Below are 124,770 nucleotides of genomic sequence, written 5' to 3'. Positions count from 1 at the left end.
CGCTGGTGCTGCTCGCCCAGAGCTCCCGTCCTGCCGCGGGAGGAGGAATGAGCGGAGTCATGGGGGTGCAGAAACCTGACCCGCGCCGTGATGGCTGGAGGCAGCTGGAGCCCAGCCGCAGGGACCGGGCGCAGGGCACTGCAGGGCGCCCGGGGCGGCAGCACCCGAGCGGGGACCGCGCCGGGGACGGGTGCTGCTGAAGGGGCTGAACCTGCGGAGCGCGTCCCCGGGAGCCTGAGGCTGCCCAGGCCAGCGAGCTCCTGTGAGCCCCCGCGGGGCTGCAGGGCCGGAGGTGAAGCAGCGCCCGCAGTAAAAGAGCCCTGAAAGAGGCCCCTGCTGCGCACAGCCCCAGCCCATCGCAGCGCCCCAGCCCATCGCAGCGCCCCAGCCCATCGCAGAGCCCCCAGCCCATCGCACAGCCCCAGCCCATCGCAGCACCCCCAGCCCATCGCACAGCCCCAGCCCATCGCACAGCCCCCAGCCCATCGCACAGCCCCCAGCCCATCGCACAGCCCCCAGCCCATCGCACAGCCCCCAGCCCATCGCACAGCCCCAGCCCATCGCACAGCCCCCAGCCCATCGCACAGCCCCCAGCCCATCGCACAGCCCCCAGCCCATCGCACAGCCCCCAGCCCATCGCACAGCCCCAGTCCTTGCTGCCCGGGACTCAACAACACAGCACCCGGAGCCTGACTGCCCACAGCACGGCCCTCCCCACCCTGCCCCTATTCATCCCATGAGGACACCCGGGGTGGGGTGGGATGGTGCAATAGGGAGCAGCTGGGACCCCAGGGTCTGTGGATGAGTCACAGCCCAGTGATGGGTTCTCAGTCACGTGCATCCCAAGTGCTGCTGCATCCATCCCTGTGTTCCCAATCCCTGTGGCAGCCTTCTCCTCACCCTAGGGCCCTGCCAGGGGTCTCGCTGTCCCAACCCTGCTGCATGCCCCATGAACCCTCCCATAGCAGGTCCCTTCTCCACCCCTGCATGTGTTGCATGGGTACAAAATCCCAAACCACACTGGCCAGGAGACCCACTGCCAGCAAAACATACGGATATTCGAACCTCGCCCAAGGGTGAGGACACTCATTGTGGTCAGGACAGCATTTGTACACCCATAGAGGCCAGGGAGCTTTATGGGGTGCTTAAATACCAAAGTCCTTATGGCCTCTACCTTCCCCACCTCTGTACACCTGAAAAAACCCTTCCAGCAGGTTCCCAGGGATGTCAGAGCTTGAAAGGTCCTACAGGGGTTTCATAGAACCACGGAGTGGTTTGAGTTGAAGGGACCTTAAAGCTCCTCCAGCTCCAACCCCTGCCACGGGCAGGGACCCCTTCCACTGGAGCAGCTTGCTCCAAGCCCCTGTGTCCAACCTGGCCTTGAGCACTGCCAGGGCTGGGGCAGCCACAGCTTCTCTGGGCACCCTGTGCCAGCGCCTCAGCTCCCTCACAGGGAAGAGCTTCTGCCTAAGAGCTCAGCTCAGTCTCCCCTCGGGCAGGTTCAAGCCATTCCCCTTGGCCTGTCCCTGCAGGCCCTTGTCCCAAGCCCCTCTCCAGGTTTCCTGCAGCCCCTTTACGTTGTAGTTTATTTCCTATTGTATTTTCCCTGAGCTTTGAAAAGAAAGTGAGAAAATTGAAATAAAAATCGAATGTGAAACCTGTTTTGTATTTTTTCTGCCCACAAATAGCACAGGGTTGGAGAAATTCACTTCCAGACCTGCCCTGGGGTGATCTGACTGCGTGCTGAGCGGGGCCTCGAGCTGCATTAGTGCATTTGAGATTCTGAGTTTCCAGCGGTAACCGGGATTAACACTCTTCAGTTGTGCCAGACAAAATTAGCCATTTTATAAACGAGTTGATGTCCCTTTCTGTAACATGATAATGTGCTATTTGGGAGTCTGATGCTGACTATCCTCAGGTATCTTGTCATCCCCTTAATGCTTTGCTCTAACTACATTGCAAAGTCTATCTGGGAACATAAATGTGAAGTCTCCAAAATGTTCTGCTGTATAAAACGCCTCCTGTAACGCTGCCCTCTGAGCCCGCCATGGGCTCGGTGGGTTTTTAGGCTGCCCTGGTTTAAAGGTGCTGAGTTTTCACGGAAAGAAAATAACAGTGAAAATAACACCAATAAATCCGGAGGGATTCACCCCAAGCCTTTTCCTGCTCTGTTTTCACTGAGGGTTGGGCTTGGAAGACTTAGAGAGTGAGAAAAAGAAGTAATTCTTCATTTCCAGCATTATCCTTTGAATAATAATGTCCTGAGCCTTCTCCATGCTGGGCTGGAAGTCCCATGGCCTACATGGCTCCAGCTGCAGCCTCTTGCCCGCCAAGACGGGCTCCTGTTAGGGACATGTCCCCCTGTGCCACCTCCTGTCACCACCGAGCTTCACCCTCCTCTGGGTGTGTTTTGCTCCTGTGCCTCAAGCGTGGCCCAAGCCAACTGCACCGGCAGGAATGTGGGATGCTTCCAAGCAGCATCCGTCATCCCGGAGAGCCTGCGGCTCGCACGGTACCGAGGAGAAGGGGTGGTCTGTTGAAAGCCCCTGGAAAACAACGCCAGAGCGAGCTGGGGGATGACTTTCCCTGCTCAGACCTGGGGGGCTGAGATGCTGCAGCAAGTTCATGCTCTTCAGGTGCCAGCAGGGTCCCCCAGGCTGGTGCAGGCCAGCCAAGGTCACCCGCTGCCTGCTAATCCCTCTGCAGTGATGCTCAGTGGTTGCCCTGGCTTTAAGCACACGTTGGAGGAGTTCAGTCCTATGGGAATGCTGCTGCCCTGCTGCCTTCTGCCTGCTCGATGCTGCCTTTCGCGGGCAGACCAAGAGGAGGACTCCAAACGTTCTCCAGCCCCTGTCCATCCTCAGCCACACAAGATGCTGCTCCCTGGCCCCAGCTCCTTGCAAAGACACAGCAGAGCCCATGTCACCACTGCCTTCCTTTGGAGAGCCAAATCCTTGGAGCTGAACGTGCCGAGGGGGCACAACCTCCCCATGGGACATACACGAACCCTGCAGAGGTGCCTCCACTGCTGCCACCGGCATCAGGAGCCACGTGGAAACTACACTGATACAATTCATCAATTGTTATAGGCCCGGATTTACTCTGGCACTTCGCTCCCTGTTTGCCTGCTGCCCTACCAAGGGTACCTCGATGCGCTGGCAGGAGGAGGTGGAAGGAGGAGGTGGCAGACGCAGGCTGGAAGCTGTGAAGTCCTCAGATGCTCTCCAAGGCCACAGATGGAAATAGGAGGTTGCAGCATCCTGCAGCAATGCACTAACCCCCTCCTGCCTGGAGCCAGGGGATGCGGAAGTGGGGGGACAACCCCATTCCCACCTCCTTCCCATCCTGCTCTCCCTGTTGATCCTGGGGACGGGATTGCTGGAAAGGGGATGCCGGAGTGGGCGGATGCTTGGGTTAATTTCAGGGGGGTTTGGCCAATGTGGAGGCTGGAGCAGGAGGGGAAGAGTTAAAGCAGGGACCCTGCTCTTGCCCCCTGCCTGCTGCCAGCACTCGGGTGTCACCCAAAGCCCCTGCTCCTCCCTGCCAGCAGCTCTCATGGCTTGGAAACGACCTGAGCGAGGGGACAGCGTGGGGGGGGGAGGGCAGTGTGGGGCCATAAGGACCTCCTGCCCCCCATGGGGTGCCCCAGGCTTGGGGGGCAGAGACCCAGCCACCTCCAAGGGATGCCAGGAGAGACACGGCCCCACGGCTCCCACCAACGAGCAGCGCTGGGAGCAGCCCCAGGCCTGATGCTTCCATGGGATTCGCACTCTGAGGTCAGCATCCCGGGGCTGGGGGATGCCCATTTCCCATCACAGCCACTGTAGGCCAATACCCTGCAGAAGCACCCTGCAAACCAGCACCAACACAGGGCGCCCACAGCCATCACAGCCCTCCCCGTGCCCAGCGGCAAGTGCTGAGCCCTGCAGACCCCCCTCTTGCCCTCCAGCTCCTGAGGGATCTCGTTCAAATCCACTTGGATCTGGAGAAGGGAGACTCGAAAGGGAGATGTTCTCAAGGGCTGTATAAATAGCCAAGGAGGGAGGCAGCTGGACAGACAGACAGGCACAGAGGCTGAGCACCCACCCTGGCATCTCTGGAGCTATAGCTCAGATCTTTGCCATCAAAACTCCCCATACCCTCCGGTACATCTCCCCTCTTCCTCCCCTCCATAGAAATGACCTGGTTAATCCAACCTGCTGAGCACAAGAATGATGCTGGCGTCTCCTCAGTACCTGCTGCTCGCCCTCCTAGCCCAAATCCAGCAAGTTTCCCAGCAAGATGGATCTGCCCGAGTAGCTCCACAGGGCACCTTTTGCCCTGAGTGATGCTCACTGGACCCTTATGCAGGCAGTGGAAAATAGAAGATGCTATTTCAATGTTAGCACACCCGAGTCAAGGCAGGACTCTGTGTTCTCCAGTTCCAGTAAATATGCCCTTTCCACCCCTGAACCATTAGAACATCAGGCTATTTTCTAGCAAGGACTAGAGGAGGCATCATCAAACCATCAGCTACATGTGCAGGACCTCCCCCTCCAGGACCTGTTGGGGTGTGCTGCTGTCCCCTGGGATTTATGGAGTTGTTGCCCCCCATCGACATCCACTGTTAAATCGCTGCATGCCCAGTCTGACCCCTCATTTCCATAGTAACAGCAGTGTGGGCAGGGGAGGAAATGCTTGTGCTTCTCTGCAAACTTCACTCTGCAACTGCAACAAGCAAGAGAGCATGGATGCAGAATGGGGCCAAGAGATCTGGGGGGATGAGGGCTGCTGCTTCCCTCTGGATAAACCCCAAAACCTGGTCCCTGCACACGCAGCAAGGGATGGGAGCTTTGCGCAGTGCCGTGCACCCGCTGCGGGCACGTGGAGGGATCCAACAGCCCCAAAACGAGCTGAATCCCCCCCCTGGCACTGCCTGTTCCCCCCCGCCCATGGGGGAACTGAGCCCTGAGCCCCACATGGGGCTCACCCTGCGTCCCCAGCACCCCACAGCCATCGGCTCCGCGTGCAACCCCTGTGTGTGAATGGGGAAACGATGGTGTCACCCTGACCCCGCTGCCCGGGCAGGGCAGAGGGGTCCCGCGTCCTCCTCTGCTCCGCAGTGGGGTCCCTGCAGGGGCTCTGCGGGCACGGGCGCCTTCCCGAAAGGAGACACTGAGCAGCACCCGCAGACCTTTCCTGCAACCTTGGCTTGGCCAAGCCGAGGTTTATATTTAGATCCCAGGAGGAGAAGGCAGGAGAAAGGCGACTCCTGAGCCCTGCCTGGAGCTGCCTTCCTCCGGCGGGAAGGTGCCGCACAAACCGGTTGCCGTCACATCCCCAGGGTCCCGTCTCCGTGACCACCGAGGGTCCGGTGGCTCTGGCACCCTCGTCCCTGTGCCCTGACGGTGCCTTTGTGGGGGCTTTCTCCCCCCATCCCGGGCTGTTTCCATGCAGGGGGTCCGGCGGGTGCCGACAGCTCTGAACCCACCCCAGTGAGCACGGGGGCTCCCGTCCGCCTCCAGCGCTCCGGCGGTGGAGCCGCCGGTGCTGCTTGGACCGCTCCGGGCGCAGGGACAGTGACAAACACGGGGACATCCGAGACCCGTAGAGCCTGCCTGCTGGCCTGGCAGCCTGGCAGCATCCCAGGGCTGAACCCGGTACTTACTGTCGGGTGGAGAGAGCAAAATCCCAAGGAGAGACCTTTTAGGGCCAGAATTTCCCTCTCCTTCGACTCCTGGAGGCTTTGGCTCCGCGAGTGCCTGTTGGCAGCGCAGCTGCTGCTGCTGTCAGATGGTCATGACTGAAACCTGAGGACATGCGGGGTCCTTCAGGTAGCCTCAGCCGCGTCTCAGCAGTGACATTCGTCCCCCGCGGTGCCAATCACGGGGCTGGCAGCGCCGGCAGCCCCCGTGCCCGCATCGCACAGGGATGTGTCCGCGCTCGCAGGGACCATGCTCGGAGCCGGGGATCAGGTGCCCGAGCAGGGTGTCCCCGCTGGCGAGGCGGCTTCGGGGTGGCGTTGGCACCGAATGGGACCGGGGGAGGTGGAGGGGCGGTGGGAAGGGGCCTGGCCAGCACCTCCCCATCCCTCTCTCCCAGAAGGGACATGCAATTGGAAAGAGCAGCGGGACAACTGCGACGGGGGGAGCCGGTGCCAACCTCTGCCGGCGGTGCCCCTGAGCCGGTGGCTCTTTGGGAGTGCAATTCCCTGCGCAGCGCCCAGCACCGGCCGCGGCTCCTCCTCTTGCAGTGAGGGGCTCCGGCCCTTCCTGCTTCATCCCCACACACCCACCCTCGGCTTCTGCCTGACTTTGCCCCAGCACCACGCTTCCTTGCACCCCAGGAGCATCCGATGGGCAGCACAGGCAGCACCCTGCAGGGTCACAGCTCACCCGTGCCCCTTCCTGCTTCCCCTGCCCATGGGGATCCTTGTGGGACTGAGCCAGGACCAGGGTAGCACAGGATGGTGCAAAACTGGACCTTGCCATGCGGTTGTACCCCAGTTTCCCCTCCCTGATGATGCCTTTGGGTGCTCTCTGCATGTCCAAGCGGCTCTGGAGGCTCAGAGTGGGCACCCAGCTTACAAGGGTCACTACTTTTGGGGTCTATGGGGCTGCCTTGGGGTGAACCAAGCACCCCAACACCCAGCCTGGTCGGAGGGGACTCCTCATCCCTCCAGCGCTGCCACCTCTGTGCAACCCTTCTGCTGCTCCTCCGCTCCCAAAATACCCTGCAGCGACTTTGCCACGCTGGTGCAGGATGTCCTGGAGCTGCAGGACCTGCCCCCCCCATCCTGACATCCCTCGCTGGAGCATTCCCAGGACACTTCGCCTTTCCCTGCCCCCAGGACCTCACCCAGGGCTCTTGTGCCCATGGCATCCCATGCAGTGAATGGAAACAAGGCCAGGCTGTGGACCCAGGCACGCAGGGAGCTGGGGAGCGACTTGCCTTGGCTCGGGTCTGCTTTTCACCCCATAATTTCCCTTTTCTGTCCAAGACTGTGTAAGGAAAGCAGCTCAGGAGAGCGGGCTCAGCTCCTGAGGGGGGGTTCTGCAGCACGGGACAGAGCACTGGTGCCATGCAGGAGGTGCTTTGGGAAGCAGAACTTCCCTCACTTAAAAGCAGACCCCAGGGCTCTTTTTGCTGACTTGAAGCCCAGGGTAGGCTTAGAGAGGCTGAAGCCAAGGGAAGGAGGGAGCGGGGAGTCCTGTGCTAGCTCACTAACAGTAAATCACTGCAGCCAGGCCAGGCAGTACCGGGAGCCTGTTGGGAGCTCAGCACCAAAGCACGGATCCATTCCCGTGGGCAAAAAGCATCCTGGGAGGGTCCGGTGGTTTTGGCTGGTGAGGAGGCAGGGACAGGAACAGGGACCCGCTGCGTCTGTGGGGACTTCCCACTTGCTGCTTTGGTCAGAGCAGGCAGTGCAGGGGATGCCCAGGCAGGAGCTGGGCGCAGGCAGAGCGGCCGGCACGGAGCGGGGGGGAAGCGAGCGGCGGTGCTTGAGGGAAGGGCCGCTTGCAGGGGGCAGAGCAGGGCGAGAGCATGGGAGCAAGCACAGGGTGAGCCCCCGGAGGAGCAGGGGCTGCGGGCAGGGGCAGGAGCAACGGCTCACAGGAGCAGAGCGCCCCACGCCCGGAGCCCCGTCCAGCCCCGCCGCTGATGAGGGGGATCCCGGAGGAGCCCCGGGCCGGGTGCGCGCTGCCCGCAGCGGGGCGGTCCCCCCCTTACCTCGCAGCCCGGGCGCTCGCAGGGCCCCGGGGGGAGCCTCCGGGTGCCGGCGCCCGGGGCCGCGCAGGGCCCCGCCGGGTCCGGGCGCTGCGGGCACCCCGCGGCCGGGGTCAGCGTGGGGACACAGCGCCCCCAGCAGGGCCCCGGTGAAACGGCCCCGGCCCGCGGCGCAGGGGCCCGGGGAGCGGGGGCGCCGGGCCCGGGCGGGGGGAGCCCGGCTGCGTTCTGCGGGTCCAGCGTCCCGCGGCCACGGAATCCCAGCCTGGGGCGGGGTGGACGGGACCGTAAAGCTCCTCCAGCTCCAGCCCCTGCCACGAGCAGGGACCCCTTCCACTGGAGCAGCTTGCTCCAAGCCCCTGTGTCCAACCTGGCCTTGAGCACTGCCAGGGATGGGGCAGCCACAGCTTCTCTGGGCACCCTGTGCCAGCGCCTCAGCGCCCTCACAGGGAAGAGCTTCTGCCTAAGAGCTCAGCTCAGTCTCCCCTCTGCAGGTTAAAGCCATTCCCCTTGGCCTATACCTGATGCCTGAACAGCATCTTCCTTGCTAATGATGAAGAGAGATGTTTGTTCACCTGCAGTCTCTTCCTGTCTGCAGGCACTGATGTGACAGCTCCCGTATTCCTCTGGAGCTTTGCTGGCTGGCGGCGCTGGCTGGTGCTGACTCGGGGAGCTGTTTGATGGGACATCTTCCATCTCACCTCAGATCAAGGCCGGGGCTCTCTCTGCCTCTCAGCGCCTCTTTGTGAAACAAGACGGGATCTCTGAGATCCTGCAGCTGGGCAGGAGGCAACAGGGGGGGTTATTTAAGGAAGGACACGTGGCTGCAGGCAGAAATGGCAGCCCAGGAAGTGTGGGAAGCTCTGTGGGATCGGGTGGCTCTGGTCTTGGGAACCGGGAGAGGCTCTTGGGGAAAGGGCATCCGAGGCCTCCCCTGCTCCTGGAGGCAGTGCTGCCGCGGCAGCAGGGAGGGTGAAGGATGCTCGTGGGGTTGAACAGGGCCAGGATGAGGCCTGGGGGTGGCAGCTCTGACCCAAAGGGGACACAGCCCCACAGCACCTCGTGATGCCCCCATCTTGTGCTCTTCCTCCTCCATCTCCTCTCCATGGCCATGCCCAGGGGCTGCTGCTTCAACGGGCAGAGCAGTAGCAGGTACTTCCCTCCCCGGGAGGTGTTTGCGGACATTCCAGTTACTGGCAGAGCTTCCACCCTCTGGAATTCCTGGGACCCAGTTACCTGGGCTTGGTGAGCACAGCAAATCCTCTGGGAAGTGATGCTGGGTTCAGAACAAGGTTTTATTGGCAAAAGCCTCCCTAGTCCCAGGCAAACGAGTCCCCAGTGAAGACGGGGCAGTCCTGCTGCTGGCAAACTCTCCTGTCCCTGCAATGCAAAGCCCTCGGGAGAGCTGAAAATGATGTTGTAAACCAAGAAAGGAGGGGAAAATAACGAGCAGTAAATCCCTGCAGGGTTGGGGCTGCTCCAGTTTTCATTCCAGAGCTAAATGAAAACTGCCACTGATGTGAGTGTGAAACGATGCTCGTCCTTCCTACCCATTCCCAGGGCAGAAAAGGTGGGGAAGGTCTATTCCCTTTGCCTGAAATACCGACCACGCCGCAAAGAGAGCGTCGGGCAGGGAGGACACTCACAGGGAGCCACAAGAGCCACCAGCACCTGAGCAGGCAGAGCTCAACATCCCAACATCCCAACAGCCGCTCCCGCCGCCCTCCAAGGATGCCAGACCCAGACCCTACAGGATCCTTCCTATTGTGTTTATGGGGCAGCAGGCACGGAGCTGCCCCCCCCCATCCTCGAGGGGGTGTTTCCACCGGCGCCATCCTCATCATGCTGTGAAATCTTGGGTCACCAGGTTGAAGACGTTGCTCTCCATTGATGACTGCCACTTGCCCCAGTTCCTCTTGATCTCAGCCTGGACCTGAACCAACACCAGGGGCCGGTGCTGGCAACCAGGGCCACCAGGCAGCACCCAACGGAGGGGCAGGAGCTGCACCCAGGCCTCCACAAGGGATTCAGAGTGCAGGAAGGTGGGGACCCCCGTGCATGTCTGCGTGCACACGTGCATGGTTGTGCGCATGCTGTGCCATGCTCGTTGGGGGGCACCCCTGGGGGGGTCTGGGTGCTCACGTGTGGCTGTGGCAGCCAGGGAGCTCAGGCTGGGGACACACTCACCTCCCCATTGAGGAAGCAGTAGAGCAGAGCCACCAGGAACCCCTGGCAAGGACAGAGAGAGCACGTTTTACCCAGCTGGACCCCTTCATGCTCATCGGCTGCCTGCATTTAGCATCCCCCACACCTCTCACCCCACCCCATGGGCAGTAGAGGGTTAATGCACGTTGTTCAGTGGGCCACAACCCTTGTGCTTGGTTCCTGGTGTTCCAGGGGTGCCCAGGACACAGGCCCCTCCCAAAAGAGTGAAAAGCCCCAGCAGCACATCCCTGTGGCTCCCGGTTTGGGCTGGGGTGGGTACCTGGGGTCTCTGCCCACCCATTTGCTAGGCTGCTTGGAGCAAGCTGCTCCAGTGGAAGGTGTCCCTGCCCGTGGCAGGGTTGGGAGCTGGGTGAGCTTTAAGGTCCCTTCAACCCGAAGCACTCTGTGAGTCTCTGCTGCTGTGATCGCCCCCACTTTGTACCTGGTAGGAGCCGAGGACCAGCTCGAAGTAGAGCCGAGCGTCCACACCGATGTGCTCGGGGAAGAGCGCGAACACCACGTAGTGCACCCCGAAGAGGGGGATGAGGAGCAGCGTGGACTTCGTCAGCCTCCTGCGGAGAGCGGTGGCATGAGAGGGGCCCCGGGCCAGGCCGGGGTCCTGCTGAGCCATCACTGAGACTTGCCCAAGAGCTCGGTGTTAACCTGAAGTAGGTTTGCAATGAGATGCAGGTCTTGGGGCTCCAAGGACTGCTCTCCTCTAGGGAAGGGTCCCTGCTGCTCTGGGTCACCCCCGGAACCAGGAGAGGAAAGGTCCCCTTGCCCAAGCCAGCCCTTACATGTACTGCTGCTTGTAGTTCCTGCTGATGTCCGGGGAGCGGATCTTCTGCGCTAACATCCTGGTGACATTGAGGAAGATGAGGAAGTTCACCTGCCCCGGGAAGCCACATCTCAGGCTCCGCACAGACCCTGGCTGGATGCCCCTGTCCATGTGGGACCCCGTGGCCTGGGGTGTTCGGGGGACACACTCACAAATATGGCCAGGAGGATGGGAGCCTTGATCACCCACCAGTAAGGGCTGGTGTAGTCATCCCAGCACCTGCAGGAGAGGAGAAACGGCTCCACCACCCCTGCCCTGTCTGCACAGCTCCTCTTGCCCCACCAGAAAACAGAGATAGCCTCAAAGGGCAGCCCCATGCTCCCCTCCAGAGCCTCCCATGCAAGAGCTTCATCCCCTGGGGCTTGCACGGGGACACGTGGGCTGCAGAAGGAAGGGGGTGGCTGCTCTTACCCGTGGTTGTCGTACTGCAGCCTGGTGACCGCCCATACGCAGACTGTGAGCATGGGGACGCCTGCAAGGACAGGAGCCAGGCAGGGATATGGAGACCCACAGGGGCTCTGGGGAACCCCTGTACCTCCCTTTCAGCCCCCAGACCACGTGTCTGGGCCCGGGGGTGTCAGGGAGGTGACGTTCCCCCTTCTCCAGGTTTTAAAAGGAGCCCGCTGGTGGTGAGGCATCTGTGCCGCGTCCTGGTCACCCTCCTCCACTTCCATGCGCTCTTAACATGGGTGTCTGGGACAGGTGACTCCAGCCCCAGATGGATGCAGGAAGAAGGAAGGAGCTGTCTCTGCCCCATCCTGACCACGCTCGGGGTGGGTTGGCATTGGGCGCCGTTGCAAAGGCTTTGCTCAGCGTTGGCAAGCATTTCTCTTTTGAGTGATCCTGCACACGTGCCGCAAGGGCAGGGATCAGGCCGGGCTGCCCAACCAGCCCCAGGGGCTGGCAGGAGGCACAGGGCTGTGCAGAGACGCTGGGGTGGGGGCCAAGAGCAGCCAAGTGAACCTTGGTGCCTGTGGAGCTCAGACCAGATGGGTCTCAGAGCAGGCAATCCCCAAAAGTGCCTGGTGTGGGTCAGAGGGACGATGCTGGGGAGCTCCGCACTCACCCCAGCCGATGAGGATGTACCACCAGATGTACCTCTTGTCCGAGGTGAAGGCGAGCAGCAGCAGCGTCTGCAGGTACATGCCCTCCACCAGCAGCCAGTAGAAGTTGGCCAGGACCGAGTACTGGAAGAAGGCGATGGCTGCTTTGCAGCTCACCTGGGAGGAGGAGGAGGAGGAGGAAGGCTCAGGGGTGCTGGCTGGCATTAGACTCTGCCTGGGGGCACAGGACATGGTCAGCTCCTGTCCATCTGCTCAGGGAGACCTGTGATGGCCTTTCAGAGCATCCCAGGGACGCTGCACTGGTCCTGCACGTCCCCTGCCGCCCCTCCTGCACCATGCCTGGGCTGGGACTTGCTGCCTTACCGTTGACATGGTGCAGTGATCAATGGACTCGTCTGAGAAGAGGACGGCATCTTTGAGGAACACAGCGGCTCCACGCAGGATGAAGGAGGTGAAGAAGTGGATGTGGATCGAATTCCTGGTGCAATGCAGCTTCCTATGGGAGAGACGTGCTGTGGCCGGGGAGGAGCAGGGAGAGCAGATGGGCTCCTTCAGGAGCCACTTCTGGAGCCCTACCTGAAGCAGGAGAAGATGCCGATGGCCAGGAGCAGGGCTGCCAGGGACGTGGAGTAACCGCAGGTGTAAAGAACCTTCATGGTGACAAAATAGCTCCTCTGGAAGGGAAAGCACCAGCGGGGCTGGGAGTCACTGCCCTGCGATGGGCAGGGAGGCTGCAGGGCGATGCCCCAGCCCTTGCCCAGCCCAGCTCAGACCCCTCCAGGCAGCGCAGCACCCAGGATGAAGCCAACTCCATATCCCCGAGGGCACATTCATGTTCCATTGCCCAACGGCACGGGTCAGGGGGTGTCCCACGGCCCCTGGGGACCCGCTTACCTTCTCCTCGGTGTTGTTGCTGCCGATGGGCTCCAGCTCGCAGGCGCTGTAGTAGGGAGGGCTGGGGAGGCTCCATCCCGACTCGGTGCAGTTCCTCCGGATCAGCGCTGCAGCAGCAAGAAGGGACCTCACGGAAGGCACGGGCATCACCTCTGCATCAGCACCCCCAGATGTCCAGCCCGGGGATGGCACCTGCTCTCCGGGATGGAGCCTAAACCCCAGCGCCAGCATCCCCGTATCCAGATCCCCAATATCCAAACGGTTCCGGAGATCAGGAACGACGCCTCAGGCACTGGAACTGGCTGCCCAGGGCAGTGCTGGGGTCACCGTCCCTGGAAGTGTTCACGGGCAGGGACCCCTTCCACCGGAGCAGCTTGCTCCAAGCCCCTGCGTCCAACCTGGCCTTGAGCACTGCCAGGGATGGGGCAGCCACAGCTTCTCTGGGCACCCTGTGCCAGCGCCTCAGCACCCTCACAGGGAAGAGCTTCTGCCTAAGAGCTCAGCTCAGTCTCCCCTCGGGCAGCTGATGGGACTTGGGATGCTTGGTACCGGCTGATGGAAGGGTTGGGGATTCTTTTTGGCAGCACCCTTTGCATTGCAGTACGTGCCAAGCTCTCGGGTGGGGCAGAGGGAGCAGAGGGGAAGGGCGGGGGGGTGGGGGGGGAGGCACAGGGCCCCAGGGCAGGCAGGGGATGAACGCCCCCCCCCCCGGCTGCATTCGCTGCACCGCACCTTTGGTCCTCTTGAAGACGTGGAGGATGCCGGGGCAGGCGAGGGCCCGGGACTGGCCGCGGGGCGCTGCGGGCCAGCAGCTGACTCCGTCCCACTCCGTCGGGCAGCCTGGGAGGGACGGGCCGGTCACCGCCGGCGGGACGGGACGTGTTGGGCACGCACAGAGCCCCTCGGGCACACGGATGTAACGGGAGAGCCGCGGTCACCCGATCCACGGGGCCGCGCCGTCCCCCTCTGGAACGAGGAGCATCCCGGCTCCTCTTCTGGGAGCCACCTCCCCCGGCGCTGAGGTCCCCTTTTAGCCCCGCGGCGAGATGGGAGCTGCTGTTTCCTGGGGGTGCCTCAGACCCTGAGCTCCTGGGGGAAACCCCAGGGATGGGGGGGGGGGGGGGGGGTAGGGGAAGGGCTGGGGCTTTCCTGGGGGCATCTATAATAGCGCGGAGTTATCCCGGATTTCTGCAGCCGGGTCAGCTCAGGGTGTCTCCAACCCGAGGGAGAAGAGGAGAAAGCAGGACTCGCGGGAGAGCACTCAGCTCAAACGTGTTTGTTCGCCTTCTCTCTCCAGCACCAAGTTCATCTTTCAATGAGTCTCCAATCACCCTGGAAATGAGCATGGCCAAGCAGACGTGGGGCCATGAGGGATGAGTGCTGCAGCAGAGCAGGATGAGCCATGGACACCACGCTTCCAGCGCTCCTCCTTGCACATCTACATTATTAACCTCATAGATGCACATTATTAACCTGAAGCCACATCTAATCCCAGCCAGGGAATGGGGACTCAGACAAGTGTGATTGCTTTTTCTCTCATTCCAGCAAAAGGCCAGGCTTGGAGGGATTTACGGGGCTGGAATCCAGGAGAAGAAATGATGGAGGCAAGTTCTGGGGACAGGGCAAAATAAAACATGAACCCAGGAACTGGAAACATGTTCTCAGGCGGGAGGGATGCTCCTTAGCCTTTTCTCTCCCATTTCCCTAAATATACCCTCTTGCCTGCATCCATGTGCTCTCTGCAACCCACCCCTAGCAATGATCATCCTATAGAGTCCCCCTTAGCAAATCCTCGCCCTCATCCCGTGGGAGATGAGCCCTGTGCAGCTCACACTCACCCTGTTCCCCGGTGGGGGCTGGTGTTTGCCTTTCGCTCCTGATAACCTCCAGACATTCAGCTTCTTGCTCTTGGAAATAGAGGACCACGGAGCAGTCGGGATGTGTCGCTCGCACCTTGGGAAGGGGGAAAGGGCAGGCAGAGGATGCCTGAGCAGGAGGGTACCAGCCAAGAGTCACTGCTTTGCAGCCAGCGCCAGGAGAGCTTTCAGACCCTGCCATTTCCTTGGCTTTCTACCGTTTGCCTTGTAAACACCACCAGGAACCACCTCAATTATTCCTAATCCCCTCCACAAGTGCGTGATGCTCCACCAAGGCACAAGCTCCACGCAGAGGAGCTGGAGGACGGAGGGGCCCCATCAGCAGAGCAGAGATGAGCTCATCCAAAGCTTGAGCAAGGAGCCCCCGTCTTTAGGTTTTAAACCCAGCTCTTTGGGCACGACCGCTCCTTCTGCTGCTGGGGTTTGTTACCTATGGGCACGCAGCCCGGCTGCTGCAGCATCAGAGCAGGCACCCGCACAGCTTGCTGCAGGGCAGGCAGCTCCTTGGGGCCTCAGTTTCCCCTTATCAGAAGGGGACTGATGCCATCGCTCTCCTTATCCTCAAAGTGCTCCCATTGCCCTGCTTGCTTTCCTTTTCCTTTTTTCCCTTTCCCTTACCTTTCCCCCACCTTTCCCCTCTCCTTTCTGCCTTCCCTCTCCCCCCTTTTCCTTCTCTTTCCTTCCCTTTTTCCATTTAATTTTTATTTTTTCTCGCTCTTTTTTTCTTTCCTATTTTTCCCTCCCCTTCCCTTTCTTTCAATTTTCTTCTCTTCCCCACGATCCAAACCCTCCATGTTGGCTAAAGAACTTATGGAACAAAGGAGACATCCCGAAGGCTTGGCAGAGGAGCGCCGACCTGAGCCCCTCTCCCACCGGAGCCCTCGCCCTGCATTTGCTGCTGAAGCAATTTGACATCTTCTGGTGGGTTTTCCAGCCCCCCCGCGGCAGCTCAACCGCTCCACGTCCCCCATTCCAGCGGGCGCTCTGTGTCACCTTCCCTATGGCTCTGCCTGGAGATGGGGAGCGCCCCACACACGGTCCTTGACCCCAGCACCCTACACCCATCCCGACCTTCAAGCCAGTGGGTGCTTCCCAAGCCCTTGAGGTTTGGGGTCAGAGTGCGCACAGCCCCAGCACCCATGTGAGGATGGAGGGGGCGGTCCCCAGGGCAGGGCAGAGTGGAGCCACCCTGGGATGTCCCGGAGCCGGCCAGGAGCTGAACCCACAAGAGCTTTGTGGCTGCCTCCGGGCATGGTCCTAGCCCTGGGGAGCACAGAGAGGTCCCAGCATCACGCCCCCCCCCCGCAGGACACCAAACTGATCGCCCAAAGCTGCTGTGAAGGCGCCGGGGGGGGGGGGTGCAGCGGTGCCGGCAGCTCCCAGAGATGGAATCAGCCCCGGGGGGCGCAGCACAAGGGATGGGGACAGGGCTGGGGATGTGAGCCCCGGCCCGGACCGCAGACCTGCGCTCCCCAGGCTGTCACAGGCAGGGACCTGCGCGTGCTGCCCGCCCGCGGCCACCCCGCGCTCCCCGCGGATGCTTACCCACGGCGTCGGGAAGGCGAGCAGCAGGACCAGCAGAGCGCGGGTGCCGGGGGGCTGCTGTGGGCCCCGCATAGCTGGAACCACCCCTGTGCTTCCCGGTCCGCGGGTGCCCCGCCTCAGCCCCCGAGGGGCTGCGGACAGCCCAGCTCCTCCTGCATGGCCCTGCGGGGGGGGGGGGGGGGGGGGGCACTTCTGGACCCCAAATCCCAGGGAAACCCTCCCCTAACCCCGCTTCCCTGCTCCCGGCTCCCTCCAGGACCTCTCCCCGCAGCAGGACCCTGACGCGCGCCCCCGCCCCTGCCCGGCGCCGATGGGCTCGGTCTCCGCACGGCAGAGCGCGACGGCTCCGGGATGTGGCTCCACCCCCTGCGCCCTCTGCAAGCGGGGCGCCGGAGGCAGGAGCGGGTCTGGGGACCCCCCAGCCCGGCCACCGCGGGCAGCAGCGCAGGGGGGACGTGGAGTTCCTGGAGCGAGGGCAGAGGAGGGCGCGGAGCTGCTGCGAGGGCTGGAGCAGCTCTGCTCTGGAGCCAGGCTGGGAGAGCTGGGCTGGGGCAGCCTGGAGAAGAGAAGGCTCCTGAAGGGGAGACCTGAGAGCAGCTCCAGTGCCTAAAGGGGCTGCAGGAAACCTGGAGAGGGGCTTGGGACAAGGGCCTGTAGGGACAGGCCAGGGGGAATGGCTTGAACCTGCCCGAGGGGAGACTGAGCTGAGCTCTTAGGCAGAAGCTCTTCCCTGTGAGGGTGCTGAGGCGCTGGCACAGGGTGCCCAGAGAAGCTGTGGCTGCCCCATCCCTGGCAGTGCTCAAGGCCAGGTTGGACACAGGGGCTTGGAGCAAGCTGCTCCAGTGGAAGGGGTCCCTGCCCACGGCGGGGGTTGGAGCTGGTTGGAACTCAGCCCCCCGCGGCAGCCTGAGCTCCTTTGTGTTGTTATCAGCTGCCCAGATGCAGCATCCCCAAACACCTCCCAGTTCCGGAATGCAGCCCCAGAGACCGGGAAACAGGCACCAGGAGCGCGGGGCACAGGTCAGGAGCAGACCCGTATCCCACCAGCAGCGATGGACGGGACCTGTGGAGACCACAGCGTGGTGGGACTTGGGATTTTAGGGCAGGTCCCAAAGCCGGAAGCTGTGAGGTGCTGCCGGTGGGGCTGAGCAGCCCCAGCTCTGGGACCAGCCTGGGAGCAGTAGCAAGGCGCAGGTGAACCCTCACTCCCTGCTCCCGGCCCTTCCCTCTGGGGAAACCCCATGGGGGGCACAACCCACCCCTGCCCCGCAGCCCCGTGCAGGGCGGGGGGGTATCCCGGGGCCACGCTGCAGGGAAACCCAGCCCAGGGACACTCCTCCCCCGGGCAGGGTTTGTTTGGCTGCTCCTAGGGCAGCTCTAGCAACGAGCCCTGCTCCGGCTCCCTCATCCCATTGCCCTGCCGGGCCCAGCCATGGAGCTGGGAGCAGCGGGGGACCCCCGTGGGGTCTGCAGGGACACCCCAGCAGGGACCTGCATCATCCCGCGCAGGGTAAGCCCGGGAGAGCCGTCCTGCCTCTGGGTTTATGGGATGCTCATGAGGAAAGGGTTGGGAAAACGGGAGGGGGTCGGGGTTTGGGGGGGGCACTGGGGTCCGCTCTCTGCAGGATGCCTCCCCGGGGCCCTGGGGATGCCGCCCGTGCACAGGAACGTGTCCCCAGGGGCGCCGTTCACCCCAGCTTGCAGGGATGGGGAGGCAGGGACCAGCGCAAGGTCCGCTCCTCCCTGCCCCGCTCCCTGCTCCCGCCGGGGCCGCCGGCTCCTGCCTTGACCCGGGCGCGGAGATCCCGGGGTTTCCTCCCTGCCTTCCAGCCCCGGCCGCCGGTGAGGATCCTGCAGCAGCTCCCGGGGCCCGCGCCGGCGCTGGAGCCCGGCCCCGGAGCCCCGCGCGTCCGCGGAGGTGCGTGATGGATGCGGCGCTCACCCGGGTTAACCTCGACCTCCTCCCGCTCCCGGCCGCTCAGCACGGGGGGGGGGGCACTGGGGCTGAGCCCGCCCTCCGCAGCCTCAGAGCCGCTGCACCGCGGCGGATCCCATGGGATGCGATTTCGGGGGCTTTAAACCAGCCTGGAAGTCGGGGCTGGCTTTGGCCGAGCCAGGGTGCTCCCAGGGCGCGGTCTGGGGGCTGCTTGTTGAAATCCATCTCTCGCTGCTCTCCAAAACCCCGTTTCACGTGGGGATGGAGGCGGGAGCATCACCAGGGTCAGCCGGGGCGATACCGGCTCCTTGGCCATGGGAGGTGGGATGGGAGTGGGACACACGCCAGCCCCAGGCCCATGGGATGTGCAGGCAAAGACCCACTGTCCAGGGGGGCTTCAGCCAACCTCATGCAAGCCAGGATCCATCCAGCTGGATGGGGGGAGCAGAGAGGGGGTGGTTGTGGGGCCTGGGACTTGCTATGGGGTGAGGGAAGGGGGGAAGGTTGAGCTGCCTTTAAGGATACACAGAGCAACAGGCACGCTGAAAACTGGAGTGAGCAGAGAACAGAGATCCCAGCCCAGCACCTCACAGCCCTGCGGTGCTTATCCATTGGGATGGGAGGGATCCATCAGGAGCTGCCAGCCCTTTGTGTACCTTCTCGTCCCTGCTCAGTGCCTGGCTGCTGGCCCGTTCCCTCCTCATGGATCCAGCTCCAGGCACCTCCCACTTGTGCTGCAATCAGGGCTCCTCGCTGGAGGGGCAGGATGGGTGCCCTGGGAGCACATCCCTGCGGCTGTGAAAGCATTTTGGGATCTGACACATGGGGTACGGGGATGCCCAAACCCTTCTTTACCCTGGCTGATGCTAACAGGAGCTCACAGGGCTTGTGCACAACAGGACCTCAGGGGCAGCCCCTCCAGGAGGTGTTTTGTATGGGAAGCTCATGCCTGCGGCACATGGGGATGTTTTAATGGGGATGCAGAGCAGGATTGCCCCCAGCAGCTGCCCCACAGCTTCTGGCTGCTCTGGGGCTGCTCTGGGCCCCAGCTCCTCGTGTGGAGCCAAAGCAGGAGCTGGGGAGGCACCGAGCATCCCCATCCTGCTCCTCGGCTGGACCCAGCTCCACAGGCGCTTGGTCCGGGGAACAGAGATGGGAGCAGCCCCCGTGGCCCAGCCCCAGCTCCTGCCTCCTTTGAGGGGTTCTGAGCTCCCTGTGCACGACAAAGCAGAGCTGAGGCAGTGCCCCCCGTGCAGTGCCAGCCCCAGGACACCAGCTCTGCTGCCCGCTGCCAAGGCAGAGCCTTTGCCAAGGCACTGAGCGCTGCCAGGACCAGAGCCATCCTCCTCCAAACGGGTGGGAAGGCTGATGCCTCCAGCACCACTGATCACCTCTTGTGAGCAGCCTCCAGCAAGCCACAGCAGATGTTTAATCACATTTGCAGGGAAGAAAAGGGCTGGAACGGGGCTATTCTTGAGCTTTATCCAAGCACAAATAATCTTGAAGTGCCGCATGGGCCTTCCATGCGTGGGGGGAGCCTGGCTTCGCTCCCACTGCTGGGGCACAGGGATAAGCCTCAACCCGCCCCAGCCGAGGCTGCGCTGCTGGTGCCCTCCCTCTGGTCCCTCTGACGCAGGGCCCTGCCTCTCCAGCAGATTTCATGGAGCTGATGATGATCCAGAGCTCCCAGATGCACCAGGTGCTGATGAACAGCCTGGCGCTGTCGGCGCTGACAGCCTTTGGGTTTGGGCCATCCCCAGCCGCTGCCCAGGTAAGGGTCAGGGGTGCTGGATGGGCCAAGGGCCCATGAAGAGGAGCAAAAGGGTGGGCAAAGGGACCCTCGCAGAGGTGCTCAGGAGAGCAGGATGTGCGGGTCCTGCTCCGGCACAGCACGAGCCCCCTCCTGCCTGGTTCCAGCCCTTCTCAGTTCAGGCTCTGCAGCCCTTAGGGGCTCTTTGTGCTGGCTTGGCCCCGGCTCTGCCAGCGCAGAACACAGCCAGGCCGCTCGCAGGTGACGCATCCCAGCTGGGAAGGGGCAGGAGCCTCCCTGTGCCGCGGCGTGGGGCTGACACCGACGTGGGGCTCCGGTCCAAAGCCATCTCCAACCAAAGGCTGTGCCTGTTGCGCCGCAGCGCTCAGATCCAGCCAGCTCTTCCCAGCTGCGTCCTGAGGTCCCTTCCATGGGGCTGCCACCTCCGTGTGTCCCCAGCAGGCTCCTCGGGGGGCTGACCGTGGGGTGGGATGGAGCCGTGCTGCGGCTCCGTGGGAGTTCCCTTGACGGTGCCTTTGGGAGCTGTGCCCCAGGGAAACGGCTGCTGAAAGGGGCCTCTTGTTCATCCCTGCAGGCCGTGGAGGGGCCTTTGCAGACAGCGGAGGGAGAGGAGGCCGTGGTGTTCCACCACCACTACATCCCCTACCCCTGCCCTCCTCCCGCCCTGGCGTGGCCGGGCCCGGTACAGGAGCGGGGCCCGGCGGCCGTGCGGTACCTGGGCTCAGGAGCTGACGAGGAGCTGTGAGTAACGGGGGTGCTGCTTTGTGCCTCCCATGCGGTGCAAGAGGGCTCCGGCCCGAGCTGGCACACGAGGGCTCACCCTTGCTCCCATCCCCACTCCCCTCCCGCAGCGCGGTACCACCCCCCCCACCCCCCAGCGCCACCGGGACCGTGGAAGCCAGCGTCCCCCCAGCACCGGGTAAGGACGCACCTTCCCTATGGCCCTCAGGGGCAATGCTCTCACCGCCGGGCATGCATCGACCCGGCAGAGACTGAGCCCCCCTGCTCCCTCTGTCCGTGCGGGCTGGGGGTGCCTTTGGGCAGCCCCCAGCTCCTCCTTTCTCCCCACAGAGTACTACAACGCGGTCGAGGAGAGGCTGTGAGCTCCGTGCTCCTCAGGATGGTTTCTCCTGCACGTCCCAGCCCTCGACCCCATTGGATCACAGAATCATCGAGGCTGGAAGGACGTGACCTGCTCCAAGCCCCTGCCGAGGCAGGGCTGCCCGGATACACAGGGATGCTGAGCGCCATACCCATTGTTTGAGGGTGGCACTTCGTGCACATTGGCTTCCTCCCCACAAGCCACCCCATCACAAAGCCTGTCACAAACCCCAGCTGACAGAGTGACCCCAAACAGGAACAGGCTTTATCTCGGTGCTCTGCAGAGGGCTCCTCCCCAGCAGGTTGGTGCTGACATCCCGGCGCTGGCTGGACAGCGTGTGTCTGCCAAGCCACGAGGATGCTGCAGCACAGCCTGTGCTCGGGGGGGTGGTACCAGCCCAGGTGGTCCTGGTCTTCGTTAGTCCCTTTGGATCTCAGTGGAGCACATTGCCTGTAATTAATGTGCTTTGTTAAGGAAGCTCCCTGCTGTCACTAATTGAGCATCTGTAATTACGAGGCTGCTGGATCTGAGCCTGAGTGCGGGGCTGCCTCCAGGCTGGGGGGGGTGAGGCTCTTGTGGGGCACATAGGTGCCTGATGTGGGTACTTTGGGGAGGGGCTGATGGGTGGTGCTGGGAAGCAGAATGGGGTGCTCCTGGCGATCACCCCCTGCGCTGGGCACTGGTGGGGCCGCACCTCGAATCCTGTGCTCAGCTCTGGGCCCTACACTCAAGGAGAGACGTTGAGGGGCTGGAGCGGGGCCAGAGAAGGGAACGGAGCTGGTGCAGGGCCTGGAGCACAGCGGGGATGGGGAACGGCTGAGGGACCTGGGGGGTTCAGATGGAGAAGAGAAGGCTCCGGGGGGACCTGATGGCTCCCTACAAGTGCCTGACAGGAGGATGGAGCCAGGAGGGGCTGGGCTCTGCTCCCAAGGAACAAGGGATGGGACAAGAGGAACCGGCCTCAAGCTGCACCAGGGCAGGTTTAGATGGAGCTGAGGAACAATTCCTGCCCCAGAGGGTGCTCAGGCATTGGCACAGGCTGCCCAGGGCAGGACTGCAGGCACCGGCCCTGCAAGTGCTCGCACACCGTGGAGGAGGCCGCTGTGCCTCGTGGTGGTGGCCCTGGCAGCGCTGCGGTAAGGGCTCGCCCCGACACCCTCCGGCCCGCGGCGCCTGTCCCGGCTCTCGCACCCTGGTGCGGGCCCCGGGCCGAGCCCCCCCCCCCTCGCCAAACCGGTCTGGAAGGGGCCGGGGCACCGGGTTCCGACCCCCGAGCTTTGTGCCCCGGGAGCCAGGGAGCGGCGACCCCGGCGCTCCGGGACCAGCGCTCACCTCGCACTGCTCCTCCGCCGCCCCTTGTACGGAGACCTCCCTGCCCCTCGCCGTTCTTTATATGGGCATGGCCCCGCCCTACTTGTCCCGCCCCCTCCTTTTATAGACATGGCTCCGCCCTCTCCGTCCTTTTGTAGACACATCTCCCCGCCCCCCACGCTCGCCCCGCCCCCTAATTTCTCAGGCCAATCCCGCCCGGCGCGGCCGCCCCGGGTCCTGCCGCCCGCCCGCTCCGCTCCCGGCCCGTGGGGTCCCCGCAGCCGCCGTCCCCGTCGCAAAACAGCACCTGACCGAAAAACAGCGGAATAAAGCAAAGAGAAGGCCCAAAGCTGAGCAGAGAACATGCTTTATTGGAAGGAGATACAAGAACAGCACATTCTACCACATCATGGGAACAAGGTTCAGCTTCTGCACAAGAACGGCCTTCTTCCCTACTCCGCAAGAGATCTACTTTGTTGGATAGTTTCATGAGCATCGGGTAGTTACAATACAGGAGCAAAGGGCACGAGACAGCAAAATCCAGTAATGCCCACAAGGTCTACACCATGTAGATGATCGTTTTTTAAGGAGGCAGAGAAAGGCAGACACCATCAGGAGAGCGAGAAAGAACTTTTCCACACCAGGATGGGCAGCAGTTAACAGGAAATGCTCCTACCTACCAGTACACTGCAAGTGCTTCATTTCAGCCACCATTCCATGAGGAAGCATTGGAAGGTGTAAATGAAATCAGCACTATATGACGCTGCCATCATCTACCCCAAGATTGCCCCCTCCTTTTAATCATGCTGGAGCCATATAGGAAACTTGTGGCACAAGAACAGTGGTTATACTTGAAAGCCATTGTATGAGTTTCTTCCAGTGGTGCTGATGGGAGAGAGGAAGTAAAAGCTCTGTTGTTTTACGAAGACAAACAAGGATGCACTGTCAGAGAAGCCAACCATCCACACAGCTAACAGGAGCTGCCACCGATGCACAGAACGGCCACTGTAGGCAATCCACCAACTGATGAGCTTGGCATTGGAGAGTTTCTGTGGCTGTTTGGACAAGGCCAGCAAAGAGCCTGGCTAAAGATCTTATTTCTTCAGGCTAGAGGAGAAAAGCCTGTCCAATCCAAAGAGACCTGCAAGTCAGGGAAGACTGCTCTGGGAGAAGTAGCTCCACTGAAATACACTGAACAGGCTGTTTCTGTGTAAAGGATCCAAGAGAGAAATCACGAAAAACCAGTAACTTCTAATCCAAGAGGTCTCTCCACCACATGTGGTACTGCAGTAGTTCCAGGAGTGCACACCAAGAGCAACTCTATGAAACATCTCAGACCTCGATGTTCTCACACACTTCGCCTCAACTCCTCCAGGGTAACACTAAGAATCACACCACTCAGTTACAAGATAAGCAAGCTTCTGACTGTACAATATTAACTATGTGAAGCCCTGCTATATTCTATGGAAAACACTGGTGAAAGAGGTGGTATATTATCTTCCTAAAGCTATTTGATATATGGAACAGAGCAGTCCATCAGACTAGTTAAAAATGCTGAAGTCAGTGTAACTGCAGCTTGTTGGAAACCCAGACCTTCCCCAGACAAGCAGTTCTAGACCTTGTTCAAAAGCCACAGAAGTTACCTCCATTACTTAGAACGCAAAGAACCTGAAGGAAGAAACAACCAGATTATAGGACACAACACAACCTCATCAGAATAAGAACATGAGGGTAAGACCAGTGACTGGACAGGTACAGTACCAGATATCAGAACTCCTTGGGCCAGTGCTGCTCGGAGCTTTGTTTGGGTTCTATACAGATCCAATCCTTGCAACCTCATTGAGGCCGAAACATAAAGTTCCTCAGAACCAGCGTCTGTGGTGTGCACATAAGATCTGGGCCAGAACAGTACCAAGGGGAACTGATCTTTCAGGAGGGTACTGTACCAGCCAATCACAACAGCAACAGATACAACAGAGATCCCTAGGGTAATTCCTACTGCTGGGGTTCACTGGCTTCAGGAGTTAAGACACAGTTAAGTTCCCTTCGGAGGGGTCCATTTCAAACAGCTGGGATCCATTATCTTATTGCTGTTGGATCTTTTTGCCTCTTTGGCTATCCATTCATCAATCAGATCCTAAGGAAGAGAGCATGAAAGCACAGGTTAAAACAAATCCACGCTGGAGAATTACCCACGGTACACCACCACACATCTATGTTCCCAAAGCAGAAGATGACTAACTGCCTACTAACTGCTTCACCTGAAAAAGTAACATTTCCTCCACAATGCTTCCTAGAAGCCCTTCCAATCACACTGACAAGGCTGCTGTTAGCTACAAAGTGAAGTCTCAACAAGGGGAAAACAAAAAGAAGGAAGGTGTCATGTTTGGGCATTTATAAACCGTTTGTTTCATGCCAAACATGAAATTTTGTTTCATACAAACAGGACTCATTCAGGATTCCATTCGTTCAGTTTACTTTATGTCATCCATCTGCCCAATAAGGGCCAGGCATTATGAGGACCATGATGGGAATGTTGATCCCTTGCTCCCCTGAAAAGCTGCTTACATAATGTGCAATGTTATTCCACATATTGGAAAGGAAGGTCAATACAACATATTTCTACACTACTGAAGGATCAGGTTGGATGCCCACGTACGTTATCAGTTACTGCACCTGACAATTACAGTGCTTCCCCACTCGAATGAAAAGGCTGGAAAGCTCAGCACAGTGCAAAGGAAATACTGGCTTCAGCAGGTTTGTCTGAACCTAACAGACAGCAGCAAAACCCCTGAGCTACAGTCACAAACCTTACCTGTCTTTTGAGGACCAGGTGTTTGCCTTTCCAGTACTTGAGCATCTGAAGCGCCTGCAACGTGCTCACAATGTCGACAGGGTTTACTGCAGTCTCCTGGCTGATTTCTGCAAAGCAGGATCAGTTTATGTCAGAGCAGAAACACACATTCCGCCACGATAACCTTTAACTGGTGGTTTGCAATTCCAAGTTTTATGCAACTCCTTTTGAAGTGATCCACCCAAAATGCCCTGCACATAGCAAGGAGGTACATGCAGTATTACTGTTGCTCCTGTACTTGATACCCTTCTGACCACCCCGGGTTTCTGTATCGCTGGCATCCAACTTGCCTTTGCTTGATTCACTCTTAAGGATCAATGATTGCTAACTAATTTTAGCATCCAAGTTAGTAAGGTGTAATCCTCCACCTGCCTCAGAATTGAGGAAACTGAATGAGCTGCATAGCTGTGCTCCTGAACCAACTCACAACAAGCTATTTAGCTGGAAACCATACCTTTTATAGAGATCTCTTTTCCTTGGAAGTTATGCAGGTAACGAAGGAGAACTTCCTTCCAGTAACTACGGTAGCTGATGAGCCCCAAATCAGACAGAGGGCGTTCTGGAGAGCCAACTTTTTCTTCTACTTTTGAAAGCAAATAGCCTGCAAAGGAAAGAAAACCTATTTATCCTTCCTAAACCGCCCTCTCCTGACTATCAGCCTCTTTGGCACACGCAGAAATCATCTCTGGATGAAAACTGCTCAACCACCACCACAGATCTGTTCGATTTCTTGGTGACAGGATGTTTGCAAAACTTCTCTACTTACTGAAGTCAATGAGCATTTTGCCGTAGCCTTGCCTCATGTATTGAGGCATCGTTAGGATACAGGAAACATTGTAGTTGAGAAAAGAATTCTTCTCCTAAACACAAGATGAGAGAAGAAGAACAGGTCTAGGTCTGTACAAGCAATGGGTACCTCATAATCCAACAGACTGAACAAGCCTGTGCAACTGATACAAATACAAGGTGGAAGGAGCAACAGCAGAAAAACCTGCCTAACAACAAGTAACATGATCATCCTTCAGCTCCGAACCTGGCTCAGTGTCTCTCACTTCAAGAGCCATTAGATAGGGGGTTTGGGGCACAATTTTAAGCTAGAAAGGCTGGACAAAGAGTTGTACTGAGGAGCCAGTGACACTTTCACCACCACCTCTGTCATCTACCAGCTTTACATGTAACAAGAAAACAACAGCAGCATTAAAAGCACATGGTGTAAACTGAAATGTTCAGACAAAAAAAGATGGTGACTAATACCTATTTCAATGTATTTTTCTCTACATTCTCTACATTTTCTTTACCCTTACTTATGCGTACAGCAAAGTACCTCAATCCCTGCAGCAAACAGTAAGAGCGATTCATGCACATCAGGTTTCAAACTTTGTCTGTTCCTAAAAGCAACAAATCCTAAGACTGCAGGATCGGAGGAGAGATTCAGTACTGATAGCTGTTGTCCTAAATCTCATTCCACTGAGTAGTAATGCTTATGTATGTATTTTCAACTAACCTTGGAGAAATATCCTATCAGGTGACAGCCAGTGTTGTCAGCTTCTGTCATGACATAGAAGAGGAAGGGCTCAACATCGTAATACAGAGTTTTATGGTCCAAGAAAAGCTTTGCCAGCAGACACAGGTTTTGACAGTAGATCTAGAAGCGAAAGGAGAATGGGATATGCTCATTTATTACAGTGGAACATCCCAAGCGTGGACAAAGACATGGGAAATGACAGGAAAATTCTGAACCATCTGAGCAATGATGTACAGTCATTCAAACAGAGCAGCTGGGCCAGGAAACAATTCCATTTCAGATGAACCTTGGTAAGCCTGGCTTCCTAAGGGGGTGAACTGATGTTTCCAGTATCAACCTCTGCATGCCCAAAACAGCATAAGCATTACTTAGCAGCAACTAATAACATCGGTGTGTTACCAGCGCTGTTCTTAGACTAAAGCAGAACAACCCAGCACGGCACCAGCTACTAAGAAGGAAAAAAAGAGCTACTACAGCTGAACCCAGGACAGCTCCACACTCAAGAGTGGCCCAACCATGGCAGTTTGTTACCTTGTTCTTTTTGCCATCCACTTCAAACACTGAAATGGAGCCTTTGCGGTAGATTTCATCACCCGGTGGATGTTTCCAAACACATTTTGCCTATGACAGGAAAACAAAGTTAGGGTGACAGCCATGTTCCAAGGGCATAAAAGGTTACAACAGCTACTGGATATATCAGGAAAAATGCGGACTTTCCACCTCTTAAAGTGAGCAACTGAGCTAACAACAGTCATGGCTTAGAATGTTTACAGGGAAAGTTCAGGTTGGAGATAAAGAGTAAGTTCTTCTCTGTGAGGGTGCTGAGGCGCTGGCACAGGGTGCCCAGAGAAGCTGTGGCTGCCCCATCCCTGGCAGTGCTCAAGGCCAGGCTCAACAGAGCCCTGGGTGACATGGTTTAGCGTGAGGTGTCCCTGTCCATGGCAGAGGGTTGGAACTGGGTGATCTTAAGGTCTTTTCCAACCCAAACCATTCTATGATTTTATGAGATGTAAAGGTCAGGAATCAGCTCTGCCCTTACCATGTGCCTGCGCAGTATTGTCTGGCTCTTCATGTACTTGAGGCAGAACTCACACATGTAGAGACGCCCCAGCCGAGCATATTCCTCTGGATAGGGGGAATGATACCATGTATCCAGCTCGTAACGGCCAAAAGCGATGGTTTTAATCATATTGCTGCCCTCTGTGATCTGGCCCTGAAGCCGCAGCTTCTCCTGGGAAGGAAAGAATGGATCAGGATTTAAAATACCTAAAAGCCCCAGAAAGTAGAGAGGAAGGGTCCTATTTATTTCTTTGAAGAAATCATTTACTTCAAGTCTTCTAAATTCATCTTTTGGTGTGGCCACATCTAATGACCCCTCCCACATTGTTCTTCTCAGTCAAACACAGGTACTGACCATTCCTTTCATCAGGAAATGTCCTGTAAATCAGCACTTAAGAGCATGCTAACACTAGGATCACACTCCTCCTGCCATGAAAGCAATGTAACCTTCTTGCCACATTTCATGCTTCTTTCCTAATCTGTATGAAGAGGATATAGCCTAATGCTCTGCCTCAGATACCCCAGAGGCACTGCAGCATTCAGGACTGCCAATGCTGAGCTCCAGCTGCACTTCCAGCCAACCCTCTGAACGACTGACACTTCATCATTACCCCTAATGGAACTTCACTGACTTGGCTGGGCTGTAGCTTACTCTTACAAACTCTGGTTCTATCTGCACAACAAAACCAGTCAGCATTCACATTTCTAAGGCAGACGTCTGCTATGAGACACGTGAGGAGTTCGAAGTCTCACCAGGTCCTCCGATGCCCGTGCTTGCGCTCTTCGGAAAAGCTCGAGGTCATACTCACTCGTCAGGTTTTCAAGCAGAGGCTCCCTGGTGTTGCCATAGGTTTGCCTGTGCTCCTAGGACAAGAAAAGAAGAGGTTTTCCTGCCATGCTGCTACGAAGCTGTTGGGTCCTGCAGCATTTTAGCTGGGAATGTTGCAGGATGACTGGGAAAACCAAACTCCTGCTTTGCGGGCTCACTGCAGACAGGAGGGAATGAAAGAATAAAGTGACCGCTTTTACCATGTACTTTTCTTTTTGCTCCTTGCTTAGGCCCGAGTTCCTCTTCTTCCTGAGCTCAGCTACTTTCTCCTTGTATCGCAGCTGTCTCTCTGTTGGTGCCTGTAAGAAACCAGAGGAGGAACCTTCACCAGGCTCCATCCACTTCAAACATTCTTCACCTTCCCACCCTAGAGGGGCCTCTGCCCCAGCTCTCACTTACTGAGGTTTGGTGCCTCTGAACCAAACCTTGTGCTAGTAAGAGGGCACTGCAGGTACAATGGGAAGGTTTTCTTGCCTTTGCTAATGTACCTCCACCCCACAAGACAGGGTGCACTCCTTATGCACTGCTTAATCACAGGGAAAGGCTTGGACCCGACTCATGAAGTCATCATGGCTCAAGTCCAAGGCTCATGAACTGAAGTTTTATTCTTTTCTATTGAGTCACAGTAAAATTGTAGGTTACAGTTCTGCAGCAATTCTTTTATCCTACACATCAAAGCACACAGCAAAGATCATCCTGAGAACAGCTCCAGCCTCCTTTGTACTATTACTGACCAGTGCCACCTCTCTACCCCCACCAGCTGTCCCAGTCTCTCATTTAAGGAATACAATGAACTGTCCTTGCTGAAACAAACTGGGGACAATAAATGGGGAGTGTCAGAGCACAACAGCTTATCTGGGAAGTGAAGAAGGGAAATCAAGTGAAAATCATTGTCACTGGAAACCCCAAGCTGATGCTTTTGCACTCTGAACCAAGCAGCCACTATGTAAGTCTCTCACCTGGTGTCTGGTGGCGTGCCTGTTGTTGTCATCCTGCCGATGGGCCAGCATCCTCTCCTCAATCTGCTTGTCCCGGCTCTGTGCTCGCACCTGGAAGCCAAAACTCATCCGTCAGTGCTGCAGCAAACTGCTGTCAAAGCCTTCACCCTTTCCTTTTCCTGCTTAGGTGAATTTCCTGAGTTGCAATGCACAGTTTGACACAAATGCTGCTGTCTTGCAGCTAAAGACATCAGCTAAAATGTGTGAACTCTCTTTCTGTTCACAAACAACAGGTCTTGGCATTTTGTTCCAAAAAACAACTGCCATAGAATCACAAACTGGTTTGGGTTGGAAAGGACCTTAAGATCATCCAGTTCCAACCCCCTGCCATGGGCAGGGACCTCACCCTAGACAATGTCACCCAAGGCTCTGTCCAACCTGGCCTTGAACACTGCCAGGGATGGAGCATTCACCACTTCTTTGAACAACCTGTTGCAGTGCTTCACCACCCTTGCAGTGAAGAATTAAGGAAGATAAACAGAAGCCTCCTTCACCTTGCACTCATCTGCTGAGAGATTATGGTACAGTGGGCACCCCGATATGGAGAAGTGTCGCTCATGTTTTCCAGTCAGGTGTCCTGCAACAGATCAGGAAGAAAAAAACCTTTAACATATGCTCCTAAAGAGGTTTCTGTTTAAAAGGTAACCCGGGTGGGCAGACCCCTCACAGGAGCTTTTCAAGGAGCATGCTCAGTCTATTACCAGTGTGGCAGAAGAAGCCCACTTCCTGGTTCATGGCACAAGCTTTCAGAGCAAAGAAGGAAACTCTTTTTCAGGCCCACTCAAGAGCTGCACTGGTGCAAGCAGCCACGTCTGTCGGAGGTCTGCAATAGTTGTGTCTGAAGATGGGCCTCTGGCAGACACCAGCACTCTACCTGCAAGAGCCTGCATCTTCCTCCTGTGCTCATCTCCTAACTTGTTCTTTACCCTATCACCCCCCAAACACTCTTTGCCAGAAAACACTCCAGGAAGAATACACCTGCAGCTATGCTTCACATCCCTTCTCTACACCCACTTCTCAGTACTACTTCTGATCCTAATTCAGTTATAGGATGTCTAACTGAACTGGGTGGGGGGGAATAGGACACCTTGAATATCACAACAGGAAGGTAAACCCCAACAGATTAATCCTGGAGCTGAAATTACCTAAAGAGTTACACCCAGGAGTGGGACATTTCATGTTGAAATTGTAGCTTTCATGGAAGCGGCGGCGCTTAGGGCGGTGAGACAGGTCACTTCCAGAATCCTTCATGGACATGTCCTTGGCAATGCTCTCATCATGGGATACATTTGGACTGGAGATATCAATATCAGATTCTGAGGAAGGGGCATTCCCGGTGGGGGTACGAGGCGGAGACTCATCATGATCCGCTGCATTTTTAGTGTCTGAATAAGGATCAAGATGTTACAAATCTGCCTGAAAGAAAGCTTGCAAAAAATACAGAAAGCAACTCTGGAGCCCTCTGAACCCCTCTGTCCTCAGGATACTGCACCGTGCCCTCAGAGCGGAGCCACAACCCCCCCCCCAGCACGCTGTGGTTTAACACCTCAGTGCACCCTGCCTACCTCTGTCAGAGAAGTCGACCACTTGCTCAGTCTCTGAGCCCGAGGAGCGCGTCTGCCGGAGCGGGTACTTCTTTGGGGTCACAGGAGCAGGCTGCTGCTGGCTGCGGGTCACCCTCCTTGTGGAATAGACAGGCTCCTCGGCACCAAACGACGGTGGATTATGAACTGGGCTGGAATCTAATGCCATAGAAACACCACCATTAGCACCCACAGTAACCACTGCCAGTTAGTACTTCCCCTGACTACTGGGTATCACCACGGGTTCTGTCCCACCACGGTCACCACAAAGGGATGCTCTGATCTTCCCAGCTTAAATCTTTGGACACTTTTACCAACACTGAGGAATCTGGGATCACATCAGCTTTCTCTGCACTTAATTACTTCTTAATTATAACTAGCAATTACAATGCAGCTCCCATTTGGAAAGCCAGAGAACCATTAATTTAGATAAGAACTATCAGTGCTTAGACAACCTTTGGGAACAGCAAGACTGCTTCTGGTGTGGAGCTACATTCAGAACCCTGTGCGTGGCTTTGTGATCCTATGCTGCTCATAAAACTATTACGTCTCCCCTAACAATATAACAACTACTTTGCACCAAAACAATGCCTTCATTACCTAGGAATATCTCCCCATCCACATCCAAACCACCCTTCCTCTTTTAAGACCTAATTCCCAGGTGATCCCGCACGTTTTATTTAGGTATACACCCCCCGCACTGAAGTTCTGAAGGTCAGGAATCCGGAGCCCATGGAGCAACTTGTGGCATCAGAGGCTGCTTGAAGCATTCACCTTGGGAGCTCTGGCTGAGCCTGGCCGAGGAGCGGGTCACGCGGGCGGACCGTCGGGATGTGCCGTCGCTCTCCGAGCTGTCGGTGTGCTCGGGGTCAGTGGAGAAATCAGAGTCCTCTGTTCCGTCCGAGCTACTGCCCGCGTTCCTCTGCAACGGCACAGAGCCAGGCATCAGCACGGGAGCACGGAAACGTGTGTTTATTGATACTGTAACGTATTTGGTGCTAAGGACATACATTTAAGCTGACACAACGACACACACAATAATACCTATCAAGTGTATTCCTCTGGAGAAAATAGCTTAGTTTAGTAACTGTGTAATGTCAGTGCAAACGGATCCACCAAGGCCACAGAACACCCGGTTGTGCTGAAAGCGGACGGTAAACGAAGGTTCAAGGCTGGAACGCGGGCAGGACGCGCCCCGAGCCGAGCGCTCCCGCTCCGTCTGCCCGCGCACAACAGCAGCACCCAGGGCACCACAGGACGCAGCCGGGCTCCAGCAACGGCCGGGACCGACCCCTCACCACGCAGTTCCGGGCAGCGGCAGGGCGGAGGCACGGCAGAGAACGCAGGCACTCTGTGGAGAGGCTGCGAGCGCAGCGGCATCCACCTCGCCCCGGGGAGCCACCGCGCTCCCCGGCACCTCGCAGCGGCCTGCGCGGCTCTCGGAGGGAAGCAGCCGACCTCGGGACCTGGCGGGCAGCCCCCGGCGCCCTCAGACCGCTCCCTGCCGGGACAACGGGTGCGCGGCCCCGGAAGCCCCTGCCGCAGGCCGGAGGCGCCCTCCGAAGCCGCGGCCAGGCCTGAGGAGAAGGGCGGGGGAAGGCCACGGAGGGCCCCGCGCCGCTTTGTTTTGCACCCAGCGGACACTCGCCCGTCCCGGCCAATGACAACGCGCGTGGGAGGAGCCGAGAGGGAGAACCAGCCAATAGGTGCCCATGAAGGGAAGAGGCGTGGCCGGCGGGCGTGACTGACGGCAGCCACCAGCCTATCAGCGCCAGGCTCGCGCGCCCACAGAGGCATCGACCCGGGGCGGGCGGAGAGGGTTGGGGGAAGGGAAGGAGAGAGAAACAAGGCACGCGCGGGGAGGTGACCGGGGGGAGCTAGATGGGCAGCCGCAAAAGCCAATCAGCTACCAGTCCGGCAAGGCAGTCCGACCAATAAGAGAGCAGCTCTCCTACTGCCTGCCCAATCGGAAAGCCCAAGAGGCGGGCAGAGCTGCAGGCGCGGGGGAGGGGAAACGGTAACCGTTGAGGGAGATGAGTGACGAGCAAGATATCCAATCAGCGCCCAGCGTGCCTGCGCGGTAGCCAATCAGAGCGCGAGCAGGGCGGGCGCTGGGGGCTGAAGGCCGCTATTTTCCCCCCAGTTTTGTGCCCGTGAGAGGTAGCGGAGGGGGTGGGGAGGAGGGGGAAGCTGCGCCCCGAGCTCCCGGTTCCCCCGCCGGGCCCCGCCTTGGCCCTCGGGCCGCGCTTACCTTCCTGCGCGGCATCCTGGGCGGGGGCAGCGCGGCTGCCTGGTCCCCGGCGCCCCCGGCCCGCGAAGCGGCGCTCGCCGCCGTGTTAGCGCTGGCGGGCTCCGTGGTGACAGCCGTGTCTCCCGCCCTGCGGCACGTCTGCTCCGGCGGCGCCAGCCCGCTCCCGCCGCTGCCAGCCCCCGTGCCCTGCTCGGTCCCTCACGCTTCCGCCGGGACACGGTCCACACCCCCCACACCCGCGTCACGTGACCCCCGAGCGAGCCTCACGCCAGCGGGTGTCGCCATCTTGGATTCGGGCAGGCATCCCGGTGGCGCCGCTGACGTTGAAGCTGTGAGCGGCCATCTTGGGTGCTGGCCGAGGGCACTTGGCGGGAGCGGCGCGGCCGCCATCTTGAGTGCGGGTGTGAAGCCAGCGGGCTGCCGGGGCCCGGAGCGGGGCTTTCCCTCAGGGAGCCATGTCGGGTCCGGGCAGCCCGCCGCGGCCGCGGAGGGATTGGGTGGCGGAAGGCGGTGAGTGCCCATCGCTCTTGAGGCGGGGAGCGTCGCGCCTGCGGCTCCCGGCCCCCCTGCTGCTGGCGGGGTGCCGCGGCCTGCTGCAGAGGGAGGCTCGCCCCGGCTCCGCGCTGGGCCGGGCCTGGCAGCGCTGAGGTGCTGCTGGGGCTCCCGTGCGGAAGGGCTGTCGGTGGTTAACCTTTCACTCTCAGGGCACCCTCGGGGCCGGGTGCTGCAGCTTTGCTGTGTGGTTCTCTCCCGGGGGAGTTGGAGCTCGCTGCGTTCCTGCCCGCAGCTGCTGAGGCACCGTGGGGTTGTGGAGCAGGCGGACAGAGAGGTGCCTTCACCCTCTGCGCAGGCCAAGCTCTGTGCGAGTTCTTGCCTTGTGGTTCGGTTGATAGCGGGTTAAATATAATATAGCAGTAACATTAATGGGAAAGGAATAGGAAATAAACTGCAACCTAAAGGGGCTGCAGGAAAGCTGGAGAGGGGCTTGGGACAAGGGCCTGTAGGGACAGGCCAAGGGGAATGGCTTGAACCTGCCCGAGGGGAGACTGAGCTGAGCTCTTAGGCAGAAGCTCTTCCCTATGAGGGTGCTGAGGCGCTGGCACAGGGTGCCCAGAGAAGCTGTGGCTGCCCCATCCCTGGCAGTGCTCAAGGCCAGGTTGGACACAGGGGCTTGGAGCAAGCTGCTCCAGGGGAAGGGGTCCCTGCCCGTGGCAGGGGCTGGAACTGGATGAGCTTTATGGTCCCTCCCAACCCAAACTATTCTATTATTTATGTAAAGACCTGGGTTAAAAATAAGGTTATTTAGACAAACACAGGATTTCTTTCCAGCTCTGGTTATCTTTAGGGATTTATAGCATTCTCAGGGCCTAATCGTATAATCCTGATGAGGGTACGTTACCCTTAGTCATGCAAATAGCATAGTTTTTGTCATTCTACCTTGTTACTGCTCCTAGATGTATCCAGGCTCCTGTGAAATATGAAGGGCGAACCTGACGAAGTCAAGATGAAATACCTCTGCTCTTGCCGAAGCAGAGAGGAATGGGAAGCAATATGTGTGGTACGTGAAGCGGGAGTTGCGTATCCGTGTGCAACGCTTGTACACACATGTAGGAGTTGTGCTTATTTCATAAGGAAAAGACTGCCTAGAATTTAATAGAATTTCCAGTTGCAGCTGAGCCCAATCTAGGGCTGGGCTATTGAGTGTGATGCTCTCGGGTTATCAGACTGACATAAAATGTTTAAGGTAAATTTGGGATTCCCCGTCCAAAACCTACCTTGTGTGAAAGTGACAGTGCTTAATTGAGTCAGATAAAGAGAGAAAATAGAATCAGAGCTTTTGGTGGTCCTGAAGTCTGCAGTAAGGTGTTCATGTTGGTGCATATTGGCAGGACTTCACCACCACCTAAAGGATGTTACTGGAAAAACAAAGCAAACAGGTGTGAGTGGTTAATGATCTGTGTAGAGGTGAACACAAGCCAGGAGCCCAGTTCCCTGTGCTGCCATATCACCTCCTAGTCATTCAAATGGATATGCAAAGCGTAAGCCCTCTGTGCAGTTGGAACACGGACTTAGTGTAACTTCAGAGTACCTGCTCTGTGGAGCAGGGGGCAGTGAGAAGGGAGGAAGTGGCTTGATGTTTGCTGAGGTATCTCCTACTCTCAAGAGAGCAATAATTAGATCCTGTTATGACCGCAGCAGAGCTTGCAAGAGCTCTTCTCTATGTGTGGATCTCTCAGCAGAACACACTGCAAGGATTTCACTTCCTGCTGCAATGCTTCAGTTCCAAATCCAGCCCAAACTTAGGGGTTGATAGCAGAAATAAAAGCATCTTTTGCAATAAGTTGTATGCAAAGATGTGCAGAGCCCTTGGCCATGGGCCGGTGGCTGGGGCTGAAGAAACTCCAGCCCTGCCATTTGCTGGAGCTGGAACTGCTTTGTCCTACGCAAAACCACCGAGGACAGCGAACTTGAGGCAGGTGCCTTCCGTGTTGGCATCACCACTAGATGTCAGTGCCTGAAACTGCTTCTTCACCCTCAGCAAGCCACTGACACTGGGGAAGAGAGGAAGCAAAACTGGTGTGGCTTCTGCTCAGGAGGATCTCTGCTGGGGTTAAGCTCCCTTTAATAAGCTGCTTACAACAGACCTGCAGTCTCTTCGCTCTGACAGAAGTTTATAGCAATTAGTGACTTGAAATTGCAGGTTAAATCACACCAAAGGGATTTGGTGTTGGTTTTTATTAAGCCCTTGGTTATTGAATACATGTAGGTGCCACATTGCCACTGATGCGTGTTATTTGCTGTGCTGCATTTCTGCGGGGCTGACTTACCTGCTTAAGTGTATTTTAAAGCAAATGAGAGAAACTCAATAATGAAAATACACCAGATGAGTATGTGCAGTGCTGTACTTGAATACATCTTCCTTGCTTTTAGGTACCATCTCAATGCAGCTCTGGGGGCTGAAGTTACAGAAAGACTTAGTACTGAGGAAGTGCTGCAGATATCCAGAGCACTGGTATCCCGAGATGCAGATCCAGGATGGTGGCAGCTGCTTTTACTTTCATGTCTTCAGAGGGTGAGTAGAGGTGGCTTCCCTCTGGTTTGGGCTCTAGCTTAATGCTTGGGCTTTAGGTAGGTATAGGTGATAGAGCAGCATCAGAGAACCTCTTGAGCCAAGCATGGAAAGCCTGAAGAATTCCTCATCCAGTTTAATGTGTTACAAAGACTCGGAGTGAGTCAGTCTCTCACAAGGGCACTTTTACTGTAGGATAACTGAGGGCTGCTCTTTGCTGAGTGTAGTTTTGGACAGGGCCTGAGCAACCTGATCTCCACTGGCCTGTCTCTGAGTAGGGTTTGGAGCCTGTCACTCGCTGAGAAGTTTGAACTTGGTTCTTGGCGAAGGATGCTCCATGCTGTGCAGGCAGGTTCAATGCAGATCTCTGTGTACAAACAGTAGGAGGTGCAAGACACAGAATTTAACCTGCTAGAAAATCTGTGTGGTTTTAAGTCTTTACTTCTGTTTGCAGCTGAAGAGGCCAGTTCTGCAGTGGGCCTTGGTACCCTTGAGAAGCAAACCCACCAGCACCAGGGCTGCTAAATAATAAAAAAAATTTAATTTATTCCCTTGTGGTGCTGAAGCCATCCAGCCTCTGGCATTTATTTGCAGATTGGCAAAGCAGTTTTTACTTTTGCATTAGGAAAAGCTTCCATCAGCTGGTGCCCATCAGGAGGACTCCAGTTTGGAGGGGTTTGGGTTGCAGACAGCTCAGCAAACAGCTGGATGTGTGTGTATTGGTTTTCATAAAGCTGGTTTTCAGTTGAATTGATGGTGACTTGTATAAATAAGCACCAAGGCCCCCTGCATGGAGATTCCTGGCCATGTACCACAATGAAGGTCTTGGGGAACACAACTGGCTGCAGATGGATTGGGGTGTTTTGGTAAGCTTGAAGGGAATCCATGCACTCACTCTTTCCCTGGGGCTCTGGCATGCAGACATCCCAGCAGAGCTGTGTTTGCTGGCAGCAGGAGCAAGGTCAGTCCTGTTTGGCCTAAATCTTTCTCTTCTTTTTAATTGTAATGGAAAAAAGACCTAACTTGAATTCTGCTGAAAGCAGAAGTTTCTCACTTAGTTACAGCTGAATATAGCTGCACTTCCTGGTTCCCTGTCTCCCCTGGGTCTCATAGGATAATCTAATTACTAAATAGTTGCAATAAAGCCCCATTTTTGCCCTGGCAGGACTAATGGATATTAACATGCCAGATATTTTTATGCCATCCTCATCCTGTTCCTGCCAAAATGGGTTATTTTTTTGGCTTCTCTTGTCTGCTTTTGGATTTTGGATCTGCTTCTTTAATACATTCCTTCCAGTCTAGGCAGTGCTCTCCAACTGCCTGGCACTGATGTTAATGCCTTGCTTCCTAATCAATCAAGTCTGCTGCATGCTTCCTTAAAGGAAAACTCTGTTCATGTGGTTCAGCCCAATGACACGGACTTTCACAGGTGTAAGAAGCATTTGTCACCAAAGATGACACTGATGTGGGAAGCGAAGGTGAAAATTCATCCTGTTTGGCATCTCTGAGCGCATGCTGTGGGCAGTTCTGTTTCATAAAGCTGACTGTGAGCCACAGACTTTGTAGCTCATTTTACAGCTGATGTGAATGTCTTGATTGTAGAAAGAACTATGGGGCTATGAAGAAGTTACATGTGTGTAGTAGGGACAGGACTTGCCTTTGCTTACTCTACTAACGAAAGTGGTTTCAGGAAGTAGGAAGGCAGCACCGAGCTGCCAGGCTGATGGCTGAACTGGAGCTCTAATTGCTGACACTCCTCTATGCAAACTGCCTGTCCTAAAACTGTAGAGCTGATTTAACAGCCATTCTCCTGAGCAAGCTGTCATCCCTTCCTGGAGAACATCTCACATCTCATGCAGCCTGTGTTGTCTGAGGAAGTTGTAGTAAGTCTCTGATGTTGGTTAACTCCTGAAGCTGTGCGCTTGGGCATGGGAGGAATAACAAGATCAGCTGTTAGCATAAGTGGGTTCTACAGCATAATCACAAGTTCTTGTGTCCCTTTAGATGTGTTGTGTCCTGCTGCATACAACCTTTGTGTGTCACTTTGAGCAGTCAAATGTCAGCTCCAGCCTGGCACAAATCAGCACTAATGGTGATTAACCCAAACTTCTGCAAGTGTAGGATGAAATGATCCCAAAGAAGATCATAAACTTCATCCCTGATGTGTCTTGTTTTCCAGCAGGAGAAGCTGCAGGGCCACAGCAGTGGGGTGATCAGATGGCTCTCCAAGTGGGTAGAAGGAACCCAAGCAGCAGTGGAGGATGTTGCAGCAGCAGGTATGAGACATGTCTGTTACAGCTGTAGTTTTGAGTCCCTTGCCTGGTCTGAATTGGTTGATTGACTTGCCCTCCTTGTATTCCATTCCATGTTCTGTTGGCAGTGCTGGGCTTCAGTGATTACTTTTAAGTGCACTCTTTCCTGCTGGTGTATTGATGATTCATACTATTAGGAGAAGCTTCTGCCTTGCCTTGCCTTAGTGAAAATGATGTATTTCATAACGTCTCCTTACTCCTAGCAGGGCTTATGCTCTGTTCCCAAAACTCCCACTGTTTTCACTGCAGGCATGACCAGACTGTGAAATAGCTTGGCTGGTCTGGTGAATAATCTGTTAGTCTCTTTTAATAAACTGCAGTTTTATTTGTCTTGCTGCTCTTTAGAGCTTTTCTATCTCAAAACATTCAAGTGCAGAAACTGCCCAGCAGTGAAACGCAGCCATCTCTTTTGGGGATAGAGTGGGAGGCAGACAGGCATTTTACTCCACAGTTCAGAGTGAGAGGAATTTTGTTCAAGGACAATGAGGGAAAGCTTAGCTTGTGTGCTGAATGACCCTTTGATCTTCCACGTTCATGCTCAGCTGATCAGGACTTTAAATCTAAGCTCTGTCTCCCTCCTACCCATAGCAAACAGCCAGAAATATAATCTCATTTAGGACTTGAGCACTGGACCAGAATGACAGGACTGCAGTGGCAACTGGTCAGCCTCACATGTGTCCTATTTGCCTGTCACTTCCTCAAGTGACACTGACATAAAGCCGAAGAATAAGGGGTAGCAGTTCTGCAGTGCATAGCAGGGTCTACTCAGAGGTGTCCAATGGGAAGGGAAGGCTAGCTACAGAAACATAGTCTCCTGTAAACACCGAGGGACAGGGCAGTGTTGGAGCATTAGAAGGTGACTTTCAGGAATGTGCCAAATAGGTCAGTCCAGAGCCATGAGATGGATTTGATCATTGGGAAGCTTTGTGGTGGTTGCTCATTATTTGCTGTGCTTTCTGAGGCTCTGAGAACAGTTCGCTGGTGTGAGCTCAGCTCTCCTGGGCCGGGAGAAACTGTTGTGGCAGAAGCAAAGGAAATGAGCAGGCAGAGGATGAGGAGCAGTTGGATCCTTCATGTGCAGCCCTTGAGCAGTTGTAAAAAATTGTGTTACTCCTGCTACTATGCAGCGCGTCACTGGGAGCCTGAACTACAGGGAGATGACTGCAGTGTGTAGGCCAGAGTGGAGCCTGGAGGACTTCGGTTTTCTCTCACTCCGTGGTGTGTGTCTGTGAGGAAGGTTACAGAAAGGTTGTTCTTGTTGCAGATAAACTTGGCTGGCTGATAACGTGCAACTCGGCTGACCTGGAATGGCTTTAGCCCATTTGATAGGTGACAGTTGGTGCTTTCCTGCCTCGTCCTACATACTACAGCAAAATGTGTGGGTTTAAACCATTTGGTGAAAGCAAAACTTGGGCTTGAGGCAGAGTGGCACTTAGCTTAGGTTGTGATAAACCACTTTGTTACAGTATTCCTTTACTGTGTTTGTAGCATGAGGTGTGATGAGAACAGGAACAGCTCTGTGACCTCCTTTATGCTAACCCAGAGCAGCACAGAGGAGGAGTTTTACATTGTTCCAGCTGTGGGTATTGGGTTCCAGTTGCATAGCCTTAAAAAGGCAGAGAAACTGAAAGGTGAATTTGAATTTCTAGGTTGGAAGGACTCTGAAGGGTTCCTGAAATAACTGCTGTGGACCTTGGGAAGGAAATGCTTTCAGGAGGAGTGGTGTTGCTGTGAAGAAATGTCTGTATCCGGGTGGCAGGAAGGTTTCGGAGATCATCAGGGTATGGTTTTACTTTGTTGCTGGAGTGGGAGCTGGGATGGAAAGAACTTTGAGGAGAGGAGACACTCTAGGACCCTTTGAATGAGGAATTTTAGGTTGTAAGGTTAAATGACAAGAGCAATACTTGACCTGTCCTCAGGGGAATGCTGGTAACTCTGAGAAAGGGATATACCCTAACACTATTGCTGTTCTGGAATGTTCCCCTAGCTTAGTGCAGTCCTGAGCAGGGATAATTGTGCCTCCTTGTGTGACTGGGTTTCCATCTTATCAGAGATCTCACAACTCTCCTTGCTGGAAGAGATAAGGATGATTAGTTCCATGGGTGGCATCTTACTTGTTTACTGAGCTCTCATAACCAAAGCTGTGGATTCTCTGGTCTCTTTGCTCTGTCAGGAGGTACAGGAGGTACCTCCTGTCTTTTCCTTCAGTAACTGCAGTGTTGCACTGTGTACCACCTCTTCCCCGAGGGGTGTTTCTAGAAGCAAGGAGGTAGCACTGTCCTCTTCCCCTCTGTTCCCTGATGACATGCAAATAGAAGGAGCCTCATGAGCAGAGGTACTGGAAGATGATGGGGAACGCTGCTCTGCAGTGATAGCCCAGCTGCCTGCTGCTGCCACCACCTCTCCTCTCCAGACAGCTTGGCATGAAGCCCGGGCTGCTTTGCTACCTCATGCCTTTCCCCCTCTTGTTATCGAGCCATGCCACAGCTTCCCAGGCTCCTGGGTTAGAGAGATCAGCCTCACCCTTTGCACTTGGGCAGATGCTTCCTTCAGCCTGCATAACTGTGTCCATCTGGATGCAGAATATAGGCCTGGACCCACAGCAGATAGAGTCTGCTTGTAAGTGAAGTGTGGATATGGGAGTGGAAAGGGTGAAACCCAATGACCTTTGAGTATTTCAGCCTGGAGAAGGCTCCTGAAGGGGAGACCTTAGAGCAGCTCCAGTGCCCAAAGGGGCTCCAGGAAAGCTGGAGAGGGGCTTGGGACAAGGGCCCATAGGGACAGGCCAAGGGGAATGGCTTGAACCTGCCCGAGGGGAGACTGAGCTGAGCTCTTAGGCAGACGCTCTTCCCTGTGAGGGTGCTGAGGCGCTGGCACAGGGTGCCCAGAGAAGCTGTGGCTGCCCCATCCCTGGCAGTGCTCAAGGCCAGGTTGGACGCAGGGGCTTGGAGCAAGCTGCTCCAGTGGAAGGGGTCCCTGCCCGTGGCAGGGGTTGGAGCTGGATGATCTTCAAGGTCCCTTCCAACACAAACCAGTCTGGGATTCTATGACCCTGTGAGTGGGCTGGGAGGAGTCGTGTCCTTGATCTGAGATACAGGAGGGAGCAGCAGGATCAATCCTGCCCTGTCCAGCTCCACCAGCCCCCTGTGCCTGCATCTGCCCCAGCTCCTGCTGTGCACCAGCCCCGAAAACGCACCTGCAGCATCCTGATTTCTGCTCTTTTCCCAGTTACTTGTTTACACTCAGCTGGGAGGGGTTGCAGCAGGATAACGCTGCATGTGGGATGCCTGCCGGGGACACACCGCTGGAAGCTCACTCCGCACTAAAACCTCCATTAGCGCTTTCCGCGCGGGTTGGTGTGGTTTAAAGGCAGTGAGCAGCCGCTGGGCTCGGAGCCGAGCTCGGCGTGGGGAAAGCCCCGGGAAAGCCCTCGGCCCCTTCCGGGCGGCGGGGCCGGAAGCGGGGAGCAGCGCTGCTGTCGCGCCCGGGTTCCAGCCTCCTTCCGCCCGTCGCCTTCCTCCCGGTGTCCGGCCCAGTCTCGCTGCCCCTCGGGCTGCAAGGGGCGGGGACGGCGCCGGGGCACCGGGACGCGCCTCCCTCGTCCCGGACGCGGAACACCAACACCAGCGGGGTTTAGAGGAGCCTTGCGATTGGTTGATCCGCAGCGGGGTGGGCGTTAACCCGGCAATCCGCTCTTGCGATTGGTTTTGCCGCAGCTGCGGGGTGGGAACGGCTTGAGCCTCTCTTCCCTCCTTGATTGGTTCTGACGCGAGGGGCGGTGCCTCTTTAGGCTGGCCGCATTTTTGATTGGCTACCGTGACAGCGCGTGCGGGGGCGGAGCTGGCAAAGCGCTCTCATTGGCTTCCGCTAAGAAGGGCGGGGCGTGCGGATTCGGGCAGCCAGTGACCGTCGGGCCCGCCCCGTTGGCCCCGCCCATCCCCGGAGCGCTGATAAGCGGCGGCGGCGGCGGCACGGGGGGCTCCGAGCGGTGGCGGGCGGGGATGGCCGGGGCGGGAGCGAGCGGCTGCCGCGGCGGGGCCGGGGGGCTCCAGCCGCTCCGCGCCACGGTCCCCTTCCAGCTGCAGCAGCGCCGCGGCGACGGGGGCCGGGCAGGTAACGGCGGGGCCCGGGTTCGGGCTCCGGAGCGGCACCGGAGCCGTTTCGCCGCGCGGCTGCTCCTGGTGCGACTCGCGGGCGGGGTGTGAGGGTAGGAGGCCGGGGATGAACCGGCTGGGTCCCAGCACCCGGGGCCCTGTGCGATTGGTACCGTGTGCGCTGGGTTGGTGCTGCACGGGTGGAAGTGAAAGACAACCGGAAGAGCGGGGAGCGGGGCACACACCGGAGCGGGGGGTTCGACGCCGGGGCCGGTGAGCGAAGGGAGTCCCCGCGGGCAGGACATGTCGGTGCTTGCAGGCGACCGCGAGTTGCCTGTTTGGAGGTTGTTCCCCCCCCTAAGAAAAGCACCCAAGTCCTGCGTGTGATGCGGCTGATCCGGCTTGATGAAGAACAACAATTGGTTCTGCGCTGATGGCAGTGGGTCCCTAATTGCAGTACTGAGAGTTTTCTGACCGCTGCAGGAATGCCTACTGAAATGCAACTTTTGGGTGACCTAATCATAGTCTTTGCCTTTTCTTCCTGTGTGTGACTTGTGGCTGTTGGTGGGATGGATGCTGGGTTCGTGCTTGGCTGTTAGCTCTCTCCAGAAGTATTAAAATAACAATGAAGCACTTTCTGGGGGGTTAAATATAAGATTAAGCAGACTCATGGGGCCAGAGGGGACTATCAGTCCAGCTTTGGGCAGCTGATCTTTGTGGCATTCAGAGTGCTCGTCTCTTGCTTAAAGCAGCAGGTCTTTAATCTGCTTTGCAGAGGCTAGAGCTCATCCTGCAACGAGAATTGATGGCCCTGAAGTGTCCCGTGTTTCCCTACTTGGGACTTGGAGTCATTCCTGCCCCTGGCAGGGTTCGTATTGATCAGAGGAGCTATTAAAAAGCATTTGGCTCTGTTTCCATTTGAAACAAGTTAATGAAATACATTTTTTGGAGTGCTGGTGAATCCTTCCCTCAGCACTGTGCTGAGCTGGAGGTGAAGCTGCACTTAATGGGGTAATTACTCAGTAGCTTCTGATGTTATAAAGAAAAGAGAGGAAATCTCAAAGCCTGCGGGCTCCTGCTTGCGTTGGAGCCCTGCAGTTTACCTGCAGCTTTCTGAGGGCAGAGCAGCTGGAGCTCTGCTGCCACGAGCCAGAATTGCTGCTCTTCATTTCTTCCTGGCTCTGTGCCTCCTGTTCAGTCTCGAGGAGCTGGGATTTTTCCTCTCAATCACAATCATTTCATCCAGAGTTTTGGAAGTGTTCACATTTCCATTGCCTCCTCGCTCTTTGTAAGCTCCACTTTGCTGCCTGCCTGTGTGGGAGCTGGAGCAGTAAACTGGCAGTGTTTAACCAAAACCTGGTATCCTGGTGAGTCATCCTCTGACACTTTTCCTCCTACCTTTTGGGAGCCCAGCATGGAAATCTATTGCTTTAGCACCTCTTTCCTCACTTGACTCTGCTGATTTTCCGGATTGCTCTGGAGCTTTGTGCTGCTGGAGTGGGCTTTTGGAATAAGAGGTGCAGGGTGAGCTGGGTCTGATCCTGCAGCTGCTCTGATCATAGAGGATCCCATTGAGATGAGGAGCAGCTGCTGAGGCTCTCAAAGGGCTTCTGTTCCAAGGAAGAGCTGGGGGATGCCAGGAAGGAGGCCTAAGAATACTTTAAGAGAACTTAACTTGCTGTTTAGTGATCCAGGCTGGCAGGACTTGTGGTGATGGGTGTCACTGAGGTCAGCGTCTGGGGTTCTTTTCATTCCTTCTCTCTTTAGTGATGCAGCTTTAGGTGGTGAAGCAGGTAATGTGTTTGTGTTTGAGCCTCTTCAGGTGCAGGCCAGGCCCAACCCTGTTGCATCCATCATTTTGCCAGCTTATGTGGCTGCAGGCAGCTCCTGGGGTAGCTGGAGCCCTGCAGCTGCCCTAACACTGTTGAGGTTCCATGTTCTCTTGGCTGGGATGAGCTTTGTGGGGTCTGTGAGGTTTCAGTGGGGTAATAGCAGTGCTTGTGCTGTTTGCAGCTAGTTTGAGCTGTCCCTGGCATGGCAGAATGCTCCAGAGGAACCAGGAAACTCGCAGGTCATTTACTCTGGGTGGATTTTTATTTCATAGAATCCTGGACTGGTTTGGGTTGGAAGGGAACTTAAAGCTCATCCACCAGAGCAGCTTGTTCCAAGCCCTGTCCAACCTGGCCTTGAACGCTTTGAGACCCTTTCAGCTGGGGTTGCCCAATGCAGCTGCATGGACCAGAGCAAAGGTTTCCCCATGACAGGGAGTGGAGAACTGGAAGAACCCACTTGTGCAGAGAAGTGGTTCTGTTCCAGGTGTGGTGAGCCCTGCACTGCCTGACTGCTCACTGGGAAACCAGCCCGCAGTGCTTGGCCTAGCCCTGGCAGAGGAATGATGTTGAGCACCACAGTGCAATGAGCCCTCTGTGTGCAGAGCTGGGATGGTGAAATCCTGGGTAAGTGGCAGTGCTGGCTGCACTGAGCTGATCTTGGCACTTCCCTCGTGGCTCCTGCAGCTGAAGGTGAGAGCCCTGGGTTAGTGGGGTTCCCAGTTGGACAAGAAAGGTCTCCAAGAAAGACCAATAAATTCCCTCTTGGAATTTGTACTAAACAGGCTTTTTTTGCATTAAAAATGAAACTTGTGGTGCTGCCATTGAAACCACCTGATGATGTGGGCTTGGCTCTCCAGGAAATGAGGGCAATCTCAAGGGAGATTGTGTGGTTGGTAAATAACGGGAGAGAATGCTTTCTGTGCTTTCCTGAAACCTGCTGCATGACTCTGGGCAAGCTGCTGCTCCTCCCTGTGCCTCAGTTTCTCCTCCTTGCAGGCTGGAAGCATTCAGGAACAGCAATAATGGAGTTTGTATGGTTCCTGCCATGCTTGAGCCTGAGGCTGCTCTGTGCAACTCTTGCATGCGTAATACTGTTGTGCTTACACTCTTTAGGCTAGCTGTAACACTGAGCTTCTGTTAGCTTTGGTGTCCTGCTCACCAGTTAGAAGAGACAGCAAGAAGGTGAGCAGAAGGTCTATCACATGTGATACTCTTGCTGAGTTGTTTCAGGAGCTTCTCATGGGCACTGGCTCCAGACAGATGGCTTTACTGCAACCAGCCAGGAAGAGAACTGGGAGGAGGGCTTGTCATCCAGTGTTAATGTGATTTATGTGGTTCTGTCTGTGTGAGGGACAGGAAACCTTCATTTTCCTTGTTTCCCACCTTTGTAACTGTAGAAATACCAAAGAAATACCAAATTCAGTTTTCATTTGACTTTGTTTTATCTCTACTGGAAGATTTCCAAGGCCTTGACAATCAAAGGTTCCTAATCCTCAGAGTGGGAGCTCAGAGCAGTCATCCCGATGCCCAGATGCTGATTTAAGCAGGGTTAACAAAAAAGGGGGGAAAACCCAACCCACAGCTCCAGATTCATTGCTTGGGTTTCACTTCTGATAGAGGTGACATGGATGAGCCTGGCAGAGCCTTAGTCATCTGTGTGTTTCAGGAGCAGAGTGAGCAAGTCCTAAAGATCTAATGTTTGAGCAAGTGTTTGCTTGTTTCTAGACCAGTCTCTTGCTCATGAGAGGCTGCTGCCCATCTGCTTGCTTTCTGCTAGCTCTTACTTCAATGTCATTGTGCATACCAGTCCAGAAGCATGCCCAGCCCCTGTCAGTGGGTAAGAGATGGGCTTGAAGATCCCACCAAAGCAGTGTCTTGCGTCAGGCTCGCCTGAGGAGCTGTGCACTTCAACCTGAGGCCTTGAGGATGTTGAAATTCCTCAGATGATTTTCTCATTTGAAAAACAAACTTCGAAAGCCTGAAGTTAAAGGTGAAGAGTTCAGCTCTTTTCCTCCATCACCAGGGTGTTCAGCTTCAGCCTTGGAGCTGTGTTGGAGGGAAATGCTCTTCAACAGCGTCTGCATCCAAAAACCTCAAAAGACAGTTTGAACTGCTGGTGTCCCCTCTTAATTCCTTTCAGTGCTATCTGCAGATGCTGTGGCCTTTGGGCAGCTCTCTCCAGCTGGATTCAACACAGCTTGGAACCAGGGGAGTGATCACAAAGCCCGGAATTGCTTCCTTTGTGCTTCAGGGCCACTTGTGAAGCCCCTGGGGCTGGTTCAGCAAAGGCCATGGGGCAGGTTCCTGCTGGGTTGTATCAGAAGGGGCTCCAGCTCCTCAACCTGCTGTAGGACCCTCTTTGCCCCTGGAGTGTCCCCCTCGGTGGGGGGCTCTTTTCTGTGCCAGTCAAGAGCTGAAGCAGAGAAAGGTTCTCATGGGGTTTCTTAGAGGGCTGTGCTTGGGAAGAGCAGGTACTTTCTGGGGCGGTTTGGGCTCTGGGTGTGTGTGGTTTGGGTAAGAGGCAGGAGGGGCAGACCCTGTGGTTCAACCACAGCTTCTGCCTCTCCACCGGAAGGTGCAGTGGATTTCAGTGTGCTGAGGGCTTTGTTTCTATGGTACAGTTGACTCAAAGCAGCAAAGAGCTGTGAAATCCCATCCTGGCATGGGTGGGAGTTTCCTTTCAGTTGTAAATCTGCTTTAAGAGCAAAGGGTTTGTGAGTTTAAAATACAGAGGGGGAGAGAGGTGTCGGATGTGTCCCTTGCAGAGAGCTGGAGCTTGGAGCAGCCTGGTCTGGTGCAAGGTGTCCCTGCCTTGGGTGGGGTTTTGTGCAGACCCCTCTGCTGGTGTGGTCTTAGCGCCTTGTTTGTCCTTTGGTGCCCCAAGTAAGCACGTTCTGCAGGGTCCTGATCTCCTCATTGCTGGTTAAAGCTTGAGTTCTCCCTCTTGCCTCATCTCCTTACAAAGACCTGCCTGTAGCTGGCTCTGTGGAGAGAATCTTCTTTCCCTCTCCAGCTTCTGTGACCTTCCCTCCCAGCACCTTTCCAGCCCTTGATCTTGCCTTTGTTTCTCTCTTGGGAGTTAGCTCTGACCATGCCATGAATTCCTGTGAAATGCTTCTCTGTTTTCCAGCACATCTGCAGATTCCTGCAGTGTTCAAACTAGGATTTAAAGTTTCATTAAGAACAAGGAAAGCAGCCCCTTCATCTCTTTTGGGGGCTTTCTGGGATTCCCAGAGGAAAAGCTTTTATTTCTTGCCTAATCCTGCCTTGCTTTCAGGTGGTGTGATAGGTAAGGTCCTCTTGGGGAATGAACCAGCAGCAATGCTTTGCTGTGCCACCAGGAAGTGCCTGGGCTGACTGCAGTGGATGGGTTCCCCCATCTTCACATTCCTTTTTAGTGTGGAGAGAGGCACAATGCTGGGAAAGGCAGTTCTTCCCCTGTGAAGATTGACAGTCTTGCTCTGGTAAAGATCGGGACTGCTCAACTGCAGGGAAACTGCAGCGAGATTTAAATGAGTTCTAATGGTGAAGCTTCAGTTCTGGTCTTGGTTTCACTCCCACTTCTGCTGCTTGGGAACACCTGGGTGAAGTGGGTTGGGGCCTCAGAAGAGAGGTTTGCTGATCAGGTACCCTCCTGCAGGGTGAGGTGAGGTGGGATTCCCTGTTCTTAACATCCTCTGCAGGTCCTGCCTGTGTCTGCTCCAGTTACATCTGAAGACAAGGAGAGGAGAAGGGAGGCTGTTGGATTTCTTGCTGTGGCTCAGCCTCACCTCCTGCTCTGATGCTGTGGCCAAGACCTGCTCTGCACCCGAGCTGTGGGTTTGAGCCGTAACTCAGGAAGCAGAACAGTTCTGAAGGTGTACATAGGGTGCTTTTAGTGCTCTGCCATGGTAGGAAAGCTCATTTCCTTTCCACTGGTGGAGCTGCTGCTCTGGTGACCATCCTAGCAATGCCAACGTTTCTTGTGCCACCTGAACTGTGTCTGAGTGGCTGCTGTGCAACAAGTAAGTGCTTTGTATAGAGATTTCCAGGCAGATAGTGTGGGAGGATGTGGCAGATGCAGGGAGCGGTGCTGGGGTGCAGTGGGGGATGCTGACACCCATCCAGCTGCCTGGTTTGATGGGGATACTTTATCTAAAAGTAAAGTTTCTGACACAAGGTCCTGCTGTGATCATAAGAAATTAGACTTAGGCCTTTGTTATCTCACTGCACCCAAAACTCGGGGCATGGTCTGAGTAAGATGGTTCCATCCTGGCATGGCTCTCCCTGCCACATCCAATAACCCAAACCCTACATCCAAACCCATTTGGTACACCTGGATATTGCAGAATGCAGGGCAAGCTTCCCTCTGTGGGAAGCCTCTGCCCGTTGCTCTATGGTTAACTGGGAAGCTGCAGCTATTTAAACATAGACTTTTGTTTTTGTGCTTCCTCACTTGAAGTTAGACCTTTGCAGGGATGTACTCCAGAACTATCAGGCTCGGAACAACATGTCCCTGAGTTTCTGATATTGAAGGTTCTGTTTCCCCAGGGTGAAATCTACAAAGGGAAGGAAGGAAGGAAGAACATTTTACAACTCTAAGTAGTAAGGGGAACTTTAGTTTTGCTTGCCATCATTGTCTGGTCCAGCTGTCAGTATTCCTTAGTGAAAAGTGACCCTAGGAGTTGCATTAAGTTTACTGCAGACTCCTGTTTTCTCTTTCTAGATGCAGAGATTGGCTCTAGAGAGACTGAGGCATCTCTGAGCTCACTGCTGCTGTGGCTGGGACAGACCAGGGACACTGCACATCTGAAGACTTCCTACTTTGCACCAGTCTAACTTGTGCCTGCACAAAAGCCCTGTGCAGCGTTTGGAGGCAGCCAAATGGCTCCTGGAGATAGGGCTCTGTTATCTGCAGCAGCTTCATTGTCACACGGGAAGGAACAGCTCCACAACCTGACACTTGTCAGCTGTGGAGCTGGCGTGGACCAACTCCAGAGCTTGTGGCCAGGTGGCAGCTCTGCAGGCTTGGTGCAGAAGGATGATAATAGCACAGGGACTGTAAACAGGACACTCCACCCTGCCTCAGTGCCCCAAATGCTGTGCAGGCAGCCTCTGCACCCAGCAGCACCCTGCCCTTCCCTTCCCTGGACTGTTCAGTGGTAGAGCTCTGTGGAAAGGAGCAGCAGTTGTTGCTGTTCATGCATCAATAGCTTTAGATGGTGGTCAGCCATCCCACAGTTGTCACTGTAGGAGGCCAGGTCTCCTTTGCTCTCAGCCATAGAATCAACTATGCTGGAAAAGACCTTCAAGATCAAGTCCACCACTAAACCATATCAGTTGTGTCTGTTCTTGAGCCCCTTCAGGCTGTTTTTGCCCACATTGTCCATATTGGAGGTTTGGAGTACAGAGATGACCCCAGTCGTTCAGGATGTTCTGGTTATATCAGAGAGCTTTTGGGGGCCGTGGACTGTCAGAGCAGCGTGGGATGGGGCTGCACTGCTGCAGGAGGGTTCAATTCCTCTGAGCAGCAGGAGAGGAAGAGACAGATGCAGTCACATGTAATGGAGGTACAAGTGACTTTGCTTGTGTGGGCAATGAGGCATTGAAGAGGAAGCCACAGATACTCATGGGTTTCTAAACTGGAGCTTGTGGTACTTGCTGTTAACTGTTGGGAGCAGGGAGCGTGCCTGGAACTGCACACTGAGGCTTTAATCCAGTGTGGCCCTTTCGAGGTGTGGCTGTGCAGGGCCTAATGCTTCTCTTGCCCTTCCATGTGGCTTTTTGTTCCTGCCCTTTTCTCACCTAGAGCTCGAATTCCACTGCTCAAAAATGTGATTTTAGCTGATGAAAAAGATTCACCAGGCCATGTCCCTGGAACAGCCTCAGCTGGGGGCTGCAGCACCTTTGTATACAGAGGTATTCAGCAAACACAACAGAGTGTTTTAACAGTTTCAAGGCTGAGTTTAGGGTGGTTTAACTCCCTCCCTGCCTGTTCTGCCTGAAGGGACAGGCCAAGGGGAATGGCTTTAACCTGCCAGAGGGGAGACTGAGATGAGCTCTTAGGCAGAAGCTCCTCCCTGTGAGGGTGCTGAGGCTCTGGCACAGGGTGCCCAGAGAAGCTGTGGCTGCTCCATCCCTGGCAGTGCTCAAGGCCAGGTTGGACACAGGGGCTTGGAGCAAGCTGCTCCAGTGGAAGGGGTCCCTGCCCGTGGCAGGGGTTGGGGCTGGATGAGCTTTAAGATCCCTGCTAACCCAAAGCAGGGTGGGATTTTCCAGGCTGTATGTGCCAGTTCCCTTGTGATCATTGCAAGGGATGTGGGCCTGTTAATTGTGACACTGCTGGTGCTGAGCCTTGGCTTTGGAAGTCTCATGTTCTTTTCTTTCCCCCTGTGCAGCCAGCGTCCCCTGTGCTGCTGCTGTGGAGAAGAGCTGCCGTCCCCGGCAGCCCCGTGTGCGGCGCACCTCCTCGCTGGACACCATCGTGGGCTCCTACCTGCTGGGACAGTGGCCTCGGGATGCTGAAGGAGCTTCCACCTCATGCATGAATGACAAAGCTACCCAGGTAAAAACACCGGCAGACTGCCCTTGAGGTCTGTGGCCCAGGAGGGGGTTGCAGGACTGCAGTGAGCTGTAAACAGGGGTGAATAGGGAAGACAGTACACTTCCACCCGTCCAGCTGCAGCTTTCTAGGAAGGCTTTTCCCCCCTTTTGCTTCCCAGCTTCACTTGATTCCGCTTTGGTACAGAGTTAGAATTTCCTTGGCCTTGTTTGGAGGCAGATGGCCTCTGGCTCCCTTCTCCAGCACTGGCTCGATGCTACTTTAGTGTTTCCTGGTTTGCGGTCCTGGGCCAAGTCCTTATATAAAGCCTTGGGCTATGTGCCACACACTGCTCGGAGTCAGGGGTGCTCCCACCACGGGCTCGCTGGCACAGGCAGCTCTGCTGGAGGATGGAAGAGCTCCAGTCCTCGAGGAACTCTTAGCAACCTGTAAATATTACTGTACGGCAGCAAATAGTGCCATATCTGCAGAGGTGGAGGAATTCGGGAGGATAAGGGCATCCGTTTGCTCAACGAGTGGTTTATTCAGCACATTGAGCCTCTGTGAACTCCCTGTTTGAGCTTTGCTATTCAACAATTTATTGCTGGGCTGTTTGCAGGAAATTCTCCATTGGATTCCAACTTCCATTGTCCCTTTCCAAAGTATTCTTGCCTGCTTTTGTTCCAGTTCTAGTGCCCAGGAGCTCTGCTGAGGGCAGAGGCCATGCTGGAAAGGAAGGGAAAGAATTTGCCTAACTTGATTCCTAGGCAGAGAAGCACACTCTGCCTTTCTGGCCTTATCACATGGTGGGAACACTTAACCCCAGTGCTTTGGGGCTAATGAGTTTGTCTTGCGCATGGCCTGTTTGGGGAGTAGGTTGGAGAAGAGGGACACCTTCTTCCTGGAATGGAAGCCATGACTATGTTAATTCCTGTGTGAGCATGGAGCTGAGCACTCCTGGCAGTGAATAGGTGCTGCAGCCTTTCAGCATTATCTGCAGGAGTCTTGCAAATGGCGATTTCACCTTGCACCATGCCTGTGAAATGAGCATTGATCTCCAGTGCTTCACACACAAACCCCAGTGTGTGGCAAAGGACTTGGCTGGTGATAGCTGGGAATGAAGTCCTCGGATCCAGCCTGCCCTGTGGATCAGAAGCTCCTCCTCATAACCCTGGCACTTTGCTGCTCCTGCCCTGTTCTCAGGCTCAGCTGTTCCCAAACCTGGGACTCTCTCTGTCATCAGCACGTGTTCATCTCCTCACTGAGCTCCTGATGAGCTCTTCTGCAGAGCTCTGTCCGGTTGCTGTCATGGGGTGGGTAAGTGAGGGTGCAGGTGCTCAGTATGGGGTTGAGGGTACCAGCACTGCACAGGGTCAGAGCTTGTGACTTTCTTGTGCTGTGCAGAGCACTTTGTTCTCTCTCCTGTCTCTGAGGAAGCGGTTTTGTCACAGTTAGTACAAAAGGTTCTGTAATTTCCTTCTGCCCTGACAGGGCCTGCAGAGGTGGGACGTGTCTGCGCCCTCTGCTCTCAGGCCTTCTATTGCGAGCAGCAGCTTTTCTTCCTTTTTAGGCCTGAGTTTTCTTGTGAGCCCCAGTGCTTGGGTGTCCCAGCAATAGGGTGCAGTAAGTGACTCCTCAAGCAGGGCTCAGGAGGCTTCTGTTGACTTGAGGGCAGTTTCTGTCCCATCCTGCAAGGCAGGGCTGTGCCTGGCAGCTGGAGTTCAGCTTCCCACACACTTGCTTCTTGCAGTAACATGGGACAGGGCTGTTGTCTCGTCCCTTAGACCTGTGCCTCTTGTCCTTATGTGCATGATCTCCTGGGACACACAATGACACAATGCTTTGGGATAACGGCCAAATAATGGTGTTTGAGTTGTTTAGGGGAGAGTGTTTGAGGTAGGAAATGAGCTCAGATGTGCCATGTGCAAGGCTGGTCCTTGCCATAGGATTTCCTATCGTGTTAGGCTGCTCCTTAACTCAGTCTGGCACAGGTCAGGGTGGCTGTGAGTGCTCAGAGCAGAGCAGGACCCCAGGGCAGTGGTTCAGGATCTTCTTTCTTCTCTCCAGTCAAACTGGAGTAGAACTGTGCTGTGCTGCCTGCTGCTCACAGGCATTGCAAAATGGAGATGTAGGCAACAGGGAACACAGTGCTGCTTACAATGCTATGTGTAAGAAGGGGCTTCATTCAGAGCCTGTTTTTCTGCCTGGAAATCACCTGTATCCCTCTCCAGAAGGGAAAGCTGGTGCCTCTCTGGGTAACTTGCCCTGTTCCTTTGGTTTAAACAGACTTTCAAGCCTGTTTTGAGAGCAGCAGCTTCTGTCATCCGCTGGATTCAAGAGGCTTGTTTAAAGCAGCTGCTGTTCTTGCAGTAGCCTCTGGGGAAATCAGCTCAGCTGCTCCGAGAGGAGCTGTTCTCAGGCCCTTGCACCTCCTGAGCCTGGAGGAGGGAAATGTTATCCAAAGCCTCCCACAGAAATGGCAGTGACACGGGGGGAGCATTCGGAGAGGCACTGAAATGGGATGTTAGGGAGGAAAAAGTGATGGTTGGTCTCAGACGCTGTGCCTGTGGGACTGCTGGGATCATGCTGAGTTCAGGGGGAGGAAGTTCACACCCTTTGCTGATCACATTAACAGCACTTTCTGATTTCCATTGATACTCAAACCATGCCTGGTGCTTGGCCAGCAGCTTGGGAATGTGGTGCTGAGGCTGCTCTGCATGAGGAGGCACTTGAGACCTGCAGCCCTGCGGATGGAGGCCCATGAGCTGCAGAGGCACCCGAGCTCCTCCAGCCCCTCTGCAGCCAACCTCTGGTTCTGGTTGTGCCTTTGAACCCTGGGCTGGGAGGCTGAGGTCTCAGGAGCACTTTGTGTGTTCTCACCCTCGGGTGAGGCTTTTCCTCTTGGTGATGCTGCTTCATACAATGAGTGCCTCGAACATGAAACACTGCAGCACAGCAGCACGGGGCTGCTGCAGTTTTTTCTCCAGGGTGATGCTCTTTATCTCATAGAATCATAGTCAGGGTTGGAAAGGAGCTTAAGATCATCTAAGGCACTTGGGGCGATTGTCCACCAGCGATAGGACAAGGGGTGATGGGTTCAAACTGAAACAGGAAGTTCAGGTTGTGAGGGTGCTGAGGCGCTGGCACAGGGTGCCCAGAGAAGCTGTGGCTGCCCCATCCCTGGCAGTGCTCAAGGCCAGGTTGGACACAGGGGCTTGGAGCAAGCTGCTCCAGTGGAAGGGGTCCCTGCCCGTGGCAGGGGTTGGAGCTGGAGGAGCTTTCAGGTCCCTTCCAGTACAAACCATGCTGGGACTGTTTCTGTGATTATTACGTTAATGGGGGAGGCGAGAACAGGCCAGTGAATGGGCAGAAGTGATCACTTGTTCTTAGGACTCCAGCACAGTCTCTAAAGCAGTCAATGTGGTTATTCTCAGCCATGTTTCTCATCACTCCAGACTCCAGTGTCCTGGCATGATGTGGAAGTGGGGAAAGCCAACTCCAGTGCTCACAAGCGTTCTGCTTCTTGGGGTAGCACAGACCACCGCAGAGAGGTAAACTACACCACTCCCAACGCTTGAGCAAGGTCTGTGCTAGTTCCTAATGTACAGGAGGCTGCTGCTGGCATGGGAGGGGAGTGGGAGGCCAGGAGACTACTGAAGATGAGACCTTAGCCCTTATTCTCATCCCTAACGCTCTGTGATCCAACTAAAGACTGATCTTGGTGGCTGCTTCTAGCAGGCAGCTATTGTAAAGCAGCTCCACTGCAGCTCAGTGCATTGCTGGTCAGTGTCGTGGTGTCTGGGGGTTCCAGGGGGTTCCCAGCGTGCTGTAGGCGGAGGAAAATCCAGATCCTCTGGAGGAACGGTGCTGGGCGCACTGCAGCAGAGCACTCTGTGATGAGGCCTTTTAAGGGGTTCTGCTCCATGCTTCTTGAGGAGGCCAAAGCTGCTCCTTGTGATTGAAGCCATCTCAATTTGGACACTTCCTTGTGGGTGGGAGGAGAGGGACCGGACCCGATCCTGTTGGGTGGAGGGCTGTTGGCTTGCCTGGTCCTAGCTCAAGCTCTGTTTGCCAGATTGCCAAACTGAAGCAGCAGCTCCAGAGAACAAAGCTCCACGGCAGAAGTGGCAGAGAAAAGGAGAGGAGCTTCCCACTGCAGGGGGACCACGCTGTCCTCCCATCCCTCCGGGTACGTTCCTGCCTCCCCTGCCCTGCCATCACCACATGTCCCAGGGCAGGGGTCCAAGCTGTTCCTATGCCTCAGGAGACCCTCTGTCTTTGCTCCTCTTCTCCCACCTCACCGTGTGCCTGTGCTTTGATCTGCAGTTACTGACGTGTCTTGGCTCTGCCGTCAGGCTTCTGTCAGCCTGAGCCTTGGGAATTGCTGTGGGAGCAGGATGAGTTTGTGCAGATACAGCTGTGAGCTCCTTTGTCTCTGGGCTGTGTTACAGGACTCTCCTTCAGGCTTCCCTTCTCCATCTCCCATTTTGAGGCTCAGCCCCTGCTTGCACAGGAGCCTGGAAGGCCTAAACCAGGAACTGGAGGAAGCGTTTGTGAAGGAGCAGGGGGAGGAGGAGCTGCTGCGGGTAAGTGAAGCTCCCAGGGCTGCCCTGGACCCTCTGGGTGCACTTGGAAATCCCTTCCTCTAAAGGCACCTCCTGTATCTGCGGCTTGGCCACGGGGACAGTCTGTGTGCCTGGTTTTGGTCTGTCCTAGGCATGTAACGGTCTAAATTGGGTCAAGTGGCTCCTGCTTCCCTCCTTAAACCTCGCTGGTGCTGTGAGAGATCAGCCAGTAGCAATCCCAGGGTGGCTGACTCCTCACCGACAGCCTTAAGACACTCAGACTGGTGTCCAGAGGCTCCTTTGCACTGGGCAGATGTGGGAGAAGTGACTCCAGATGGCTTGGAACTGAAGTGTGTTACAGGATCCAGAAGGACTCATGTCCTTGGAGCAGAGGCTCTGCCTGTAGTGCATCCAGCACCCCAAGCAGCTGCTCTCTGTAGCTAAAGCTGCTCTTAAACCCCTTCCCTGGTGCCAAGGGGCTTTCTTCCTCCTCTAAGACTTTGCTTCCTCCCTAGATCCTGGATGTCCCAGATGGGCACAGGGCACCAGCGCCTGCCCAGAGAGGCTCTGGAGCTGCGTCCCTGGTGCTGGAGCCTGGCGGTGGCAGCTGGAGCAGCCTCTCCCCTTCCCCTTCGGTGCCGCTGCACCTCTCCCCACCCCCCCCGGGGAGGCTGACAACGGAAGAACCCTCCTGTGCAGTGGATGAGGTGCAGCCAGAGCCCAAAGAGAAAGGTAAGAACCCGGAGCAGAGGAGTTGGGAGATCGGGGGGCAGAGGGGGGCAGTGGCTCATCCCTGTCTGTGTGCTGGGTTGGAGGCTGCAGCAGGGGTGGGAGAGAGGGTCTCGGTCATGGCTAAGTTGTGGTGCGTGGCTCCCAGCAGTAGATGGAGGACATGAGCTGGGAATGACACAGGAAAGGTTGGGGCTTTGCGTACTGCAGCCTCCAGCCCGGGGTCTGAAGGAACGCGGGGAGGTTGGAGCACTGTTGGTTCCTTTTAAACATTGCTCCAAATGTGCCTTTTCTTCCCCATCAGAGGAGGGCAGCCCCTCCCCAGTGCTGGCCTTCGCGTCCTCCCCTCGCCCCAACCACAGCTACATGTTCAAACGGGAGCCTCCGGAGGGATGCGAGAGGATCCGGGCCTTTGAAGAAGCTTCGTAAGTACCCGGAGCTGGTGTTGGCAGCGCTTGCTTGAGGACGGTCCTACAAGAGGCTGCTGGGAGGGGGGCAGCTGAGGGTCTGCTGCTACAATCACCCCCCCCCAAAGCAGGGAGCAGCCACTGGGGAAGCATTCCTGAGCAAACTGGGGCTGCTCCGGGCCTGGTGCTGAGCAGGAAGCTGGAATGCTGACCCTCGGAAGGGTCTGGTGGTCCCATCCCCTCCAGGCAGTGGGTGTTGGTCAGCAGAGCCCTTGAGGAGCAGAAGCAGTTGCAGAAGTCAGCTCTCAACAGACCGGGCTCCTCGTGCTGCTCTGTACCTGAGGGGGCTCAGCTCCCAGTCAGGCCCTCTGAAGGGTGCTGCAGCTCCGGGTGCTCTCCCTGTGGCTGCTCCATGCCCCTGGAGCATCCATCCTCAGCGCCATCCCCTCTTGTCTCTCCCCAGCTCCCCCAGCCCTGAGCAGCCTTTCCAGCCTTCCTGCCCAGACAAGAACAAGGTGCATTTCAACCCCACCGGCTCTGCCTTCTGCCCCGTCAGCCTGGTGAAGCCGCTCTTCCCAAACGTGGGCTTCCTCTTCAGGAGCTTCCCAGCTTCCTCCAGCCCCGGGCCGGGCACGCTGACGTCCTGCCAGCCCCCGGCCCCGTTCCTCGGGGCGCGGAAGGACGCTGCGGGCGGCAGCTTCAGCGACGTGGCCACGGCTCCTGCCCTGAGCTATGAACCCTGGAAGCGTGGTCAGGCCGAGGAGAGCGTCGTCTTCCACAGCTCCCTGGTGGTGTGAATCCTCCGGGAGCGCAGCTTCTCTAGCCTCTGGAGATCGGTGCCTTGAGGGTGGGATGCGACAGCCAAGAGGCAGCCCTGGGCCTGCGCCCCGCAGCAGGCTGATAGAACTGTGAAGCACGGAGTGCCATGGGATTCCTGGCTGCTGGAGAGGCTCCTTTCCCCGAGCCTCCCCTCTTCAAAGCACTTTCCTGTGATGAATTGTCCTTGTTTCCTGTGTGATTGTTTTGCTGGTGCAGAGGAGCAGAGGCAAAGTTGGGCTCTGGGAGGATTCGGGGTGGGGATTGCTGAGCCCTGGAGAGAGGGAAGGGGGAAGAAGAGGCCTGTGGGCCCCCTGCCCTCGGCTGTATCAGCACGGTCAGCGCAGCTCATCTCCCCCAGCACAGGTGGGGCTGGGGGGCAGCGGCTCCCGGGGCACCTTCACCCTCCCGGACAAGCAGGAAGCGTCGGGAATGTTGTGTGTGCGCTGCGGGCGCTGGTGTGAGCCAGCGGGAAGGAGCCAGCTGGGGCTGTTGGGTTTTCCGGGTGCCTTGGCAGGAAGAGGTAAAGGTCCCTGCTCCAGGGGGTGCTGCTGCGGGGGGGTCCCAGCACGGGGCTCTGGGGGGTGGCCCCTGGCAGCAGGGATGCGCTGGGGCTGAGCGCGGCCGCCTCTGCCGGTATCTGCTGTAAAACGTTTCCAAAGACACTATTTTTGCAGCTCCTTGAAGTCTGTTTTGGGTTTGTATTTGCAGAGCTTAACGGGGGGAGGGTCTTGTGCTGGAGGGGGTTCCTTGCCCTTGGGAGAGAGCGGAATAAACACTTGCGGCATTAACCCCGTTTCTGTGCCGCTTCGCTCGGTTGCAGTCAAGGGATTGAGCGTAGCCTGGGGGCGGCCGGGGCAGGGCGGGCGCTAGGACCGCGCAGGATGAGGCAGCTTCTCTCCTTGCGCATGCGCGCATGCTGTCAGAGTCGCCCCGGTGATGGCGGCAGCACCGCCCGCAACGGCCCCGTTAGCTCCGCCCACTGCCCACGGCCAATCCCCGCGCTCCACATCGTGTTACGTCAGGAGAGGACCGCGCTCAGAGAAGGCCCCCAGCCCGGGGCTGCCCCAGGCGCTGCCTGCCCCGAGCCGTGCCCCGCGGCGGGGGTCGCGGCCGAGCCGCGGTCCCGGGGTGTCCCCGGGGGCCCCGTCCCGTCCCTTCCGCGCGGCCCCGCGCGGTCCCGGCGCTGCCCGCTCCCCGTCCCGCCCCCCCGCGGCGGGCCCGGCACTGCTGCGGGCAGGCGCGGGCGGGTCCTGCCGCGCGGGCGGGCGCGGGCCGGGCGTATGAGGCCTGCGGGTCCGGCGGGCGCGCTGCGCGATGCGGTGCTGGACGTGGCGCCCGCGCTGAGCGGCCCCGGCGCGGAGATGGGCGCGGGCGGCGCGGCCCTGCCCGAGCGGCTCCGCCTCCCGCTCTGCTGCCTCGGCGTCTTCGCCTGCTACTGCTGCTACGGCGTCCTGCAGGAGAGCATGTGAGCGGGGGGGCCGCGGGGAGCGCGCCCGGCGCGGCGCCGCCTCACGCCCGTTCCGCTCTTGCAGCACGCGCGGCCGGTACGGGGAGGGCGCGGAGCAGGAGGGGTTCCGGTTCGCGCTGACGCTCGTGTTCATCCAGTGCGTGCTCAACGCGGCCTTCGCCAAGCTCCGTGAGTGGGGCCCGGGGGCGGCTTGAACCTGGCACGGGGCGGGCGGAGCGGGGCTCTGGGGCAGGAGCTCTGCCCCGGGAGGGGGCTGAGGCGCTGGCACAGGGTGCCCGGAGGAGCTGCGGCTGCCCCGTCCCTGGCAGCGCTCAAGGCCAGGTTGGACACGGGGGCTCGGAGCGAGCTGCTCCAGGGGAAGGGTCCCCGTGGCAGGGGTTGGGGCTGGAGGGTGTCACGGTCCCTCCCAGCCGGGCGAGGCTGGGGCGCCCTGAGCTGCTTCCTGGTGTTTCTCTGACCCCTCCTCCCCGCAGTGATCCATGTGTTCGACGCTGTCCGAGTGGATCGCACCCGGAGCTGGCTCTACGCCGCCTGCTCCCTCTCCTACCTGGGCGCGATGGTGTCCAGCAACTCGGCCCTGCAGTTCGTCAGTTACCCCACGCAGGTGCGGAGCCAGCGGGGGGCTCTGGGCTGGGCTCTCGCTGCCTTTCAGTCAGCAGAGACCTGGAGAGCCCAGAAGGGGAACAGCAACCCCTGGAAATGGGGGGAATTTGCTGCTGGGGGGCTCGAGGTGGTTCCTGGCACCGCTCGTTCAGCGGTGGCCCCGTGGGGGGGGTGATGCCTCTTTTGGAGCTCCCGGTGTGTTCCGTAGGAGGGGTGCATCCTGATCCCCGGAGGATGCTCCATGGGTGTTTAACCCTGTCGTTCTTTTACAGGTCCTTGGCAAATCTTGTAAGCCCATTCCAGGTAAGGAAGCTTCACGTTTCTCTTTGTACACTCGGGGGGTCTCTCGTACCCTTAACCAGGACCTCACCCATCGAACAGCTCCTCCCCTCTTCAAAGCTCCAGCACGGGCAGAGCAGATCCTGCTTTAGCTGTGGGTTGGGCTCCCCTGCGAGGCTTGGGGAGCGCTTTGTGACCTCGCCTCTTTCCAGTCATGCTTTTAGGAGTGACTTTGCTGCGGAAGAGGTACCCCCCGGCCAAGTACTTCTGCGTCCTCCTGATCGTGGCCGGCGTCGCCCTCTTCCTGTACAAGCCGAAGAGGGCGGCTGGGAGCGACGAGCACGTCTTTGGCTACGGAGAGCTCCTCCTGGTGAGTCCACAGCAGGCCCGAGGAGGAGCGGCCGCAGCACAGATAAGGCCGTGTCCTTTGGACCTCGAGCGCGTCCGTGAGGTGATGTGGAAACGCGTCCGCAGGAGGACACTGGGGTTGAGGGGAGCGCTCCGGAGCCATGGGACGAGATCCGGGCGAGAGCATCCTGGCCCCAGTTTTGAGGCCACGCGTTGCTGTTCAGTGGGCGATGGGGATGTAAAAGCTGGGGAATGGTCAAGGTTTCCCTCCTGGAGAAGGGATAAAGAGGGAAGGTTCCTTCGCTGCCTCTTGTCTTCCCTCAGCTGCTGTCGCTGACCCTGGACGGGCTCACTGGGGTGTCTCAGGACCACATGAGAGCTCACTACCAGACGGGTTCCAACCACATGATGCTGAACGTGAACCTCTGGTCCACCTTGTTCCTGGGGGCTGGTAAGGAACGCGCTGCAGAATCCACCTCGCCCGGAGGCTGCCCAGTGGCAGCGGCCGAGCTCCAGCAGCGGGGCTGGAAGCCCCTTTCCAAAGCCCTTCCTGGAGCCCTTGGGGCTGCCTGGGCTGGATGTGGCACTTGGGCTGCTCCGTGCAGCTCTGCTCGGGGCCACCAGAGGGCAGCGCCTCCTGCAGAGCGCAGCGGCCCGGCGCTGCCTCCACCTCGGTTCCTGCCCCCTTGCCCCGCCGAGCAGCGAGCATCAGGGCAGCTTCCGGCTCCCCACGGAGCGCGGCTCCGGGGGGGCACTGCTGGGGCTGCTGTGTGGGAGCTGAATGTGCGCTGCAGGGGCGGCTGCGTTCAGTAAGCAGGGAGGTGGCGGCCTCTCCTCCTCTTGCTTCGCTCTGTTGGAGTTCAGCCCTCACCGTCGGGAGCCGCTGTTGTGCACCACGGCGGCCGTGGCTCCTCGGGCTGCCTCTGGGCTCAGGATTTTGGCTTCTCAGGCTGGATCTTTGTTCCAGGGATTCTGTTCACCGGGGAGCTCTGGGAGTTCCTGAGCTTCACGGAGCGGTTTCCCGGCGTCATTTACAACATCCTGCTCTTCGGCCTCACCAGTGCTCTGGGTCAGGTAAATTCAGCTCCCTTGGTCCCCAGGCTTCATGGGGATGGAACCCCCCCCGTGTGCTGGGCTGCACCCCCAGAGCGTGAGCAGCAGGGGAGGGAGGGGATCCTGCCCCTCTGCTGCGCAGGGCTTGGGGCTGGATGAGCTTTAAGGTCCCTTCCAACCCAAACCAGGCTGGGATTCTCTGTGTTTGCCCAGCTGGGAGATGGGCAGGAGGGGCTGCCTCCCGTGTGGATGCTGTGAGTGGTGCTCGCGTTCTGTCCTGGCTCCCTTCAGTGTAAAACCAGTTTGAGTTCGTACCCAAACAATCAGGATTTGAAATAAGACTCAGCTCTGGCTCGGTGGTTTTCACCTGAAAGCACGACCTCGGCTGTAATTTCCCTGCTCCCGTTGACAGCAGGCATCTCTCTGCCTCTTCCAGAGCTTCATTTTCATGACCGTGGTGTACTTCGGCCCTCTGACGTGTTCCATCATCACCACAACCCGCAAGTTCTTCACCATCTTAGCGTCCGTCATCCTCTTTGCCAACCCCATCAGCTCCATGCAGTGGGTGGGGACGGTCCTCGTGTTCTTGGGTAGGTCTGGAGAGCAAAGCCCTGACCTGAGCTGAAACTGATGGGGTGCAGTGAGGGCAGAGCCAACAGAAGACACTGCTCTAAAGCAGAGGTGGTTGTATGAGAAGCCTGTTGGTGGAGGGTCCATGGGACCTACAAGGATGCTGGGAAGGGACCTTCATCAGGGGCTGCAGCGATAGCACAAGGGGTGATGGGTTCACACTGAAACAGGGGAAGTTCAGGTTAGATCTGAGGCAGAAGCTCTTCCCTGTGAGGGTGCTGAGGCGCTGGCACACGGTGCCCAGAGAAGCTGTGGCTGCCCCATCCCTGGCAGTGCTCAAGGCCAGGTTGGACACAGGGGCTTGGAGCAAGCTGCTCCAGTGGAAGGGGTCCCTGCCCGTGGCAGGGGTTGGGGCTGGAGGAGCTTTCAGGTCCTTTCCATCCCAAACCATTCCATGGTTCAAGGGTTGTTTTCCCTCTTCTTTGCAGGACTCGGACTCGATGCCAGATTTGGGAAGGGAGTGAAGAAGACGTCGCATTGAGGAGAGGGCGATCTCTGCCCTTGGGATGGACTTTTAATTTATTGTCTTGTACCTCAGAATCGGTTCTGACAGGAGCCGGGAGGAGCTTGGCTCTGGCTGTTGTTCGGGTTGTGATTCAGAATTGTCCTCAGAGTGTAGCAGTTCCGTTCTGGTTGTGGTTGAGCTGCCTTTGTTCTGTCTCTGTAATCAAAGCTGCGCCCCCAGGTCCCCGCAGCGGGATGCAACCCTTGCCTTAACAGGGAAAACCCAGCCTCCGTATCTTTATTAAAGAAAAAGAGACCGTGGCCGCCTGTCCCGAGCCTTGATTCCAGGAATTCGGGCAGCTCTTGGGGACACAGCACAAGGAAAGGGCTGCTCCTAGAACCCTCATAGCTTCTTGGTGTGGTCTGGAAGGGTGCCTGCATTAAGGGCCTGTGTTGAAGACAACCCCCTCTCCTGACGGCTTGTGTGATGGTTCTGGTCTGGAGCTGCTGGAGCAGCCGCTGGATGTTCTTCTATGAAGCGTAACCACGGAGATGTGTTAAATCCTTCCCTGAGCCCTTCTAGAGCAGAAGCAGCTCTTGGTGTATGTAGACGTTGACAGGAACCCAGTTTAACCAGTGGGGCCCCCCAACTGCTGGGGGACAGGACCCTCTGCTGCTTAACGTCACGCCCAGGGGCTTTGACAACAGCTTCTAGACCTGGAGAGGGCCCTTGTTAATGGAGCACCATCGGGATGAGTGCTGTGCCGGGAGGAGCTGTTGCCCAGCGATGTCTTTAGAGCAGGATGCTCCGCAGAGCACTTGACACCTTCCTCACAGCTGCCACTTGGGCTCCATCTGCTCGGTGGCTTTGGCCTCTTGCCCCTCCAGATGGGATCCTGAGCTCTCCGCTGTTGTCTCTGTCTCTCCATCCCCTGCTCCCCCCCGCCCCACCCCTTTCAGTTCTTTTGGCCTCCAGTTTGGTTTTCATTGAATCTGTTCTACCCAAACTGCTCGTTCCTGGTTATGGAAGGGTTTTCCTCTGCCACCTTCCCCTCTCCGCTGCCTGAAGAGCAAGCGATCAGTAGCAAACAAACACGTTCTCAGCAGTGAGAATCCTGCAGGGACAGACCCAGCTCCCCGGCCCTGTGCACACAGAGCAGAGGCTGCTCTTCCTGGTGCAGCGTGAGCAGAAACCACGTCTTTAACCAAAGCCAACCAACCCCCCCCAACCCAAAGACTTTGTGATTCCTTGTGAAACAGCCCCCCCTTTCTGGGGTGCTCTTGCTCGCAGGCTCAGGTCTGTGCCCTTCCCCACGCCGCAGCAGAAAGAAGGAAGCTGGGAGCTTCCTTGGGTGTTTTCTAAGCTGAGATTTGTCTTCGCCAGCGTCCTCACCATGTCTGTATTCAGAGCACAGATCTGCAGCTCCTCTGCCAAGAAGACAGAAGAGAAAGGAGATTTTCTCTCTCCCGACTGCTGCAGGCTCCCTTGACCCACTTTAGCTCTGAAGCCCGTTCCTGGTGTTGCTCCAGCTCGGTTCTTGCCGCACCTCTGCCTCTTGGTCAAGGAGGATTTCTGCAACCAAAGCCAGCGCCTGTACCCGGAGCCGGGAGCCTGCGGCTGTGCTTGCCCAGCGCTGCCTTCCCTGCACACCTCAGGTACTGCGGGGCTGGGGGGGCTCCAGGGCCGAGGCAGGGACCTCTTGTCACATCAGCTCCGGCTTTCCCTGCCCAGTGAAGAGCTGCCACAAAGCAGGGCCCCAGCTCGGAGCCGCCAGGAGCCTGCGGCAGCGCCTCTGCCCGTGACAGCCTGGGTACCACGTGCCCGGTGCCTTCTGGCACCTGCTGGAGCTGGAGGCAGGTAAACCCCAGGGGAGCTGGGTGAGGATGCGGTAAAGGCTCCATCCTCTGTGTTACTTCCTCCTGATAGGAACGGAACCTCCTCTCCCAGGCACCTTTTGCGGAGCAATGCTGATGTTTGATGTCTCTTTGGCACAAGGGTCTTCAGAAGCAATGCTTGAACAGGGGGAAGTGTCAGGAAAGGCTCTGCCCTCGAGTAAGAGGCGAGTAAGTGTTGGCAGAACTTCCTCTTGTTCATGTAGATGCTGCCTCACCTCCAGGCTGTGCAAAGGATCCTCAAGTCCTGCTGCCAGCTCTGGCTTTGCTTATTCAAAGGAGGGAGAGTCCTAGAGGAGGATGTGCAGTATCAGCAGCTTAGAGCCCGCAGGGGATTCGAGCAGTGCCCAGGCTCTCTCGCAGCAGCTGGGGCTTCAGCCCTTCTGCTGTCACTTGCTTTGTGCCTCTGCTCGGTTCAGACGTTCTCCACTTCATTGGAAGGGTGCAAAGGGAGTTAAATCAAGGTTCATTTTGCTCCTTTTAGGGCTGGGGGCTCGACCTCTCCGTTCCTGCAGCTCCAAGCAGGAGGTTTGGGTGCTAATGACAGACTCTCCCCACCAGACGGGTTTTGTACAGGGTCAAACGTTGCCCTTTGCAGCCGAGGTGGAGCTGGTGGCTGCTTTGAGCGCTCCCTGTGTCGAGTGCTGAGCTTGGGCTGCCTTGCCAAGGAGCTATTAAAGGGAGCGCTCGTGGTTTGCTGCTTCTGTGGCAGATGTGACCGGGCTTTCTCTGAGCAGAGGACAAAGGGCGAGCAGCTGAGTCACAGATTAACGTCCAAGTGTCTCAGACAAAGCCCTGTGAGTGCACGGCACAAAGGTCAGGCTGAGAAGCTATAAAGAGATTCCAGCTTCCTTCTGCTTTCTGCTGGCTGCAGAGTCCCAGCTGCGAGCCCGGCCATGACTCAGGCGGTTACCAGCAGGGGGAAGCCTGATTTCAACCCTCTTCAAGACAGGCAAGGAGAAAACCAGCAAACAAAGCAGCTCCTCTTGAATCAGTGCCCTCCCTGTACCTGCACCGCCTCTGAGGTACAGTGAAAGCATCACCTGGAAAGCCAGGTTTTATTCTGCTCATTCTTTCTGGCCATCAGCAGAGACCACGTTGGAGCCAAGTCCCCGGGGGCTTTCAGACAATCACCAGCTCTTCTGCGTAGTGGCCTTCATTACAAATACAATGGTTTGGGTTGGGAAGGACCTTAGAGCTCCTCCAGCTCCACCCCCTGCCATGGGCCCGGACCCCTTCCACTAGAGCAGGGTGCTCTGAGACCCTGTGTCCAACCTGGCCTTGAGCACTGCCAGGAATGGGGCAGTCACAGCTTCTCCTATCCAGGCTGAGCAGCCTCAATGCTCTCAGCCTGGCTCCATACAGGAGCTGCTCCAGCCCCTGAGCATCCTTGTGGCCTCCTCTGGCCTTGCTCCAGCAGCTCCATGTCCTTATGCTGAGGACCCCAGCAGTGCACACAGCACCAGCACGCGCGCAGCTGCGCGTGCCCGTGTCCTCAGGTGCACAGCAGCACCATTGCCACCACCGTGGAGGTTTTTCAAGGCACTCTGGCAGAATTCTGCCAGGAACCCTGTCAGCTGCGGGCGGTTCCAGGGAGCTGGGAAGCGCAGGCAGGCACTGGGGGCAGCCAGCACTGAACGCTGAGCTCTTGCCTTGCTGCGGTGTTCGTGCCTGTCCTCCCGCCAGCAGCAACGTGCGGCTGCGTCCGCTGAGGTGAGGTTTTATTTCCTAGCTGAGACGTGGCACCCACGGGGGGAACTCGGCAGCTGCCTTCCTCTTCCTTTCATCTTCCTTGCTCATCTGAGCTCCTGCAACACCATCGCAGGTGTTAAAAACCCCATGGGTTTACGGAGCACACAGAATGAGGGAGGTGATTGTGTCTTCTGGTGCCCCTTTAGGGCTCCAGGAAACCTGGAGAGGGGCTTTGGACAAGGGATGTAGGGATAGGCCAAGGGGAATGGCCTTAACCTGCCAGAGGTGAGACTGAGCTGAGCTCTTAGGCACAAATTCTTCCTTGTGAGGGTGCTGAGGCTCTGGCACAGGATGCCCAGAGAAGCTGTGGCTGCCCCATCCCTGGCAGTGCTCAAGGCCGGGTTGGACACAGGGGCTTGGAGCAAGCTGCTCCAGTGGAAGGGGTCCCTGCCCATGGCAGGGGTTGGAGCTGGAGGAGCTTTAAGGTCCCTTCCAACCCAAGCCAGGCTGGGATTCCATGAATGCTTTTAAAACCTTCCTCATCATCACAGTTTGGTCATTTTGGGAAGCTCATGGCCTCTTCCTGAAGCTTTCAGGAGCAATTAACCTCCTTTAACAAAGAAGACCAGAACTGCTCAGGAGCAGCAGGGATTCCATACCCAGAACCTGCTAAACACTGGCTCCTTCAGCAGAGTTTGGCCCGCCAGGGTCAAGGAAGCAGGCTGAGGTCCTTTACTGGGTCTGCACTTCCTCCAAGAACAGCACCAATGTGCAGCACTGGGCATTCCCAAGGACAGCTCTAGTAGCACAGACCAGACACTGAAGAATGGAGCCAGGTCAGTCATGGAAACCTTCCATCACTTGGAATGGGAGTCTTCATCTTGTTTGAAACTGGGAAATGAGAAGGAAGTGAACTATTCCAATAGGTACATGTAATTTTGGGGACAGGAAGGCAAGACTTCCACCATGGTCTTTGTAGACAGTGATTTGGTGCTGTGCAGGTGGGAGCAGCACCCCATGCTTTGTAATCACATGTTGTTGTAATTTCCCCTTTGTATTTAAAGCCATCACTAAGGAGTCTCACAGTGGCCCTGGAACACCGATAGGGTGAACACCAGACCCATCTGTAATGGCCTCTTCCCACTGGCAGCAGCAAACTGTCCTCCAAAGGACTGTTTCCCAGCTAAAATTAAACATTACAAGGCAATAAAACCCTCGGCCCTCCCAAGTGCACTCGAACAGCAGGGATCATTGCCTCCAGTTTCTGCGGAGCTGGAGACAGGAGCCAGTTGAGTTTATATCCTCTGGAAGCAAAACTGCTTGACGTTCATTTGTTAAACTGCTCAAAATCACTTCTTAGAAGCTTGCAAACTACTTTCAAGGCAAAGGCTGCCTTATTCCTTAGCAGCTTTGAGGAGCTCAGGCTGCTTTCAAGCTGAATTTGCAGCCTGCTCTGATTTAGTTCATTCTCAGAGCTGGAGTGTCCCTTTCTGCCAAGGTCGAGAGCTCTCATTCACTCAGTGCTAGGCTCTAACTCCTTGTCTGACAAACTCCTTGTCTCAGGATTAAGAGGCAACACCAATTTGGATGAGCAGACTCTGCCACTGCTCTAGGACCTGCTGGCAAGCCCATAACCTCCAGTGTTCTAGTGATGACTCTGGGGTTCATGTGTGGCTGAGCAGCTACACTGGAGCTGCAGATAGGGAGTGTTCCCCTGGGGAGCTGTGAAACTGGGCCCTGCACACCCAAAGCACAACTGAATCACCAACGTCTGCAGAGAATGAGGCCCGAGATGCAGCAAGTTGGGCACTGCAGTGCCTGGTTTTGCCATCAGCTTCGTTCTCTCTGGTCTGATGAATTCCAGGATGTCTTTTCTCTCCCTCTGCATCGCATGAAGCATGTTTGCATTAAACTCCCCGAGGCACTGGGTAAGAGCCGCAGTAATGGTTGTAAGCAGCAAGACCCCGTTTACCTGATAACTGAGGAAATGCCTGGCAAGAAGTGAAGTGTTTCTGCAGTCAGTAAGTATTTGAGGAAGGGCAAGTTACAGAAACCTTGGGAACCCCCCGGATGCAACATCTCCTTTCACTGGCCATAGACTTACTCAGCCACAGAAAGGGCTCACAGATTAGTGTGAGATCATCCAGTTCCACCCTGCTGTCATGGAATCGTACAATCCCAGACTGCTTTGTGTTGGAAGGGACCCTAAAGCTCCTCCAGTTCCTACAGCTCCTGATGAAGAGCCCCTCTCCAGCATCCTTGTAGCCCCCTTCAGACACTGGAAGCTGCTCTGAGGTCTCCACGCAGCTTCTCTTCTCCAGGATGATCACCCCCAGTGTTCTCAGTCTGGCTCCATACAGGAGCTGCTCCAGCCCCTTTATACCATGGGATAGCAGAGTCCAGTCAAAGAAGTAGCTCTGTAAATGCTGGAATTCTCAGCCCTACTTTAATGGAAAGTGGCCCAATGATCTTTGAGGCTCCTACTTTTGGTTGGAAAACCCTGCTGCATTAGAAGTTCTGGAGGGATGAGGTAGGGAGCTGGGAGCATGAAACAACATGAGCTTTGTCTCCTGAGGAACACTGATTGAATAGCATATGATCACACACTTGAAGACTGTGGCATGCAGGGCTGAAATACTGCATGGCCAACCTTGCTTTTGGCTTTTTTCATGGCTACGGAGTGCTTGGCTTTGGAAACATGATGTAGAAAACAATTGTCTATGCAACAGCTGAGTGCATCTTCAAATGGAACGAAACACCTGGATACTCATTACTGCCATTTGGGTTGCAGCAACTTGATGCCATAATGGTCCTTGCAGCACACTGCTAATGAGAAGGTAAACCCAAAGAACTGATGAGCTCCACATTAAGCTCTTCAGTTGTGTAAGAATGTTCTGGAGCAGCAGGATTTAAGGCACAATCCTCACTAGAATTTGAGCAATCAAGAGCATATTGACAGCTAATGTGAACCTTTATCATGGTGTCAAACATACACATCCTCTTCCATCAGCATTAAAAACCAGAACAAGACTAAGCTGTCACTTGGTCAGGAATTCCGCTGCTGAGTAATTGAAAACCATCTTGTGGATACCTTAAAAATCCTGCCTTTCCCTTTGCTGTTGTTATTCCCTGCAAGGTGCAGACCACAAATGTGCTTTACATTCTCTTTTTACTACATGGCTTCTCTTCATTGGTCCCTACTTTTTCCTTACTGGATTCACTTCCTTTTTCTGCTTCTTTTTCTCTTTTTCTTGTTTTTCAGCTGTTGGAGCCCTCTCTGCTCGTTCCTTCTCTCATGCTCTGTTGCACAGAGCAAATCTTATCCTCAGTTTTCAAGGCTTCTGTCCAATTATCTCCCTGTACCTGCAGAAGGGGAGAAGAACAGTGATAAAAACCTTTACAGGCGCTTGCAGCCCGTTCCCACTTCTCCCCTAAGGAAGGCTGTTGGGGTAACACTGAAGATGAATTCTTGTTTGTGGAGCAAAAGCTGGTTTGAATAAATGGGAGGACTTGTGACAATGTTCTGGGCTCCTCCGCTCTGCAGGTGCTGGCAGAGTTAACAGCATCTTGGAGAAAGGAAAATCATTTCACAGACCATTAGGGCTGGTTGGAAGCAGCAGGATCAGGTTTTAATGAATACAGGATCAAAAGCATCTTAAAGCAAACCAACCCTGAAAACAAGAGCAGGCTCATCAGGGAAGACAGGAGATGCTTCTAACGAGAAACAAAGCACCAACTCAAAGGCATTAGGGAGTCACTTTCTCATAATAGTGCATTTTAAAGTATAATTTACTCTTCTAAAACATTAGCTTTGATACTTTTCCAGTGCATGTAAAAATAGTGCTACGAGCAGCTTCCCTGCAATTAAAATCTCAAAGTCAGAGTTCTTCCAAAAGAGGTCAAGATTTGTTTGTTTTCTCACAACTAAAAGTAGTTTTTAATCACAGCAACAATGCCTAAGTTATCTTACAGCATCCAGAAGCCAGGAAAGCAAATCTGGACAAGAAATGTGCACAGTGGGAAGCTCAGACCTGAAAAAGGTTTGGATGTGGAAAAGGGAACTATCCCTTTTCCAGGCACTTCCTTGGAGAGGTGCTCATCACTATGGCTTTGTACTGAATTTATGCTGTATGGACGTGGTGGCTGTGCTGGCACAAAGTTCTCCCTTCATGCCTCAAGGGCCATAGGTGCTGCTGGATCCAAATGCAATGAAGGTGGGAGGGAATTGCTCATTGCAATGGCAGTTCTGAGGACAAGGAACTTTCAGGTCAGAAAGGGCAGCAAATGACTTGTCATTTAATACACCTGTTGGAAAAGAATTGGTTTCAGTCATTGGTTCCAACGTGGATGCTTAAACCCCACCTAATTCCTATGCTTTTCCGGATTTCTGTTTTGAAACTGGAAGCAAAATTTCCCAACTTTGTCTTTTTTTACCTATCCATATATATGAAGAACCTGCTCAACTCCTCTCCCTCTTTAACAGTTTGTAAAGATGGGTAATATTTAACTTACCCTCCTATTCCATGCAACACTGAAGATTACTGACTTTATAGTGGAGGCAAGTGGGGATGCTGCACTCAGTCTCTAGCTCAGTCCTTGCTGCAACAGAAGCAGCTCACCAGCTCCCTTTCCCTGGAGGATGCTCAGACTTCCATGGTTCAAAGAAGCTTTTCCTTTCATCACAAACCAGAGCAGCACTTCCTGTCCTCCTGTGTGCCCTGCCAGTGCCAAAGCTCTTTTGACAAGGTAAATAACACCATAGGCTTCATGCTGGGCTGGGTCAGAGCACCACGCTTGCAAGAGGATGGAGATTCCCAAGCAGAAGCCAGGATGGAAGCAGAACCTCTTTGATCCTGGCTTTTTTAATTGGCTAGGACACAAACACTGCTATTTCACAATGAAACCATAAAAGGATGCAATATAAAGCTTCATTTTCTGAGTTAAACTGAACCCAAACAGGAACCATACCCTCAACCTAAGCAAGGATTCCATTGCAGGTTGTGAGTATAGACCAGCATTCTTCCTGCATTACATAGGGCCCATGAGCTCTGTAGGTGTCTCACTGGTATAAGGAGAGGTGAATCAGGCACCTTGCAGTGTTTGGGTGGCTGTTGCATATATAAAAGCCTCATTAAGTCTCTGCAGTGACTGGGGGTGGCTTTGTTTAGAATGGGTTTGTTTGGTTTTGTACCAAAGATGGCAAATCCAGGAAATCATTAGATAACTGTTTTCATACCCTCCCAATCACCAGGAGCCTCTATGAGCTTTTAATTAGTGCTGCATTTTCAATAACTCTGGAGCCGTACGTGGTGCCGATTCCTTCCTGGATAACAGGCAGATAATGATGAGAATCCTGGTTTTCAATCTCTCACTAAAGGGATGGCTGATCTGTTTAATCAGGCTGTAGAAACGCTGGCAGCTTGCTCGGATGCAGCCTCTCTCTAATTACATCGCTAGAGTTTTAGTGAATTGCAAGGGGAAACGTAGGAACAAAATAATTAAAACCAAAGTGGAAGTGAATGCTAAAAAGCAGGCGCTGTTTCATGGGCATCCCTTTCCAAAGCCTCACATCAAACCCCAGCTTCCATGGCTGCAGAAGCAGGAGCTCCAAACCTGGATGTGCATTTCTGCTCATGCAGAAGAAACAACCTGTCTCGGAGCATTCACGTACCCAAAGTGAAGCTGTTTGAGAGTCGGGTGCTCTCACAAGCACGGCAGAGTCAAAACACGCACACATGCCCCGTGCAGGCTGTCAAGGTTCAAGCAGTGCCTGCACCGAGGAATGGTACAGTCATTCTGTTACAGAGCTGCGTTAAGGACAGAGGGGTCTGTGAGGAGTAAGTGACAGCATCTTCTATCTGCCACCCGGGAGACGACAGCATTGACCCCACGTAGCTTTTACATAGGGAGGAGAGGTGGAATTCCAGCTGCGTTTTCACAGATATCCCCGTTCATTGTCCACTTCCTGGGAACAAGGGAATTTTCCTTAGGAGAGCATCACAAACTGCAGAAGGGGTTGACCTCCCTACAGCCAGTGCTGGACTGAAGCAGAGAGTGATGTGTGCTCTGTCTAGAACCCCTCAGTCTGCAGCCTAAGGACAATACAGGAGGGAAGGGGAGAACCTCTTTGTGGTCTCTGGAACTGGTGCTGTAATTCCCTTTTGTGCTTTGAGCCCTAAGAGGCTAAAATACATCAGTGAAACCCCAGTTTGTGCGGGGAACAGGAACCCCAGCGGAACGGAAAGGGCATGGAAACGCGATTCCAGGAGGGATCCATAGCCAGAATAGGAATGCTACCACCAGTTCCGTACCTCACAAGAGGCGGGCTCCTGGCGATTCCAGCAGTGCCTGCTGCTTCCTCACCACGGGCAGCAGCCTGGGAGCTGAAGGAGGGAAGCAGGCTCCAGGAGCAGGTCAGGACTCGGAAGAGACGCTCACCAGGAGACCCCGGGATGCTGGGTTAGCAATGGAGCAAGCAGCATCCCCTGGGTCAGCAGTGGGCAGATGTGGCTCCTCGAGCACAGGACCAGCCGTGGTGCCTGAGAAGCAGCATTCTTCACCTGAGGTAAGGGACAAAAAGACACCGCATTTTCCATTTAAAGAAGCAGAGCTGTGACGTGCGCGATGCAAACGGGTTGAGGTGGTTATCGGGGGGCAATCGCAGCAATTCACTGCAAGCCAAGGCGGAGATCGGCAGCGAGGAGAGGCCGCTGGAATGCCGTAAGCTCCGGAGAAGCTTCTCTAGGAAATAAACTTAATTTACGTCGTTAAGGCCTAGTAATGATTAAAAGCTGCCTTCCTCTGGTTGCAAACCATTACAAGGAGAACCGTGCATAGATGGGATCTTGGGACTGCAGAACTGGGGCTTCAGGGCCTCACCGGGCCCAGCCTGCTCAGAGCAGCGGCACCTCGGAGACCGCTCAGGGCGGCTCGGGGCTTCATTCAACCAGGCCCTGAGCACCTCCAGCAGACACCATAGAATCCCTCCGGGCAAGAGGAGGAGGCGCAGGGCGGTCCCTGTCGCTCCCTGCAGCCTGACGGGCGCACGGAGCCGGGCTCCTGCCTCACCGCTGCGGGTGCTCCTCTGCCGGCTGTGGAAACGGAGATCTTTGCCAAATAGTGAGCCACAGCAGTTGAGGGGCTCTTTGCCAAACAGTGAGCTATCGTATCTGAGGCGCTCTTTGCCAAATAGTGAGCTATGCTACCTGAGGGGCTCTTTGCCAAACAGTGAGCTATCGTACCTGAGGCGCTCTTTGCCAAATAGTGAGCTATACTACCTGAGGGGCTCTTTGCCAAACAGTGAGCTATCGTATCTGAGGGGCTCTTTGCCAAATAGTGAGCTATATTACCTGAGGGGTTCTCTGCCAAATAGTGAGCTATTCACGCAGAGCGGACACCCAAGAGCTCCGCCGCGCTGCCAGAATGTGATCCACCGGTGGGCGGGGCAGAACGCGCATGCTCAGCGAGTGGCGGGCGCGGGTGCCTGCGCGGACGCGGGGCTGACGGGCGGCAGGGGGCGCGCGCACCAGCCGGCGGTTGGGGGGGGGGGGGGGGGGGGGGTTAGCCTTGAGCATGCGCAGTGGTCACGAGCCGCGCGCTGTGGGAGGTGGTGCGGCGCGCGTGCGCTCGCGGGAAGGTGGGGGGGGGAATCGGCCTCCGTCCTGCTGCTTCGTCAGCGCCGCGCATGCGCAAGAGGCTGCTGCGGGGACCTGCGGAATAATGAGCCGTTGAGTGTGCTGTGGGGGGCAACGGGCCGGGGAAGACATGCTGCCAAATAGTGATCCGCGGCCGCTGGTGTGCTCGTAGCGGGGTTGGCCGCGGAGTGAGGCGGGGCGGGGGGGAGAGCTCGCGGCCGCCATCCCCACCCAGCGCACCTGCCCGCGCCTCGGCCTGCGAGCAGCGCCTCCGCCGCAGGAGACACCCGCTGGGCCCGAGGTAGGAGCTGCGGCGACCGGCGGGAGCTGGGGCGGGGATCGGCCCCTCTGAGGGGGGGGCGAGGGAGCAGGGCCTGAGGGGAAGGAGGAGGAGGAGGGGGAAAGGGCAGGGAAAAGTTGGGAGCGGGCCTGGTTCGGGGCTTCCCGGCGGCCCCTAGGCAGGGGCAGAGGTGGCGGCAGGAACTGAGTGTGGAGACACGAGAGGGAGAAAGGAAATGAGGGGCGGAAGAGCTGAGGTGAGCAACAGCCCAGCCGAGGAAGGGTGACAGGTTGCGGCTGTGCCGCTGAGGGCTGCGGGGCGCCTTCCGGCAGCACGGGGGAACTCGGGGTTCGGCTTAATTGGATCTCGGGGTGCCTGGGATCAGGACTGGGAGTCCTTAGCTGTGCCTCAGGCCTGCGGTGGTGTTTAAAGGAAATGGTGCATCATCCTGCAGCGTGGAGAGGCAAAAGAATCCCCTTTCGCAGTTGGATGTGCCACTGGTGCGGTTTGATGGAATGCTAATACTTGCTAAAAGCATTATCTTGGTTAGGGATAGATGGTATTATAAAGGTACAGTATCATTCCCGTGGTATTTGTGAGGCTGCCTGTGAAACTTGGCTTTTTGTGACCAGAGTTTTAGAGAGGAGGAAACCACAGGATGTAACGTTATTTGTTGTCCTTTTCCTCCAGCTCAGCAGTGTTTAAACGTGTTTGCGTCTGTGGTGGTAGAGCAGCATCGTGGCATAATGAAAGGGAATACTAGTTTTGTGATTGCCTGTAGAGTTCTGAGTGGTTATGTTTGGGTTGTTTTAATGTGAAACCCTATGGAGTTGTGTAAAAGAATTGCACTTTTATTTATGCTGTATACAACAGAACTTTCTGGTTATTACCCCCCCCCCCAAATTAGTTCAGTTAACATGTAACTGGCTCGCTTCTTTTCCAGTGACGTTTTCTACCCAGATGCCAAGAGTGCTTTGGTTGCCTTGTGTCACTTGTTTTGTTGTGACCTGAAGAAAAAAACAATACTTGTTTTCCTCATGGTAGTTTGCGGTGGATGGGTATGGAGCCCACATGAGAGCAGGAGTGCTTTGCTGTCAGCCTGTCACTCGCAGTAGAGGACAGTAATACCCACCAGAAGATTGTAGTAACTACTGTCAAATCTGATACCTGGATTCACTTGAGTATGGTTACCACTGTTGTAAAACTAATCGTGTTTCCTCCCCAAAAACTCGAGGATTTACGCACAGATATGCATCACGGAGGGTGTTGCAATGGGGTTTGGTGTGGCACATGGTGAGCAGTATTCTCACTTACTGCACACAGCACAGTGGAGTGCTTAAAAACTACTTCCTGTGTAATGGATCTTCCTATTAGCTGATGTTTTAACATGGAGAAGGTACCAGCACTGGCGATAGTATTGGCTTGGTTAAGGGTGATAAATGGTCAAAACAATTCCTCTCACCAGTCTGCTCTGTTTCCACTGAACCCGAGCAGGGTAGGGGGATGTTTAGGGTTAATCTCTGAACCGAGGCAGACCCAGTATTAGGTCTGCACTGTGAACCCAAGTTTGTTGCCCTGCGTGATTTTTCTAGACACCAGTCCAGTTTACAACAAGAGGGACTTACCAGCTTTATTCTTGGCACACTCTTGTGTTCAGCATTTAGCTCGTGGGGCTTGCCATTGCACTGTGAACTTGAAATCATCTGCTTCATTTCTTCCTGGGCATCATTTCTGCAAAATTGGGCATAAAAGCTGGGACAGATACCTGTGTTTTGTACGCTCTGGCGCTGTTGCTGTGTTAGGGATTGCATTCATAGTTCCATGCTTGGAAATACCCACTGTAATTTGGGAAAATTCCTTCTCTCCTCCCCAGCTTTGGCTCGATTTTCTGCACGATTGGAGTCTTATGTAAGATCTTGCTGTATTCCTCCAGCCTCTGACTGCTGGTGTTTCCTACTCAGCACAGAGAGGAAATACGACGACAATGTGTTGCTGCTTGATTCTCAGTTGATAAGCTGCTGCTGCATTCTGCCTTGTACTTTGTTCTTGGGAGCCCTCTTAAATAAAGCATGTGTCCCAAGCTCTAGAATCACATGAGGGTACAGGAAACTAGTCTGAGATCAAAGTATTGATACCCTTGAGGAAGCAGAGAAGCTGTTGTTTCTCAGAAGCTATATTAATGTATCAGAACTTCTTTTCTTGGTCTCATGGCCCTTTACTAAACTCTGTAGAAGCATTTTGGAAGGAAGGAGTTGAGTAATTCTGGAAGTCTCTTCCTCTTTGCTGACGATCATAGCTGAGAAGTCAAGAAAATACATAGCCCACATGAAATGTAATTTGTGGGGGTTTTGGTTGGGTTTTCTTCTCCACAGTTTTAGGACTAAAAGGATGCAGAACCACTGATTGTGTAGCAAATGCCTGGAAAAGACTTGGGAGTTCCTTTTTATCGTGTGAGTAAATTCTTTGGCTGCAGGCAGGAGTTGCACCATTGTGTTCCCTGACCTTACAGCTCCACAGATTTCTTTAAGCATGTGTAGAGTTTATAATGTCAGGACCATGGGAGGGGTTAAACACTCCAACACTGAATTCATAACTGGAATAAGATACTGTTTTAGCCATTGATACAGTAGAAGGCAGTAGGATACTGGTGAATTCAGATGCACTAGAGGAGTGTTAACCATTTCCATATTGAGATCTCAGTTCAGCTTTTCTTAGCCTGTGTTGTAGGTCTTATTCCATAGGTTATGTCGTATGAGTGTGGACTTGAAAAATGGCTTGCTCTAGCAATGCAGCATGTACGTTGTGCATTTTAAATGGGGGCTGATGTAATGCTTGGGCTGTGAATCATACACAGGAGTGTTAATGCTTTTAAAAATTGATCCAACTTCTGATGACAGAAATAATTGCCTGGCAAAAAAAAGATGTATATGCACACCTTGAAGAGACTCACCTACAGCAAGAGTCAGAATATTGGGTTTAACTATGCTGTTTTAAAACTATTTTAAATATCAAGGCATCTCGCAAGTACAGTGATACTGCTTCTGAAAACATGCTGGAAGATTTAACTCTGAACACTTAAATTTTGTCCGTATTCAGAACCATTTCATGTCACATCTTCTGTAAACTCATAGGCTGTAGGTGGACAGAAGGATACTTAAATTGCTGCCTGATAGTTTAGGGTTCTCTTTGTTAGGAGTTAACATTGAGTTCATAGCAGTACCATTGGAACACGTGTGATCCCAGACATGCCAGTGGCATCTACGCAGCATCAATCTGCTATGTGATGTTTAAAAATGGAAACTGCCTTCTGATAGCAAACACAACTTAAAGAATTGCATGTTTTTGAACTATGAATATGCAGGAATGGCCTTTGTAGAGGTTCACAAAATGATTTGTGGGATTTAAACAGCGATGTGTAGTTGTTCAGGTTGGTTTTATTTCCTCCTTTCCATTAAGCCTAAGTCCTCATCTTTCCCAGTAAACAGCTATCTCCCAAATGAGTCTAACATGTGAATATCTCTGTTTGGGCTGCTACAAGAGCTGATAATAAGCAAAATTGCATGGGCAGAGAAGATGGTCTGGAAAAATTTAACTGATCTTGGAGCCAGACAAGGAGTTTGCTGTCAGGACTTAATCGGCTAGAGAAGTCTTTTCACTTTAGAACATGTATATTTCGAAGTGTGGCTTTAGTTACTCTTCTGCCCACATTCTTTGCTCGTCACTGCAGAAATTTATTCATAAATCAGATCATAATTGTATGTAGCAACTTTTCTCAAGTAGCACTCACGTACTAGGAGCAGACTTCTCAAGATTATTAAGTTTTATTTCTTCTGCTTGGATTTGGAACCTACTGAGGCCTCAGTTATTTTCTCTTCAAAAGAAATCCTTTTTCATTTCAATTTTTCATTTCAAATCGTGGATTTGCCTTTGTGTCTGAAAGAGAAGCTCAGCTGACAGCCCTGGGTTTAGAGCCGTGCTCATAGCAGTGAGACTGGAGTGCAGGTGGAGCCACACAGACCAAGTCCTCTGGAGCTGCTGGATAGCAATGCAGAGAGGCTGCCTGGCTGCCTCCCAAGCACTGCTGCATAAGAGGCTAGAACAGACACTGACTACAAAGTTGTCGGTTAACATGGCTAGAACCATGCCTACAACTGTGTGGACTGTTACAGAATGTTGCCTATTCCCTTCTCCTTCCCCAAGATTCCATTAGCTTATGGTGAAGACATGATACAGCATCTCCTTGGCTGCATGGAAGTCAGGCTCTTGGGTATCCTGCCCTCATAAAGCTGCCTTTGTCATTTCAAAATCCTGTTAAATGGCACCACTATATCGGTGCCTTCGTTTCCTTCAGCTGCTTTTTTTGTGTAGCAGTGTGCAGCCTCAACAAGTTGTGCTTGAAAACCACATGTATCAGTTTGCTGAATATCTTAGAAACGCTTGTGGGCACTAAATGAAATTCGGAGAACAGTTACTTGACTCCTGCGTTTGAGAGAGACAAATTGCTTAAGATTTCCTGTTAGATTGTGGGGGGTTTGTGCTCATTTGTTGCCCAAAGAGAAGAGCAGTGTGTCAGTGGAGGTACTGGAGTCTAGAACTTCTTAAGATTGCCCATCAGATGTTGTGTTCTGCCTCATTGTCCTCTGCTCTCTAGAAAGTGAAATGGCTGTTGTTTAAATTCGATATAATACAATAATAACAGGGAGTACAAGGACAGGCATTATAGTAGATTATATTCAGCTATATCCTGGGAATGTGCTGCGCTATCCTTGCTTTAGGTTGGTGTCAACCTTAACCAAACCTGCATGTGTGGTAAAAGTCCCGGTATTAGAAAGAGTTATAACTTCTGTGATTGTGAGTTGGCTCTTGGCTAGCAGATAATCAATATTTCTCCTTAGATAATATTGCCCAGTAGCTTACTGAGCTTTACTATTGGTGGGGAAAATAGGAGGAAGAATTGTTCAAGTGGTTTTATAAGAACAGAAGGGGGAAGAAGAAAACAAAAGCAACAAGAACTGGCCACATGTAATCTCTAAATGGATTATTTGAAAGCCTAATTCCCAGAAGGATAATGGCAGAAAGTGTGTTTCCGCTCAAGCTGGGCTTGATAATCTCTTAGCAATATTAAGGCAAGATGGCACCTGGACTATGTGATGAGAGGAGGACTACCAGGTGTTTGAATTAGTGGAAAGTTGATCTAAATAAAGGCCAACAGAGGGAATTATAGTCTTGGTGGTTTTCTGGAGGTCAGCTCTGCGGTCTGCTGTTCCAGGTCCTTGGGAGGTTCTTTGGGGAAGAACAGTGTTCGTGGTGTTACCTTTCCATTTGGAAGACTTCCATGCCATGCAAGTGCACATGGTTTACTTGTCTCAAGAAATCTGCTAAAATGGCAACTGAGCTCCTTGACAAGTGACAGTTAACAGTTTCCCCTACAAGCAGGAGCTGGAGCTGTAGAATACTTCTTACGGTTTGCCTGTGAGGGAGAATCTGAAATGAGAGAGTTCACGGGCAATAACAAAACCCTTCCCTTCAAAACTAAGCTCAGGTTTCTTACTGAAGACTGAAGTCTGCTTGGGCTCATTGTTTCTGTACTGTGTTCAGGTAACGTTTTTCCTTGTGAGAGGAAAGAAACAAGCAGGAATGGATTGGCAGGGATGAAGAGCAAAGAGGTAAAAAGGAGCATTTGGAGAGAAAGAAATGGGAGCTTGCTTGCCTTTGAACATGCTTCTGACCCGAGTTATCATATTAGGAGGAAGATTAACTTTTGAGGAGAAAGAGTCCTGAGATTTAAGCTTTAAGCATCTCAGGATGTACCTCAAGAGGATTAAATACAGAAGTAGAAAGAGTTAAAGAAGAGGCAAAGCAAACATGTGGTGACCAAAACACAAACAGTGTCTCTAAAACTACAAATCCAGTTTGCTTTTAAGAATGTGATTGCTTTTTATATTTACTGGTGTGGGTGTAATTCCAGATACTTTGGGTTATTTCTAGGTAGGGTTGGATGTGATTTAAGGGGGTGCAGGTTTCTACATGTGTTCAAACACCGGCATGAAGCAGTGTTAGAAGACCAAAAATCCAACTGAAGGAGTGAAGGGCACAAATTCTCAGTGGAGGTTTTGTTTATAAAAGCAGAAAGTTATTTAGAGGAATTTTGGCTGCTGCTTCCCACCAGCTTCCTCTCTCTTTCCTTGGGTTAGTTTTAGCTTTTGCTATTTTATCTGGTGATATCTGGGGAGGAGGATGTGCTACAGCTAAAAACTGGTGTTCCTTTTCTTCCACAATCTATGTCAGACGTGCAGTTCTCCTCACAGCGCTGATGTTCTGCTGACTCTTGTCCCAGCCCTTCAGAGTTTGTACAAATTATTATTTTTGGAAGTGACCAAACCTATTTTTAATATATTTTTTCCCCCTTGTTTTATAATGGGAAAATTGGCTTAGGAGGAAAAACAAATCAAAAGCATTCCAAGAATGGAAAATCATGGAATGGTTTAGGTTGGAAAGAGCCTTAAGGTTGGAAAGAGCCTTAAGGTTGGAAAGGGCCTTAAGGGCCTTCAGCTCCAACCCCTGCCACGGGCAGGGACACCTTCCACTAGAGCAGCTTGCTCCAAGCCCCTGTGTCCAGCCTGGCCTTGAACACTGCCAGAGATGGGGCAGCCACAGCTTCTCTGCAACCTGAACTTCCCCTGTTTCAGTTTGAACCCATCACCCCTTATCCTATTGCTCCAGTCCCTGATGAAGAGCCCCTCTCCAGCATCCTTGTAGCCGGAAGCTGCTCTGAGATCTCCACACAGCTTCTCTTATCCAGGCTGAGCAGCCCCAGTGTTCTCAGCTGGAGCTGCTCCAGCCCCTGCTCATCCTCGTGGCCTCCTCTGGACTGGCTCCAACAGCTCCATGTCCTTTTTATGTAGAGGACACCAGAACTGCACAGAGTGCTCCATTTGAAGGAGGAACAGGACATGGCAGGTTCGAAAACACACTTGTAAGGATATATTTCAGTGACCTTTTACTTCCCGTGTTCCTGTGCTTGCTGAGCAAAGCAAGAGACAAGTTTTTCCTTACTGCTAACTTTTGCAAAGGACACTGCTGGATATTACCTGTTTATTCCCACTATGATTTACTACAGCGGTAAAAGTACCAGTGATGGCATTTGATGGTCAATTGCCATATTGAGCTGGGGGTACACTGGCGTTTAACATCTCTTTTTAACCGTATTTAACTGCCTCACAAAGCATCTGTAGGAAGCTCTGACACACCAGACTAAGTGTCTTTTCCAAAGAACAGAAAAATCTTTCAAATCTCCAACCTTTGGGCCATTTGAAAATCATAACTGGCATGCAGCAATTTTATTAGCAGGCTGTCATAACTTTTATTGCCACCTGCCTAGCCAAGCCATCTGGGAGGAAAGGATATGAGAGATAAAAGTGGCAGTTACTCAGAGGACATTATATAGTCCAATGTATCTCAAGCTCATACAGTCGCCCTGCCTTTTACACCACAGAAGCTTTCTAGAGCTTCTTTGCATCTGTAAGATGATATAACTTAAAATCCTGTTGGATACAGAAAGTAGCTGTTAAAGTTTCAATTCGGCCATCACAGGATTAAGTGTTTCCTTCCCCAGCAGCCTTCTGGAGAGCAGCTCCTTGGGAGACTGGCGAGACACAGGAATCTGGGATTAACTTCTGCCCTCCGCCCAGGAAACCCTTCAACTTCTCAGGGTGTTCCAGCAGGCTTGATGAATGTGCCATTGTAACGTACAAAGTTGGTGTTGTCTCCTCTTTGCCTCCTTATTAATCCTTCATTTTCATGCCATAAAGGGGAAGTGTTATCACTGAATTTCCCAATTTGTCTTCAAGAAGGCCCCACTGGAGTCTTTCAACTGCGTAATTACACAGAAGTGTTAAACCACTTCTCTAATCTGTGTGTGGAGACATTTAATTGCTTCAGTTTACTTGGAAGTAGAAGTTCTTCCTCTAGAAGAAGGCTTAGTGCTGATAAATACCTTATGTGGGGCTTGGTTCTGGGCAAGAGCAGCCTTGTGACCTCACAGGCACTGGGAGGATGCTGCTTGGGTACCGATTCTCCACACAGGCCTCAGCAGAGCTTTGTGGTGTCTTGAAGTGGCGGACTGTGCCCAACACCCATGTTGGGAAGAAGACCAACTAGGTGGTTGTGGCTTGAGGTTTAATTATCTGTGTCCAGCTCTGGGGAGCAGCACAAGAGGGATGCAGAGCTGCTGGAGGGAGGCCAGAGGAGGCCACGGAGCTGCTGCGAGGGCTGGAGCAGCTCTGCTCTGGAGCCAGACTGAGAGAGCTGGGCTGGGTCAGCCTGGAGAAGAGAAGGGTCCTGAAGGGGAGACCTGAGAGCAGCTCCAGTGCCTAAAGGGGCTGCAGGGAACCTGGAGAGGGGCTTTGGGCAAGGGCCTGTAGGGACAGGCCAGGGGGAGTGGCTTGAACCTGCCAGAGGGGAGATTGAGATGAAGTATTATTAAAATTTGAAATGACTGAAACGAACTACAATTGTAGCAACAAACAAAGCCTGATTTCACTTTATTCATAGTTCTTTCTTCCGGTCAAGCCCTTTAGGCTTAGCACCTTGTTGCTCAGGTTGATGTCAGTGAGGAGTGAGCTTAGGAAACTTCATCCTCTCCCTGGCTACTTGTTCTCTCATGAGCGTGTATCCCACGTGTTTGTGCCTGTGCTGTAAAACATCACTGGAACAATATAGATTAAAAATAGCTGTGAACAGAACAATGGGACAGCCTGGGGGGAGTTGAGCAGTGCTGCTGTGAACCCCTAGAGGAAGAAAGAAGCTTGGGTCTCTACAGCTCCTCCTGCCCCTGGGCAAAGCCAGCAGTAAGGCAGCATTCCCCCAGCCCTGGAGAGAAGGAAGTGGGTTTTGCTGCTTGTGCTGGAATTCCAGGTTTTATCTGTCCCGGAAAGACGCTGGAGACACTTCACTGTGTCTGGAGACAATAAAGCAGTGATGGTCTTGGAGACAAAACTGAATGTTGCCAGTAGAAGGGCAGTTAGCTGAGTATTCAAAAGTGTCTGCCAAGTTCAGCTTAATTTGAATGACAGAGAGTGGAGGAATTGGGGTAATTTTAAGTTTCAGGTAATAAAACCTGCAGCAAATGCCTGAAGTGCAGATTGATGGCCCTGTCTTTTCATCCCTTTCATTCCACTTGCAGAGCACAATCTGCAAATATAAGAAGTTTGGGAAGCAGTTTGATGAGAAAGCTCTCAGTTACCATCAGTGCTGGGCCTCTGCAGGTCACATGTTACCCAAATCAGTGTTTGCCCCTGAGCTTTGCTCCAGGAAATACATTTCCATGGAGTTAACTTGCATCTCTGCAGGGTGCTCCACTTCTTTCTTAGCTCCTGATAGCCAGTATCTCTTCTTCAGTATTGACATGAGCTCACTTGTGCTCTTTCAAAGGAAATGAAACCTAATAAACGCCCACTTCTGGTTTGTACAGTTAGCTAATGCGTGTGTGCTGGTATTGCCAGGTGCTTTGGGAGGGTGCACAGAACTCAAACGCAGTCATAGACTGGTGTGAGCCTTGCTTGGGAGAGGTCTGGTCTGTATCCAGAAGTAGAGAAATAATTCCCAACACATTCCCTAGCAGGCAGGTTTCAGGAGAAGATTTAAGCTATAAGAAATCATTCTGTTGATGTGGAGTCACTGAACCTAGGGCTTCGTTTTGCTATTGAGCTTGGGTTGCATGTTGCTACCTGTGGCTCTTTCAGATTAAGAACTTCAGTTGTCAGATCTGATCTCTGATAGTCTGAGTCTCTCAGAATGAAAACAGGGGGTAAGTAGAGAATCGGAATTGTGGCCTCAGAGTAAAGGAGTAAATTCCGAGTCAAGTGGGAGTCTTGGACTCCTTAAAGCAAGATGATGTGCTGGGCTTATTCCTGTAAGGAGCTGCACATTGAAGGAATGAGTGGAGGTGGTATATCCCCTTTCCAGAAAACATATGGCAACGCTTCGAAATGTTTAAATGTAACAACACATTTTGAAGGGGGGATGGAGGAAGCAGGATGATGGCTTTAATGTGTGTCCCATGGGATTTACCAGCACTCCTGAAGGTTGGTCTGGGCTTTTCTTTATTCTTAATGGTTTTCCTTTTCCCTCTTGCTGGGATGGACAGGGTGAAGCTCAGTTCTGAATTTCTTCTGCTGAGTGGTGAAATCCTGTTGAATCTTCAAACTGGCGATGTCAAGAGTGCCGAGTCCTCCCCCTCCGGCAGAAATGTCGAGTGGACCTGTAGCAGAAAGCTGGTGCTACACTCAGGTAAGTCCCCACTCTGCTGAGATGCTCTTGACACAACACGGTTAGAACCTTGTGGTTAAGAAGTGAATCAAAACAAGTTTCGAGTCTGGAGTTCAGAGCCTGGCAGTGTTCAAGGCCAGCTTGAATGGGGCTTGGTGCAGCCTGGTCTAGCTGAAGATGCTCATTGCAGGGGGATTGGACTAGGTAAGCTTTGAAGGTCCCTTCCAACCGAGGTTATTCTATGATTCCATGATTCTCCAAGGCAACAGACTGTTACCCTCTGCACTTGGCAAGGAGAACTTTGGAGGAGGCATTCGGAGAGGTTGGAGTGGTCCAGCTGCCTCTGTGGCTTGTGCTTGGGGGTTATTTGTCATGTAAATGACTCAGTAAAACTTGCAGGTTTTATGTTTTTTGCCCTTAAGATAGATGGGGTGAATAAGCATGACCCTAAACCACCTCTTCTCCTCTGTTTTCAGATCAAGGTAGTGAAGTTTTCCTACATGTGGACCATAAACAACTTTAGCTTCTGCCGAGAAGAAATGGGTGAGGTCATCAAAAGCTCAACCTTTTCATCCGGAGCCAATGATAAACTCAAATGGTAAGGAATAGAGCAGAGAGGTTCACCCCCTTGTACAACTGTGTGAAAGAAGTGTGTGTTTGGGGTTCTAGAACAGAGAAAAATCTATAAAATATATCTATAAACACAGAAGAAAATATTTGTAGTGCACAGATGGGCTCTTCCTTGACTGTACAGCGTGTGCACAGAGAAGCTGCTGTTGCTTCAGCATTGTGTTTGGGCACACAAAACAACTGCTATTTGCAGTGTTTGCTAATGGAAACCATCAACACTAATGGAAACCCATAGCTGGAAGGGAGATCACATCCTGCCTTGAAGCTGAGAGGTGCTATGGAGGATTAGTAATGTCTTAATCTGGGGGTTTTCTTGGACTGAGCTTTACGAGGCAATGCGAGTCCACAGCCAGTGTGTTCAAGCTCTGTTTCAGCCTCCCGCTTTCGGTCCCTAATACCCCATGTTGTTAAAAAGGTAATTTTTGCCTGCACTCCAAATCCTGCAATAGACGACTGTTGCTACTGTATAACCTTCCTCTTCATGGCAGCTTCTTGGGGATTTGGAGACTTAACATAGAGGTGATGGAAGTAACAATGTTCTGTAACTCCTTCTGCCCTGGAGTTTCTGCTTCTTAAAGCTGACATTCTTTTTGCCCTTTCCCTTTCCTTTAAAACTTACATTCCTTGACTTCTCCTTCAATAATTCCCAGTAACTCAGAGTAGACTTTTTTCAGAATGTGCATCTACTGTGGGTCATGGCTGACCTGGGAGAACCCTCACCCTAACCCCTAACTCTAACCCTAACCTTATTTTATCCCTTGCTGATATTAAGTGTGTTAACATTTATCTTTAAACCTCCTTAGGACAGATTGCAGCAAATCAGACACTAAAATAATAGTGTGTCTGTGATACAGTTTGTGTTCCCTTCCTTTGGGTGGCAGCCCTGTGCTTTCTTTGGGCTGCTCTTTGCTATTACATTACTTTACCTTTACAACCTTTGCAGGGCAGAGCTCAGTCAATGTCTAGATCTTTCTGCTTTTTTGTCATTATGTCTTTGAGCTGTTAGTCATTTGGCCTAGATCTTGCTTTTGGTAAGATTCTGTGGCAAGTTTCAGGTCATGGAAGTGCTTATGAGTTAAGCTTCTTCCTGCACTTACTGTATTTTCTTCACACAGGAGTAGTTTCCTCTTTCTTGCCCTAGTATTATGATGTTTGAGAAACCACCAGCCTTCCAGAACCCCATTTCTCCTTTCAATTGCTTCCTGTGGAATTTTTACCAAGCATTTCCCTGGATTTGTTGCGCTTCCTCAAATCCGTTGCCTCCATTCGACCATTTCTTTCACTTTCCTTTTATGAAAATTGACATCCAGGGCTCTTTTCAGTAATTTAAACCATTTAAACACCTTCCTCTTTTCCCTCTGTGTTTCGTTGCTTTGCTTATAGTTCCTGCCTATATATTATTGTCTGTCTTGGAGATGTAGCATGAGTCTGAGTGCAACATGCAGTTCCATTCTATTTACCCATCTATTATCTCAGTGTGGGTGTTAAACAGAACTGATTTGCTGTGCATTTGATGGTGAAAACTCTACAGTGCCCTTTCTTTGATGGCTGGGAATGACCTGCCGGACCTGGCCCTGGCATCTGACTCAGATCCCTGCTTTTACAGGTGTTTACGTGTGAACCCCAAAGGCTTGGATGAAGAAAGTAAAGATTATCTATCCCTCTATCTGCTGCTGGTGAGCTGTCCAAAAAGTGAAGTTCGAGCCAAGTTCAAATTCTCCATCCTGAATGCTAAAGGAGAAGAGACAAAAGCAATGGGTGGGTAAAAACTCATGTCTTGTCTGCTGGGGTCAGGTTGGTGTTAGCTGTTTGATGAGGCGAGGCTCAGCTGGTGTCTGAAGCACCATCTCTCTTTCAGAGAGCCAGCGAGCATATCGATTTGTACAAGGCAAGGACTGGGGATTCAAGAAATTCATTAGAAGAGACTTTCTTTTGGATGAGGCCAATGGACTTCTTCCAGATGACAAACTCACTCTCTTCTGTGAGGTAAGTCTTCCTGTGCCACTGAAAGAGCAGCACTTCCATTAGCTGGAGGTAGATGTGACCTGTTCTTTTCATCCTTGCTTTTACAGAGTCAGAGGTGTCAGGAGAAATCCTGCCTGGTTTTATGGCACTTAGGTTTTATTTGGGTATGTGTGTGGCAGTGTGTGTGCTTCCGGTGGCTGCTTCTGGGTCTGATTCATGGCGATTCACTCCCATGCATTTGTGTGTTACTTTAGATTTGTCTTTTACCTGGGATGATGATAGGAATGAAGCGTGTTTGATTATCATTTCACTTGTGGTTTAGTGTTGTCATCCATCTGTTTCTACTGTTTAAGTTGAAACTCACTTGGGATAATAACCAGCACTAGCTCTGTGATGGCAACTGGCCTGCCTATTACTTGCCTGCTGAATAAAGAAATTCTTCCCCTCAGTGTGCCTATAGAGCCAACAACAAGAAAAACAGAAGAAAAAGGAATTTTATAGGAACCACTACTTTCTCTTCATTGTGTCTGTATTTTTCTCTCAACTGCTTACAGAATGATGATTTCAATAGTACTAATTTCAGACAAAGATGCAGTTATTTCTGCAGCTAGATGTTTGAAGTTTTAAATGAGCAAATTGAAACTCTCCAGGGTCTTCAGAGCTTCTGCTGCTGCCTTCACTTCTATTGTCTTTTTAACTGCAGAATACCTCCTGTAGCTGTGATTTTTGCCAGAAGACAGGTAGAACGTGTTGTTCTCTCTTTGGATCTCTTGCAGTGTTGTTTTTTATGGGAGTCTTTTCTTTTGCTGTGTATTCTGCCAGGAGTGAAGGAAATGCTTCAGAGCTGTTCAACAGTTGGGGTTATTTGGAGGTTTTTCTACCTTGGGTTTGTTGTTTGGGTTTTATTTTCACTTTTGCTTGGCCACCATAGGCATTCACGTATTTAAGTTCTAGAGGATCAGTAGCAAAAACAGTTACTGTCATGGAGAGAGCCCTTCTTTTAACACTCGATCCTGCCCCTTTCCTCTGCTCTCGTGAGACCCCACTTACAGCACTGTGTGCAGTTCTGGTGTCCTCAACGTAAGAAGGACATGGGAGCTGTTGGAGCAAGTCCGGAGGAAGCCACGAGGATGCTTAGGGGCTGGAGCAGCTCCTGTATGGAGCCAGGCTGAGAACGCTGGGGCTGTTCAGCCTGGAGAAGAGAAGCTGTGTGGAGACCTCAGGGCAGCTTCCAGTGTCTGAAGGGGGCTACAAGGATGCTGGAGAGGAACTCATCCTCAGGGACTGTAGCGATAGAACAAGGGGTGATGGGTTCAAACTGAAACAGGGGAAGTTCAGGTTAGATCTAAGGCAGAAGCTCTTCCCTGTGAGGGAGCTGAGGCGCTGGCACAGGGTGCCCAGAGAAGCTGTGGCTGTCCCATTCCTGGCAGTGTTCAAGGCCAGGCTGGACACAGGGGCTTGGAGCAAGCTGCTCTAGTGGAAGGTGTCCTTGCAGGGGTTGGAAATGGATGAGCTTTAAGGTCCTTTCTAACCCAAACTTTTCTATGATTCTATGAATATGGGAGGAGGACAGTGTCTTGGCTCCCACCTCTGTAGGTCTGACAAATGCTCTTTCCTCCATGATGAAAGAACCAGAAAACTCCCGATTGTGGAGTGAAACTCCAAAATGAATGTCTGAGAAGGGAATTTGCAAGGTTCAGTGCAGCTAAACCTGAGCTCCACCAGTAGTCTTGGCAACTGGTACTAATTCAAGTCACTTCACTCTTTACTGAACTACTCTTTTGAAAAGCTTCAGCTCGGTGATTTTGTTTGTTCTGGATGAAGAGAGAACTTGCTGCTGCCTTCACTTGGCCTTGACGCCTTCTGTTTTCTCTTTCAGTTCGTTCTCCACTCGAGCATGTAAGAAATCTGAAGTTTAGTGATATCAGAGGGAAGGTTTTGCTGTCTGGAAACAGTTTGGCAACAGCTTTCACCAGCTTCCTTTTGGGGTTTTATTCCCCCCACTCTTTCTTTCTATTTTTTACTTCTCCTTCCTGAGCCTACAAGTCTCCTTGCATGTAAACCAATGTGCCATATGCTCTCCTAATGCTTCCCTGCTGGCCACAGGTGCCAAGTGATGCTCCTCACATCTGTACTTTCAGCAAGCGTGTTTTGCATGTAGAAACTCTCCAAGGAGTTAATACTTGATGTTTGTTAGGTGGGGATGTGTCGGGAGTGTTCTGGAGACCAGAAGGTTGTTTCTGCTGCACCTTCTCATTGCATTATTAAAGGAAAAAGTTCTTTTCCTCTCTGCTCATGTCTGGTGCTGAGCACAGATGACGTCTTGCTGCAGATGCCATTAGGGCAGAGAATGATGTGTCTTGTCAAGTGTTTCACATCTGACCTCACTTAGTTGGCAGCTGGGGGATTTCTCAACTGCTGATATGCAGGTGGGGTTGGCTGTTCATATCCCAACTGCATCACTCTTTGCTCTTTCAATTCTCTTCTAACATCATAGGCAGATATCCTGGTAAAGCTCCACAAAGAATGGTGTTCCCAAACTGCCAGTAATAGCTCTCTTCTGAGCTCAGTAGCATTGCTGCCCTTGCTGAGATGTTGAAAACACCTTGAGCAAAACCTTCCCTGTTTTTACCCCTAAGGCTGATCACCACTTGGAATCTCTCAGCTCCTTATGTAAGAGGCCATGTAATAGATTTTCATGCGAGTAATTGACTTTCTGTCATCTATGGAGAGGTTTATTTGTTGATTTGAGACACAGGTAGCAAGTGGGGTTTTGGCTGGTCTGTAGTCAGTACTGGATTCTAGCAAGGGATCTACAGCTTGGAATTCCTTTGAATGAATCTGATCAGTTTTCAGCCATCAAGGCCATGTTGCTGGTCTGGATGGCACAGGGGAGGACCAGAATCCATGCCAAATCCATGCCAAATCCATGCCAAATCCATGAAGAAGAATATTAGTTTCCTTGTATTTGGCAGGGGGTTGGAGCTGGGTGATCTTTAAGGTCCCTTCCAACCGAAACCCGACTGGGATTCTGTGATTCAGCTGTGGCTGACCATTAGCGTCCTTTGGCAAACAGCATCTGATACGTGTTTGGGTTTGGGTTTTTAACTGTGCCTGCCCTCAGAAGCCCACTGGAGGTTTGTCAGGAGTTGGGGTCTGTGCTGTCAGCAGGCTTCTTTCCTCCAGAAATACTTCTGTTATCTCACTTCATCATTTCCTCTTTTACATAACTGTGAAGCTTCCTTTGCTGACCCTTGTTCTTCTTTGGCCATTGGTTATTAATAGAAGTGAAATTTAACTTGGACTTAACAGCAAATCCAGGGAAGAGTCTCACATAGCTTCCCTGTCAGTCACCTTCTTCCTTTCCTCTTTGTTAGAGCAGGGTAGTGTCAGTCACTCTGATCTCTCCTAACTGGAGTCTGCTGTAAGTTATGATTTACCCTGTGTTTAACCATAATGGTTTAGTGCTGAACTGGCTTTTAACGCTTCCCTTTGTGAAGGTTCCTCATCAGCCAGCACGGATGGTCCCTGCCTAACCCTGTGTGCTTTAGAGCAGGCAATAAGGAATCTGCCTTCCCCAAACTTCCAGATTACTTGACACAAAACTGCTTTTCTTTAGCTTACTGTTTCTTCTAAAGTGTATTTGATAATGTGATGGAAGGAATTTAGAGCCAGAAGCAGTAAGAGGGGTCAGACACTGCCCTGCATACATGTGTGGATGCAGTGCTTGGTTATAGAAGCTCCGTGTATGCTTCATTTTCATTTGTCCTGCTGTCTGTATTGCATTATTGATTGGGGAGGGTTTAAGAGTGTTGATGGAAGGAAAAAACTAGGTCAGGTGTCACGTCTGTAAAGGCAGAAAAAATAAGGTTTCACTTCCATGGGATACCATCTAATAAAGTAAGGATGAAATTGCATAGACGTGCTGGCAGTTTTCACCTGCCCTGGAAACAAAAGCTTCCTGTAGGGAGAATAGTTGTTACAGCGTGTGTTTGAGGTTTGGGGTTGTTTGATCTCCTTTCCCCTCCAGGTGAGCGTGGTGCAGGACTCTGTCAACATCTCCGGCCAGAACACCATGAACATGGTGAAGGTGCCCGAGTGCCGCTTGGCAGACGAGCTGGGAGGACTCTGGGAGAACTCGCGCTTCACTGACTGCTGCCTGTGCGTGGCAGGCCAGGAGTTCCAGGCTCACAAAGCCATACTGGCAGGTTGGTATTGAACTGAATGGGTCTTTGTGGACTAGGAGACAACGACCTGATGGCAAATGGTTGTTTCTGAGTTGCTTCACCTTTTAAGGAGGCTTCTGCAGCTCTTTTAACTGCAGAGCTGTAGTAAAAGACAGTTGTGAACTGCTACAGGTGGAGAAGAAATATGCACTCCGTTTTTATTTGCCTGTCCCCTTCTATGGGGAGAACAGGAAGAGGATTCTGTTGGTGCTGTAGCGTACTGTAATGTATTCCTAAAGCATTTGTAAGGAGCAGTTAGCACGTTTCCAGAGGAAACTCCAGATATGTTCCTTACCACCCATGTACCCTTCAGCCTTTGTTGAAAGGACTTCCATACCCAGTTTGAAGCTACATCAGCCACATTACTGGATGTCAAACCCTGAACTTCTGTACCACCTGTATCTAACTGGGGTTTCTGTTCCTCACCTCTAGCACGTTCCCCGGTCTTCAGCGCCATGTTTGAACATGAGATGGAAGAGAGTAAAAAGGTGAGTTGACGGAAGGAGAACTTCTTTGCCTAGGTGAATAGCTCTGTAGTCAGCTGTTAGCATTGCTGGTCACATCTGACTTAGGTAGGGTTTGTGACTGTTGTCACCTTTTAACTGGTTTTCTCACATTAGATGCAGGTCTCTGCTTCAGCTGTCCTCAAGGGAGGAAGAAAGAGATCAGGAGGTGGTTGTTGCCTTTGTAACTCACGGGGAAAGAGTCTGGGGTGGGATAGGGAGAAGGAGAGAATGTGAAATACAACTTAAAGAGTTTTTCTTACTCCATCCACGTGATCTCCTTCTCTTTCAATTAGTACACATTCTAAATTGTTGGGCATTTCTGAATGCTGAAAGAGCTTGGGTGGAAGGAAACCTTTTGCTTCTTGTCAGGATCTTAATAAGCTTCCTTTTCCTGCTACAGAATCGCGTTGAAATCAATGATGTGGAGCCTGAAGTTTTTAAGGAAATGATGTGCTTTATTTACACGGGGAAGGCACCAAATCTGGACAAAATGGCTGATGACTTGCTGGCAGCTGCTGACAAGGTATGGTTGGAACTTAGGGGTGTTCAGAGTACCAGGAATGACACGTGCCTTGCTTTACAGAGTGCTCCTTGGTTGTTGCTTATAGGTGAACCTGGATGTAGTATAAGATAGGATATATATATACGATACTTATAGCTGTATAGATACATATCTTAACATATAACAATCAGGAATTTCTGTCTCTGTTGCTCATTTTTAAGCATTTTCTTGACATTTCAGATGTGTCTGTATTCAGCATGATCTAGCATAAAAGCTGGGGAGGAGAAGAAAATGACACTGTGAGCCTGGTGGTACCTTTTTAGGGTGATTTTTACCAAATCTCCAACGTAGTGTTCTGTTTTGGTAAACAGGGCATGCTTCTCCTTCTGCTCTGCGTGGTAGCTGCACCTTCAAGACATGCTCTAAAGCGATGGATAGCCAAGAGTGGGAAGGTGGTGTTTGTTTTCTTCTTGCAGTGGCAGTCCCTGCTGTTAATGGCGAGAAGGGGTGCACTGGAGGAAACTCTGCTGCCTAACCCAGCTGTGGTCTTGCAGGGTCCTTGCCAGGGAGGTGTTGGGGATGGTCTGACTGGAAGGCTGCTGGTAGTCCCCATGTAGCAGTGCTGTGGCCTTGCCAGCCAGGCAGCTGCTGCCTCCTTCCCTTTGCAGCCCCAAGGACAGAAGAGCGCTCAGCTGGCCAGTGAGCTGTCTTAACCACTGGAAATTCCTAATATATAACCAAAACTGTATTTCCTTTTTCTTTTTTTTTTTCTCTTAAAAGTGAACTTAGTGCTGGTGAAAGATGCCAGTTTGACAGCACTGGAGACTAAAGTCCTGACTTTATCCATGGAACAGGTTCAGCACGGGTAGCAGCAGTGCAAGATTCTCCACACTGCCCTGCCAATGTGCCTCAACTCTGACCTGGAGGGACCACCTCTAGGGGTGAGACCGTAGTTCAGTCTCCATGCTTCTTCAGTCCTTGGATTCTCTTGTGGGTGCCAGTTAGGGTGGTGGATTCTAAGATGTGGATGCATGTAACCTTGTTCCACGCAACCACCACATGGCCATCAAATTCCCTGTCACTGCGGACCTGGGCTTCATCAACAATGCTGATTTGAGAGGTGAAATGCTCCATATGCCATGATTAAGCTACTGCAACTAGATTAAAACTGGGAAATAGTGCAAGGAGATTCTCTGCTTGATTATAATCATTGCCACATATTTTAGTCAATATTTAAAGAGTATTGGTTGAGAGCTCACATCTTTAACTGAGAAAAGTGGAAGTCAGAAGCAGTACGTTAAGGACAGAGTAGGCTTTTAACTTTCAGTTCCTTGGCTTTTAATGTAGGGTGTTGTTTTTTTCCCCTTTTAAACTCATTGGGTGTCTTTTAAAAGCAGAAATAAGCCCTCTTTGACGAAAGCACATAAACCATCTCTTACTTGCTCAAGAGACTGAAACAGCTTCTTCTGAGTTCCTCCTGTCTCTTTGGGAAAAGATGTAATTAGACCAAACCCAAGACAAGGCACATCTCCTCAGCCCAGGAGATACTATTTCAGCCTCTTGGGTAAGCACACTATTAGGTAGGGTGTTCTTTTAAAGTGTAATTAAGAAAGGAGGGAGTTTGGGTACCTGAGAGACCAGAATGGCAACTTCTGCCCAACTGTGTAATTAGAAGCTGAGCTATTTGTAGTGAAAATCGACATAAAAGTTGTATATGCGTGGAGGAGAATATTCAGTTGACAAAAGGAATGCTTTTACCTTTGTTTGCTGCTGGTTTGAGCTACTGACAGACAATAATAGAAACTCATGGCTTGCCCCTCATTGAAACTGGTTTAGTTATTGAAACAGATGAAGCAAGGAAATTTGATTTGCCTTCTGGGATATTCAGGGGGGGATAAAACTGTCCTGGTTATGAGTGCCATGCCTCAGTTGAAGCACTTGTTATCATGGAGTCCTAAGTGGAAAAACTGTTTCTGTCATCTAAATTTAGGCATCTAAATTTAATCCAGATGGGATGAAAATCTCAATCAGAATATAAAATCAGTGTCTAGTAATAGCCCTCATCAGAGGGCAGTGCTCCCAGCATCAGGCAAATGAGCTTGGTGCCTGCTCTCTGGTCAGATTGACAGAGCAGTCCTTACAAATCCAGGATCTCTTCCAAATGTGGCCTCGCATCCTGAAGAATGTCACCCCAGAGTTGTCCAGAGCAGCCTCATAAACGCTATGAAGGATGCTTTCAAATGCAGTTCTGTCACATAAATAAATCTGAAAGATTATGATATAGAAATGTCACTCAATTTGAAATCATAACCCGAAGTTTTAACTGTGCTTAATCTGTAGGACAATTTCTGTAGTGCTAATGTCATAACTCATCTAAGAACTGCATTAGAATTGACTACTCTCTAGTGCCTGTGAAATGTAATCATGGGATCCAGACTATTCAGAATTACTCGGAAATACTCATTTCTTTCATCCAGAGAGCTGCAAACCCCAGAATCAGCTCACACATGCCAAGAGTGTCACAAGTATCATGCAGTTCCCAGCTATGATATTCCACAAGACTGAGGTTTGGGGCTGGGGTTTGAGTTCTTGACAACAAGTGGCTTAGCAGCTTTCTAAGTGCTGCCCTTTTGGAAGGCTGCCCAAGACCACTGCGTCACTTTTGAAACCCTTGGCATGTTCTAATCGTGACTGAAGTGCTGCAGCGAGTAGAGTGTGGAATTTATTAGGCAGCACTCTTCTTCTGAGCATATCCTTTGCATTTCCCAAAGCACTGACATGGCCCAACCCTGTGGATCTGAAAAATCTCGAGGCAAGTGCACAATTGGAGGGTAAAAACTCTTAGATAGGGAATGTGAAGTGAGAACAGAGCTTTTGCCAAGGCATTACAGACAGGCTGTGATGTTTTGCTTCCAGCTGGACAGCTACAAGAAATCAGGGGCGTTTGTTTAACACTGTAGTATTAAACTAGTAGCATGTGCTTGAGCAAGGCTGATCTTAATGTGCAGGTCATTAATGGCAAAGAAATTGAGTGAAAACTGCCTAAACATCCCTGGAACATCTATGGAGTATTGACTGTCAGATAGGTCTTCCCATTAGCACTGTCATGCAGTAGTAGGGAGTAAAGATTTGCCTTTAGCGTTCTGTGCCTTGTAGTAACTGAGATAGTAAGTATTACAGGTGACCTGAAACTCTCATTTCAAAGCATGAACACAGCACCACTAAGTGTGTAACACAAGGAGGCCGGGCTGAGTTATGGTGGGTATGTTTCCTCTCCATTGCTTTCCTCAGGGTGGGCACATCATGATTCTGCTGTTTATCTCTTTTTTTTTTTTGCTGTCACTATTTCTTTGAGTATGGTTCAGGTTTATATAGCAAAGCACTTTGCTCTGCTCAGCATAATAGAGTAGTTTGGAACTGGAGGGTGAAGGAGCACGAGTAAAGCTTCACATCAGGCCTGATTAAGAGTGTTCTCCTTTGTAACTCTACCTTGGCTTGTATTTTGCAGTATGCTCTAGAACGTCTGAAGGTGATGTGCGAGGACGCCCTGTGCAGTAACCTGTCTGTGGAAAACGCAGCTGAGATCCTCATTCTAGCTGACCTACATAGTGCTGATCAACTGAAAACTCAAGCTGTGGACTTCATTAACTAGTGAGTTTACTTGTGGTCCAGGATGCAATAAATCTAGAGGAAAGTGTTTATTAGCAATAGGGGTCACAACCTGGGGACTGTCACATGCAGGGGAGATTCTCCTCCATTATTTCTCTTTGATAGTTCCCCATTGTGGTCCTGCATTTATCTGGCATCTCAGAAGTGGCATTGCCCTAAAGGCAAATTAGTCTTGTCCTGCTGGGACTGTTCAGAGTGTGCAGCAGGACTGTTTCTGTGAGCTATTATGGATCTCTTCATAAGATCACAAGCAGTTTTAGGTAGTAGAATATCAGGTAGTTCCTGATGTTGAGGAACTACTTGCAACTCATAATAGAAAGACCCTTTTCAGTAGGTGTAAAATAGCTACCAACTACTTTGATGTCTGGGAACGTTTTTAATCTCATTTGTCAGTTCATGCAGCTTTTCTCAGTGCTTTAAAATACTCCTGAGCTGAGTTGTTGGGGTGGATGAGCATTGTGTTCCTGCTGTCCTCCACCTGGGATCACGTATGTTTGAGCTTTTCATCCTTCAGCTGAAGGCCTTTCCAGCACAGAGCTGTGCCAGCAGAGCCAAAGCTTACAGTCTTCCACAAAAGCTATCTAACATACACACAGAGTGACTCTAAACCAGTGCCCTAAAAATGGGAGGTTTCTCAGGCAGGTGGAAAGGATCTATTTAGTGAATCCTTCTTATCCCCAGTTGCTAACTTGGGTTTCTTCTCTCTTCTTCCTAGTCATGCTTCTGACGTCATGGAGACCTCAGGCTGGAAGTCTATGGTAGTGTCACATCCCCATTTGGTGGCTGAGGCATATCGCTCTCTGGCCTCTGCACAGTGTCCCTTTCTGGGACCCCCACGTAAGCGACTGAAGCAATCCTAAAGTCATCTTTGTCACACCACCCCATGTTTTTCTGGAAGCAGCATCATCCGTTGCTGCTGTAACCTTGACCACCAGGTAGACAGCGAAATCTGTGGAGCTTTTACTCTGTTGTTGGGGGGAAGAGACTGCTTCGTGACACCCAGACTTTTTAAAACAGCACCAAGTAACTTGGGGAGAGGGGGGAGGGTGGGCCTGGGGCTCTGGGGCTGTTCAACCTAACGAATCCCTGTCGCTGCATCGTCTGTGTGTTCCCTTCGACTTGGCTGAGTCAATTAAGTCCAGGGTTCGGTTTAGGCACCAACCCAAGTCGGAATAACCCAGCAGAGGTCCTGGGCAAAACAACGTCTCTGCGTCTGGCAGCACAGAACAAATCGTCAGATGCCTGGAGCAAGAGGACATTTTAGCTTTGGAGAGCATTGGAGGGTTAAAAAGAATTCCCAGGGGGGTTCTGGAAAGGAAAGACCTGATGGGAGCTCCAGTAGTATTTATATCAAAACAAAAGAGAATTTAAGTCCTTCCAGCTGAGCTAAAACCGGGACATTTGTGTAACTCCTTATTGCCATTCAGCACCAAGAAGATCAGTTTCTCTGTTAGTAGCACTTGTATGTTAACTGCAAAAACAAAACCCAAGAACCCCCCCCTCCCTTTATAAAATGACAGGTTGAAGTGCAAGGGGACAGTGAAGGGCTGTGTGTTCTGGAGGGGTGAGAGCCTGAAGGCAGCCTTTGAGCAAGGCTTGGTTGGAAAGGACTCTAGAAACTCCTGGCTGCGGAGCGTGCTGTCTGACGAGAACAACGGTTCCTGGTTTTAGATATTGTGGGAAATGTTTTTGGCATTTTTCCCTGCTTTATTTCCCCCCTCCCCTCCACCTTTTTTTTTTTCTACAAAAAAGGAGAAAAAAGGAGAAAAAAAAAAAAGACGAATTTTATTGTTGATGAACGCTGCGTCAAGAGTCCCTGTCCTGAGTTGCTACATGATTCTTAACAACTGTTTGTACCTGACTTGCTGACTGTATCGGAGCCAGTCCTGTTCCTTTCTATTAGTCACTCTTCTTACAGGGAAGAACTTTCAAAATAGCTGGTAACTTTTTTTGTTTTATTTTTTTTTCTTTTGGAAAATATAAATAATGACTATTTTGTACTGTGTGGTACCTGTGGTCTCTTCATTGCTGGGGGTGGCTCGCTTCTAAAACTGCCCACTCGAAATCCAGCTCTCGAAACGTTCCCTTTCAGTCTGCTGCCATGGACCGATAGTGCCACGCTGCTGCTGGAACTCAGGTAGGATTCAGGAAGGAATGTTGCACACTGGAGCAAGTCCAGAGGAGGCCATGAGGATGAGCAGGGGCTGGAACAGCTCCCTTACAAAGACAGGCTGAGAACATTGGGGCTGTCGAACCTGGAGAAGAGAAGCTGCGTGGAGACCTCAGAGCAGCTTCCAGTGTCTTCCAGACCTCTGCAGCTTCCAAGTGTGCTGCAGAGGGACTCTTCATCAGGGACTGTAGTGATAGGACAAGGGGTGATGGGTTCAAACTGAAACAGGAGAAGTTCAGGTTGGAGATAAGGCAGAAGCTCTTCCCTGTGAGGGTGCTGAGGCGCTGGCACAGGATGCCCAGAGAAGCTGTGGCTGCCTCTTCCCTGGCAGTGTTCAAGGCCAGGTTGGACAGAGCCTTGGGTGACATGGTCTGGTGTGAAGTGTCCCTGCCTATGGCAGGGGTTGGAACTTGACGGTCTTAAGGTTCTTTCCAGCCCTGACTCTTCCGTGACCTGTGGTCCTTCATTCTGCCTGATGTGGGAAGGGAGAACAGTGCAAGCCACTATCTGCTCCATCAGGTGGAGGTGCAGTGCAGGATGGCTGTGTAGGATGGGACCCATCCACGTGTGTCATCGTGAGCCCCAAACCTCCAAGGAGGTTAGACTGAAATATGCAGTGGCAAATGGAGCTGATCTGAAGATGCTGCTGTAGGGCGCGTAATGGATTACAGGGAATAACTCTTGTTTTGTCTAGGAAATGGATCAGGTAGCTGTTGGCTCTGATTTTTCTGTTACCATCCTTCTGTGCTCAGCCTCTTGTCCGCTGGGTGAAGCACATATCTATTCGTTCACTCTTATTTCATCTATTTTTATCAGATGGTGACTCATGAGAGGGTCTCTGCCCCTTTTTGTTCCCCGCCCGCCCCCCGAGGTGCTCGTCACAAACACACAATCCTCTGTACAGTAAAGCCTTCCCTTTACGTGCCTCACAAATTCCCATATTGCATCTCCTGCGTGAATGCCACTAATTCCTTTTCTATTGGATTTAACGTGCGTTTCCTTTTAAGTAAGCAAAGCATTTAGTCATAATGAGGTTCTTTGCACTACCCTGTCACAACTCAAACCAGCATTTCTAGCTTCTAATTGCAGCCAGGCATGAAAAGTTCATTGCCAGGGAATTGCAGAAGTTGGCTCTGTGGCACTGAGATGCCCAATGACGCTGCAGGAGCTGCGCTGTTTACTGAGAGCTTCCAACCTGACCCAGACCTTTGAGCCTCATCACGTCAGCGACCAACTGTTGGAGGAGCAGCCCTGGCTCCTGGGAAGCAGGCAGGGAATGGGGGTTCACATTGCCCTTTCTGGGGAGGGATTTACAGGAAAGTGCTGCAGCTTTGGCAGTCTCCTTCCCTGGAGGATGGGGAGATACCTGCAGGAGAATGATCTGTTCTGGGGCTCGTCTGTCCCAGCGCTTCCTGCAGAGCCAGGCTGCAGTTTGAGAACACGCTGTCACGGAAGCAGGTCGCTTGTTCACGTTGTTCCAGTTGCAGGTGAATTAGGATTTATTTGTCAGCTTCACCTTCTCTACCTTTTGGGTTGTTTGTTTTTTCTTGTAAATGATACAGCTGAAGCCATCTGGTGATAACAACATCAGAGCTAGAGCATACTGTTCATAAACCTCCCACTGACATCCTCCCCTCCCCACATCTGAAATGTAATTCAAGTCAACTCACAAGCTGTGGCATGTGTTGTTACTGCAGAGCTCTCGCTGCCAGTGGAACAGTTGGAGATTGGAATTCCACAAGGAGATGGCAGATTTATCAAAACAACCTTTCAGAGAGATGCTTTTCCCGGCTCCTGTGCATCGCAGCCGCCACCGGCCCGCGTTCAGAATGCAGGTTCGACCCCGCGCTCGGGCTTTTGATTCCTCCTCTTCCCCCTCCTCGCGGGGGTTCCAGGGAGACGTTTCATCCCTGGGTGCACTCTTTCATGTGCTGCCTTCTCCCTATTATCTCCTTGCTCCTGCTTCCTCTACTCGCTTTTGTGCTGACCTGAAGGGTTTGCAGCCTTCATCTGGGTGTGGGGAGGAGAGGAGGGAAGGCAAATCTCTGCTGCACGGCCTGACCTCCTCCCGCAGCAGGAGGATGTACATGTGCCCTACACCAGGCACAGGCGGCTCTCTCCAAACACCCAAACACCAAATATTTCTTCTTGGCCAAAAAGATCTCTTTCTGGCTGCCCCTTGGGCTTTGTTATTACAGACTCGGGTTCTTTTGAGGTGTTTTTCTTATTGTGTGAGTTTTTCCAGATGAAAGGAAACAGCTTGTGTGCTTATGAGCAGAACAAACAGCAGAGTGGGGCGAGCTGCTGTGCTTTGAAACTCTCTCTGCCTTTGTTCTGGTTCTCAAACTGCTGTTAAGGACACACAATACCCGCTCGCTCCTTCTTTTTTCCCCCACACTTCCTTGAAGGAGGCAAAGATTTTCTTTTTCTTAAACTTCTTTCAGGTTTCTCAACTTCCGTGCAATTTTCTTTGCAAAAGGCTTTGCTAAAATCATTATCTGGTTCAGGCAGCTTGCGCCGTGCAGTTTTCCTTCCTTTCATGACTGCCATTGAACTCAGGTTGCAGAATTCCATCACTCCCTTCTTTCTAATGCCTTTCCTTGGTTAATCTAATATGAAGCTATTTAATTACAGAGGGTTCGTTCTGGGTGGTTGTTGTTTTCTCCTGACCTGCTGCCCACCTGGATCTTTGGCTGCAGTTGCAGACGCGTGCTGCAGCAAATACTGCCTTGGCAATTCCAGTTCCTTTTGTGTGCGTTCCATCTAAAGTTAACTTTCAATGAGCTGCTGGGGCCGATGGGTGCAGAGCAAGAGGGGGAGCAGCAGGCGAGTGCTGGCTTGACCTGCCCAGCAAGAGAACAGGCAAAAGAAACCAGGAGGCAGCAGGGAAAACCCCAACTATCAGTCCATGAAATAGGTGGGGAAAGAACCTGCAGTCACCTGGAGGACTCTTGGAAGATATTGATGCTAAATAAAGCAGAAGTGAACTTTAAACCCGGTTGAAGTTGGGCAGAGCACAGGCAAGGAACTTCAGCTGAGTGCTGGGGTAAGTTTGGGTTTGGATTTTGTGTCTTGCTCCTACTGGTGTATTCGACTTTGTCTCTAAGACTGAGTTGTTCAAATCACTTGAGGAAATGTGTTAATTGCTGGGTGAGTCGGGAAGGGGTGGAGGGAGGATTGCAGTTACTCCATCAAACCATGAGGGATCCCAGGCAGGAGGGGTGCAGGGGATGGTCTCCTCTTTGAATAATTGAAAAGCATCAATGGCCCAAAAAAGGCAGTTAAATGAGCTGGGGGATAATACAGTGGATGGGAACTGGAACACTTCCCCCAGCCCTTCAGAAGGGAAACGATGTCCCGTGTTACTCCAGAGCATTTAATCCGAATGCAGGGATGTGACTTTGAGCTCTGCCATCGGAAACGGAGCGGGGATTGAAGAGGAAATCGTTGACTCTTGCCGCTGAGGAGCAGTGTTGAAGACAAGAACTTTCAGCTCTTTGTACCGAGCTGCTAATGAACCTTTCTGAGCCTTGAAGCAGCCGGAAGTGCTCATCCAGGAGTAATGGGGTGAAAACCGTTCTCAAACTGGTGGTGTGCTTTTCCTGGAAGGCTCCCGGCGGATGTGGAGCTCATCCCTGGGCATTCTGAGGCATTTAAAACCTCCTAGAGAAGGCACTTTGACAAGCAGGGATCTGGTTCTGGCACGGAGGGAGGTGGGTATGCTGGTCCTCAATAGTGACTAGTGTGGCATCCTAGAGAGCAGCATCCTGCAGGGGTGGCTGCAAACCTCGTCCTTGCTGCTGCATCTAATGTGATAGCTGGAGTGCTTTCTAGCTGCTCTTTTAGGTAAGATGGAGCAGGTCAAGTTTTAACTCAGGACAGTTTAATCTCATAATGGAGCTGGGTCCTTTTTTCCTACCCACACCTACATATTTCAGGTCTGTTCCCATGCTGTTGTGCCCTTTGCAGTGGCTCTGCTGCGTCTGCAGCTCCTCCAACACTTGCAGCCACCGTAAAACATTTCAACACAAATGAGCAGGAGATCCTCTGGGCTGCAATAATGACTCTCTCCAGAGGATGTGTAATTAAAATGCCTTTTCTTTCCTCTCCTCTGCCCAGGGTGATGCCACTCCTGCCTCGGGTTCTCCTGCATTATAAAAGCAGGCCCCCTTGCAGCTTTGGTTTCAGTTGTGCTGTGCCAGATGGTGAACCCTGAACGGGGTAGCAGCAGCACTCAGCTGGGGCCTGGAACCAAAACTGAACTAGGAAATGCTCTTTAACGAGTTAGATTTCTTTCTTGGTGCTGAAGCCTCAGAGCAAGGGCTAAAAAAGAGGCATTTCACATACAGCAAGTGTTTAAATAGGCCTTTTCCTGCCACTCACACCACAGCAATAGCTCCATCCCTTTCCAGGGCTGCTGGGACTTCTAAACCACCTCCTGTGAGGTTGTCGTTATTGTGGGTGCTTTAGCGTGGAGCTGGGCTATTGGACATAAGTGGTGGTTTTGTTCCATTGATGAGTGGTTTGCTTTGGAAATCTCACCCATAGATTCTTTGACATTGTGGTTCTCCCAGATTAAATCTAAGCAATGCCTTTCACCCACTGCCCATGGGGCAGCACTGCTCCTCTTCAGTGCTGCTCTGCTGGCTGGGATGATGCAGGGCGGGATTTGCAGTGTCAGAGATGAAACACTGTGGATTTAAAGCCATGGCTGGTTTGAGTGGTGCCTCCAGCTGTGGTTCCCTTCCTACCCCCAGCACTGGCACCTTGTGCTGCTCAGCACCGTGCTCTTTGCAGTACAGAGGGGAAGAGATTGTGGAATTATAGAATGGTTTGGGTTGGAAAGGACCTTAAAGCTCCTCCATTTCTAACCCAGGGACCCCTTCCACTGGAGCAGCTTGCTCCAAGCACCATCCAACCTGGCCTTGAGCACTGCCAGGGATGGGGCAGCCACAGCTCCTCTGGACACCCTGTGCCAGTGCTCAGCACCCTCATAGCAAATGATCAAGCTCTCCAGGATGAGGATAGCCAAGAGCCGTGCGTGGTCGTGCAAGATTTCCAAACCTGGCTATAGGGAAAAGGAGTGGTAGAAAGAAACCGCTGACCAACATTGACTGCTTGTCACTGGGAAGTGTCTGCCGGGATTGATAGCTGCCCAGACAACCTTGCACTTGTGTCCATGTTTTTTATAGCCCTACTATAATAGGTAATCAAAGTATACTAATGGAATTAAGATCCCATCTGTCTGAGTTCAGCAAGCCAGCAAGTCCCTTAATTAAGATCTCATGTTTGCTAGAACAGAGGCTGCAAACACAGAGCTGGCCACCAATGGCATAAGCAAATATCTGTCTTTTCCATGACAAAGTGCCAGAGCATCCAGTGGGCTGAGGAGCTCAGAATCCCATCTGCAAGGTAAGCAGCACTTGCTTGCGGGCTGACACTAAATGCAAGAATAGCCGTTTCTTTCTCTGATAGCCGAGGAAAACGAGCTGCTTGCAAACATTTTGAGGCACTGGGAGGGAGGCAGCAGCAGGAGTAACTGAAAGGCCAGGCTGGGGATCTCAGCCCCTGATAACGTCTCAGCGGGACGGTGTCTGATATTGGAAGCAGGAAACAGAAGCGAGTTAAAATCAGTGTCTTCAGGCTGCAATTTCGGAGGTTTATAAAGCACCAAGTGGATCCTCAAACTGATTTGCAGGCGCAGTGGGCTCCTGGGCTGCTCCGCCATGGGCTGTCTGTAGTTACCCATCAGTCCCACGTGCGTGTCGAGTCCCGTGAGGAATCTCCTTTTAGATGCTGTAGGTTCACTGGTGTGGTTGTTGGGATTGCTGGAATTGGTGTTTTCTGAACGAGGCATAAAACTTGAGAGCCCGTGTGCCTGAAATGAAGCATTTCCTTCTCGTCTGGGCTTCATCCATTTGGGATTTTCCTTGATGGAGGGTTTGGGAGGTGCCCAGGAGGTCGTTTGTGTCCCTGTTGGGTGCATGGGGGATGTTCAGGAGGAGCATTGGGGTTCACCCCGTGGTCTTTCCAGTGCAGTGGTGGGACCTAGGCAGGATGAGGCTGTTGGTCTTCCAGGAGGATTGGCAGAAGTGGAGGGAAGAGGGGAGCCCCTGGTCCAGGACAAGGTCTTGGGGCCCTGCTGAAGATGCAGGCGCACGTCCCTGATGGGTGAGATGCTTCGAGTGGGCCACAGAAGGTGATTTTTCTTCCCTTTATGGGAAGTATCCCAGTGAGGAGCCTGGATGAAAGTGGTCGCTTCCTGATGCAGTTTGAAAGCAGGGAGACATCTGCCACAGACCAGAAGAGCCTGGCAGGTGGAAAACACCCCAGCCCCCCCCCCCTTTATCCTGCCTGGAGCACAGCTCTGCTCCTCACCACACTGCCACGGGCTCTGCGCCGCTCAGCGCCACAGACCAGAGCCTGGCCAGGGGTGACACCAACCTCCCCTCCCTCAATCCCAGCCGCTGTGTTCCTTCCACTGAAATCCCACATTGCTGCGGGAGCAGGGAACGTTCCGCAGCGCAGGAGCACGCGAGTGAGGCCTGAATTATTCAGCATCTTTTTTAGTGCAGGCAGGTGTGGGGTTTGAAGTGGGTTGAGTTGGGAATTGTCTGCAGAGGAGCGAGGGTCTGGTGGGATTTGAAGGAGCTGGACACGTTTTCCATTCCTGTCCTCCTCTTGCTGCCTCTTGACAGCTTCCCTCTTCTGCTTTGGGGCCTGAATGCTTGTTCTCGTGCTTTCCATCCCCCCTGTAACTTCCCCCTCTCTCTTTATGTCACTGCCTCACCTGATGAGGCGCCTGTGGCTGTTGCTGTAGCCAGCGCTGACTGCGGGTTTGATGATGTGGTCCCCGGTCCCCAGGGACTTGGCAGCCTCCTGCAGGCACTGACAGTGCACTTCAGACCATCGGGAGCCACCAGATGCTAGTTCAGCTGGAAACGGAGCTGCCACGGGGAGGGCTGGCTTTGGAGGGGGGGCTGCTTTGTGCCTCTGTGGGGTTTGATGCGTTCAGTGAGGTTTGCTGTAATACGATGATATTGAGAAGGCAGGAGGTGGTTTGTGTGCGAGCACTGGAGCAGCGTGCCCTTCATCCCGAAGAGAGACGGCAGCGATGGACACACAAGTGACTCAGTCTCCACATCCAAGTGAATTTGGACCAGTGCCGCCCTAAAATCTCTTCCCCACCACCCCCTCCACCCACTTTGTTTCAGGTATTTGGGACTGTCTGTGTGGGAGCATCAGACCCTGTTCTCCACGCTCTGCTCAGCTCCATCCCACCCAGGCTTTGGTGGTGGTGGCTGATCCCTGACTGCCCATGGGGAGTGCTCAGGGTTTGTGACACCAGCTGGCCCAGCTCTGCCCATCCCTGCGCAGGGAAGGGCTGTTGGGCAACGAACACTAATTCAGAGCTGTGATTGCAGCCACCCTCGCACCCAAATGCTCCGGGATCATTTTGTGCAACCCAAGTAAGTCTGAATTATCTGTTCAGCACGAAAATTGCAATATTTCTGTCTTAAAATCACTGTTCTTGTACTCAGCTTTTCTTGTCTCTTTGTTTGCAATCTAACAAGCCAGGCTGGATGGGGCTTGGAGCAAGATGCTCTAGTGGAAGGTGTCCCTGCCTGTGGCAGGGGGTTGGAACTGGACAAGCTTTAAGGTCCCTTCCAACACAAACCAGGCTGGGATTCTATGAAGACATGAGAGGAAATCCTCACCGTGATCCAGATGGTACCAGACATGCTCCAGGACGGCAAATGGCAAACCAATGAGCAGCCAACTTGGAGGACTGGAGGGGAAGGGGTTACTGCATCACATCTCCCTCCTACTCTTTGGCCACAAGCCGTTAGGAAACAAGACATTTGGGTAGCAGATGGGTGCTCTGGTAGGTCTGGAAACCTCTCAGGCAAAAGCAAATCCTCCTTTCCACCAGGAGGTTTGGGCCTCATCCTGCAGAACAGCACGTACGAGCCCAGCTCCCCAGGGGAGCAGATTGCCCTGTTCCTCCAGGCGCTTGGCTGGAAGCCATCCTGCCACCAGTGCGCTCCACAGCAGAGCAGCCTGGTTGTGCCTAACCCTTGAGCCCTCCACCCCAGCGCTGTCTGATGCCTTCGGGTAGGTGAGGGCTGGGAGGGGGGATGCCAAAGGGCTGCTTTCCTCACCCACCAGCAGGGAAAAGGCACCGATGGGCACGTGGTGGTTGTGCCATGAGGGTGGCAGCTCCTCGCAGGCAGAGCAGTGGGAACACGGTCAGGGTCCTGCTGCTTCTGGAGGCTGCTGGAAGCACAGGGAGATGGGGAAGCGCCGGTGGTTGTGGAGCGGCAGCTGGCGCTGGGCTCTGGCAGGGGGAGGAGGGAAGTGGTTCTATTTGGGTTCTGGGGCTAATTGGCAAAACTGTAATAATTCTTAGCTCAAATACATGATGCAGTCAGCCCACTTGCAGCTTTAGTCTTCCGCGTGCAATAACAAGCCATAACACTGGGGATTTCATGAATAATCATTGCTGCTTGCATCCCCTTCCCGGGGAGGGCTTCCAGAGAGCAGCCTCGCTCCATCCCCAGAAGGCAAATGAATATTATCTTCATAAAGAGAGATAAGGCAGGCGAGACAAAGGCCTGGAATAACTTGGTTAAGTTTATCAGCGAAGCCAATAGCACCATCAGGATTTATGCCCAGGAATTAAGATTCTCAACCCGCTTGGGGAATGAGACGTCTGCCCTCAGCACAGCCCGAACCCTGGCACCACAAACAGGGGCTGCGAGGAGGAGAAACTCTTCCATTAGCAAAGACGGGACAGAGCCGTGCTGAAGAGACTTTGAGAGGCCTTGAAAGGTGCATCAGCTCCGGAGGAAGCTGGGGAAAGGTGGGCTGGAACAGGCCCGTGGGCACCAGCACTGCCCCAGCTCCGCTGCTTGACCCCTCCTGAGGTCTCTGCCACAGCCGGAACAGCACAATTGGATCCAAAGCTGCTTTTTGTGCCCCCAGAAGAGTAGAACCAGCAACACTAACGCATCCAGGAGCTTCCTGTGCTGCTGAAGCAGGGTTGGCCGGGCTGGGAGGCTCATGGCATTTAAATCAGGAGGGGTTTGTGGGAAGAGGAAACCAGCGTTAACAAACTGCAGAGAGCTGATTGCTGGAGATGGAGAGCAGCCACTGTCATAGAGGACAGCAGGAGGGAGGTCCCATCAGGGCTTTTCCTGCTTTGGAGACAGAGATCAGCCATCCACTGCGTCCTCCAAGATGATGAGGGGCTGCATTTGATAACTGGAGATGGGCTCTGACTGTGACTGCTCCTGCGGCGCTTGGCCGAACCCTGGTGTCACGGAGGGGTTTGGAACCTTTCCGCTCATTGCGCGCTGCTTCCTCTGTCACGGGCTCTGCAGCTCCAGGACCTTCCCTGGGATGATCTTTTCGCTCCCCCACCCCTGAATCTGTTTGATGTCCATGGGCGAAGAAAAGGAGACCCCAGGTCCTTGTGTGGCGCCGCAGGGATCCCCCTGCTCTGCCCGAGGAGCAGGAGCAGCCTCCCCTGTGCACGGCACCCCCGGAGCACAGCATCCTCTGCGGGGAGCAGCCACCTCCACCTGCACCCTGCCCGAGCCTCTGCCCAGGGCGGCGGTAGGGGATGAGCTGGAGCAAGGGCTCTCCCTTGCATCCCCCTGTGGCAGGGGGAGCAGCGGGTTAAGGGCGAGTGGGTTCGGGTGGGGAGGTGTTTGTGTGTCCCTGCCATGGTTTGGCCTCCAGCTCAGTGAACCCCTCCTTTCCTGAGGGCTGCTTGTGCCTCTGCCAGCAGGAATCCTCCTCTCCCGAGCCCCAATAATGGCCTGTCCTGGTCTCCTAGTAACTGCGCTGCCGCATCACTTTGGACAATGGAGCATCCTTTGTAGCCTGGCTCTCTGCTCCCGCCGCCTGCTCTGTTTCTTCCAGTGGCAATTGTCTGAAATGTCTCCAAATGAGCAACTTTGGGCCGGGCTGCTTCTGTTTGGTTTGTGCTGGCTTCAATGGGGCTTTTTGTGTCCCTTCCACAGAGCAGCGTGAATCCTTGAGGAACGCGCTTTGGGGAGATGGCTCCTGGGGGCCTTTCCCCCCTCTCCCAGTACCAGATGTCGCGGCTGTTGTTTGCTAAACCCGTGCTCTCAAAGCGCGTTAAACTTTGTTGTGGGAGTGAAGGGGTCTCCGCATTGATTATTGCACTAAAAGGCTTTCTCTGCTCAGTGCAGTTTGCAGCCGACCTCAGCCGAGCTGTAAAAGTGCATAGAAAGAAACTTTGCCAGCAGCCAGCAAAGCTCCCCAGGCCGTGGAGAAGGGATTGGACTTGGGAAAGGTGGAGCACAAAACCTGCTCTGCCGATCCCAGCCTCGGAACCCTGCTGGGCTGCAAGGGGAGCTTTGGAGCTGGGGATGTGGGGAGCTTTGGGGGGAGAAAGGAAGGGCTGGGAGGGGGAAGCTGCTTGTGTGGGTCTTTTCTTTAGGAGGGAATGTATCCACCTAAACGGGATCCTGACGTTTGGATGCATGGGGAAAGAGATGAGGTTGGGAATGCCCATTGGTGGTGCAGAATGAGCCCATGCATGAGCAATAGCAGCCAAGCATCAGTCCCGGCAAAGCCCAAAGCTGGACCCAGTGCCCTGGTACTACGAGGGGTGAGTTCGGATGCATCTGGCCAGAGCTGCACTTGGGCACGTCCATGGTGGTGCCTTATTCCCACCTTCTCCCCTGCAGCTGCTTTTCCTTCTCCCCAAGAGGAGCCGGAGCTCGCCCAGTAACAACACTTGACCTGCCCCGGTGCCACCGCGACAGCTTTATTCCCCCCAAGGACAGCGTTGGGGTGTTGTTGCCGGGGGTTGTTTCCCCTTCCAAGTGTATTAAATGCTACAGTCAGACCCTGACCCTCTCGTACACACCCGGGCGCACACGTCCGCACCGAGGAGCCCGCTGTGGCTGCGGGAGGTGGGAGCTGGTGGAGGCAGGAGGAGATGAAGGGGAAGCGCATGAATCACAGCGCGTCAGGGGAGGCTCATGAATCAGACCTGACTCCGCTCCAGGCTGCTCCCGCTGCGGCCCCCTGCCCGCTGTGAGCCCTGCGGGGCGGGAGGGCCCCTCCTGCCCGCCCGGCTCCCTCTTTCCATCCTGGAAGCCCTTTGCAGCCCGGTGTGGGGAGGCTCAGCTCCGGCTCCTGCCGCTGCCGAGCCGGGACGGGCGGGGGTGATGTGGTTGGCCATGGGTGTCCCAGAGCCACGGAGGGCATCAGGTGCCGTTCTCCCAGCTGAGGTCTTCCTCTGGCTCCAGGCTTGTGTAAACGTCCTCCTGGAGCCCTCTTTGCCTGGTCCCCAACCTTTTAGAGCCACATGGCCTAGATGCAGGCGAATCCATTATTGCATTGAGAAACTCAAGTCTAGATTGTGGCTTTATGTCCTATTTTCTGTATCCTGAAGCCACATCCCAGTCTCCAAAGAGCACGGATCCAGGCCAGGATTAGCGATGCTGGAACCCCATAGCCTAAAATTCCTCCTCTTGCCATTGGAGCTTTTGGGGGGAAAGGCAAAATCCTCCTCTTCTTTCCTTGTTAGGGAGCTCCACGCACCCGCCCCTGCTTACAAACCCATCCCCATCCCTCCCTCCCCTCCCCAGCACCCGCTCGTCACCGGGGCATCCAAGTGCCTCATCCCGAGGGATAGTAGGGAGCGTCGCTGTGGTAGTTGTAGTCGGGACACACTTTCTGCACCAGCCTGTAGTCTGTGCTGTAGAAAGTGATGTAGACGCAGATGACTTTGAAGGGCTTCGAGCAGACCCAGGAGACGTGGCTCTGGGTGTGCTCGTGGTAGCAGGTCTTGGACGGGTCGTAGGTGCAGAGCGTGGTCTTCTTGGCGCGCTCGACCTTCTCGTACTCCACGCGGCAGTTGAACACCTTGGACTCTTTGGCCTCGATGAAGATTTGCTGCTCCAGGTCGAACTCCACGGCCTTGGTGGGGGGCACGAGGCTGACGGAGATGTTCCCCTGCCCGGTGGAGTTGTGCTGGAAGAAGACGTTGACGGTGCCGTTGCCGTGGTCGACGACCTTGCCGGTGATGAGGAGGTTCAGCTTCACCGTCTTGATGTTGGAATAGAAATCGCCCCAGCCAAAAAGCTTCCGAGGCTGGCCCCAGGCTGGCCCCAGGTCCCGCTGGCCCCGGGGCTGTGGAGCCTGGTCCCGCACGGAGGCAGCATCCAGGATGTGCCAGAGCTGCTGTGAGCCGCTCCCCAGCGCCAGGAGGGTCCCGTTCCGCAGCAGGGCTGGAGGTACCAGGGAGCTGGCGGGGAGCAGCCCCCGCGCCTTCCGCAGCCGCGCTCCCTCCGCGGGGCTGGGTTCGCGTCGCTCTGCGCCGTTCCCTGGCTCCTGGCCACAAATCACCTGAACACAGCGACGGGGGAGAGTGAGAAACGAGGGGCGGCTCTGCCCCCCCCCCCCCAGGGTCACCCCACTTCCCCAGCGTGACCCAGCTCCTCCTTTGCCCCACCTCTCTTTCCCTGTCTCCCTTTTCTCTCTCCTTCCCTCTGCACTCTTGTCTCCAGCCTGCGCTTCCCTCTGGCAGCGGTTTTCCCGTTCTCATCCTCCCCTCACAGAGGAGATTCCTGTCGGGGAATCACAGCATCCCAGCCTGGTTTGGGTTGAAGGGACCTGAAAGCTCCTCCAGCTCCAACCCCTGCCATGGGGACCCCTTCCACTGGAGCAGCTTGCTCCAAGCCCCTGTGTCCAACCTGGCCTTGAGCACTGCCAGGGATGGGGCAGCCACAGCTTCTCTGGGCACCCTGTGCCAGCGCCTCAGCACCCTCACAGGGGTGAAAGGAGCCGGGAGGGGGGCCCTGTGCTCAGGCTGTAACTCCTGTGAGGAGGGTCCCCGCCTCACGGCCTTTGCACCCATCCCGCTGCTGGCAGCACCTCCCATGGACCCCTCTTCCGACCCCAAAGTGCAGCACGGAGCAGGGGCAGGGCAGGAGCTGAGCTCTCACCCCTTCACCTCCGACACCTCCCAGGGGCTCCTGCACCCGCTCTGCGCTGCCTGCAGCCGGCCGGGCCCCCCCCAGGCAGCACAAATGGGCTCGGGGGGGGCTGCCAGGCTGTGGGCACCCAGCGCGCCGGGGGTGCCTGGGCGGGAGGCGGAGGCTGCAGCCCCGTACCCGGGTGCTGGGCTCCGCGCTGTGGTCCCTGGGGGGATCAGGAGGAGCCTCCATCCCCCCCTGCCTGCCCCCCCCCGCCCCCCAAACAGCAGAAGTTTTGGGACGCTCTGGGGTATTCAGGGGCAGATGCGGGGGGATCGATGCGGTTGATGCCGGGGGCTGCCCCCTCCCCGCCCCGCGGCCGTGGCACCGCGACCCCCCCCGTCCCCTGCAGCCCCCGTTCCCCTTCCCCAGCGCTCACCAGCAGCGAGGCGCTCCCCTGGATGAGGAGGGCGATGCAGCTCCGCGGGAGATGCATTTTGCAGCCGGCGCCGCCGCCTCCGCCGGAGCCCCCGCTTCACCCCGGCTCCGGTGCGGCCCCGACACCGCTCCCCCCCCCCCCTTCCCTCCCTTCGTTTTTAAGCGAGGGACGTCAGCGGCGGAACGGGGTTACCCCGTTAGAAACCGCCTGCAAGGGGCTCCCCCCGGTCCATGGTGGCTCCGGCAGCTCCCACCCCGTTGTGCCGGACCGGGCGGCGGGAGGCGGCTGCCTGTCCCCTGCCTGTCCCCTGCCTGTCCCCTGCCTGTCCCCTGCCTCCTCCCTGCCTGCCCTATGCCTGCCCCTCGCTGCCTCGTCGGAGACTCAAAGAAACTCCGCTCCCTCCATCCCCTCCTCGCTCCCTCCCCTCCAAGCGCTGGGAGCAGAGCGGCACCTCCGCCTGTAACCCCTTGCTGCCCGCAGCCCAGGCAGCCCGGCCCCTGGGGGGGCCCCGGGGGCTCTGCGGGGCCCGTGGGTGCACTGAGGGGTCCTGCACAGGGGACCCCAGAGAGGGGACGGTGGAGACCTGGGATGGAGGGGAAGAACGGGGGGGACCCACCGGGGTCAATGGCTCTGCCCTTAGGGCCGGATGGATCTGGCCTGAGGAGAGGACCTGGGGGTGTTGGTCCACGAGAAGCTCCCCAGGACCCGGCTTCAGTGAGCGCTTGAGCCAGAGCCCCCCCGTGTGCTGGGTGCACCCCCAGAGCGCGAGCAGCAGCTCAGGGAGGGGATCCTGCCCCTCTGCTGTGCTCTGGGGAGACCTGAGAGCAGCTCCAGGGCCTGAAGGGGCTGCAGGGAACATGGAGAGGGGCTTGGGACAAGGGCCTGTAGGGACAGGCCAAGGGGAATGGCTTGAACCTGCCCGAGGGGAGGCTGAGCTGAGCTCTTAGGCAGAAGCTCTTCCCTGTGAGGGTGCTGAGGCGCTGGCACGGGGTGCCCAGAGGAGCAAGGAAACGCAGGTCCTGTTCCCCCAAGCGAGCCGGGTTCATTCCCACCTTGGTAGGGGCTGGCGGAGCTGTGCTCGGGGGAGCAGAAGGCGCTGCTTTGCTGTTACAGAAAGCTCTGCGCGCGTGAGCTGTGCCCCACTGAAGTTGTCCTTTTCCCACCTTTCAGCAGCAGAAGTGGCACCGCCGAGAAGCCAGGGGCAGGGCTAGAATTAAACCCAGTATTTTCCTACCCGCTAGGAGAAATCTCCTCATTTACCTCCCTTTTCCTTCCTCTCTGTATCCTCTTCCTGCCCCCCCTTTCCCTGGGCTGTTTTGGAAAGCAGGATCTCACAGCGGCACTAAAGATGGAACAAACTGCGGGGGAAGAGCAGGTTGTGAGGGGCAGGATGCTCGCACCGAGGCCCTGCTCGCGCTCCCATCTGCACAGCAAAGTGGTCCAGGTCCGACTGCGGCTGTGGTGCGGGGAGGCTTGGGGAGGGGGGGAAGGTGGGTGACAGGTACCTGCGGTGCTGCAGGTACCTGACGGGAGGATGGAGCCAGGAGGGGCTGGGCTCTGCTCCCAAGGAACAAGGGATGGGACAAGAGGAACCGGCCTCAAGCTGCCCCAGGGCAGGTTTAGATGGAGCTGAGGAGCAATTCCTGCCCCAGAGGGTGCTCAGGCATTGGAACAGGCTGCCCAGGCAGGGCTGCAGGCACCGGCCCTGCAGGTGCTCACACTTCACGCACCCTCCGTGCCATGGGTTAGTGGTGGCCTTGGCACTGCTGGGCAATGGTTGGACCGGATGGGCTTAAAGGTGTTTTCCAACCCAGTTGATTCCATGATTCCAAGGTGCCTTCCTGCAGCACTGCCTTGTTGGCAGCGTGATTCCAGGTGGGAATCCCCTGTTAGTGCGATACAACTGGAATTACCTGGGCTTGGGTCACTTCTTACTTGCTATTGAGCAACGTGCTTGGTGTTGGTGGCACTTTGTGCCCCGGGAGTGATGACATCTGGGGGCACAGGAAGACACCCCATTAACACCAATGGAGGGTGAGGAGCCCGATGAGCCCCATTCCCAGGGAAGGGAGCAAAGGAGAGATGAATCCCTCAAAAAAAGCTCCCTGGTAGGCAGGGCCATTAAGCTCCAGAACATTCATCCAAGAGCAGTGCGGGAAGGACCCTGGAGCCTCCTAAACCAGCCGGAACACTGAAGGATATACAGCAGCACTGGTGCTGTCCTGGCCCCAGCGGTGTGCTGGCCACCTTCAATAGGCTGCACGCCTCTAACTGCTGTGATTTCCATAATGATCCTCCTAAAACTTCCCAAAGGCTGTGCCATGCCCTGCTTGTCAATCACTGCAGGCTCTGCATCTTCTGCACAGCCTTCCCAGAGCCATCTGTGCCGCATGGGACCGGCTCTGCAGCAATAGGTGGATGCATCCCACCTATTCCTACCCTGGCTGTGGGTGGTGGGATGCTTTTGGCCCTGGTTCCAGGTTGGCTCCTCAGGCCTCGGGGAGGCTGAGCTGAGGCCAGCACCAGGACAAGGAGGAAGAACAAGGGATAAAAATGATTGAAGGTGACTTTCTGGGCTTCCCGGTGCTGGGAGGGAGCTGGGGACTGGAGCGGCACAAAGCAGGGCTGATTTAGGGGCTGCTGGAGCTCCTCTTGTGCTCTGATGGCTCCCTCCGGAGCTGCTTAAACAGCCTGAGCGTGGGGAGCATGGGGCTGGTGCTTCCCTGTCCCCCTCATCCAGCCCAGGGATGTGGCCCAGCCCATGGGGGTCTGTTCAGCCAAAGGGAGCTTGGGGGTGGAAGTAAACCCATGCAGGCGAGGCCCGGGGCAGTTCTCCTGTTAAACACCTGTGAGCTAACCCTGGTGCTGCCAAACTGGGTGGGATTTGGATGGGAGGAGGTGATGGGAACGGGTGCTGCTTCCCACACCGTTAAAGGCAACTCTGGTGCCTCTGCCCTTTCGCCAGGAGGATCCCATGGGTGAGACTGGGGGTGCCGGGGCTCTTCCAGCTCCATTCATGGAACCACAGGATCCCGGCATTGAGCACTGCCAGGGATGGAGCAGCCACAGCTTCTCTGGGCACCCTGTGCCAGCGCCTCAGCACCCTCACAGGGAAGAGCTTGTGCCTCAGAGCTCAGCTCAGTCTCCCATTTCAGTCTGAACCCATCACCCCTTGTCCTGTCGCTCCAGTCCCTCAGTGCAGTGCCTGGCACAAGGCTCCAGCCGCTCCAGCTGATGCTCCAGGGGCTGCTCCAGAAACACACCTGAGACCCTGGGTATTCCCCAAACCCAGCATCCCCCACGTGCTCCCGGTCCTTTGGGAAACCTTTTTCCTTCCCAGCTCCAGAGGATCCGGCTCCCTTGGAGCAACCATTCCCCATCCCTGGCAGTGCTCAAGGCCAGGTTGGACACAGGGGCTTGGAGCAAGCTGCTCCAGTGGAAGGGGTCCCTGGCTTCACGCTACGTGATCTCTCATGTCCCTTCCACCCAAAGCAGGCTGGGATTCCATGGTTGTGTTCGTGCCACTGCAGTGAGCAGGGGCCGCTCCGGAGGTGCTGCCAGGCCCTGGCGCTGCTCAGCCCCGCTCCCCGCTTCCTTTCCTGGGTTTCTATTGCCCTCTAGTGGGACCTTGTGCTGGAAAATGGGCTCAGCCTGGGGGTGCTGGGCAGGGGGATTCAGCTCTTACATGTGCATACATGCATACAGATAGATATGACTGAAGGTTGCAGTGACCCAAGGTGCAGGTACGTGATGGTGGGGGGAGGCCGGCTGCTGGCAGCATCACCGCCAGTAGTAGCAAGGAAAAGGGTTTCACGTTATCTGCAGCTGAGCATCTCCCTCCATAACATGCCCCAAGCACCCACATCCACAGAGACAGCTTTGGTGACAAGGCAGGCACGGGGTCCTGGTGGCTTCTGCTGGGAGAGGTGACCTGAAGGGTCCTCGTCAAAGGGAAAGGGTGGAGGAAGGAGACGTGTGACAGGATGGAGCTGCCGATGGGTCTGGTGCCCCCGTAAGCCCCCGAGCTGCAGATAAAGCAGAGCTGTCAGGATCATGAGTGCCAGGGACCAGCCCTGGGAGGGAGGATGCTCTGGGAGAGACAGCGGAGATCGGGAGGTCAGGGAGAGCTCATCCAGAGCCTCCAAAGCAGCACGGGAGCAAAGCAGGAGTGGAACCCAAACCTTCCACCGGCTGCCAGCTGGGAGGGAAGGGAGAGCGTGGATTCAGGTGCTGATCAGAGGGAATCAGACCCGAGGGGCGGTATCCCCCGACGGAGCCCTTTCCCCCCCCAGTTTCCCTGGGGAAGCGGTTGCCATCCTGATGTTTGCTGCAGCCCGAGGTTATTTGGCCGCAGAGGTGAGGTTCCGGCTCCGCTGGGCTCTGCCTCCCCCCGGCAGCTGCTGGATGTGCCGGGAGCAGGGACGAGCCCCGGTGTGCCGGGAGCAGGTGGATGCTGTTGGCCCCCAGGCACCCATGGGATGGTTGATCCGGGCACACCCACACCCAGCCTTTCCTGAGCAGGGACCAGAGGGGCTCTCCAGGCTGGTAGGTGCCGTTATTCCCCATGGATTCGGGGTAAGGCAGGTTCCTGGGTGCCAGGAGCTGCTTCTGGCTCCATCCTCTGCTGCTTGCGCAACACAAGCAGTCGTCGTCCCCCCCCCCCCCCCCAGTTATCTCAATGTGCGGCTCCATTTTCCCCTTATACAAGTGCATATGAAAGGGATGTTTGTGCTCCGGGCTCCAGTTCTCCTAAAGCCGTCGTCTGGATTCAGAGGGATTTTGGGAGCCGATGGACCCATCTCCAGCCCTTCCCTGGATGCAGCTGAGCCCTCCCAGCCAGGTAGGATCCATCTGCCCGTGCTTGTAAACTGGCTCCCTCCAAAGTTCAGCTTTGAGTGCATCGGAGTGGATCCTAAAATAGAAATCAATGTCATTCCAGGGAAAGTCCTCTCTAAACCCTGCTCCTTGCACTGCCTCGGCTCCCTGCCCTGTTCCAGCCGGGCACGTGGATCTTTCTCCTCCCTTTCCAGTCAAGAAGAACCATTCCCAAACGTGTCAGGACCTCTTGGCTGAGGCTGCAGGAGCCCGGTTGAGTTTTTAATTGGGAAAACAAATGGAAAGGTTTCTCCCCATTTCCTTCCGCTCTGCAGGCAGCGGGGGTTTCCCTGGGAGCTGGGGAGAGCAGTTTGGGAATGAATTGCCTAAAACCAAAGCAAATCTGGGGGCTATGTGAAACTGGAGCCCAATATCTCACAATGTGGCTGCAACTGGGGATGCACCACTGCATCCCAAAGGAATCAGTGACTGGGGAGCAGCTCTGCTCTGGAGCCAGGCTGGGAGAGCTGGGCTGGGGCAGCCTGGACAAGAGAAGGCTCCTGAAGGGGAGACCTGAGAGCAGCTCCAGGGCCTGAAGGGGCTGCAGGGAACCTGGAGAGGGGCTTGGGACAAGGGCCTGTAGGGACAGGCCAAGGGGAATGGCTTGAGCCTGCCCGAGGGGAGGCTGAGATGAGCTCTTAGGCAGAAGCTCTTCCCTGTGAGGGTGCTGAGGCGCTGGCACAGGGTGCCCAGAGGAGCTGTGGCTGCCCCATCCCTGGCAGTGCTCAAGGCCAGGTTGGACACAGGGGCTTGGAGCAAGCTGCTCCAGTGGAAGGGGTCCCTGCCCGTGGCAGGGGTTGGAGCTGGAGGAGCTTTAAGCCCGAACCATTCCGTGGGTCTGTGTCCTGGGGCTGATGCGATGCGAGCTGCCCCCGGTGCGGAGCGGGAGGACGCGCTTGGGGCAGGGCTGGAGCTCACGGGCAGCAGGCAGAGGATGCTGCTTCCGCCGTGCGACTGCAGAGGGAAGCAGGGAGCTGCTGCTCCGGGCACCGCCTGAGTCCGGGGGCCCCGGGGCTGCGGGAGCAGCGAACCCCGAGCCCCGCTGGCCCGGGAGCAGCGGATGCTGCCCAAAGCCCTCCCACATCGCGGTGCTGTTTATGGCCCAGAGAATGGGATAACGGGGGGGGGGGGGGGGGGGCCCTGCAGCACCCTCCTGAAAGGAAAAACCACCTTTATCCTGGGAGTGTGGAGGCCCCAGCAAGGACCAGCGTGTCCCGGGTTGCTGCGCTATGGGGGGCTGGTGCCTTTGCATCCCATCTCCTTTGTTCTCCTCTGTTGTGGCTCGTTAGGTTTTCTCACGCCGAACAAAGCCATCTCTTGCTTTTGCTCTGGGAGGGGTTTGGAGCAAGGGTCCCCGTTGGTGCTGGGAGAGCGGGGATGGACCCAAGGGTGCTCAGCTTCAGCCTAAGGGACCCGGCGCATCCCCGCTGGCCAGGGACGGGTGGCTCTGAGCTCCCACCCCACTCTTTGAGGCTGAATTTCATCAAAAGAACTGAAGAGGCAACGGGAGCCTCCCTGGGAAAAGCAATAATCCAGGGAAAAGAGAGCTCCGCCAAAGGAGGGCCTGGGAGGCGATGAGGGTCGGAGCCTCGCGCAGCCCTTCCCTGTGTTTGGGTGGAAAGCGCAGGATTTGGCTCTCATTTTACCTGCAGCTCCTCGCATAGCACAGCAGAGGGGCTGGTACCACCCCAGTGCCTCAAACCCACGGACCTCAGGGGGAAACAGGTCCTTTTTCCCCGGCTGTTGTGGTGATTCCAGGCGTGCTGCTGCTGGTGGAGGTGACAGTTCCCATCTCCCACAGTTTCTCCTTGCTCGGGAGCAGGACAGAGATGAAGAGCTGGTTTCTGCTGGGCTCAGCAAACAGCAGAGCCAGTGGCTTTTCAGTGACCTGAAGTGATAAATTGGACATGAAAAGGGTTCATGTCGCAGGCGCATTTTCCCGGGTCGTGTCCCATACTTACATCATGGAAAGGGTGATGGAAACGCGATGGGATCCATTGGCACAAGAAGTGCAGGGCTTGCAGCCGTCAGGGTTTCTTGCCCAGCTCTTGGAGCACGGCAGGGGTGAATGAAATTAAAACGATCACTAGAAATGCTGTGATGCCTCTGGCCGGGGCTGAGCTGTCTGAATGCCGGTGTGAGGATGGAGGGGAAGAGGGAGCATCTCGCACGCAGAATGCTCCCTGCTATTCCAGTCTGGACAAAGAGCCTGAAATCTTTCCAGTTTGCTGCTCAAGCTGCAAAGAGTGGGGAGGAAAAAAAGCCTCTTAGCAGCAAATCTCAGCGACTCAAAGCTCCCAGAGAAGCTGTGGCTGCCCCATCCCTGGCAGTGCTCAAGGCCAGGTTGGACACAGGGGCTTGGAGCAAGCTGCTCCAGCGGAAGGGGTCCCTGCCCGTGGCAGGGGTTGGAGCTGGAGGAGCTTTAAGGTCCCTTCCAACCCAAACCAGTCTCTGGTTCCATAAAGCCCCCAGGAGAGAGCAGGGTCCCAGCCACATCTCACCCCATGGGGAGCCCCCAGAGGCAGAGGCAGGGGCAGGACTGGGGCTGACGCTGCTCTGGTTTTTCAGATCACGCGGTTGAAAACCCCGCAGTTATTGAACGTGCCCCCCCCCGGCTCTGCTCGCCCCCTTCCCCTCCCGCTGCCTTATCCCTGCTAAAGCAACGAATCCAGCCCCAAAGCTGCAACCTCCCCCTTGGCACCTGCGCTTTGAGCCCGCGGAGGGAGCGGGCGGCGAAGGCAGCGGGTCCCTGGGCAGGCTGTGATTGATGAGGGCCGTTTCCCTGCCCTGCGGGGCCGCGGCGCCGCCGCTTTGCTTGTTCAGGGGCTTTGGGGGAGTCGCTGCCTCTCCTCCGGCTCCGCTTTCAAGTTCAGCGGGGTCCGAGCTTCCTGCTCTGCCTGCGCAGGCTGGGAGGTCAAGGGCGGGGGGGCGGAAAACAGCTTTTAACGGGCAAAGAGGCTGCGACCCTGTTCTCAGCCTTGCTTTAGGGGGGACAGACCCCGGTTTACCCCCAAACCGCCCCATTTGCTCTCTCCAAACCCCTTCCCTGCAGCCGGAGCTGCTGTGTCTGTCGCGGGAGGAGGCAGAGCGCGCTGTGTTGTGTGAGCGTGTGTTGACAAGCTCAGACTCCCCAGGGAATAACCCAGATGGATTTGCTCTAGGAAAACCGTGCTTCGGATAACGATGCGGCTTTCCTAATTACTCCAATGGCCGGATCCCAGACAGAATGGAGCAGCTCGTGGATTAGGGCCAGTGTGAAGCAGCTGAGGCTCTGGGGCCATTGATGCTCTGTCCCATCGCCTCGAGGTCTAGCAGCAGCAAAGGGGGCAATTCATGGGAGCGAGGGAGGAAGGAGGATTTATTAGGTCAGAAACTCTCCCAGTGAATGCGAGACTGTTTTTGTTCCTTCCCCGCTCACTGAAGCCAGAGATGAGCCTCGGTGGGTGCTGGGGGATGCTTGCTTAGGGTGGCATCCCTTGGGAAAAGCACAAAACCGGAGCATAGAGCGGCTGTGGGCCCTGTGGGTGCCTCTGTGGGGTGGTTTATGCCCCTTCTCAGCTTGGCTGGGACCGTATCTTCGTGCTGGTGGGGGATTCACACGTGTTCCTCATCCATAGCAAGTGGCTGGGGTCAGGGCACAGGTCCCCACCGGTGACCACCTCTTCCCAAAAGCTGGAGTTTATGGCCAGTGGAGCCATAAACCCTGGGAAAAGGGAGCCCGGAGTCCTTCCTCTGCCAGCGCCTGTTTATGCATTTGATCCAATTACTGCTTAATGCAAAATGCATCAGGAGCCCTTGGAGCAGGGACAGGAACCCACGGCTCAGCTTTGCCGTCCTCATCAGCAGAGCTGCCCCCGTAGCACAATTCCCAACACCGGTTCAACGGCTTCATGAGAAGATTTCTTCTTTCTTCCTTTATTTGTTTTAACTTCATTCCAACCGGTCGCCGCTTCGTTTTTGCTCTGATTTAGGAACAAACCCCATGGCTGGAGGCTGAATTGGCCTCACCGATGCATCCCGCTGCTGCCGCGCAGCTAGGATGCTGCTGCTAGATTAAAAGCTTTGGCACCAGGGAACTGGGGCTGCTTTCAGGCTGACCCACCTCAAACCCCCTAAACCATTGGGATGCATAAACCACCACCAGCGTGGTGGCTTCCCACCCCTATCCCAGCAGGGTCTGTGCCGACGGCTGTCTCTTGACCTGAGACAGGAAAGAAACCGCTCGTGCAGCCGAGCCTTGTTGTGGCTTCTGAGGTTTTAGCAAGTTAAAGCAACAAATTGTCCATTGAAGTGAAACCCACACTGCAGAGGGGCTCCCAGGGGAGCCCCGCATCCCGAGCCAAAATCAGCGGGAGAGAAATCAATCACTGTGATAGGAAATGAAGCCAGCTCCAAAGCTCCCTTTCCCTTCTTCCCTTGGCAGACCCCTGTTTGGGGGCTCTGATTTTCCCATCCTTGTCTCTAATGTGGACAAATTGCTAGGGATGGGGATGCTTTTCCTCGTCCCCACAGCCAGCTTTTCCCCTGAAGGAGAGGCTGAACTGGGACCCTATTATTTTAATGGAGATGCACCCTGTGAGTGATGAAGCCCAGGCCTCCCGCGCCAGGCGAGGAATTTCTCCAGCCTAATTGGATTTGCTCTCCCTATTTCTGCAGCCTGTGTGCTCCTCGTGTTGTTATTTATAGGAAACATCTGTCAGTGTCAGCCAGCCCCGAGGTGGGAAATCGGGGCTCGGCGCTCCCTTTGCTCTATGAGGCTGCCCTATGAGGCTGCTGCCCAGAGAGATGAGTGGTGACCACACCAGGTCCTTTGGGGAGCAGTCGCCAGTGAGGAGCTGCCCACGGGAGGCTCCGTGCACCCAGCGCAGGGGAAGGGCTGGGTGAAAACCACAGCTGCACGAAAGCAGCAGGTAAATCCCGGCTGCAGGAAAGCAGGAGCTTCCCCCCCATCCTGCTGAACGGGCAGGGAAAAGCCAGGGATTGGTTTTCCAGGTAGAAGCAGACCCATGGGATGGGAGGGTGCTGGAATGCTGACTAAGGCAGTTCCTGCAGCTGAGATTGACCCGGGTAATTCATCTCAGGTCAACGTTTTCAAAGCTGGGTGGGAGATGTGGATGTAATTGCGCTGGAGATGTTCCTTCCCCTCATCCTCTCCCTGCACCCACTTCTGCTCCTCTTTGATGGGTTTGGGAAGCTGCTTCTCCTCTTTTCTGTTTCCAGGGAGCTGTGGATGAAAGGGTTTTGCTGGAGATGGCAGCACAAGAGACAAACCTTCCCTCTCCATACCCAATGCGGCTGGGGCAGGGACGTGAGCTGGGATCCGGGGCCAGCTGCACGCAGCCGATGGGATGACCCGGCTGCAAAGCCCTGGATGCAAAATAGCTTTAATGGGTGGGAAAAGCAGGGAACTGAGGCAGGTTAATCGGGCAAGATCACCCAGCTGGAAATCAGAAGCATCCTCCCCAGTGCTCCGTTAACCTCAGTGCATCCCTCTTCCTCCCTGGGCACCTTTCTGAAAGCTTTGCCCTGCACGTAACAGAGCAAGGAAGAGCCAAGCTCCCAAACACCTTTTATCCTGATGCTTTTGGGCCTCAGGAAGTGCCGTGAGTGAACACGGGGAGGGATGTGTCCCCTCTGGGGGGTCTTGGTGCCTTCTCCTTGCGATAGCGTGAAGCAGCGCTTCATTCCCAGGCTGTGGAGCCCCGCGGTGCCGACACACGATGCTCTCGGGGTGCTCCCATTTGTACCATGGGGCCCTGCTGGCAAACGGAGCTCTTGGGTTGTGAACACAGGATTGATTCCTGATAGCAAAGTGATTTACAGGGAAGCTTAGGCCAGCTCCCAGCTCCAGGGGTGCTTTTACGTGATGGCCTGATGGTTATTAATTTGTCTGGAGTTTACTGTAATGCCATTAATCCTGATGGGCTTCTTGGGTATTTAATGCAAAGATTTTAAGTGCTTCTGTGGGGTTTTTTCCCCTGGAACTGCATCTTTGGCTGCACAGTCACAGGGGCTCCTGTTTCAATGGAAATCTCAATGAGTTTCCCCCCTGCTTGCAGCGGGTCTGACTCAGCCGTGCTCTTCCCCATCATACCCTTGGGAAAGGCTTCCCAGGCTTGTCCAGCATCCCTATCCCGAGGTTTCAAATTCCCCTTCTCTTTTCCAGCTCTGAATATCTTTCATCTCCTTTCTGAAAGCCATGGAATTGCCAGTGTCCTGCCTTGCTGCCCAAGTCCTGCCTTGCTGCCCAAGTCCTGCCTTGCTGCCCATGCCAGCTCTGCCTTGCCTCTCCCATGGGTCAGACTTTCCATGTTATCCTTGCTTTGATTCCTCACTTTCTGCCTTGTGGCTGGCAAGCGGAGCTGCAGCCATGTGTTTCTGTTTAGGTGGCCTGACAGCTTGAGGTTTCCAGCTTTCTTAGTGGGAAACACAGTTCCAAAAGCCTGGAGACGTGTGAAGGGTGCAATGTGATTCCAGCTGCGTTCCGCTCCCCCCCCTCTCTGTCCCTGCAGGGAGAGCGCAGCTGATGCCAAAGCAGGAGGGGGGGGGAACCAAATCCAAACCTCCCAGGGAAGCTGGAAATCTGTGCAGGGCTTTATCCAAAGATGGATCCAATAAATCACAGGCTGGGACTGTGAGAGCAGCAGGTTCCTTGGGATCAGATCCCAGGACCGCGGCTGGAGCAAGCTGCCTGGGCTGTGCACATGGGGGGATGAAAAGGCTCATAGCTAAATGCTGGGGGTGCATGTGCTTCCCATGGGCCCCTCCAAAGGGCTTTAGGCCCCGTGTGGGTAAGCAGAGCTGCCTCAAGGCTTCACCACCCCATTGCAGAGCATCCTGGGCTGCACGTGGCTCCTTCCCTGCCATCCCCGGGGCTCGCAGCATCCCCATGGATGGGGCTGCTGGAGACAAAGAGCCCTTTGAGGGGCTGGGAGCTCGGAGCCCAGGGCCGGCCGTGCCCCTGGGGCGAGCTGGGGCTGCCCCAGATCGTGGCTTTATCCTTTATCTTCTGCCTTTGCCCAGGCGGGAGCTCCTCAGCGGGACGTGGAGCCAGGTGCTGGGGTTGTGGCTGGATGAGGGCTGGATCGTGGCCTCCCCCATAGAACCCCATGGAGATGTGGGACCCGGTGAGCGTCTCAGCTCAGCCACAGGGGTCCTGTCCCCCGTTCCCTGCGTGTCTGCATGGAGCCAGGGCTTTCAGCATCCCTTGGCTGCAGGAAGGCGAGCGGCGGCCTCTTGTGACCCTCGCACTGAGCCAAGGATCAGGGCTTGGCTCCTGCTCTGGCTGAGCACATGGAGCCATTTCCTTCCCAGCTGAACAAGTCTTTCTGGGAACGAGGGGGCGAGGGGTGCTTCCCACTCTTCCCAGAGCGCTGGGGAAGAGATGGGTCTGGAAACACCCCCAACATGAGCACCCCACATCGCCTACGTGCGTGTAGCCCAGTGATGTCAACCACATGGGATGGATCCCTCCACGTCTTCTGCTGTTGCAGCTTCACAGAGCTCCTTAGGGAATGGGGGATTTGGGCGCAGGAAGGTTTGCACAGTGTGTTTGCAGGGTCGAACATGGTGCCACAGCGGGATAACGGGCACGAGGTTCCTCTTGATAGCATTTGTCAAGGAAAGTGTCCAGCAACAGCGCTGCCTTTTTGCTGGATGATTCCCGATGGGAGTTGAGCGTTTGCCAGGAAAAGGGAGGATGGAGAGCACGCGAGTCCCCAGGCTCTGCTGACAGAGCCGAGCTTGCTCCCAGCAGCCTGGCAGCGACTGCTTTAGTCTCATGGTCCCTCTGGAGGGCAACGGGATGAAGGCGAGCACCCAGCCTGCACCCCGGGGTGGTGCTGAGCTGTTCCAAGGGATGGTGGACACTGGGAGATGGGAATGTAGGAGGGATCGTGGTGTTGGAGCAGAGGAAGGGAGTGGGCTCCTGCTCTGGCCCTGCTGACGGAGCCCCTGCCTTTGGCCGCGGTGCCTGATGCTTTCCGTGTGGTTCCCAGGTCTGCTCCTGCCTTGAGCCCCGCTCCCCGCAGGCAGCTCCTTCCCCTCCTGCCCCTCTGCTGAGGCCAAGAACAACGCACGCTGGCAGCAAAACACCCGGGTCCCCTCTGAACCCCCCCCCCCGGGTCTCCTGACTTGTGATGGGAGCAGGATGGGAGCCCCGGTGCCTTCGGGAGGTCAGGAGCGAAGAGCAGCGCTGGGGAAGGCACGCAGGAGGCAGGGCTGCCGGGAGGATGCAGCCGGGGCTGGGGAATAGTCAAGGCTATTTATAGGGCTCCCATCCCTCTGCTCAGCATCACCCACACAGGCAGAGCCAGCCAGGGCACAGCGAGGCTGAACGCAGGGGTTCGTGCCTTTCGGTGTCCAAACAGGGTCGGTGTCCAAAGGAGCCTCCGCAGCGCCGGGGCAGGAGAGCGGCTCTTACACAACCAAACAGCGTGGGTCAGTGGGCTCCTGGCTTTTTGGGGAGGAACCGGGTGTTTGCACGAGCGCTTGGCTCTGCAGAAAGGACCCTGGGGGAGAGGCTGGGGCTGAGCTCGGG

General features: G+C 54.4%; 7 protein-coding genes and 1 long non-coding RNA gene across 19 annotated transcripts; 4 read left to right on the top strand and 4 right to left on the bottom strand.

Annotated features, from left to right (window-relative positions):
* Positions 1-9,327: 9,327 nt before the first annotated feature.
* On the bottom strand, positions 9,328-16,230 carry LOC136024043 (vasoactive intestinal polypeptide receptor 1-like). The gene is made up of 13 exons (XM_065699103.1): positions 16,131-16,230; positions 14,547-14,661; positions 13,441-13,548; positions 12,709-12,815; positions 12,391-12,488; positions 12,178-12,310; positions 11,817-11,970; positions 11,162-11,222; positions 10,903-10,969; positions 10,710-10,801; positions 10,355-10,484; positions 9,895-9,936; positions 9,328-9,640 (listed from the first exon to the last, which is right to left on the bottom strand). The coding sequence occupies exons 1-13, from the start codon at positions 16,200-16,202 to the stop codon at positions 9,548-9,550; spliced, it is 1,272 nt and encodes a 423-aa protein (XP_065555175.1). The 5' UTR covers positions 16,203-16,230; the 3' UTR covers positions 9,328-9,547.
* A 1,275-nt stretch (positions 16,231-17,505) lies between these two features.
* PRR29 (proline rich 29) lies at positions 17,506-21,398 on the top strand. 3 transcript variants are annotated; one of them, XM_065699197.1, is made up of 6 exons: positions 17,506-17,640; positions 17,961-18,048; positions 19,719-19,837; positions 20,412-20,578; positions 20,689-20,756; positions 20,909-21,398. In XM_065699197.1, exons 1-6 carry the CDS (start codon positions 17,563-17,565, stop codon positions 20,938-20,940), a joined length of 552 nt encoding a protein of 183 aa, XP_065555269.1. In that variant the 5' UTR covers positions 17,506-17,562; the 3' UTR covers positions 20,941-21,398. The 3 variants fall into 3 exon arrangements, with proteins under 3 accessions (XP_065555269.1, XP_065555268.1, XP_065555267.1); XM_065699196.1 differs by having other exon boundaries at positions 19,722-19,837; positions 20,689-21,398; XM_065699195.1 differs by having other exon boundaries at positions 20,689-21,398.
* A 1,203-nt stretch (positions 21,399-22,601) lies between these two features.
* On the bottom strand, positions 22,602-33,590 carry KAT7 (lysine acetyltransferase 7). 2 transcript variants are annotated; one of them, XM_065699314.1, is made up of 15 exons: positions 33,350-33,590; positions 31,873-32,020; positions 31,081-31,257; positions 30,661-30,900; positions 30,010-30,092; positions 29,477-29,566; positions 28,718-28,816; positions 28,442-28,552; positions 27,669-27,860; positions 27,161-27,250; positions 26,609-26,749; positions 25,871-25,964; positions 25,559-25,705; positions 25,066-25,172; positions 22,602-24,387 (listed from the first exon to the last, which is right to left on the bottom strand). In XM_065699314.1, exons 1-15 carry the CDS (start codon positions 33,362-33,364, stop codon positions 24,286-24,288), a joined length of 1,836 nt encoding a protein of 611 aa, XP_065555386.1. In that variant the 5' UTR covers positions 33,365-33,590; the 3' UTR covers positions 22,602-24,285. The 2 variants fall into 2 exon arrangements, with proteins under 2 accessions (XP_065555386.1, XP_065555385.1); XM_065699313.1 differs by lacking the exon at positions 33,350-33,590 and having other exon boundaries at positions 31,873-32,129.
* A 4,667-nt stretch (positions 33,591-38,257) lies between these two features.
* FAM117A (family with sequence similarity 117 member A) lies at positions 38,258-57,875 on the top strand. 6 transcript variants are annotated; one of them, XM_065699318.1, is made up of 11 exons: positions 38,609-38,695; positions 40,381-40,512; positions 48,341-48,661; positions 49,363-50,555; positions 51,035-51,201; positions 54,633-54,728; positions 55,253-55,366; positions 55,629-55,763; positions 56,258-56,474; positions 56,776-56,896; positions 57,342-57,875. In XM_065699318.1, exons 4-11 carry the CDS (start codon positions 50,411-50,413, stop codon positions 57,673-57,675), a joined length of 1,329 nt encoding a protein of 442 aa, XP_065555390.1. In that variant the 5' UTR covers positions 38,609-38,695; positions 40,381-40,512; positions 48,341-48,661; positions 49,363-50,410; the 3' UTR covers positions 57,676-57,875. The 6 variants fall into 6 exon arrangements, with proteins under 6 accessions (XP_065555392.1, XP_065555390.1, XP_065555394.1 ...); XM_065699322.1 differs by lacking the exon at positions 49,363-50,555; XM_065699320.1 differs by lacking the exons at positions 40,381-40,512; positions 48,341-48,661; positions 49,363-50,555 and adding an exon at positions 38,258-38,302 and having other exon boundaries at positions 38,599-38,695.
* A 1,089-nt stretch (positions 57,876-58,964) lies between these two features.
* On the top strand, positions 58,965-62,843 carry SLC35B1 (solute carrier family 35 member B1). Its single transcript, XM_065699317.1, has 9 exons — positions 58,965-59,162; positions 59,230-59,333; positions 59,639-59,769; positions 60,041-60,071; positions 60,260-60,417; positions 60,720-60,846; positions 61,363-61,469; positions 61,885-62,038; positions 62,507-62,843. The coding sequence occupies exons 1-9, from the start codon at positions 58,978-58,980 to the stop codon at positions 62,557-62,559; spliced, it is 1,050 nt and encodes a 349-aa protein (XP_065555389.1). The 5' UTR covers positions 58,965-58,977; the 3' UTR covers positions 62,560-62,843.
* Positions 62,844-73,846: 11,003 nt separating this feature from the next.
* On the top strand, positions 73,847-97,788 carry SPOP (speckle type BTB/POZ protein). Of its 4 annotated transcripts, none has more exons than XM_065699000.1 (10): positions 73,847-74,042; positions 84,169-84,311; positions 84,767-84,888; positions 86,527-86,678; positions 86,779-86,906; positions 90,916-91,093; positions 91,544-91,599; positions 92,018-92,140; positions 95,628-95,770; positions 96,504-97,788. In XM_065699000.1, exons 2-10 carry the CDS (start codon positions 84,234-84,236, stop codon positions 96,646-96,648), a joined length of 1,125 nt encoding a protein of 374 aa, XP_065555072.1. In that variant the 5' UTR covers positions 73,847-74,042; positions 84,169-84,233; the 3' UTR covers positions 96,649-97,788. The 4 variants fall into 4 exon arrangements, with proteins under 4 accessions (XP_065555072.1, XP_065555073.1, XP_065555076.1 ...); XM_065699001.1 differs by lacking the exon at positions 73,847-74,042 and adding an exon at positions 74,185-74,277; XM_065699004.1 differs by lacking the exon at positions 73,847-74,042 and adding an exon at positions 74,498-74,521.
* On the bottom strand, positions 74,918-76,003 carry LOC136024148 (uncharacterized). Its single transcript, XR_010616760.1, has 3 exons — positions 75,861-76,003; positions 75,647-75,752; positions 74,918-75,028 (listed from the first exon to the last, which is right to left on the bottom strand). It is a non-coding gene; the product is annotated as an uncharacterized LOC136024148 (long non-coding RNA).
* Positions 97,789-108,743: 10,955 nt separating the features above from the next.
* NXPH3 (neurexophilin 3) lies at positions 108,744-111,421 on the bottom strand. The gene is made up of 2 exons (XM_065699093.1): positions 111,357-111,421; positions 108,744-110,348 (listed from the first exon to the last, which is right to left on the bottom strand). Exons 1-2 carry the CDS (start codon positions 111,411-111,413, stop codon positions 109,620-109,622), a joined length of 786 nt encoding a protein of 261 aa, XP_065555165.1. The 5' UTR covers positions 111,414-111,421; the 3' UTR covers positions 108,744-109,619.
* Between the last annotated feature and the right edge of the window lie 13,349 nt (positions 111,422-124,770).

The sequence above is a fragment of the Lathamus discolor genome, chromosome 20 (assembly GCF_037157495.1).
Source record: "Lathamus discolor isolate bLatDis1 chromosome 20, bLatDis1.hap1, whole genome shotgun sequence".
NCBI lineage: Eukaryota > Metazoa > Chordata > Aves > Psittaciformes > Psittacidae > Lathamus > Lathamus discolor.
Note: the sequence above shows the minus strand (reverse complement) of the source record. Positions and strands in the feature narration are given on the sequence as shown.

Bases quoted from the DNA above. Each gene is read 5' to 3' on its own strand.
- LOC136024043 (XM_065699103.1), bottom strand. From the start codon at position 16,202: ATGCGGGGCCCACAGCAGCCCCCCGGCACCCGCGCTCTGCTGGTCCTG. The intron at 12,311-12,390 runs GTAGGGCTCCAG...TCTCTCCCATAG, and splicing joins GGCATCTTCTCCTGCTTCAG to GAAGCTGCATTGCACCAGGA. The intron at 9,937-10,354 runs GTACAAAGTGGG...TGTCCTTGCCAG, and splicing joins TGGTCCTCGGCTCCTACCAG to GGGTTCCTGGTGGCTCTGCT.
- PRR29 (XM_065699195.1), top strand. From the start codon at position 17,563: ATGGAGCTGGGAGCAGCGGGGGACCCCCGTGGGGTCTGCAGGGACACC. The intron at 18,049-19,718 runs GTGCGTGATGGA...CTGCCTCTCCAG, and splicing joins AGCCCCGCGCGTCCGCGGAG to CAGATTTCATGGAGCTGATG. The intron at 20,579-20,688 runs GTGAGTAACGGG...CCCCTCCCGCAG, and splicing joins TCAGGAGCTGACGAGGAGCT to CGCGGTACCACCCCCCCCAC.
- KAT7 (XM_065699313.1), bottom strand. From the start codon at position 32,110: ATGTATGTCCTTAGCACCAAATACGTTACAGTATCAATAAACACACGT. The intron at 28,817-29,476 runs GTGAGAGACTTA...GGTTTCTTACAG, and splicing joins GGCACGCCACCAGACACCAG to GCACCAACAGAGAGACAGCT. The intron at 26,750-27,160 runs GTAACAAACTGC...TTTCGCTTCTAG, and splicing joins TGGATGGCAAAAAGAACAAG to ATCTACTGTCAAAACCTGTG.
- FAM117A (XM_065699318.1), top strand. From the start codon at position 50,411: ATGTGGCTTTTTGTTCCTGCCCTTTTCTCACCTAGAGCTCGAATTCCA. The intron at 50,556-51,034 runs GTATTCAGCAAA...CCCCCTGTGCAG, and splicing joins CAGCACCTTTGTATACAGAG to CCAGCGTCCCCTGTGCTGCT. The intron at 55,367-55,628 runs GTACGTTCCTGC...GCTGTGTTACAG, and splicing joins CTGTCCTCCCATCCCTCCGG to GACTCTCCTTCAGGCTTCCC.
- SLC35B1 (XM_065699317.1), top strand. From the start codon at position 58,978: ATGAGGCCTGCGGGTCCGGCGGGCGCGCTGCGCGATGCGGTGCTGGAC. The intron at 59,334-59,638 runs GTGAGTGGGGCC...TCCTCCCCGCAG, and splicing joins CGCGGCCTTCGCCAAGCTCC to TGATCCATGTGTTCGACGCT. The intron at 60,072-60,259 runs GTAAGGAAGCTT...GCCTCTTTCCAG, and splicing joins ATCTTGTAAGCCCATTCCAG to TCATGCTTTTAGGAGTGACT.
- SPOP (XM_065699000.1), top strand. From the start codon at position 84,234: ATGTCAAGAGTGCCGAGTCCTCCCCCTCCGGCAGAAATGTCGAGTGGA. The intron at 84,312-84,766 runs GTAAGTCCCCAC...CTCTGTTTTCAG, and splicing joins AAAGCTGGTGCTACACTCAG to ATCAAGGTAGTGAAGTTTTC. The intron at 91,094-91,543 runs GTTGGTATTGAA...CCTCACCTCTAG, and splicing joins TCACAAAGCCATACTGGCAG to CACGTTCCCCGGTCTTCAGC.
- NXPH3 (XM_065699093.1), bottom strand. From the start codon at position 111,413: ATGCATCTCCCGCGGAGCTGCATCGCCCTCCTCATCCAGGGGAGCGCC. The intron at 110,349-111,356 runs GTGAGCGCTGGG...CGCTGTGTTCAG, and splicing joins AGGGGAGCGCCTCGCTGCTG to GTGATTTGTGGCCAGGAGCC.